General features: G+C 43.9%; 2 protein-coding genes across 6 annotated transcripts; one reads left to right on the top strand and one right to left on the bottom strand.

Annotated features, from left to right (window-relative positions):
- The first annotated feature begins 26,556 nt into the window (after nucleotides 1–26,556).
- Nucleotides 26,557–55,104, top strand: LOC115174049 (casein kinase II subunit alpha). 2 transcript variants are annotated; one of them, XM_029732673.1, is made up of 13 exons: nucleotides 26,557–26,680; nucleotides 47,957–48,091; nucleotides 48,671–48,782; nucleotides 49,440–49,541; nucleotides 49,737–49,787; nucleotides 49,915–49,974; nucleotides 51,579–51,662; nucleotides 52,302–52,412; nucleotides 52,851–52,952; nucleotides 53,279–53,379; nucleotides 53,657–53,805; nucleotides 54,065–54,154; nucleotides 54,331–55,104. In XM_029732673.1, the coding sequence occupies exons 2-13, from the start codon at nucleotides 47,991–47,993 to the stop codon at nucleotides 54,441–54,443; spliced, it is 1,176 nt and encodes a 391-aa protein (XP_029588533.1). In that variant the 5' UTR covers nucleotides 26,557–26,680; nucleotides 47,957–47,990; the 3' UTR covers nucleotides 54,444–55,104. The 2 variants fall into 2 exon arrangements, with proteins under 2 accessions (XP_029588533.1, XP_029588534.1); XM_029732674.1 differs by lacking the exons at nucleotides 26,557–26,680; nucleotides 47,957–48,091; nucleotides 48,671–48,782; nucleotides 49,440–49,541 and adding an exon at nucleotides 49,555–49,643.
- Nucleotides 55,105–57,470: 2,366 nt separating this feature from the next.
- LOC115174050 (protein tyrosine phosphatase type IVA 3) lies at nucleotides 57,471–116,154 on the bottom strand. 4 transcript variants are annotated; one of them, XM_029732678.1, is made up of 6 exons: nucleotides 116,057–116,154; nucleotides 78,804–79,406; nucleotides 77,537–77,629; nucleotides 62,878–63,008; nucleotides 59,166–59,240; nucleotides 57,471–58,884 (listed from the first exon to the last, which is right to left on the bottom strand). In XM_029732678.1, the coding sequence occupies exons 2-6, from the start codon at nucleotides 78,906–78,908 to the stop codon at nucleotides 58,767–58,769; spliced, it is 522 nt and encodes a 173-aa protein (XP_029588538.1). In that variant the 5' UTR covers nucleotides 78,909–79,406; nucleotides 116,057–116,154; the 3' UTR covers nucleotides 57,471–58,766. The 4 variants fall into 4 exon arrangements, with proteins under 4 accessions (XP_029588538.1, XP_029588536.1, XP_029588537.1 ...); XM_029732676.1 differs by lacking the exon at nucleotides 116,057–116,154 and adding an exon at nucleotides 80,304–80,549; XM_029732677.1 differs by lacking the exon at nucleotides 116,057–116,154 and adding an exon at nucleotides 79,976–80,283.
- Between the last annotated feature and the right edge of the window lie 28,025 nt (nucleotides 116,155–144,179).

Below are 144,179 nucleotides of genomic sequence, written 5' to 3'. Positions count from 1 at the left end.
TGGGTGTGAACTATCAAGTGTGAGGTATGACCTTTTCAACAACCTGCCAGTTTAAACATACTGACAAATTTGTTAACCTGTTGGGGATAGGGGGCAGTATTTGCACGGCCGGATAAAAAACGTACCCGATTTAATCTGGTTACTACTCCTGCCCAGTAACTAGAATATGCATATAATTATTGGCTTTGGATAGAAAACACCCTAAAGTTTCTAAAACTGTTTGAATGGTGTCTGTGAGTATAACAGAACTCATATGGCAGGCAAAAACCTGAGAAGATTCCTTACAGGAAGTGGCCTGTCTGACCATTTCTTGCCCTCCTTGATCATCTCTAACAAAAACAGGGGATCTCTGGCATGACGTGACACTTCCTACGGCTCCCATAGGCTCTCAGAACCCGGGAAAAAGCTGAATGACGTAATTCCAGGCCCAGGCTGAAACACACTAGCGCTTTTGTCAAGTGCTCTATCAGGGGGCCATCAGACTGAGGCTCGTGCATGAGGGGATAGCATGCTTTTACTTTCGCTCTCTTTGTAATGAAAAACGATTTCCCGGTCGGAATATTATCGCTTTTTTACGAGAAAAATGGCATAAAAATTGATTTTAAACAGCGGTTGACATGCTTCGAAGTACGGTAATGGAATATTTAGAAATTTTGTGCCTTATGATTAACGAGACGTGGTGTGATCATAACAACACACAGGAACTCAAGTCCTTTTGTTCACCTGACCTAGAATTCCTTACAATCAAATGCCGACTGCATTATCTACCAAGAGAATTCTCTTCGATCATAATCACAGTTGTGTATATCCCCCCCCAAGCATACACCTCGATGGCCCTGAAAAAACTTCACTGGACTCTATGTAAACTGGAAACCACATATCCTGAGGCTGCATTTATTGTAGCTGGGGATTTTAACAAGGATAATCTGAAAACAAGGCTCCCTAAATTTGATCAGCATATCAAATGCGCGACCCGGACTGGATCATTGTTATTCTAACTTCTGTGATGAATACAAAGCCCTTCCCCGCCCTCCTTTCGGAAAATCTGACCACGACTCCATTTTGTTGCTCCCAGCCTATAGACAGAAACTAAAACAGGAAGCGCCCGTGCTCAGGTCTGTTCAACACTGGTCCGACCAATCGGATTCCACGCTTCAAGATTGCTTCAATCACGTGGACTGGGATATGTTCCGCGTGGCGTCGGACAATAACATTGATGAATACGCTGATTCGGTGAGCGAGTTTATTAGCAAGTGCATCGGTGATGTTGTACCCACAGCGTCTATTAAAACCTTCCCCCACCAGAAACTGTGGATTGATGGCAGCATTCGCACAAAACTGGAAACGCAAACCACTGCTTTTAATCAGGGCAAGGTGACCGGAAACATGACCGAATACAAACAGTGTAGCTATTCCCTCCGCAAGGCAATCAAACAAGCTAAGCATCAGTATAGAGACAAAGTAGAGTCACAATTCTTCGGCTCAGACACGAGAGGTATGTGGCAGGGTCTACAGTCAATCACAGACTTTAAAAGGAAAACCAGCCCCGTCGCGGACCACGATGTCTTGCTCCCAGACAAACTAAACAACTTCTTTGCTCGCTTTGAGGACAATACAGTGCCACTGACACGGCTTGCCACCAAAACCTGCGGGCTCTCCTTCACCACAGCCAACGTGAGTAAAACATTTAAACGCGTTAACCCTCGCAAGGCTGCTGGCCCAGATGTCATCCCTAGCCGCGTCCTCAGAGCATGCGCAGACCAGCTGGCTGGTGTGTTTACGGACATATTCAATCAATCCTTATCCCAGTCTGCTGTTCCCACATGCTTCAAAAGGTCCACCATTGTTCCTGTTCCCAAGAAAGCTAAGGTAACTGAGCTAAATGACTATCGCCCCGTAGCACTCACTTCCATCATCATGAAGTGCTTTGAGAGACTAGTTAAGGACCACATCACCTCCACCCTACCTGACACCCTAGACCCACTCCAATTTGCCTACGGCCCCAATAGGTCCACAGACGACACAATTTTATTCACACTGCACACTGCCCTAATCCATCTGGACAAGAGGAATACCTATGTAAGAATGCTGTTCATCGACTACAGCTCAGCATTTAACACCATAGTACCCTCCAAACTCGTCATTAAACTCGAGACCCTGGGTCTCGACCCCGCCCTGTGAAACTGGGTCCTGGACTTCCTGACGGGCCGCACCCAGGTGGTGAGGGTAGGAAACAACATCTCCACCCCGCTGATCCTCAACACTGGAGCCCCACAAGGGTGCGTTCTCAGCCCTCTCCTGTACTCCCTGTTCACCCATGACTGCGTGGCCATGCACGACTCCAACTCAATCATCAAGTTTGCAGACGACACTACAGTGGTAGGCTTGATTAACAACAACAAGGAGACAGCCTACAGGGAGGAGGTGAGGGCCTTCGGAGTGTGGTGTCAGGAAAATAACCTCACACTCAATGTCAACAAAACAAAGGAGATGATCGTGGACTTCAGGAAACAGCAGAGGGAGCAGCCCCTCATCCACATTGATGGGACAGTAGTGGAGATGGTGGAAAGGTTTAAGTTCCTCGGCGTACACATCACGGACAAACTGAAATGGTCCACCCACACAGACAGTGTGGTGAAGAAGGCACAACAGCGCCTCTTCAACCTCAGGAGGCTGAAGAAATTCGGCTTGTCACCAAAAACACTCACAAACTTTTACAGATGCACAATCGAGAGCATCCTGTCGGGCTGTATCACCGCCTGGTACGGCAACTGCTCCGCCCACAACCGTAAGGCTCTCCAGAAGGTAGTAAGGTCTGCACAACGCATCACCGGGGGCAAACTACCTGCCCTCCAGGACACCTACACCACCCGATGTCACAGGAAGGCCAAAAAGATCATCAAGGACAACAACCACCCTAGCCACTGCCTGTTCACCCCGCTATCATCCAGCACGCGTGGTCAGTACAGGTGCATCAAAGCGGGGACCGAGAGACTGAAAAACAGCTTCTATCTCAAGGCCATCAGACTGTTAAACAGCCATCACTAACATTGAGTGGCTGCTGCCAACATACTGACTCATCTCTAGCCACTTTAATAATGAAAAATGTATGTAATAAATGTATCACTAGCCACTTTAAACAATGCCACTTTATATAATGTTTACATACCCTACATTTCTCATCTCATATGTATATACTGTACTCTATACCATCTACTGCATCTTGCCTATGCTGTTCAGCCATCGCTCATTCATATATCTTTATGTACATATTCTTATTCATTCCTTTACACTTGTGTGTATAAGGTAGTTGCTGTGAAATTGTTAGATTACTTGTTAGATATTACTGCATGGTCGGAACTAGAAGCACAAGCATTTCACTACACTCGCGTTAATATCTGCTAACCATGTGTATGTGTATCTAGCTCTCTCCACACCAACCATATCACTCTCATTGCCTTCTCTAGATCCCTGCTTCTGGTCCTGGGTATGCTAAACACCAGTGGTGGAAAAAGTCCCCAATTGTCATACTTCAGTGAAAGTAAAGATACCATAATAGAAAATGACCCACTCAAAATCCTACTTGAATATAAAACTACAAGTAAATGTAATTGCTCAAATATGCTTAAATATCAAAAGTAAAAGTATAAATCCTTTCAAATTCCTTATATTAAGCAAACCAGACGGCACCATTTTTATTTTTTTAATTTTTTTTACAGATAGCCAGGGGCACGCTCCAACACTCAGACATCATTTACAAATGAGCATGTGCTTACTGAGTCAGCCCGATCAGAGGCAGTAGGGATGACCAGGGATGTTCTCTGTTTAGTGAGTCCACCAGATCAGAGGCAGTAGGGATGACCAAGGATGTTCTCTGTTTAGTGAGTCCACCAGATCAGAGACAGTATGGATGGCCAAGTATGTTCTCTGTTTAGTGAGTCCACCAGATCAGAGGCAGTAGGGATGACCAAGGATGTTCTCTGTTTAGTGAGTCCACCAGATCAGAGGCAGTAGGGATGACCAAGGATGTTCTCTGTTTAGTGAGTCCACCAGATCAGAGGCAGTAGTGATGTTCTCTAGATAGGTGTGTGAATTAGACCATTTATCTGTCCTGCTAAGCACTCAAAATGTTACTAGTACTTTTGGATGCCAGGGAAAATGTATAGAGTAAAAAGTACATCATTTTCTTTAGGAATGTAGTGAAGTAAAAGTAAACATTGTCAAAAATATAAATAGTAAAGTGAAGTACAGGTACTTCCCAAAAAAACGACTTAAGTAGTACTTTAAAGTATTTTTACTTAAATACAGCCATTTGAGAAGATTCCAATTCTATCTGTTCAGTGTTATTACGGAATTGCCTGAAATTATGATGGAATTAGCAGTCTTTGTCTACCTTTATTCAGAGTTGGGTTGTTTTCAGGGTTGGGTACAGATGTAGTATCTTCAGGAAAATAATCCTGCATCAACAGGAAATTTGAATTATTATGTGGATTCTAATTAATGAAAATGTTTTGTAGGGGTTGATGCATTTTACGTTAGGGCACATTAAGTCTGAAATTGTGCAAATGATCAAGTTTAGAAGCCTTTTAAAACCTTGAATACACTACAAGAAATGTTTTCCTGCTGTGCAGGACAATTATCATCAACAAAAGGATGATCAAATTAAGATCCTACATCTGTAGGTTAAATGTAATCCGTTACAGTCACTAGCTACCTGCCCTTTTGGATTACACAAACTCAGTAAGTAATCTGATTACTTTACTTTTGGATTACTTTCCCCTTACGAGGCATTAGAAGAAGACAAAAAAGTTCCATCAAACGCATCTGGTGTGTCGTCATAGTGGTTTCTGACTTGTGGTCAGACTCGCTCAGGTGGGACAAACTTAAACTTGCTCTTTTTTTCAATGTTGAATTTAATGTCATTGAGAAAACAGAAACATATTTTTTCGCAAACATCCTTTCTGAATTTAAAAGGATCTGTTATGTCATTAAAATTGTTTTGCTGGTAACATAACTGATTACAGTTACAGTTTTTTTGTAATCAGATTCCATGTAATCAGTTACTCCCCAAACCAGGTTGGTTTTTTGTATACTAATTTACATTTACATTTTAGTCATTCAGCAGACGCTCTTATCCAGAGCGACTTACAGTAGTGAATACATACATTTCATTTCATGCATTTTGTTTTTTTGATAATGGCCCCCCGTGGGAATCAAACCCACAACCCTGGCGTTGCACACACCATGCGCTACCAACTGAGCCACAGGGAAGACCAATGGTTGTAGTAGTACAACTGACCAGTCATATCAATGCTTTGACAGTCAAGGCATCCGTGGTGTTGAGCTAGCGCACCTATACCTGCTTCTAAACCCACTCAGCATTGACAGGGATGCCACATAACACTCCCTCATCGCTCTGACGAGAGATTCTGCTAGGGTGTCTGTTATCTTCCCATTTTACCTGGATATTAGCTCCGTAAAACAAAATGAGAGGCCTCCTTTTGGCCTCATCCTTATTTAGAAGCAAGCACATATTTTCTAAGTCGATCCCAACCAACCCTACACTGTAATGTACATTGTGAAATGCGATAGACTTAATTGCTCAACTGTGCCATCTTTCAAAAGACCATGCTAAGGAAATGCTTTTACAGTGCCTTGCAAAAGCATTCACCCCCCTTGGCATTTTTCCTATTTTGTTGCATTACAACCTGTAATGTAAATTGATTTTTATTTGGATTTCATGTAATGGACATACACAAATTAGTACTAATTAGTGAAGTGAACTGAAAAAAATAACTTGTTTCTAAAAATTCATAAAAATAAAAACGGAAAAGAAAAACTGTGCGTGCATATGTATTCACCCCCTTTGCTATGACGCCCCTAAATAAGAACTGGTGCAACCAATTACCTTCAGAAGTCACGTAATTAGTTAAATGAAGTCCACCTGTGTGCAATCTAACTGTCACATGATCTGGCACATGCTCTCATTATATACACACCTGTTCTGAAAGGCCCCAGAGTCTGCAACACCACTAAGCAAGGGGCACCACCGAGCAAGCGACACCATAAAGACCAAGGAGCTCTCCAAACAGGTCAGGGACAAAGTTGTGGAGATGTACAGATCAGGGTTGGGTTATAAAAAAATATCAGAAACTTTGAACATCCCACGGAGCACCATTAAATCCATTATTAAAAAATGGAAAGAATATGGCACCACAACAAACCTGCCAAGAAAGGGCCGCCCACCAAAACTCACAGACCAGGCAAGGAGGGCATTAATCAGACAGGCAACAAAGAGACCAAAGATAACCCTGAAGGAGCTGCAAAGCTCCACAACGGAGATTGGAGTATCTGTCCATAGGACCACTTTAAGCCGTACACTCCACAGAGTTGGGCTTCACAGATGAGTGGCCAGAAAAAAGCCATTGCTTAAAGAAAAAAATAATAAACACATTTGGTGGTCGCCAGAAAGCCTGTGGGAGACTCCCCAAACATATGGAAGAAGGTACTCTGGTTAGATGAGGCAAAAATTGTGTTTTTTGGCCATCAAGTAAAACTCTATGTCTGGCACAAACCCAACACCACTCATCACCCCGAGAAAACCATCCCACAGTGAAGCGTGGTGGCAGCATCATGCTGTGGGTATGTTTTTCATCGGCAGGGACTGGAAAACTGGTCAGAATTGAAGGAGTGATGGATGGCGCTAAATACAGGGAAATTCTTGAGGGAAACCTGTTTCAGTCTTCAAGAGATTTGAGACTGGGACGGAGGTTCACCTTCCAGCAGGACAATAACCCTAAGCATACTGCTAAAGAAACACTCGAGTGGTTTAAGGGGAAACATTTAAATGTCTTGGAAGGGCCTAGTCAAAGCCCAGACCTCAATCCAATTGAGAATCTGTGGTATGAATTAAAGATTAATGTACACCAGCGGAACCCATCCAACATGAAGGAGCTGGAGCAGTTTTGCCTTGAAGAATGGGCAAAAATCCCAGTGGTTAGATGTGCCAAGCTTATAGAGACATACTCCAAGAGATTTGCAGCTGTAATTGCTGCGAAAGGTGGCTCTACAAAGTATTGACTCTTGAGGGGTGTATAGTTATGCATGCTCAAGTTTTCAGTTTTTTTGTCTTATTTGTTGTTTGTTTCACAATAAAAAATATTTTGCATCTTCAAAGTGGTAGGCATGTTATGTAAATCAAATGATACAACCCCCCCAAAAATCTATTTTAATTCCAGGTTGTGAGGCAACAAAATAGGAAAAATGCCAAGGGGGGTGAATACTTTCACAAGCCATTGTAATGTTAGCGGCTGTGTTTGCCACATCTCTTTCAGACAATAATTTACTATGTCAAGGGACTTCCTGGTTAGGCAAATGTTGAATGGAAATAGAGGGGAACATTCCAGACTTTATCTATTATTTTCAAAGGGGCGCTTTTGTGACATTTTCAAATAGATTGTTGTAATGTCATCAAAAGGAAACTAATTTACTCATTGCAGCTTTATCACCACCTATTTTGCAATGAATGCAAAGTATTGACTTATGAGTCAGCACTCTTGAAGTATAGCTCTTTGCAATGAATGCAGTGTATTTACTTATGCATCAATACTGTTGACGCATACCTTTTTGCATTGAATTCAATATATTTACTTTGTATTAGTAATGTATTGACAGACGTCAATTTGATTGAGTTGTCAACTAAAGTAAATTCAAAGTGAAATCGACCAACATGTGAACCATGTCATTGGATTTCGGTTCAAAGTTGGGTGAATAAAAAACAAAAATGCAAAAACATCCTTTACGATAATTATGATTTTTTTGCAAATCCAATTAGTTTTCCATGTTGATTCAATGTCCTAAGAATGAAAGACATACATTTTTTCTTTGTTGAAAAGACGTGGAAAGAACATTGTTTGTGCCCATTTGGAAGGGCCATACCAAATATTTTATCACATTTAAAAATAACATTGTGGCCTATGGAGGGTGGTTGTTTTTATGGAATTCATTATGTATTGTCATGGTTCTCTCTGTGATCGTGGCTGAGACCAGGAACAAATGATAAATGTGCATATATGTGAGCTGTAGAAATCCCTCTTTTGAAAACCAGTCCTGTATAGCTAATCCTTCTTTGGAAACAGACTCCTTGCCTGTGAATGTGCAGCGTCATAAGGAAAGGCTTGTTCCTTTAGCTGACTGCTTGCACGCCATGCCTTTCAGTAGCCATGCCTTTCAGTAGCCATGCCTTTCAGTAGCCATGCCCTATAAAGCTACAGTCACAGGCCTGGACAGAAAACCCTGAAAATAGACAACAACAAAGTGAGGAATCCACTAAAAAAAAGAACGGTAAATCTTGAAGACAGATACCTCTGTTAGAAGATGGAGAGCATTCAGTGAAAGCACAAGCTAGCCAGCTCTTTTCATTGCTCTATTTCCTCAACTGTTTTCTTCACGCCAGTTGTATGCATGCAAACTGCTCTTAATGAGAGAAAGAGAGATTACTCAGGACTTGGAAACCCCAGATCCCGCAGAAGAGTTAACATAATATATGGTATTGGTTAACAAGAGTCCCACCTCTTTCTCTATAGGCCTAACTGACTGGGACATGGTCGAAATCCCACTACGATACTACACCTTACCCCTGTCCTTGTTGTTGGGTGTCCACAGCAACCGTGTTGGGTGGTTGAAGTATGCCTCCAGCCTGAGAGAAAATAAGTTACCAGTTACTTCTGACTAATGCCCCCCTCCCAGGCACTAATCGTAACTACCTCAGTGTCTGTGTTTAATGATGGTGAAGTCACGCAGAGAGCAACTGGTTTGCCTTTTTATATTTTACAGCCCTCAGTGAGCAATAGACTTTTCTGAAGTTTGTGTTTGGCCTGGTCTCTAAGAAGGCCTAATACAAATATAAAAACAATAGTTCTTCATTTGATTTATGTGTGTTATTATGATATTAGTTCTTCATCCTTGTTTAATTTGTATTCACTGTGGTTTGTCTTGTGAAAAGTTAGGTCAACAAATACCGTCTTACTAAATTCAGAGGAAAGAATCAATGGTAATACATTATCTTACTTGTCAGCAATACTTCCCAGGAGCAGCAGGGGGCAGCAGTGATGCCACCACCGGATGAACTGTGCACGGATGGGCTTACTCAAACTTCATATGGGACATAACTAGCTGAACTTTATAGTAGCTACATCCTTTACTGAATTCAGTTCAGAATTGGGTCCCTACAAAAACCTGGACAAAACACAAACATGCAGGAGATATTTCTATGGTCCTTTGTCAGTTTGACATGTGATACTTCAGGGAGCATGTTCATGTTTAAAGTATACTTTTTCACTTGATCCTTTTTCATGTGAGTGAAGTGAAAGACTGTTGCTTAGAGCAACAGAGCATCTTTGTCTTTCTGCCACCTAGTGCATGTTAGGAAGGTTTTTGAATGACAGCACATCAGAGAGAGGAGAGATGGAGCTTTCAGCCGCTTTAAAGTTGTTGTGTTCAGAGTCTGTGCTTTAGTTTAATTGATGCTGCTGTAACTTTAGCTAATCAGTTCACCTTTAAAGCCATTTTAGGATGTAACCTATTAATCCAAGTCATAGCAAAGATAGAAAGTTGGATTGTTTCCTATATTGACTTGGGAGCTGTTCTCAGATTTCCTTTGTCACATATACTGTATACAGAGGAAGAAATTCTTTGAAGGACCGCCAATCTAAACGGTCGATGTGAGGAGTTTGTCAATGGGCAACAAAGGGAACACAGGCAGTGGTGTAGTGGAGGGTAAATGCAAGTAAACACAGTTTACCCACTTTTTGTTTTGCCCAACAGCTTACCCACCTTTTGCGGAAAAATGCATTGAAAGTAGAAGAAACGTTACTTTTTTCACAGAGACCGGCGATTAGAGTTTACCCACCATTTTTTTTTACCAGTACACCATTCCACACAGGCTGCTGTTGGGCTAGAGCTCCTTTGCACAACTCTACTCATCTCTAAGGGAGTGTACAGTGCATTCTGAAAGTATTCAGACCCCTTGACTTTTTCCACATTTTCTTACTTTACAGCCTTATTCTAATATGGATTAAAATGATGTTTTTCCTCGTCAATATACACACAATACCCCATAATGATAAAGCAAAATCTGTTTTATTTTTAAAAAAAAAAGCAAATTAATTACTTTGTTGAAGTACCTTTGGCAGAAATTACAGCCTCGAGTCTTCTTTGGTATGACGCTACAAGCTTGGCACACCTGTATTTGGGGAGTTTCTCCTATTCTTGTCTGCAGATCCTATCAAGCTCTGTCAGGTTGGATGGGGAGCATCGCTGCACAGCTATTTTCAGGTCTCTCCAGAGATGTTCGATCGGGATCAAGTCCAGGCTCCGGCTGGGCCACTCAAGGCTTTCGCTGTGCCATTATGGGGTACTGTGTGTATATTGACGAGGAAAAACAACATTTTAATCCATTTTAGAATAAGGCTGTAACATAACAAAATGTGGAAAAAATCAAGGGGTCTGAATATTTACAAATGCACTGTATAAGGCAGGATAGGTTTGTCGTTAACATCTTTCGAATATTGCAAACCTTTTCATGAAACATTCTAAGTCAACCAAGAAACACACTGAGGTGGTACAGAAAGATAAACATAGAGCCTTCTCCTCACTAAGTTCTACCTGCAACACAGGCTGTTTTGTGGTCGCAGCGAAGCGAGGGGAAACCCAGCAAAGGAAGGTGACACCGGAGACCAGTGACCCATAAAAGGTCGACAGAATCTGGAAGAACCGGGCTGAGTGTTGTTTTGTCCTGCCGGTGTATGTTTGTGTGTCACTTTAGAAGTCAAACCCCTCAAAGAAAATATAAGATCTGGGAGGATGGAGTGAAGGATGGGGAGTGGAGGTAGTCTTAATGCCTCATAAGATAGGCTTGGAGGCTTGACCTCTTAAACCTTCTTGCATGGTGGTGTAGGATTCGGCTGAGAGAGAAAGTAGACCCTGGTTGCCGCTCTCTGAGGAGTGCTGCCGGGGGCCGGATCCAGGGGCTTATCCATCCGAAAAGGGCTCATGCCGGCCCCAGAAGTTGAACGTATCGGACTGCAGACGTCACAGGGAAACAGTCAGGGGTGTCCAGTAGCGGGTGAGTATCAGCTTCAGTGTGTGACTGAGAATGGCTTGACCTTTATGGAGGGAATAGAACAGGTAATGCTGTTGTTGTATTGGTGGTTCATAACTCTGATGGCTCAGTGTGGGGATTAAAAGTCGGACTATATTTCAGGTTGCTGAAAAATCCCATTACACTAGAAGCAACCTCGAGTAGGGTTACCCACTTTCTGTGCAGTCACACAGGTAATGGGGTCACTAATGTCAAATATATACACTAGGTAGTTTGGAAATGTTAAAACAGTGCATGCCAGAGTAATACTACGCTGGAGAAAAGCACATGACTCATATTGGCAGACTCCAGGATTGGTATTCAGAACACAGGAAGCTTCAGGTCAGAAACAGAGCAGTGACTCCAGGATTGGTATTCAGAACACAGGAAGCTTCAGGTCAGAAACAGAGCAGTGACTCCAGGATTGGTATTCAGAACACAGGAAGCTTCAGGTCAGAAACAGAGCAGTGACTCCAGGATTGGTATTCAGAACACAGGAAGCTTCAGGTCAGAAACAGAGCAGTGACTCCAGGATTGGTATTCAGAACACAGGAAGCTTCAGGTCAGAAACAGAGCAGTGACTCCAGGATTGGTATTCAGAACACAGGAAGCTTCAGGTCAGAAACAGAGCAGTGACTCCAGGATTGGTATTCAGAACACAGGAAGCTTTAGGTCAGAAACAGAGAGCAGTGTGCACACCCCCATTGTAAACACAAAATATGGTTGCACTTAATTGTATGGACTGTACAAAAAATACCACTTACAGTATATAATAAGATGGAAAATGGTAATAAAATTAATTAAATATTATTAGTATTTTACTTGGGTCTTCTTTCATCCTCATATTTGCATGTCTAATTTCCATTTCCAGATACCCTGCCTTGAAACAGTTAGAAATGATTTAAAGTAGAACATGGGGGTGTTCTATCAAGATTTTACATGTTAACCAGAATAAGAATAGCATTCTGAAACTCCAGCTAATCAAGGCCATTTACTGTAAAAAAACAAACAAACAAAAAAATGTAATCCTGTTTGTTATGTAGGAATACAATCTCAATTTGATTCATTTTTAACAATCAGACATGGTTCAAGTATGGAAATCAGTCAGGTAGAAATATCACTTTGTTGAAAGAAGTTTATTTAGAGATGTAAGCGACAGATGTTTACACTTAAACATGTTTTGATATGTATATTCATCAAACATGTTTCATACATAATGTGTTAAATACTGTGTGTATAAAAGATCGGATTAGAAAAATCTAAGAAACACGTTGGATTGAAACACTGGCTTTGTGTTCGAGAGCAGGGTTATTTTTAGGCTATCAACTAAATCTATGCCAAGACTGAGTACAGTTTAACAGCCTTCTGGTAGGCAGCATCAGTCAAATGTACTGTATTGTCCTCAACTCTGAGAGAGATTCTGTGATTTCTTTAACAATTTTCTGTAAAGGATGATGAAAAATATAGTTGATAAAGTATATCTCGTCTTTTCACCTTAGCCAATGACAGTTATTTGTCTTAGTTCATAACTCCATATTGCCACCAACTGGCTAATAATCAAAATAGCAAGAGTCTTGTACGAACAGACCGGTAGCGTTTGACTGCAGAGAGTACTTAGCACCTCTGAACACCAGCCGTAATTTGCTAACCGAGTGCAAACCGATTCTACATGTAGAAATGTTGGCAGTCAAACGTGCGGTGAACGAGCGGTAAACGAACAGCAGATGAACGGCAGATTGACATTCAGTGCCGTGTGTGCGCTCCCTTAGAAACTGAGGTAAACTCAACAAAAAAAGAAACGTCCCTTTTTCAGGACCCTGTCTTTCAAAGATCATTCGTAAAAATCCAAATAACTTCACAGATCTTCATTGTAAAGGGTTTAAACACTGTTTCCCATGCTTGTTCAATGAACCATAAACAATTCATAAACATGCACCTGTGGAACGGTCGTTAAGACACGGTAGGCAATTAAGGTCACAGTTATGAAAACTTAGAACACTAAAAAGGCCTTTCTACTGACTCTGAAAAACACCAAAAGAAAGATGCCCAGGGTCCCTGCTCATCTGCGTGAACGTGCCTTAGGCATGCTGCAAGGAGGCATGAGGACTGCAGATGTGGCCAGGGCAATAAATTGCAATGTCCGTACTGTGAGACGCCTAAGCCAGCGCTACAGGGAGACAGGACGGACAGCTGATCGTCCTCGCAGTGGCAGACCACGTGTAACAACACCTGCACAGGATCGATACATCCGAACATCACACCTGCGGGACAGGTACAGGATGGCAACAACAACTGCCCGAGTTACACCAGGAACGCACAATCCCTCCATCAGTGCTCAGACTGTCCGCAATAGGCTGAGAGAGGCTGGACTGAGGGCTTGTAGGCCTGTTGTAAGGCAGGTCCTCACCAGACCGGCAACAACGTCACCTATGGGCACAAACCCACCGTTGCTGGACCAGACAGGACTGGCAAAAAGTGCTCTTCACTGACGAGCTGCGGTTTTGTCTCACCAGGGGTGATGGTCGGATTTGCGTTTATCGTCGAAGGAATGAGTGTTACACAGAGGCCTGTACTCTGGAGCGGGATCGATTTGGAGGTGGAGGGTCCGTCATGGTCTGGGGCGGACCCTCCACAGCATCATCGGACTGAGCTTGTTTTCATTGCAGGCAATCTCCACACTGTGTGTTACAGGGAAGACATCCTCCTCCCTCATGTGGTACCCTTCGTGCAGGCTCATCCTGACATTACCCTCCAGCATGACAATGCCACCAGCCATACTGCTCGTTCTGTGAGTGATTTCCTGCAAGACAGGAATGTCAGTGTTCTGCCATGGCCAACGAAGAGCCCGGATCTCAACCCCATTGAGCACGTCTGGGACCTGTTGGATAGGAGAGTGAGGGCTAGGGCCATTCCCCCCAGAAATGTCTGGGAACTTGCAGGTGCCTTGGTGGAAGAGTGGGGTAACATCTCACAGCAAGAACTGGCAAATCTGGTGCAGTCCATGAGGAGATGCACCGCAGTACTTAATGCAGCTGGTGGCCACACCAGATACTGACTGTTACTTTTGATTTTGACCCCCGTTTGTTCAAGGACACATTATTCCATTTCTGTTAGTCACATGTCTGTGGAACTTGTTCAGTTTATGTCTCAGTTGTTGAATCTTGTTATGTTCATACAAATATTTACACATGTTAAGTTTGCTGAAAATAAACGCAGTTGACAGTGAGAGGACTTTTTTTTGTTGCTTGGTTTATTTTCATGGGAGTGAAGTCCTTTCTATTTTGAAACAGGTTGGTGAATTTAAAGCAGTTTCATTGGCTCTTAAGGTCAGTGTCAAGTCATGATGCTGCAAAAAGCATGCCTCATCCTGGATTTTAATGGATGCGTGAACTGGTCTCAGACTGGTGTTTTTGGGCCTGTTGTCATGTCATCACATTAAATGGTAAATGCAATGGTATATTTTATTCACAGAGAAAGGCCCATGAGTTTGTGTTGAACCTACCACTGAGTTGTTCCACAGGTGTTAAAGTAAACAATATGCCATGTCATGCTGACTTTGTTTTACAGCCCAAGATACAGCAAAACAGTTTCATCATGTGCGTACGGTTCTGTACACGTCCATGTTATGGCATAGACAGTAATAAGATACAACATGGGTTTTTTCTACGTAATCACTAAAATTAAATGTTTGCCTTTGTGTGTCTTTGTGGCGTTTCAGGATTGATGACGAGAGGGCCGTGATCTCCTCTTCTGTTTTGGTGCTGCTGCCTTTCTTCGGTTACCACCTGCTGGCCCAACTAACTTCCGTGACCTTTGTTGTGGAGCAGCAGGAGGAGGAGGTGGAGGAACGATTCTTTTTCTCACACCTTCATCGGAGCTCTCATGCTCTGAAAAATAGGTTCATGTGAAACTTAATTGTGGAACTTTACACACATTTGACTGGTTTGTCATGCACAGTTTTTTTTTATCCACTTTTAATATCTAGAATGATACGACTGAGATATTTGTGCTTTGTGTTGACAAGGTGTGTGCATGTGTGCGTTTGTGTTTGATTATAGTCTTTTACCTTCACGGTCCTCAACACTGTTTGCCGTGCCACCTATTGGAAGAAGAAGCAATCACGTTAAGGAATTGAATCACATTCATATTTTATTTGTTTCTTCTCATAGCAATACATGTGTGATTAAATGAATCCGATATACGTGTTATATACCGACACATATCAAAAAGACACCTACCAGGTCCAGTCACCCCATTAGGTTTAGAAGCTGTCGGGAAACATATTATAAACAGATTCTTTAGATATCCACACAATTAGGTTTATTCCTTCATTCTTCATTTTTGTTTACCAATATTCATTCAGTAGTTGTATTGTGAATACAGAACGAGGTAAACTCACCATCTTGTCCAACTTCTACACTTGTGCGGCTCACATCTAAGATGAGACATGTTGACATGTTACAGAGCGAGGCACACGTTTTCTGTCTAAATAATGTTTAGTTCATTTCAAAGACATCACTTTTCATTGTGTTTAATGTTGTGGTATTTGCTAATCTGCCATTGCACTACACCAGAGAATTAAAAAGTCCCTACCAGCAGTCCCTCCATTCGAATACTATAAACAAATTGCACAAAAATGGCATAATCAAAATTAAAAAACAATATCACTATATAGCCTTGCTTCAACATTTATGTAACAAATGTTACTGTCTGCCAGCAAGCTTCCCTATACTGAGGAAATGTTGCAAGATATAATCATTACCACTAGATGGAGGTGTAGGACAAAGTTTCAGCATTTCTCTGTTTTGGTTGGTTCTGAGTCATTGAAAGGGATATACAGATTTTTCTGACATGCAAACCGATATGTAATTTCAGAATTTGTTACAATTGGTTTAGGGTTAGGGACAGGGTTAAGGGGTTGGTTAGGGGTTAAGGATGAGTTTTTGATTTTGGCTAGTCGGTCTGTATAGCCCTTCGCATAGGTCACTTATATTTGTGTCTGTGATTTTGACTCCAATCTACACTGAGAGGCAGTGATATCTCTCTGGTCTTCTCAGGAACACTCCGGAACATCCAGTGATATCTCTCTGGTCTTCTCAGGAACACTCCGGAACATCCATGCACAGAACAAAACCTCACTTTATCCCAAGAGCAGGCTACCACAAAGGTGACAGGCAGCATGTTCTAGAACTAGTCATTTAACATCACTTCTTTGGCAGAGATTTGTTGATAAAACATGTTAATTCAGCTCATTCCAACAAGAAATAATGAAAAACGTAACTTTCAGAGTGCATGGTTTACCTGTTTATGCCTTACACACAGTCGCCATAGTTACACCATAGTTACTTCCACTCTCTTGAGAAAACTGATTTATTTGACTTTCGAGTAACCAGTCTCAACCTGCCTGAGTTTACAAGCAAGTGTGCCCAGTCTCGTGTCACAAGGGGTGGGATCTGTGACTCAAATCAAATCAAATGTGTGTAAATCAGCTAGAAAGAGGTGTCAGCATCGAGTAATTGTCTCTGGCCCCCTCCCAGTTAGGGTGAGTGATGAGCTCTACAGCAAAGTCTCACAACTCAATCGCTGGTTGAAAACTGTTTTCTGCCCCTCCCAAAAGATAGAATTTGTAGATAATTGGCCCTCTTTCTGGGACTCACCCACAAACAGGACCAAGCCTGGCCTGTTGAGGAGTGACGGACTCCATCCTAGCTGGAGGGGTGCTCTCATCTTATCTACGAACATAGACAGGGCCATAACACCTCTAGCTCCACAATGAAATAGGGTGCAGGCCAGGCAGCAGGCTGTTAGCCAGCCTGCCAGCTTAGTGGAGTCTGCCACTAGCACAGTCAGTGTAGTCAGCTCAGCTATCCCCATTGAGACCATGTATGTGCCTCGACCTAGGTTGGGCAAAACTAAACATGGCGGTGTTTGCCTTAGCAATCTCACTAGAATAAAGACCTCCATTCCTGCCATTATTGAAAGAGATCGCGATACCTCACATCTCAAAATAGGGCTACTTAATGTTAGATCCCTCACATCAAAGGCAGTTATAGTCAATGAACTAATCACTGATCATAATCTTGATGTGATTGGCCTGACTGAAACATGGCTTAAGCCTGATGAATTTACTGTGTTAAATGAGGCCTCACCTCCTGGTTACACTAGTGACCATATCCCCCGTGCATCCCGCAAAGACGGAGGTGTTGCTAACATTTACGATAGCAAATTTCAATTTACAAAAAAAACAAAAAAACTACGTTTTCGTCTTTTGAGCTTCTAGTCATGAAATCTATGCAGCCTACTCAATCACTTTTTATAGCTACTGTTTACAGGCCTCCTGGGCCATATACAGCGTTCCTCACTGAGTTCCCTGAATTCCTATCGGACATTGTAGTCACAGCAGATAACATTCACATTTTTGGTGACTTTAATATTCACATGGAAAAGTCCACAGACCCACTCCAAAAGGCTTTCGGAGCCATCATCGACTCAGTGGGTTTTGTCCAACATGTCTCTGGACCTACTCACTGCCACAGTCATACTCTGGACCTAGTTTTGTCCCGTGGAATAAATGTTGTGGATCTTAATGTTTTTCCTCATAATCCTGGACTATCGGACCACCATTTTATTACGTTTGCAATCGCAACAAATAATCTGCTCAGACCCCAACCAAGGAGCATCAAAAGTCGCTATAAATTCTCAGACAACCCAAAGATTCCTTGATGCCCTTCCAGACTCCCTCTGCCTACCCAAGGACATCAGAGGACAAAAATCAGTTAACCACCTAACTGAGGAACTCAATTTAACTTTGCACAATACCCTAGATGCAGTTGCACCCCTAAAAACTAAAAACATTTGTCATAAGAAACTAGCTCCCTGGTATACAGAAAATACACGAGCTCTGAAGCAAGCGTCCAGAAAATTAGAACGGAAATGGCGCCACACCAAACTGGAAGTCTTCCGACTAGCTTGGAAAGACAGTACCGTGCAGTATCGAAGAGCCCTCACTGCTGCTCGATCATCCTATTTTTCCAACTTAATTGAGGAAAATAAGAACAATCCGAAATTTATTTTTGTTACTGTCGCAAAGCTAACTAAAAAGCAGCATTCCCCAAGAGAGGATGGCTTTCACTTCAGCAGTAATAAATTCATGAACTGCTTTGAGGAAAAGATCATGATCATTAGAAAGCAAATTACGGACTCCTCTTTAAATCTGCGTATTCCTCCAAAGCTCCGTTGTCCTGAGTCTGCACAACTCTGCCAGGAACTAGGATCAAGGGAGACACTAAAGTGTTTTAGTACTATATCTCTTGACACGATGAAAATAATCATGGCCTCTAAACCTTCAAGCTGCATACTGGACCCTGTTCTAACTAAACTACTGAAAGAGCTGCTTCATGTGCTTGGCCCTCCTATGTTGAACATAATAAACGGCTCTCTATCCACCGGATAAGTACCAAACTCACTAAAAGTGGCAGTAATAAAGCCTCTCTTGAAAAAGCCAAACATTGACCGAGAAAATATAAAAAACTATCGACCTATATCGAATCTTCCATTCCTCTAAAAAAAAATGGAAAAAGCTGTTGCGCAGCAAATCACTGCCTTCCTGAAGACGAACAATGTCTACGAAACGCTTCAGTCTGGTTTTAGACCCCATCATAGCACTGAGACTGCACTTGTGAAGGTGGTAAATGACCTTTAAATGATGTCAGACCGAGGCTCTGCATCTGTCCTCGTGCTCCTAGATCTTAGTGCTGCTTTTGATACCATCGATCCCAACATTCTTTTGGAGAGATTGGAAACCCAAATTGGTCTACACGGACAATTTCTGGCCTGGTTTAGATCTTATCTGTCGGAAAGATATCAGTTTGTCTCTGTGAATGGTTTGTCCTCTGACAAATCAACTGTAAATGTCGGTGTTCCTCAAGGTTCCGTTTTAGGACCACTATTGTTTTCTCTATATATTTTACCTCTTGGGGATGCCATTCGAAAACATAATGTTAAATTTCACTGCTATGCGGATGACACACAGCTGTACATTTCAATGAAACAAGGTGAAGCCTCAAAATTGCCCTCGCTAGAAGCCTGTGTTTCAGACATAAGGAAGTGGATGGCTGCAAACTTTCTACTTTTAAACTCGGACAAAAAAAGAGATGCCGTTCTAGGTCCCAAGAAACAAAGAGATCTTCTGTTAAATCTGACAATTAATCTTGATGGTTGTACAGTCGTCTCAAATAAAACTGTGAAGGACCTCGGCGTTACTCTGGACCCTGATCTCTCTTTTGAAGAACATATCAAGACTGTTTCAAGGGCAGCTTTTTCCATCTACGTAACATTGCAAAAATCAGAAACTTTCTGTCCACAAATGATGCAGAAAAATTCATCCATGCTTTTGTTACTTCTAGGTTGGACTACTGCAATGCTCTACTTTCCGGCTACCCGGATAAAGCACTAAATAAACTTCAGTTAGTACTAAATACGGCTGCTAGAATCCTGACTAGAACCAAAAAATGTGATCATATTACTCCAGTGCTAGCCTCCCTACACTGGCTTCCTGTTAAGGCAAGGGTTGATGTCAAGGTTTTACTGCTAACCTACAAAGCTTTACATGGGCTTGCTCCTACCTATCTTTCTGATTTGGTCCTGCCGTACATACCTACATGTACGCTACGGTCACAAGAAGCAGGCCTCCTAATTGTCCCTAGAATTTCTAAGCAAACAGCTGGAGGCAGTGCTTTCTCCTATAGAGCTCCATTTTTATGGAATGGTCTGCCTACCCATGTGAGAGATGCAGACTCGGTCTCAACCTTTAAGTCTTTACTGAAGACTCATCTCTTCAGTGGGTCCTATGATTGAGTGTAGTCTGGCCCGGGAGTGTGAAGGTGAACAGAAAGGCTCTGGAGCAACGAACCAGCCTTGCTGTCTCTGCCTGGCTGGTTCCCCTCTCTCCACTGGGATTCTCTGCCTCTAACCCTATTACAGGGGCTGAGTCACTGGCTTATTGGTGTTCTTCCATGCCGTCCCTAGGAGGGGTGCGTCACTTGAGTGGGTTGAGTCACTGACGTGGTCTTCCTGTCTGGGTTGGCGCCCCCCCCTTGGGTTGTGCCGTGGCGGAGATCTTTGTGGGCTATACTCGGTCTTGTCTCAGGATGGTAAGTTGGTGGTTGAAGATATCCCTCTAGTGGTGTGGGGGCTGTGCTTTGGCAAAGTGGGTGGGGTTATATCCTTCCTGTTTGACCTTGTCCGGGGGTATCGTCGGATGGGGCCACAGTGTCTCCTGACCCCTCCTGTCTCAGCCTCCAGTATATGCTGCAGTAGTTTATGTGTCGGGGGGCTAGGGTCAGTCTGTTATATCTGGAGTATTTCTCCTCTCTTATCCAGTGTCCTGTGTGAATTTAAGTATGCTCTCTCTAATTCTCTCTCTTTCTTTCTTTCTCTCTCTTGGACGACCTGAGCCCTAGGACCATGCCTCAGGACTACCTGACATGATGACTCCTTGCTGTCCCCAGTCCACCTGGCCGTGCTGCTGCTCCAGTTTCAACTGTTCTGCCTGCGGCTATGGAACCCTGACCTGTTCACCGGACGTGCTACCTGTCCCAGACCTGCTGTTTTCAACTCTCTAGAGACAGCAGTAGCGGTAGAGATACTCTCAATGATCGGCTATGAAAAGCCAACTGACATTTACTCTTGAGGTGCTGACTTGTTACACCCTCGACAACTGTGATTATTATTATTTGACCATGCTGGCCATTTATGAACATTTGAACACCTTGGCCATGTTCTGTTATAATCTCCACCCGACACAGCCAGAAGAGGACTGGCCACCCCTCATAGCCTGGTTCCTCTCTAGGTTTCTTCCTAGGTTTTGGCCTTTCTAGGGAGTTTTTCCTAGCCACCGTGCTTCTACACCTGCATTGCTTGCTGTTTGGGGTTTTAGGCTGGGTTTCTGTACAGCACTTTGAGATATCAGCTGATGTAAGAAGGGCTATATATATATTTTGATTTGATTTGATTTGAAATGTTATTTGTCACATGCGCCGAATACAACAGGTGTAGGTAGACCTTACAGTGAAATGCTTACCTGGTACGTGACTCAGCTGACAAACAACCATCTGGCCTGGGCTAGTCAAGACTACAAGACCCACCCATATTTACTGAGGACGATAGGTTGCATCCCAATCATCCACTCTCTTCCCAAAGTGTACACTTGCACACTCCCTGCCAGAGTCAGAACCAGGCCAGAGCTTCCCCTCTCCCATAGGTCGGACAACACACCCCTCCCCTCTCTACTGTGCTCACGGTTAGACTGGTCCGAGGAGATGGCATTCATGCTCTCTGTGGAAGAAGCAGAGATTACCGTTATGAATGGGTATATTGACCACGGATTATAGATAAGACTAGGCTTACTGAGCATTGGTTGTAAAGAGTCAGCCAATGAGGTGATTATGCTCTTACCAGTTGGTGCTTCATCCGAGGTTGAGTCCTTATCTGTTTGTAAGAAAAGGCAGTATTGTTCAGAATAAGACAGCAATGGTTCTTTCTATTAATTGGAATGATTTTAAAGTTGCACAAAGGTTAGCATAGAAGTTCAGCAAAAGAAGAACGTCGCTCAGTCTTCTGTGATTACCTGTGGAAATGGCTTGGGCAGCACGATCTGAAAATATCACACGAGACACACAAGATACTGTAATGTACTAATTAATAACAATTAAATACTTTCTGCTAATGTTACTGTACATACTGTTTGATTGAGCAGCTGTGTTACTGTATTCAGTCATAGTGCCAACACTTACTGCTATTAGTATCGAGGTCAGCTTCTACTAGCACAGCTGCCAGAGAGCAGAGGATGAGGAAATTCCTGGAAACAGAAATTCAAAAGAGGAATTTAAAACCAATGTGCTCTGCAAATTGCAGACTAGATAGTATTTATTTATATTTTGTATTATTACACACACCCAATAGGTGCAGTGAAATGTGTTGTTTTACAGGGTCAGCCATAGTAGTACAGCGCCCCTGGAGCAGATTAGGGTGCTAAGTGCTGATCCCTGGCCTTGACACCTTCTCTATTTCAGACTCTTTCACTTTGGTACTGCATGCCTGTCTCTGTTATTTTAATTCTGAATTCCAATTTCCAATCAGACACCAAATCCTTCTAATCAACTGGCTGTTTGAGGAATATTTCAGTTGAAGTGTCAGCCGAAGGACTTCTGAAATTGTCCACAACCTTTTCCCATTGACCTGAGAGCAGACCCGGTTCTTTAATCAATGTAGCATCTTAATGGTGCATTTTAAATGAACGTTCTATTGATAAACCCTACACTTCCGGTCAAAGGTTTTACAACACCTACTCATTCAAGGGTTTTTCTTTATTTTTACAATTTTCTACATTGTAGAATAATAGTGAAGACATCAGAACTATGAAATAACACATATGGAATCATGTAGAAACACAAAAAATGTTAAACAAATCTAAATATATTTTATATTTGAGATTCTTCAAATAGCCACCCTTTGTCTTGATGACAGCTTTGCACACTCCTGGCTCCACCACCACCTACATTTTAACATTTATTTTATGTTTCATTGCAAAGGTATAGTGGCATCAAAAATAAGTAAAATGCGTAAAAAAAAACATTAAAATTAAAGATGTAAACCTCATTAAAACCATGTAGCGTCCATTAAGACATAGCACATTCTGCATCATACTTTTAATAACCCTCAAACATGCTCATAGTAATGATAATAGACTTACCTGGTCAACATGCCTTGAGGTTAGAGTCTGGATCCTGAATTGTACCGTAAAGGTGTCGATATTGCACTTCAACTGGTCCTGATGCAGAAGGGGGTGGTGGTGTTTTTATACCTATCCCAAAGCCCATTGGGGATGGAAGGAGGAGTGGTCTGCTTATTGTGGACAACCTGTGAAAGAGGAAAAAAACGGTGACATACCTATTGGATTTCATTGTGTGGTTTAATGTAAGAATTTGTATGTCTCCTACCTACATACATTCTCTCAAAGGAATCTCTCATTCCCCCAAAGGGCACACCTAAATATCACAGAAACCCTATTGTTACATGGGAGTCTCTCGAACTTCCTATTCCCCTCTCTTTTCTATGTGTGTTTTTTTTTTAATCTGAAGTAGACATTACACTACAGTCCCTTTAAAGTTCAGCCTCTACGCTACAGTTACTCTCTGAGGGGGTGTTGGGAACCTGTGCCAAGTAGTGAGGTCTTAGTGGAAAGCATAGTGGAATGATTGCTAGACCTGCATCCCAAATAGCACTCTATTCCCTATTTAGTGCGCTACTTTTGACCAGAGCCAATAAAGTAGTGAACTAAATAAGGAATAGAGTACCATTTGGGAGCAGCCCTGATGATGGGAAGCTTTGAACAGTCTCTGTCCAGACCAGACCACCTGGCCAGGATTACACTCACTACTTCTCCTGAGAAATGTGTGTACTTTCCTGCACTTGAGGCTAGTGGACGGCAGCATCTTGGTAGGGGGAATTCCCTGGTCCCAAATAGAGATCCTGGACTGAAATGTTAACCCAATTTAACAAGTAAGGCAAACCCGGACTAGGGGAAGGTCAGGATAAATGGTCTGATTTTGGTCCAAACAGTTGGTGAAATAAGAAGAGAAGGGTCTGTTTCATTCTAACATAATCCTGAGGAGCTAGTTTCCGTAGATGGGCTTGATAGGCTGAACCCATGATTCTATCAAACTTGACAACAGGCTTAGCTTGGCACAGGCAGATTGTATTCATCATTTGGTATTCCTCTTCAAACTCTCTATATAGCCTATACTAGTTTTTAAGTGCAGTGAACGTGTAAGTAGGATCTCGCCTTGCAATGCAGACTTTGTAGCCTCAGGGTAGCTCATATAGTCACGAGAGTTACGGAGAAGGGCCGCAGGCCCTTACTGACCTAAGGATAGTATATGCAGGCTTTTGATTCACAGATGCCAAATCCAATTACAAGTCTTTTTTTCTTTTCTTTTTTTATAACAATTATAAAGAGAGTCACACACAAAATACATTACACACAACATCAAATTACATGTTCCATTTTCAGCAGCAGATACAATCGTAAAGTACAGTTAGCATTATAAATTACTAATAAATCCAATTGCATGTCTGATGTTGCACTTTTTCAACAAAACCAGCTTTTAATGAATGAAAACCTTCTCCAGCACAATACAGATTCAATTTCAGTGAATAAGTCAAGTATAGAGTAATAGTCATTAGAGTGCAGTAGCTATTTGAACTCATTGCCCCAGTCTGAATACAATGGCAACACGAGCATTGCTCTCTGGAGAATGAAAGGCAACTTTGAGCCCCAGACTGCGGTAAAGTTTGTCTCATGTGCATCCAAAATAACCTGGAAAAGAGGATAAAGAACACCCGCACTACCAGACATGGTCGATTTCACAAGCTCATGCCGCTAAGACTAATGCCCTTGTAAATCCCCCCTCCCATTCTCATCTCGTCCACCGTCGTCATCCGATCTGCCAGGTTATTTGCTTTTTATCAGAAGGAACAAATGCTAATGGAAATGAATTGACCTTCCTTAGACAAGACACGAAGTCTAACCATCTGGGTTTACCTTTCCTGGCTTTCTATGGGGAGCCGACGCAAAAAGGAAGGCTCCTCTCCAGAGCAGAACAGAGGTTAGAGTGCTGATAAAGGGAGAAAGTAGTCCCCCTGTAGTACAGTTACATCTCACACGTCCTCTTGCTTTGGTATTTAAGCCTTCTCCGGCCCAGGTATCAAAGGAGTCCTCTGTCTGCTCTCACTAAAAGGATTTCTCTCTTTAAATGTTAAAAGATAATTAGACGTTTCTCTCTCTCTTTCATTATGGAGCGGCTGATCAGGCCGTTTGGAGAGATCTTTTCAAGGCAAACATTGGCCTGGAAAGCCTTTGAAAGCTGGTAATGTCTGATTTACATGTGCATAGGGAGGAAGCCCATTGGGTGCACTGGACTACTAGGGTTCCAACCCAAGGACTGAAAGGACTGTGTCCTCACTTCACTGTACAGTAGTGAACCTCGTACAGTAAAAAAAAAAAAGGAAGATTACCGTACTGTATATCAATGACAGTGGCAGTGAACCCTCTTGGGGAAAGTTCATGAGACTGTAAACACATTATACCGAACTCATTGACATCACTATTTTTTATTTACTGTTTATTTAACAACATACAAATCCTTGAGTTATTCTTGATACGAATTTAAAATCACAGTTTTATTTTTCAAGACATAGTGATTTACTCCTGATACATCTGGACTTTCACTGTAATAATCTGTTTTGAATACGATGTGATGACATAAAAGCAAACACTCTCAGGTCTCCAGTGTTCTCTCAGATACTATTGAATATGATCCTTTCATGCCCACATTGTAAATTGCCTATCAGCTGCAATTTCCAGGTTCTCCATCACCATGAAGAATCAGACCCTATGACTAGCACATACCAGACAGGATTTATTCAAGTGGGGAGGGTATTGAATGTCTTTTTAATATATAGTGTCCCACATAGGCCTAGAATGAACCTGAATCATGATGTATTGTCTTTATTGTGCAGAGGAATATCTATGGACTGTATCATTTATGGACTCACCAACTGTAATGAACAGTATAGATACTTAGGCCTACCTATCTTTTGGGTTGTGCTGAGTGACATGTTCAACACCATTTATGAAGGGAACACCTATAACCTATGATATATGCAGACAAGACAAGATTTTATATCAATAGCCCTATAGATTATCTAAAAAGTACTCATGTTGCCTTTATGGTACAGACAGAGACCACTTTGTTTTGGGGGAAATTGTGATGCACAACAGCACTGGATTAAACTTTTTAAATATATCAAGGTCAGTGTAACAAGAACATCGTGCAATGCAATCACATTCCAGACTACTACAGTCTGCCAACTGTCTCATCAGATAAAGTCCTCCATTGTCCTGCCCAATGGACAGACTGAACACTTCTAACTGTTGAATTTAGGTTTACATAGGCAAAAACTTCATTCATTTCAGGATTTAATCGTATAAACTACTATATGTAATGGTGGTGTTTGGTTTGGTCTTGTGGTGCAGAAGATGCAGGTTCGATTCCCCGTACCTTGACTTGGATTGTTCTAAGCAAAGAAGAGGGGGTCAACGGAGGGTGAAGTTGCAGGTGGTTCAGTGAACCATGCGATACAGTATGTCCTTGCCTGATATCTGAAGATTTTCATTACCTCTGTGAGTGAATGCTTTAGCTTGGCGAGCTAACACAGTCTTGTGGTAATATAGTTACATTTTGTTCACTGCCTCCAATTTCAGTGTGGGGTTTACTAACATTTTGTTATGTTGTTGCATTGCCCCTGGCTCTGACCTGCTTCGCTACTACTAGCCTTCTTGTCTATGTAGTACACATCAAATGAGTGCTGACATGCGCCACCCCGAGGAGTGGAGGTCTTGAGCAACTGCCCTCCTTTATCGAAAAACTGGTTGCTGGAGTCCAGTGTCGCCATATTGTCATCCCGAAGCTCTGAGAGGTAATATACTGTATATTTTAATCGATTTTAGCAGCGTTTAATTGTCCCTTTTCACCTAGAAAACATATGAATGGTTAGAGTCATTATCGTCTCGTGGAATGGATGTGATAGCTTGCTAGTTAACTTACTGTGAAGTGAGTTTTTCCACGGCCACGGCTTGCTAGTGAGCGGCTAACTTTAGCTAGTTAACAAGCTATTTCTTATCGTTGTGGCAAGGCGTAAACTAAGGCATCATGATAGAAATGGCTATGAAATATCCTACTCACGTAGCTAAGAATATAACACACACTAATTTTAAAATCACTAAATGTGGACATTTTACTGTAGGGAAGCACCAGTTCGAGCTATGCTGGCTATGCTAGGCTCATCGACTAATCCCAGACCCAGACTTGAGCTAGGAAAACCTCAGGCCTCTGCGGCCTTGTGACCGTGCGGTTATCAATCAATGAAATGTGCTTTTTGGTAACGGTAACGAGAAGACCACTGTGATGGGCAATGATGGCCGTAAATGTGCCTTTTAAAGATGTTACAATTTTTAAGCTATAGCTACTACCAGGAACTAACAAAGCATTGGTGAATATCTAGCTATCCGGCTAACTAGTTGATGCTGCTGCTATCAAGTAGGTAGCTAGCTACTAGTACCAACTAATATTGAATATAAATATATATTTAGGGATCTATTGATTAACTTTGTGTATTGTTGGAATCATTTAGTGCCTTGTACAGGTGAATGACCATCTCATCTAGCTAGCTAGTTGGGTTTACATTTTCACAGCTGACATTCTGATAAATGTTGAGTCAGTCTGAAGCTAAAGTAAAGAGGACATTTTGTTCGATAGCTACTGTAGCTAGCTAATTTATGCAATGTCTCTTGTCTTACTACTTATTACTGTTCAATTACAATAATACAAATGTTTGCTTCTAGAAGCCATTAAATCATATGAGTAACAACTCATTAATTTATTGAACGACCACAAACTTGGCGCAAGCTTTGGCTACATCTTGTAGCTAATTGTATTACAGGGGAATTATAGCAAGGTAGCTTAAGTTAGATATCACATTTTAACATGCATTTTTTTGTCGTTTAGCAGACGCTCTTACACAGAGCGAATTACAGGAGCAATTAGGGTCAAGTGCCTTGCTCAAGGGCACATCGACAGATTTTTCACCTAGTCGGTTCTGGGATTTGAACCAGCACCTTTTCGTTACTTGCCCAATGCTCTTAACCGCTGGGCTACCTGCCGCCCCATCTCTTGCAATTGATCTCTTTCAGTGTTCATACAGACAGAGTAACTTCTGATAGGAAAATTAAGGAAATGGAACCAAGGTCCACAAATGTAGCTAATATGTTAGTTATTACTCATGTTGACCTTCTTGAATTGGGCTATGTTCCAGACTCAATCACATTTTTGGGCTTCACTTCTTGGTTTGCAATGGTAGCTAGGACTAGCCTACATTTTCTGTATTGCCCCCACCAAAACCAGCTTCTATGAATCCAGACGGCCCTTACAGTTCAACCTTCAACTGAAAAGCCATTTGATTTGATACCAGACCCATCCTGCCAATATACCTTTCTCGCCCTGAGTAGCTCCTCTAACTACCATTCAAGGTGAAACCATGTTCTCTCACGGATCATGTCTGCCATGATCATTAGGCTAATGCCCCTCTGTCTTTCTATTGATGAAACCCAGTTGTTTTCCCATGCTATCTAGGACTATGCCTATTCAATAATTTGATATTTAATTAATTGAGACAGTCGGTTTCAAACTTTGAAAGAAAATTGAATGTAGCCTGTTTTGATCTTGCCTAGGTCTCATACTGTAGTCTAAAATACTGAGATCCAGATCCCTTTGCATTGGTTTTTCCTTTGGGTATTTTAGATTTGACTCCCTAGCTTTATATTTTCCCTTTTTAATCTACGAGGTCAACAAAGATCTGCAGTTGAGGGGCTGGCACATGTCTTGTGACTGGCTCTCATTTTGATAGGCATGTGACCTGAAGTTAGTTTAGCCATGGTACTTACTGTTGAGCAAGACTGCTGACTTTAAGGTAATGTGGAGGCATGGGTGATTGTTGGAAGGGGGGCTTTGGAATCTCTGGAATGATATTCATTCCAAAAAGTTATGCTGCAAAACGCAGTAGCTGTTGTTTCTGGTTCACCTCGTACAAATACATTTTTTTTGTCACATGCGCCGAATACAGCAGGTGTAGACCTTAGAGTGAAATGCTTACATACAAGCCCTTAACCAACAATGCAGTTTTAAGAAGAAAAAAATAAAAGTAAGAAATAAAAGAAACAAATAATTAAAGAGCAGCAGTAAAATAACAATAGTGAGGCAATATACAGGGGGAACCGGTACAGAGTCAATGTGCAGGGGCACCGGTTAGTCGAGGTAATTAAGGTAATATGTACATGTAGGTAGAGTTACTAAAGTGACTATGCATAGATACAGTGAGGGGGAAAAAAGTATTTGATCCCCTGCTGATTTTGTATGTTTGCCCACTGACAAAGAAATTGTCAGTCTATCATTTTAATGGTAGGTTTATTTGAACAGTAAGAGACAGAATAACAACAAAATAATCCAGAAAAACGCATGTCAAAAATGTTATAAATTGATTTGCATTTTAATGAGGGAAATAAGTATTTGACCCCCTCTCAATCAGAAAGATTTCTGACTCCCAGGTGTCTTTTATACAGGTAATGAGCTGAGATTAGGAGCACACTCTTAAAGTGAGTGCTCCTAATCTCAATTTGTTACCTGTATAAAAGACACCTGTCCACAGAAGCAATCAATCAATCAGATTCCAAACTCTCCACCATGGCCAAAACCAAAGAGCTCTCCAAGGATGTCAGGGACAAGATTGTAGACCTACACAAGGCTGGAATGGGCTACAAGACCATCGCCAAGCAGTTTGGTGAGAAGGTGACAACAGTTGGTGCGATTTTTCGCAAATGGAGGAAACACAAAAGAACTGTCAATCTCCCTCAGCCTGGGGCTCCATGCAAGATCTCACCTTGTGGAGTTGCAATGATCATGAGAACGGTGAGGAATCAGCCCAGAACTACACGGGAGGATCTTGTCAATGATCTCAAGGCAGCTGGGACAATAGTCACCAAGAAAACAATTGGTAACACACTACGCGGAGAAGGACTGAAATCTTGCAGCGCCCGCAAGGTCCCCCTGCTCAAGAAAGCACATATACATGCCCGTCTGAAGTTTGCCAATGAACATCTGAATGATTCAGAGGACAAACATTATGTTTTGGGGGTGGTCTTTTTCTGCTAAGGGGACAGGACAACTTCACCGCATCAAAGGGACGATGGACGGGGCCATGTACCGTCAAATCTTGGGTGAGAACCTCCTTCCCTCAGCCAGGGCAGGGTCGTGGGTGGGTATTCCAGCATGACAATGACCCAAAACACACAGCCAAGGCAACAAAGGAGTGGCTCAAGAAGAAGCACATTAAGGTTCTGGAGTGGCCTAGCCAGTCTCCATACCTTAATCCCATAGAAAATCTGTGGAGGGAGCTGAAGGTTCGAGTTGCCAAACGTCAGCCTCGAAACCTTAATGACTTGGAGAAGATCTGCAAAGACGAGTGGGACAAAATCCCTCCTGAGATGTGTGCAAACCTGGTGGCCAACTACAAGAAACGTCTGACCTCTGTGATTGCCAACAAGGGTTTTGCCACCAAGTACTAAGTCATGTTTTGCAGAGGGGTCAAATACTTATTTCCCTCATTAAAATGCGAATCAATTTATGACATTTTTGACATGTGTTTTTCTGGATTTGTTTGTTATTCTGTGTCTCACTGTTCAAATAAACCTACCATTAAAATTATAGACTGATCATTTCTTTGTCAGTGGGCAAACGTACAAAATCAGCAGGGGATCAAATACTTTTTTTTCCCTCAATGTAGTAAGAGAGTAGCAGCAGTGTAGAAGAGGGAGGGGGCAATGCAAGTAGTCTGGGTAGCCATTTGATCACATTTTATTGGTCACGTACACATGGTTAGCAGATGTTAATGCAAGTGTAGCGAAATGCTTGTGCTTCTAGTTCCAACAGTGCAGTAATATCCCCAACAACTACCTAATACACACACATCTAAAGGGGTGAATGAGAATATGTACATAAATATATGGATGACCGATGGCCGAGCTGCATAGGCAAGGTCCAGTAGATGGTATATACATGTGATATGAGTAATGTAAGAATTTAAACATTATTAAAGTGGCATTATTTAAAGTGCCATTGTTTTAAAGTGACTAGTGATCCATTTATTAAAGTGTCCAGTGATCGGGTCTCAATGTTGGCAGCAGCCTCTCTGAGTTAGTGATTGCTGTTTAGCAGTCTGATGGCCTTGAGATAGAAGCTGTTTCTCAATCTCTCTAACCGCCATCGATAAAACACAGTACTGTGCAGCCGTCTTCATCGACCTGGCCAAGGCTTTCGACTCTGTCAATCACCGTATTCTTATCGGCAGACTCAATAGCCTTGGTTTTTCTAATAACTGCCTCGCCTGGTTCACCAACTACTTTGCAGACAGAGTTCAGTGTGTCAAATCGGAGGGCATGTTGTCCGGACCTCTGGCAGTCTCTATGGGGGTACCACAGGGTTCAATTCTCGGGCCGACTTTCTTCTCTGTATATATCAATGATATATCAATATATCTTGCTGCGGGCGATTCCCTGATCCACCTCTACGCAGACGACACCATTCTGTATACTTCTGGCCCTTCCTTGGACACTGTGCTAATAAACCTCCAAACGAGCTTCAATGCCATACAACACTCCTTCCGTGGCTTCCAACTGCTCTTAAACACTAGTAAAACCAAATGCATGCTTTTCAACCATTCGCTGCCCGCACCTGCCTGCCCGGCTAGCATCATCACCCCTGGACGGTTCCGACCTAGAATATGTGGACAACTATGAATACCTAGGTGTCTGGTTAGACTGTAAACTCTCCTTCCAGACTCATATTAAACATCTCCTATCCAAAATCAAATCTAGAATCAGATTTCTATTTCCCAACAAAGCCAACCTTCACTCAACCCGCCAAACTTACCCTATTAAAACTGACTATCCTACCGATCCTCGACTTCGGCGATGTCATCTACAAAATAGCTATCCATTACTCTAATCAGCAAACTGCATCCAGTTTGCTATCACAGTGCCATCCGTTTTGTTACCAAATCACCTTATACCACCCACTGCGACCTGTATACTCTAGTCGGCTGGCCCTCGCTACATATTCGTCGCCAGACCCACTGGCTCCAGGTCATCTATAAGTCTATGCTAGGTAAAGCTCCGCCTTATCTCAGCTCACTGGTCACGATAACAACACCCACCCGTAGCACACGTTCCAGCAGGTATATCTCACTGATCATCCCCAAAGCCAACACCTCATTTGGCCGCCTTTCCTTCCAGTTCTCTGCTGCCAGTGACTGGAACGGGTTGCAAAAATCGCTGAAGTTGGAGACTTCTATTTCCCTCACCAACTTTAAACATCAGCTACCTGAGCTGCTAACCGATCGCTACAGCTGTACATAGTCCATCTGTAAATAGCCCACCCAATCTACCTACCTAACCCCATACTGTTTTTATTTTATTTACTTTTCTGCTCTTTTGCACACCAGTATTTCTACTTGCACATCATCATATGCTTATTTATCACTCCAGTGTTAATCTGCTAAATTCTAATTATTTGCTCCTATGGCCTATTTATTGCCTACCTCCTCATGCCTTTTGCACACACTGTATATAGACTTTCTTTTTTTTCTACTGTGTCATTGACTTGTTTATTGTGTTATTGGCTTGTTTATCGTTTACTCCATGTGTAACTGTGTTGTTGTCTGTGTCACACTGCTTTGCTTTATCTTGGCCAGGTCGCAGTTGTAAATGAGAACTTGTTCTCTACTAGCCTTCCTGGTTAAATAAAGGTGAAATAAAAATAAATAAAATTGCGGTTGAGGGCTGGGCAGTTGCCGTACCAGGCTGTGATACAGCCCAACATGATGCTCTCCATTGTGCATCTGTAAAAGTTTGTCATGGTTTTGGGTGACAAGCCAAATTTCTTCAGCCTCCTGAGGTTGAAGAAGGGCTGTTGCGCCTTCACCACACTGTCTGTGTGGGTGGACCGTTTCAGTTTGTCTGTGATGTGTACGCCTAGGAACTTAAAACTTTCCACCTTCTCCACTGCTAACCCTTCAATGTGGATAGGGGGCTGCTCCCTCTGCTGTTTACTGAAGTCCACGATCATCTCCTTTGTTTTGTTGACGTTGAGCGAGAGGTTGTTTTCCTGACGCCACATTCCGAGTGCCCTCACCTCCTCCCTGTAGGCTGTCTCGTTGTTGTTGGTAATGAAGCCCACTACTGTTGTGTCGTCTGCAAACTTTATTATTGAGTTGGATGCGTGCATGGACACGTAGTCATGGGTGAACAGGGAGTCAAGGAGAGGGCTGAGCACACACCCTTGTGGGTCCTAGTGTTGAGGGTCAGTGAAGTGCAGATGTTGTTTCCTACCTTCACCACCTGTTGGTGGCCTGTCAAAAAGTCCAGGACCCAGTTGCACAGGGAGGGGTTGAGACCCATGGCCTCCAGCTTGATGATGAGCTTGGAGGGTACTATGGTGTTGAATGCTGAGCTGTAGTCAATGAACAGCATTCTTACATAGGTATTCTTTTGTCCAGATGGGATAGGACAGTGTGCAGTGTGATGGCGATTGCATCGTCTGCGGACCTGTTGGGGTGGTCTGCGCATGCTCTGAGGATGCGGCTAGAGATGCTGTCTGGGCCAGCAGCCTTACGAGGGTTAACATGTTTAAATGTTTTACTCACGTCAGCCACTGATGGGGGGGGGGCAGGCAGACTTTGTTAGCGGGCCGTGACGTTGGCACTGTATTATCCTCAAAGCGGGCAAAGAAGGTGTTTAGTTTGTCTGGAAGCGTGACGTCGGTATCCGTGATGTGGCTATTTTTGTATTCCGTGATTCCTTATAGACCCTGCCACATAGATCTCGTGTCTGAGCCATTTAATTGCGACTCCAGTTTGTCCATGTACTGGCGTTTCGCTTGTTTGATTGCCTTGCAGAGGGAATAACTACACTGTTTATATTCAGCCATATCGCCAGACCTCTTTTCCATGGTTCCATGCGGTGGATCGTGGTTTCAGTTTTTCACGAATGCCGCCATCCATCCATGGTTTCTGGTTAGGGTAGATGAGATGTTCAATAGTCTTATGGCTTGAGGGTAGAAGCTCTTTAGAAGCCTCTTGGACCTAGATTTGGCGCTCCGTTACTGCTTGCCGTGCGGTAGCAGAGAACAGCCTATGACTAGGGTGGCTGGAGTCTTTGACAATTTTTAGGGCCTTTCCCTGACACCGCCTGGCATGGAGGTCCTGGATGGCAGGAAGCTTGGCCCCAGTGATGTACTGGGCTGCACACACTCCCTCTGTAAGCCGAGCAGTTACAATGCACAAGTCTCTGTTAAATGTTTCTATTTTGAGGTGGCTTTGGCGTTTTTGGTTTGATTGGAATGTGTGTACTTGTTTCAAGTTTTGTATTTGAAGCCATTGTGAGATTGTGTGCCATTGTCCTATGGTGAGGCAATATGGGGTTGTGTTAGTGTTTCCCTTTGTTGCAGTAACGACAGGTTGAATGTCAGTTAGGGTTTGGCCATGTTTATTAGGATAGTTTCGGATATCGAAGATTATTGGCGGCCATTGTCGATAGTGACATCGTGATGTGACGGGCGATGTTTAGCCTATTTCAACTTGACTGGCACCACGCAGTAAAGAGCTGACTGGGCAGCCCACAGCGGGGCCATGCCAAGTGGCCTATTCCTTTGCTATAGCATGCATAACCTATTTAAAAAAATATGGTACAAACAATTTACAGAATGCAAGAGAAGAATGTTAGCGGAGCTAAGATTTTCACTAAAGTGGTGCAAAATGTCCGGTCATTTATTTTTTTCCTCTCAATGTCGGATGTTCTAGGCCGTATAGCGAAAGCCTATTTTATATAGCAGACACTCCGGTGTCTAATTTTTATACATGTTGGCTTTCTCCCACCTCATCCCACTTGCTATTTCATGATCAAACAATGCATTTATCTAACGGTGTTCTCAAAGTTCAGTTGTTTTTGAATGACCTAGAAACATATAGGACCAAGGTAATAATGAGCAGTAGAAAAAACAATAGCAAGATAGAAAAATCGAACGAGTAGTTTGAACAAGCCTTACAATTGAGCAAAGATTAGTGTATTATCCAAGATGGCGTAGCAGTTCAGACGTCCATTACCCTCCTCTTGTCGTGTCCCGTGTATATATATATTTACATATTTTTTTCTTCACTTTTTACATATTTTTATTCTAAACTCAACCTCAAAGCACTCTCCTGCAACCCGCCTCACCAATTTAAAAAATAAAGTATTATTTACCTCATCTGAATTTCCACAACAGAAGCTAGCCAGAGGTTAGCCATTTTCACTGGCTAACGTTGAAGTTCAGCTAGCCTCGGTAAGCTGTCCTCAGCTATCCATTAGCTCGGACCTATTCTCTCTCCTTTCCCCGATTTCTACCGCAGGCTCTGGACATTTACACCTGGATCTTGCAGCTAACTAGCTGCTACCTGAGTGACTATTGGCAACGTCGGTCACGGAATTAACACACATTATTACGGAGCTAGCCAGCTAGCCAGCTGAAGAGTTCCGTCAGCCACTCCTGGGCTATTCCTGTGCTAGCCAGCTGAAGTGTCTCCTGGGCTACAACTCACCTATCCTGACCCGTTTTGCTGCCGATGCGGAGCCCCATCGGGTCTTCACGACTGGACCACCGACGTTATCTGCCCGAGGGAGTTATCCAACTGGCCCCTCCGTCGCGACGTAACCTGATCGCCCATCTGCGGCCGGCTAATCGTTAGCTGTCTTTTCGGCTGCGATCAGAATAGGTCTATCGGACACTTTTCTTGGGCCACTATAACTAACTATTTTGCCAACTTGGACAGGTCCCCCCTTCCACACGGAACCCCACTAACCCACAGACGGAAACGCACGAGGTGGCTATAAACAGACCTCCCTCCCATCTTCCACCAGCTTGCTACCTATGGCCCGGCTAGCTGTCTGAATCTCACTGGACCCTTTGATCACTCGGCTAAGCATGCCTCTCCTTAATGTCAATATGCAGTGTCCATTGCTGTTCTGGTTAGTGTTTATTGGCTTATTTCACTGTAGAGCCTCTAGCCCTGCTCATTATACCTTATCCAACCTCTCAGTTCCTCCACCCACACATGCTATGACATCTTCTGGTTTCAATGATGTTTCTAGAGACAATATCTCTCTCATAATCACTAAATGCCTAGGTTTACCTCCTCTGTACTCACATCCCACCATACCTTTGTCTGTACATTATACCTTGAAGCTATTTTATCGGCCCCAGAAACCTGCTCCTTTTTCTCTCTATTCTGGACGTCACAGACGACCAATTCTTATAGCTTTTAGCCGTACCCTCATACTTATTCTTCTCTGCTCCTCTGGGGATGTAGAGGTGAATCCAGGCCCTGCAGTGCCTGGCTCCACTCCTACTCCCCAGGCGCTCTCTTTTGATGACTTCTGTAACTGTAATAACCTTGGTTTCATGCATGTTAACATTAGAAGCCTCCTCCCTAAGTTTGTTTTATTCACTGCTTTAGCACACTGCCAACCCGGATGTCCTAGCTGTGTCTGAATCTTGGCTTAGGAAGTCCACCAAAAACTCTGAAATCTTCATCCCTAACTACAACGTTTTCAGATAAGATAGAACGACCAAAGGGGGCGGTGTTAGCCTGCAGAGTTCTGTCCTGCTATCCAGGTCTGTACCCAAACAATTTGAACTTCTACTTTTAAAAATCCACCTCTCCAAAAACAAGTCTCTCACCGTTGCCGCCTGCTATAGACCCCCCTCGGCCCTTAGCTGTGCTCTGGACACCATATGTGAACTGATTGCCCCCCATCTATCTTCAGAGCTCGTGCTACTAGGTGACCTAAACTGGGACATGCTTAACACCCCAGCCATCCTACAATCCAAGCTTGATGCCCTCAATCTCACACAAATTATTAATGAACCCACCAGGTACAACCCCAAAGCCGCAAACACTGGCACCCTCATAGATATCGTCCTAACCAACGTGCCCTCTAAATACACCTCTGCTGTTTTCAACCAAGATCTCAGCGATCACTGCCTCATTGCCTGAACCCGTAATGGGTCAGCGGTCAAATGACCTCCACTCATCACTGTCAAACGCTCCCTGAAACATTTCAACGAGCAAGCCTTTCTAATCGACCTGGCCCTGGTATCCTGGAAGGATATTGACCTCATCCCGTCAGTAGAGGATGCCTGGTTATTTTTTTTAAATGCCTTCCTCTCCATCTTAAATAAGCATGCCCCTTTCAAGAAATTTAGAACCAGGAACAGATATAGCCCTTGGTTCTCCCCAGACCTGACTGCCCTTAACCAACACAAAAATATCCTGTGGCGTTCTGCATTAGCATCGAACTGCCCCCGCGATATGCAACTTTTTAGGGAAGTTAGAAACCAATACACACAGGCAGTTAGAAACGCCAAGGCTAGCTTTTTCAAACAGAAATTTGCTTCGTGCAACTCCAACTCTAAGAAGTTCTGGGACATTGTAAAGTCCATGGAGAATAAGAACACCTCCTCCCAACTGCCCACTGCACTGAGGATAGGAAACTCTGTCACCACCGATAAGCCCACTATAATTGAGAATTTCAATAAGCATTTTTCTACGGCTGGCCATGCTTTCCACCTAACTACCCCTACTGAATTCAACAGCACTGCACCCCCCACAGCTACTCGCCCAAGCCCCCCCCATTTCTCCTTCTCCCAAATCCATTCAGCTGATGTTCTGAAAGAGCTGCAAACTCTGGACCCCTACAAATCAGCTGGGCTTGACAATCTGGACCCTTTCTTTCTAAAATTATCTGCCGAAATTATTGCAACCCCTATTACTAGCCTGTTCAACCTCTCTTTCGTGTCGTCTGAGATTCCCATAGATTGGAAAGCAGCTGCTGTCATCCCCCTCTTCAAAGGAGGTGACACTCTTGACCCAAATTGCTACAGACCTATATCCATCCTACCTTGCCTTTCTAAGGTCTTTGAAAGCCAAGTCAACAAACAGATTACCGGCCATTTCGAATCCCACCGCACCCTCTCCGCTATGCAATCTGGTTTCAGAGCTGGTCATGGGTGCACCTCAGCCACGCTCAAGGTCCTAAACGACATCTGGCCCTTCTTTGGACACTGTGTTAACAACCCTCCAGACGACCTTCAATGCCATTCAACTCTCCTTCCGTGGTCTCCAACTGCTCCTAAACACAAGTAAAACTAAATGCATGCTCTTCAACCGATCGCTGCCTGCACTTGCCCGCCTGTCCAGCATCACTTCTCTGGACGGTTCTAACTTAGAATTTGTGGACAACTACAAATACCTAGGTGTCTGGTTAGACTGTAAACTCTCCTTCCAGACTCACATCAATCATCTCCAATCCAAAGTGAAATCTAGAATTGGCTTCCTATTTCGCAACAAAGCATCCTTCACTCATGCTGCCAAACATACCCTCGTAAAACTGATCTTCCTACCAATCCTCGACTTCGGCGATGTCATTTACAAAATAGCCTCCAATACCCTACTCAACAAGCTGGATGCAGTCTATCACAGTGCCATCCGTTTTGTCACAAAAGCCCCATATACTACCCACCACTGCGACATGTACGCTCTCGTTGGCTGGCCTTCGCTTCATAATCGTCGCCAAACACATTGGCTCCAGGTCATCTACAAGACCCTGCTAGGTAAAGTCCCCCCTTATCTCCGCTCACTGGTCACCATAGTAGCACCCACCTGTAGCACGCGCTCCAGCAGGTATATCTCTCTGGTCACCCCTAAAGCCAACTCATCCTTTGGTCGTCTCTCCTTCCAGTTCTCTGCTGCCAATGACTGGAACGAACTACAAAAATCTCTGAAACTGGAAACACTTATCTCCCTCACTAGCTTTAAGCACCAGCTGTCAGAGCAGCTCACAGATCACTGCACCTGTACATAGCCCATCTATAATTTAGCCCAAACTACTACCTCTTCCCCTACTGTATTTATTTATTTTATTTATTTTGCTCCTTTGCACCATATTATTTATATTTTAACCTTGAACTTTCTTCAAACTACAAATCTACCATTCCAGTGTTTTTCTTGCTATACTTTATTTACTTTGCCACCATGGTATTTTTTTGCCTTTACTTCCCTTATCTCACATCATTTGCTCGCATTGTATATAGTCTTATTTTTTTTCCTACTGCATCATTGATTGTATGTTGTTTTACTCCATGTGTAACTCTGTGTTTTTGTATGTTGTCGAACTGCTTTGCTTTATCTTGGCCAGGTCGCAATTGTAAATGAGAACTTGTTCTCAACTTGCCTACCTGGTTAAATAAAGGTGAAATAAAATAAATAAAATAAATTATAAAATAAATTATACATGCATCCCTCCTACGTGCTGTTGCGACCCAATTGGCCAAAAGCCAAATCCTACTAATTAAAATAGTGTATCAATAGCATTAAGACAAGTTAAAGTTATGAAGAGTATATTCTAAATAGGTTATTCTAGTCAAATGTTTAATGTCCTAAAGTTGCAGCTTTCAAATGGGAACAATTGTGAAGTATGCTTGGGGTCATTGTCCATTTGGAAGACCCATTTGCGACCAAGCTTTAACATCCTTACTGATGTCTTGAGATGTTGCTTCAATATATCCACATACTTTTCCTTTCCTCGTGATGCCATCTATTTTGTGAAGTGCACCAGTCCCTCCTGCAGAAAAGCACCCCCACAACATGATGCCACCATCCCAACCATGAAGCACGGGGTTGGGATGGTGTTCTTCGGCTTGCAAGCCTCCCCCTTTTACCTCCAAACATAACAATGGTCATTATGGCCAAACAGTTCTATTTTTGTTTTATCAGACCAGAGGACATTTCTCCAAAAAGTATGATTTGTTGTCCCCATGTGCAGTTGCAAACCAGAGTCTGGCTTTTTTATGGCGGTTTTGGACAGTGGCTTCTTCCTTGCTGAGCGGCCTTTCAGGTTATGACGATATAGGACTCGTTTTACTGTGGATATAGATACTTTTGTACCTGTTTCCTCTAGCATCTCCACAAGGTGCTTTGCTGTTGTTCTGGGATTGATTTGCACTTTTCGCAGCAAAGTATGTTCATCTCTAGGAGACAGAACGCGTCTCCTTCCTGAGTGGTATGACGGCTGCGTGGTCCCATGGTGTTTATACTTGCGTACTATTGTTTGTACAGATGAACGTGGTACCTTCAGGTATTTGGAAAGTGCTCCCAAGGATGAACCAGACTTGTGGAGGTCTACAATTATTTATTTTTCTGAGGTCATGGCTGATTTCTTTTGATTTCCACATGATGTCAAGCAGAGGCACTGAGTTTGAAGGTTGGCCTTGAAATACATCCACAGGTACACCTCCAATTGACTCAAATTATGTCAATTAGCCTATCAGAAGCTTCTAAAGCCATGACATAATTTTCTGGAATTTTCCAACCTGTTTAAAGTCACAGTCAACTTAGTGTATGTAAATTTCTGACCCACTGGAATTGTGATACAGTGAATTATAAGTGAAATAATCTGTCTGTTATCAATTGTTGGAAAAATTCCTTGTCCTAACCGACTTGCTATAGTTTGTTAACAAGAAATTTGTGGAGTGGTTGAAAAACAAGATTTAATTACTCGAACTTAAGCGTATTTAAACTTCCGACTTAAACTGTATATGCAAATAGCAATCGCCATATATGGATCTGTGCCTTTCACTTGGAACTGTGTTTAGGCTACAGTATAAGCGGCTGCTAGTAGGTGGGCTTGTTTTGAGATGAAAGTGAGGACAGCATGCAGCCACCTGTGCACATTTGTTAATTTTCTTCATTACTGAATGAGTTATTGGCCCATTTATAGGAGTAGTTGCTTCCTACTAGAGCACAAAATGTGTACATTTCAAGCCATCTTTGAAAAGTGAGTCAGGTAAAGAGTTTTGGACAGTGGCTTTGCATTGGTATTGCTATCATTTTATTATACGGATTTAAATTGAAAATAAGTGATACAAAATTGTATCACATTACATTTTTTGTCATCTTTGAATATGTTTTAGTTTATTTTTTTCAAGGTCAGTCTCGCAAAAAGACGCATTCATGCGTTCTTACTACCCGCTATTCAAAGTGCTCTGAACAAATTAAAGGAATCGTTCACAAACATTGGCACATTCTGAAATATGATGATAGTCTTGGTAATGTGTTTTCTGATCTTCCCCTGGTCGTATTCTCGCGGGGCAGAAATCTCAGAGACCAATTGGTACACTCTGATTTACCAGCCCAAGATATTCCTGAACAACGCCTATTTGCGCCCATACTGGATGGAAATTACAAGTGTAATGGCTGTGCTCAATGCAATGGCACTTACAAATGTAGATCCTTCAAACACCCCCAAACAGGGAAATCTATCCCAATTAAAGGTGTTATTACGTGTTCCACTAAGTCAGTTATTTACCTTATAACTTGTCCCTGTGGTAAAAATTATGTGGGTAAAACAAAGCGTGAATTAAAAGTACGTATCTCAGAGCACCGTAGCACCATTAGGTGCAAAAACCTGACTTACCCAGTTGCGGCCCACTTTTTGGAGGCAGGCCATTCGATTTCGTCTCTGCGTTATATTGGCATCGAACATGTCACCCTCCCGAGGAGAGGGGGTGACCTTGATAATTTATTGTTAAAACGAGAGGCTGCCTGGATCTTTAATTTAAAGACACTTGCTCCCTTCGGTCTCAACATAGACTTTGATCTGAAGCCATTCTTGTGATTATTGTGATTTTGCCATTGTAATTGTTTGTTAGATACTTTTTAGACTACAAATGCTATGATCATATGTTATCCATTTGTTTGTCTTTTTGTATGTTCCTTGTATACCATTTTTTTAATATTTCAGTTAACCAATGATATTAGGCCATACTTGGCCATGATTACAAACACCTGTGTGTCTCTTGACACTATATAAATGACTCATCTCTCAGTGTTTGTGATGATACCCTGATGAAGACAGCTTAGCTGTCGAAACGTTGGTTATTAAAATTTTTGCATCTGAGCTCTTAGAGTGTGCGGCTTTCCTTTATTTTCTAAAGAGTTGTTTTATGCCTTAAAGCGGCAGTGTTGTATTTTGAGACTGTCTTGGTATGGGAAAAATAATACATTTTATTTTGTAAAGTGGTTTCTTGTATCAAACACATTTTCAGTCACCTCCTTGTCTGAAGGACAAGTGGGTAAACAGGGTCATGTCAAGTCCTGCATGTTTTTTTCTCTTCAAAAGTCTCATGGAATGTAGCATTGAACACCACACATTGGCTGCTACTGTAGGCTGAATGATAGCTGTTCTATTTCCATTTTAAAATGTTATGCAGGGATGCAAAATAGTCACCTTTTTGGCAAAATTCACCATTTTGTATCCAAAATAGGTGACCTACGTGATTCGTGTAGATCCGATGAGAAAAGTGTAGGTGGAGAGGTCACTTTGGATCACTATTGGCTGTGAGCGAACGAGTGATGCACGTTTGGAGCAATACTGTCTGTGTCCAAGGCTCAGCCAATCGTTCACATAACAACAGAATGCAGTACGCGACTGAAGAGAGAAGAGACAACCAATTTGCTAGTTACAGCATCAGCGTGTGCTCTGGAAAGACAGCAGGGAGTGGAAAGGCAGTTTTCCAGTTACAGCAGCACGTCCCCTGAACGATAACGAAGAGGTAGGCGAGAAGCCTGACCACGGAGACAGGGGTGAGAAGGTGAGGAAGCGTACTTCATGAGGTGTAACCGAAAAACAACTGTCATTTGGAAAGTTTGAGGTGAGGGAGAAAGTGTGATGGAACAAGTATTGTTAGCATCTTACAATCTGGATCGTGTTCTCCGTTAGCTAGCCAGAGAAATGTTGAGCAACATTAGCCAACTTAACTGATCAAATAATTGAGTTTATGGTGTGGAAACTAGCTGGCTAATAAAGTCAGACAACATCAGATGAGCTAACGTTAGTAACTTAACCAATTCGCTATAGTATTAACTGGTATACGACTCCTTGCCGTTCCTCAAGCTATAACGCGTTAGTTGCTTACTGGACCCTGGCGATCTGTGTGAAATGTTAACTAGCTAACGAAATAACGACTATCTCAGAGCTCATGTTTTCCCTCTACGTTATGTGGTTAATTTTCAGAATGAGAGAATTAGGTGAAAATGAGGCGTTGCTTGTTAAACAAGTGGATTCAGGGAGCAAGTGTAGCTGGAGCTGGGCCTGGCTTAAGCTGGATGCCACTATAGAGGTAAAAGGAACACCACACACTTTCCCTCTTTCAATACAGTGGATAAAAGGGGTATGCCAGGTGTACACTGCCTGAAAGAGATCGATTATGCCAACAAAGGGTCTCATGTTCTGCTGGCACATTGTAGAACAGATGTCCACAGGCAGAAAGTGTACAATGTAATAACGTGCAGTGTAGCCCAAAGATATGGCTTTTGTTGTGTTGAACTTGACAGTAACGTGTGTGTGTGTGTGTGTGTGTGTGTGTGTGTGTGGGGGGATTATTACGTTTTTTACTCAGTGAATGTTATTTTTTCACACATGTAGCCTTGTGCACTTGATCGATGCCTACTATAGTGGCCACTGTAATAGGGCAAAAATAGAATGCCTTTTTGTTTCATTCTATTTCTACTTTCAGATGTTTTTTTCTCAAGTGCGATATTTAGATGTGTGTGTGTGGTCACAAGCGTTCTATTATAAAGGCTGTCATGGCTAACTGCAATATTAGTGTATTGTTTTTTTTCTCAAGACTTGAGTGTCATTTGCAGTAAAGTCTAGGCAACAAATAACATTGGATTGCTTTCTTTACATTTTTTAGCTGAGAGTTAGGTTCACATGAACCACTTTTTATTTTACACACAGAGACTGGTCATTTAGATACTATTCTTTGTTGTTTAATTAGTTAAAATCTGCATTTCCCCCTAATAGGGATTTTGTTTTGCATGTTTCAGTGCAAAAAAAAGGGGGGGGTCACCAATTTGGGCCCTCACCAGTTAGCATACCTGGTTATGGGATGTGTTTTTCTCCATTGTTTTTGATGGTAGGCCACTCTGGTAGGTCTACATTATGATTAACCTGTTAGGGCTAGGGGGCAGTATTTACACGGCCGGATAAAAAACGTACCCGATTTAATCTGGTTACTACTCCTGCCCAGTAACTAGAATATGCATATAATTATTGGCTTTGGATAGAAAATACCCTAAAGTTTCTAAAACTGTTTGAATGGTGTCTGTGAGTATAACAGAACTCATATGGCAGGCAAAAACCTGAGAAGATTTCATGCAGGAAGTGGCCTGTCTGACAAGGTGTTGTTGTTCTTGCCTCTGTTTATTGAAGACTCAGGATCTTAGCTGTAACGTGACACTTCCTACGGCTCCCATAGGCTCTCAGAGCCCGGGAAAAAGCTGAACGATATCGAGGCAGCCTCTGGCTGAAACACATTATCGCCTTTGCCAAGTGGCCGATCAGAGGACAAAGGGCTTAGGCGCGTGCCCGAGTCGACCCCATGCTGTATTTTCTTTCGTCTGTTTACCTAATTGCAGATTCCCGGTCGGAATATTATCGCTTTTTTACGAGAAAAATGGCATAAAAATTGATTTTAAACAGCGGTTGACATGCTTCGAAGTACGGTAATGAAATATTTAGAAATCTTTTGTCACGAAATGCGCCGTGCGCAAGACCCTTATTTACCATTCGGATAGTGTCTTGAACGCACGAACAAAACGCCGCTGTTGGAACATAACTATGGATTATTTGGGACCAAACCAACATTTGTTATTGAAGTAGAAGTCCTGGGAGTGCATTCTGACGAAGAACAGGAAAGGTAAGACCATTTTTCTTATAGGAAATATGATTTTGATGAAGGCTAAACTTGCCGGGTGTCTAAATAGCTAGCCCGTGATGGCTGGGCTATGTACTTAGAATATTGCAAAATGTGCTTCATCCGAAAAGCTATTTTAAAATCGGACATATCGAGTGCATAGAGGAGTTCTGTATCTATAATTCTTAAAACAATTGTTATGCTTTTTGTGAACGTTTATCGTGGGTAATTTAGTAAATTGTTAGTAAATTCGCCGGAAGTTTGCGGGGGGTATGCTAGTTCTGAACGTCACATGCTAATGTAAAAAGCTGGTTTTTGATATAAATATGAACTTGATTGAACAAAACATGCATGTATTGTATAACATAATGTCCTAGGTGTGTCATATGATGAAGATCATCAAAGGTTAGTGCTGCATTTAGCTGTCTTCTGGGTTTTTGTGACATTATATGCTAGCTTGAAAAATGGGTGTCTGATTATTTCTGGCTGGGTACTCTGCTGACATAATATAATGTTTTGCTTTCGGTGTAAAGCCTATTTGAAATCGGACAGTGTGGTTAGATTAACGAGAGTCTTGTCTTTAAAATGCTGTAAAATAGTCATGTTTGAGAAATTGAAGTAATAGCATTTCTAAGGTATTTGAATATCGCGCCACAGGATTCAACTGGCTGTTACGTAGGTGGGACGATTTGGTGCCACCTAGCCCTAGAGAGGTTAAATAGCCACTGTAGCCTACTTGACCACTGTTAAAACTGTAACTTAAAGCTGTCCGGAAGTTGCACAGAATTTTCACAACGTTCAAGTTTGTGCTCAGCAGACCTGACATTTTCCTAGTGCCGATTTTTTTTGTTGTTGTTGAGGGAACATTGGTCATCATATGTATCTTATTTATCCAACACAACTATCACACGCATACAGAGCCTATTTTGAGTGGGATTTCTCCTGCAGAACCTCAGCTGGTTGCTGCTGGAGTAAAAACGTGCTTTCATTGCACACCAATTCTAAATGCAATTGAGGGTTAGAAACTTGGTGCACGCTTAAAAAGAGCTATTTTTATTTCTCAACTGGTAATTGAAGCGCACCTTCTATTCACCATTCAAGTGCAGGCAACAGGCTATTAGCAAGTCACCCACCACTTTACAATGTGAGCTGGAGGCAGTATGCATGAAAACATGCTTAATTGTTTGAAACCTGAATGTTTTATTTCATATTATGAGGCCTTGGGGAAGCTTACAATTTATCCTACCATTTCTACCGTTCTGCGTGCCGGTGATTTTCATATGCGCGTTTCCGTGGAACAGTTTCATTTCAATAACGATTTTGTTTCTCAAAATCATTGTCACGTGGTTAATAATAAAGAGCTGAATTTAAATAAAAAAGTCAACTAATGCGAGTTCACCAACCTCTGCCATATGGACACACTGTGATCCATTGGTGGCTAAAGAAATGAGCGCATGGAACTCATAGCCTATATGCAGGCAAATGCAGCAGTAGGCCCATTGCTCTTTCACACCGAGGATTGGTGATTATCGAAGGGGAGATAATTAATTCACACAATGAAACGATGAATGTTCAAGAATTGGCGGGAGACAGCTGAGACATTCTGGAGAGAGACTCGCCTATATCTTCAACACACCCCTCCCCTTGTCTCAACATTTGAAATTATACTCGAGACATTATCTTTGCATATTTTAGTCTGGAGTAACTATATAATATTCCTATTGGACCCACCGCTATGCCATTTCTCTCCTGTTCTATTGGTTTTCATATCAACTTTCTTTCGTTAACCTGAAGCCAAAGTCACAGTCCTAGTCATGTTAGCAACCCATTCATCTTTAGATTCCCCCTCTTTCAAAGTTTCTAAAAGAGATTTTCATCTGTCACATGGAACCGCTATAATGTACACTGTTTAGGATGGAATTTTTCCAGGTGCTTTGTTTTAGAATAACATTTTCCCATGAATTGCATTTTGGCAAATGTTTGAAAATGTCTTTTTATTGGCTGCTTCATTACACTAATTGTTCTGTTAAGATGCATTACCATAATGTAAATGTGATTTTGGAGCACGTAAATGTGATTGTGGACGACCTCATGGATTCTGCACCCAATACATATGGGTCCAGTAAATGTCTCAAATGGCCAGTAAATTAAAATCTTCACGGTCACGTTGTCCGGTGCCACATTTTCCTAACGGAAACCTTGCAGCATACATCAGTTCGGTTTGCTTCTAGCAGAACTCAGCTAGACGAAACAAATGTATGTGCTCGCATAGCCTACTCCTTAAAGACCTTAGCTTGAAAATTTTGAAAAAAGCGCAGTTTGTCCCTCTTGAGCCACCGTAGCAACAACATACCCAGTAACTCTTCCTCAAAATGGGCAGAATTAATCAAGAAATCTGTAAAAATATATAAATATTTTGCCAAGGAGATCTTAGTCGTGCAATTTTACATCTAAGATGTTCGGTGCAGTATTTCTGAAGTGAATGACGACAAACACTTAATTGAAGAATCCCGTCCATAGTTCCCACTCCTGGGAGTAGTACTATTGAGAAATCACTGACGAAGGGGTGTAGACTTCGGCTAACGAACTTCATCTTCAAATTTTTTTTTTGTGTGTAAGAACAGCTGGAAGAAATCTGCCATAGACCAAAATGAAAATAAATTTCCCAAAATGTTTTGACTGGGAAGCTAAGCTCAAGACTGTGCTACTCCCCTCCTCCCACTTTTTAAAATGACATTGGTAGCCTCCCAGTTACCATAGTGTCAACACCTCGCAAACAGCTATTGTGTCTAGTTGCCTGGGGAACACAATGCATTCATTCTGTTGCTAGGTTAAATGTTGCGTTAACAAAACTTGTAGTATGTTTTTTTATTTCGCCTATATTTAGGCTAGAGGCCATGTTTTTTTCGGTTTATTGAATCAGGAGCTGAAATCCAATTGGCTCTGAGAGTAGGCCCAGTCAAATTTCCTGCAAAATAAAAATGTTTCCAGAGTAACCGCCTACATGGTGACCATTTGGAATGAGAAGCTGAGGCTCTAGGATAGGCCGGGATGACAAAAACACCCTGGTTTCATATCGCTCAACCTATAGTTGATATTATCTGGAGTCTGGACTCAAAGTAGGTCATATGATTCATTATGCCTTTAGCCATGTCGATGCAGCCAATGAGGTGCATCGTGGGAGTTTGCCGGCTTCGCCACACTGGTCCATCCATGTTAGAGCGTGTGTGTGCTTCTCTCTCTCTCTGTCTATTGAATTTCTATGGGCTTAATTTCTCTCCCGCCCGACCCACAGGTCCTGAGGAGAGAGCCTTTCTATCCACCTGAAGATGTCTGGCCCGGTCACCAGCCGATCCCGGGTTTACCCCGATGTGAACACACAGAGACCCCGGGAGTACTGGGACTACGAGTCACACGTTGTGGAGTGGGGGTGAGCTGAGCTAGTCGTCAAGCCATCTGATTGGTCGGTGGTGGCAGCACCACACCCTTACCCCATTCGGTGTTAGACACAGCAGCAGGGCCAAAAAAATGCCATGATTTTTTTTTTTTGGGGGGGGGGGGTTTCACAAAATGTAATGCATAGAATGGTCCTTTGGAGGAAGGGTTGTTGACATATATTTGTCATGTGTATATAAAAGCATAATTGACCATCATTTGTGAGGAATCACTACAACAGAGACTTATCAGGATCAAGTTCAGCAGAGCAGAGCAGGGCACAACTGTGTGGAATTGGAATGTTCAGATAGAAATATATGAAGTAGAACAAACAATCTCTGAAATGTAGAACAAGGTGTCATGTGGGCTTTATTCGTGACATTTCTATCTGCAACATTCCACAACGTTTGCCTACTGAACATGGCCCTGGTGCGTTGCAGGTCTAATCTAAAATGTGGAATGTGCCAGCTTTATCATCAGGTATCAGTGTTAACTATCAGTTGGGGGAATCAAGGCTTATCTGTTTTAACATTGTTGTGAATATTATTGTTATCTTTGTCTGTCTGTCCCTCAGGAATCAAGATGACTACCAGCTGGTGCGAAAGCTCGGCCGGGGCAAATACAGCGAAGTGTTTGAAGCTATCAACATCACAAACAACGAGAAAGTAGTCGTCAAAATACTCAAGGTACTGGCGCTGGACTTCACCCTGTTGAGACCCAGTGTGTTTCTTTCAAATATATGTTTTGAATGTTTTTTTGACCCTTTATTAAAGACCGTTGGGGGAGGGGGAGACGGGCTTGTGGGATTAACAGTGGGAAGGCTGGAGTCAGGAGTGAAGTATGTCTCTGTTGGGGAGAGACGTATATCCTCTAGGCCACAGGCTCTGCAACTCAGACCCAAAGTTACTGAAGCTGTGGATGGGCTTCACTGAGAGATTGGCAGCTAGTCTTTTAACTGTTATTTGGCCTATGACTGATTTATGTATGGGCCATATAGCAGGGCTCCCCAATAGGCGGCCTATTTTAATTGTTGGACATTAACGACTGTAAATTCTCCAGGAAATCAGCTCAAAGTGATCCCAAGTATTCCCATGCATAAATCGTATCCCAATGTAATCCAGGTTTGAAATGATTGTTTTTGTCAAATAGGCCTACTATATCTGTATGGTCAATTTGTAGTGTTCCCGACTCAAGAATTTATTTTGCCCGCGGCTGAATATAATCTGGGACCCCAGCCCTGTAGGCTTTCCCTGTACCGCTCACAGCATAGTATTTCACAGAAGCTCTGTTAAACATTCTCTTTGCACCAATCTCTCGGTCTGTTCTTCTCTCGTGCTCAACAGCCAGTAAAAAAGAAGAAAATCAAGCGAGAAATCAAGATTCTAGAAAACCTGCGAGGCGGCCCCAACATCATCTCACTTCTAGACATCGTCAAGGATCCAGTGGTCAGTTTCATCAACCTACCAATAATACATGCCATCATGCTGCTCGGTACATATCATATGACATTTTGGCTACCACTCTCGCTGAAAATCCAGCTGAATCTGGTATGAATCCGCTATTTAATGGTAGTTTATACTGATCATATTTGGTCTCTTTTTCAAAAGAAATTGTATTTTATTTTTACATTTTTATTGCAGTCTCGGACTCCAGCTCTGGTCTTTGAACACGTCAACAACACAGACTTCAAGGTAAGAAGAATCACAGTTAATTTTTATCCAGTCAAAATGGAAGCCGAAGCTTTGACCATATGCCTCTATTACTTCCCTCATGGTGGCATTCTGCTGAAATGTCTTCAGTTTTCTTCTCTTTTTGCAGCAATTGTATCAAACGCTATCCGACTACGACATACGGTTCTACATGTATGAGATCTTGAAGGTAAGACCCCATTGTTGTAACCTGTAACTGGTTGTGCCTCCCAAATGGCACCCTGTTCTCTATATAGTGAACTATAATGGAATATGGTGCAATTAGGGACACCGTCTGGGTGATTGAGACTGGAGCTTCTCCAATCCCCCTGATTAAAATAGCATTGTGTTGTTCAGGACTTCAGCTTTAAGTCGCAGCACTATAGAGTTGGGCGATTTATTAGGATAGTATCGGATACTGAAGATGATTGACGGCAATTGTCGATGGTGACGTCATCGTGATGTGACAGACGATGTTTAGCCATTTACAGAATGCAAGAGAACAATGTAAACGGAGCTAAGATCTTTTTTTATAGTGGTCACTCCGGTGTCTATTTTTAAAAGCTGAATTTTGGCTAAAGCCTAATCCCACCCCTGCTGTTGCTGAGGGCCTCTCAGTCTTCACCGTGGCGATCAGGGCAGGCGAGGGAGAGGCGACCCATATGGAGGAGACGTGTTAAAGACAAGAGGATTTATCTAAGTGGACAGGCCTGACACGTCGCGCCTCTCTCTGTGCTGCCACAACCCATCTCCGGCCCGTGCTCAACACAACCCACCTCCAGCCCGTGCTCAGCACAACCCGTCTCCGGCCCGTGCTCAGCACAACCCGTCTCCGGCCCGTGCTCAGCACAACCCATCTCCGGCCCGTGCTCAACACAACCCGTTTCCAGCCCGTACCACAGCTGCTCCTCACGTGGCTGCTTTTCAACTAGCTACAGGAAAACCACTATGCCTGAGACTTCATCAGTTTATTATTATTCACTTTACACTGTAGCCTGTATGGATGGATAAAAACCTGTGGGTTTTATCATTTTAATAGCATTTTTAAGCATTTACCCATTGACTTGATCTCTGAGGACAATGGGAATATACTGGACTTTTGTTTGTCCTCAGCATTTTTCTCGTGAAGACACCTGATGTTAAAAAAAACTATGGACAGGGTTCACTTAGGTTTGCTGCTCTACAACAGCTCTGTCTCAGACAGTGGTAGCAGCCTTGTTGATTCCTACTGCCAATCATTGTACAGAAATCTGCAGTACTGCTGCCTGCAGATCTCCAGGAGCAGGGTTGGTGAGAATCACTGGCCTATAATGTTCACGCTTCATCTGCTTTTCAGTAGGATTATTGTATGTAAAACTATAATACTTTATTAATAAGTATTTTTTAGTGATTTATAGTGTGTGTAGGGTCACATGCTGCTGGTGGGAAAGCAAATCAATCATGACACCACTGATGATAATACCCAATAGGTGTGTTAGCCAAGTGTTTTCCATTATGTTTTGGTCACTAGGACTTAATGCAGCCATAAAGATGACTGGCAAGGTTTTTCTCCCCACTTAATTGTCTGGAATACGTTAGAGGGACCTGTGAGCACCTTGGCTATGTTCTGGGCTGTGTTCAGTACGCACAAAACGGATGGAAATGCTCACAAACTGGGAGGTACTATCTGAACTTGGCCGATGAGAAATGCTTGTTTTTTTTTTTTGTTTTCCGTTGCAACATGTTTTTCCATGGTGTGCCGTAGTGAACGTGAGCCAGTTGTCAACTGTTTCTCCTCTCTGCTCCCACCCTCAGGCTCTGGACTACTGTCACAGTATGGGCATCATGCACAGAGACGTCAAGCCACACAACGTCATGATCGACCACGAACACAGAAAGGTACTGGCCTATCTCTCCCTTTTCCCTCCTTTCTCTGCTTTGATTGGCTAATGTACGTGTGGTCATAGAGACCAACTTATGGGCGGAGTATTGCCTGACAGTTTGCTGCTGTTGGATTTAGTTGGTTCACAAAGCACTCTCATCTGTGATTGGTCCAATTGTGGCAAACAAGAAATTTAGCCAATGGTTGACTGGCGTGTGAGTGTTTAACCACCACAGTAGAAAGCTCAACATGAATCTTTCCCCAATAGAGAACTACTCAGCACAACCCCTCTGAGGGGTCTAATGGGAGCTTTTCATTCACTTGGTAGGATAATTCATATTGCCTCCTGAGGTAAGACAAATTTAAGCGATAGTCTTTGGTTTATTTTTCTAATATGATATAAAACATTAATCATATTTATTTACTAAGGTTCGGTCCCCCATTGTGACTAGTAAACATAAATTATCACTTAATTTACGAGATTTCTATCTGATTCTGTATACACAAATGACAATTTGTGCACTCCCCACACACACACACGTCTGCGAAATTTTTCCTGAGTGTGTTGATTTAATCCATCTATATGAATATTAGTCCTGGTCGTGGGATTCTAGTAATGTTTTCAAACTAACTGGATTTCATCTTCTGTCTCCTAGCTTCGCCTTATAGACTGGGGTTTGGCAGAGTTCTACCACCCTGCTCAGGAGTACAACGTACGAGTGGCTTCCCGATACTTCAAGGGTCCAGAGCTGCTGGTCGACTACCAGGTCAGTCAGGCGTCGTGCCCCATTGAACACGGCCCTGTTTTCTCAGCTTTCTACTAAAGATGACATACTGTATTCCTACTGCATGATCTGGGGAACAATCAACTCAGTCGTATAGCTATGGTTCTTCTTGGTTTACTTTCGTCCTCAGAAAATTGAATTAGATGCATCTGTTCTGTACAACGTAGGTTTATGCCATATTTTATCCAGGAAATAAATCATGCATTCAGAGCAGATGTCATTTCACATCTGCCCAGAACACGGTCCCAGAAAAAAACCCACTCAAAATATAAAAGGGATCTTTTTTGTTGTTGTTGTTCTATTAAAAATTCACCTCAATAACCTAATTTAATTCTACTGTCTCCTTTTCCTTGACTTATTCTGTGGTCTGATGTTTTGATGCCATTCCCTGTTGACTGTCCCTGTATTGTCCCTGTATAGATGTATGACTACAGTTTAGACATGTGGAGCTTGGGCTGCATGCTGGCCAGTATGATCTTCAGGAAGGAGCCTTTCTTCCACGGACACGATAACTACGACCAAGTGAGAGCTCAGCCATCCTATCAAATCAATCAATTGTATTGTATTTGTTTATAGATACTTTAGTTTATTTAGTAAATATTTTCTTAACTCTGCATTGTTGTTAAGGGCTTGTAAGTATTTCACGGTAAGGTACACCTGTTGTATTCGGGGCATGTGACAAAATATGATTTGATTATAACATTACTTTATTGTCCAATGGCATGTCTGCTGCTTTATCACCTCTGATAGACAACTAGTTGTAGTGGTGTTCAGATAGCCGGCGCCCCCTCCGGCGCCGGGGCTGCCCTCCATTGTTTAATGCATGTCATGTCTCGTTTGTTTTGCAGCTTGTACGGATCGCAAAAGTCCTGGGCACAGAAGACCTGTATGACTACATCGACAAATACAACATCGAGCTAGACCCAAGGTTCAATGACATTCTGGGCAGGTAGGTCTCAAATCACAGAAGTTGTTAGTGCTGCGTCTGTCTGTCAGTTTGAGCATGACAAGGCGTAGAATCACAATGACTAGTTATTTTCGATGCAGTGTGATTTGTAGATCAGCGATTCTGCGCATTCCAACTGCGATAGTCAATCTAGATCAGAGATTCTGCGCATTCTGTCTGACCGTGAGGAGAGGCTATGTCCATGATGTGTTCTGTCTATGACTGAGAGGCTGTGTCCATGATGTGTTCTGTCTATGACCGTTTAGTCTCTGTTTCCCAGGCATTCCCGTAAGCGGTGGGAGAGGTTTGTCCACAGTGAGAACCAGCACCTGGTCAGCACTGAGGCACTGGACTTCCTGGACAAGCTGCTGCGTTACGACCACCACGCCCGCCTCACCGCCCGGGAGGCCATGGAACACCCCTACTTCTGTGAGCTCCACCTCTTAAATAGCATACATACATACTTAACATGCATGGTCAGAGTGGAGGCCATTGATTTCTCCTACTTCTGTGAGCTGCATGGCATTCCTACCTTACTATATATATATACATTTCTTCCCATTGTTCACAGGAATGTATTGAACTCTGAGGTCACGGTTGTGATGCATAGCTGCGTTTGTGTCTGAAATATCTGCTGCATCTGTGGCCTTATCATTCATGGGCTTTTCTGTCATTCTTTGTCTGTCAGACCCCATTGTGAAAGACCAGGCGAGGATGGGCTCTATATCAGGGCTGTCGACTGGTTCAACCCCAGTCAGCTCCTCCAGTATGATGACAGGTAACACACACGCTGTCTGTAGGGCTCATAACACTATGTTGCTGTTCTGAAGAGATTCTACAGCTGGCCAAGGAGGACTGTTCATTCTAGAAAATAGTATCAGTTCTTATGTGATCATTTTCTTCTTAGGGAAGACCCCACTCTTCCTCTGACCCCGTTTTCCTCCTCTTCTCCAGGCATCACTTCCATGTCCTCGTCGCAGCCCCTGGCTAACGTGGCAGGCTCTCCTGTGATCTCTTCCCCCAGTGCTCTGGCCACGCAGGTGCCAGCTGCCGGGGCCCAGCCCTGAACGGTGCTCTCAGCCTGGGGCCCGGGACGGGTCCACTGCCCCTGTCCGGCCCGGCCTACCAAGCCCTCAGCAGGTCCAGGCAACAATCATTTTTATGTTGAGTATAACAAAGAGAGAAAAAAAAGATATTAGGTTCCCTTTTTTCTTTTTCCATTCAATAATTATATATTGAGATCCGGGCGCACAACGAGAGACAGAAAAAAGAAGATAAAACAAACATTACTTGCGTCTGTGTCCGGATAAAAACAGTAGCTGCGTTCTTTCATAATGAGTGTCTAGAAATGCAACTACAATGTAGAAATGAAGCAAAATGGATAATAAAATGTATTTTATATGTCCCTAAAGTACTTTTGTTTGAGGTGGTTTTCTATGGACCAGAGGTTGTTTTAATCAACCGTTAGTGGCTGCATGTAACACTTTTTGTTTGTTAAATACATTTCTTCTGTTGGTCATATAGTTTCAACATTGAATTTCTCTCTATAGAACAGTACCCCCCCCGTAGTTATTTTCAATGTTATCCGTAATGTTTTTATCATGAGGCATTTTCACAATGATAATGCGTGTTATTTAGTTGTGGCTATTCAAGGCTCATTGAACAACCATTTTGTACAAGAGTTAAGGTGACATATCTGACATTGTGTTTATAAAATGTATTCAATAAGCCCATGTATTTTTTTACTACATGCAGTGTGTACTTTAGTTTAAGACCTCACTGCCCCAGTTATACTAAATGACTTGTTTGAAGCTGAGATGGAAAATGGAAGCAGTCCAGTTGGATAAATGATCATACACTTTGAGAAACCTAAGTCTGCTAGTTTCTTACCTTCCGGAAAAGCACCCAGATTAATTATTGACACTCCTTTTTTTGTTGTTGTAAACAACCATGTAAGTATATATGAATGAGCCCAGGAATGGAATCTTTCACTCCGTAGCTAAAGGGTTATTACGAGTTCCAATTCTGAGATGAAATGGATTCGTGAGAGGCTGCAGCAGAGTTTGCACTCACTACTTTAAGTCTCTCTGGATAAGTCTCCTAAATTACTCAAAGGTAAGGTAGGACTAGGGCTCAGTATCTGTCGGGTGGGGAAATTGAGGGTTGTTCAGAAGGGATTTATTTTTTACTGGGAGCTACAACCTGAACTTATCCAATAAGAACTTTTTTTTAAATTATTTTTTAGCAAAACCTTTTGCTTTGGTGTACCCTACTGAATCATTACCCAGGAGGGCCAGTATGACAACCTGTAGATTTGGTTATGTACTATGCAGAAATCGCTCAGCCATTAACTGGTTGCAAAAATTCTAAGTCTGCGATAGAACAAGTATACTGTAGAGAAAAATAGTCGCATCTCAACCGCTGTGAAATATTTTCAGCTGTTTTGAACCTGGTGTACAAAGCAAAAATGTCACTTAACAGGAAGCAGTACACAGAACAGATCCATAACTCACATTTCCATATGAATTTGGTCAGGTTGCCCAAAAAGTGACATATTGCAGCTTTAAGTGGAAAAGCCCTGGCCTGCACTCAAATACGAATATCACATTGAAAAGACAGGTCTAGATGCACAAAAGTTGGATGGTGTTCAGATCTGGCTGAAAACTTCAGGTGGTCAGGGACACATTGCTGATTTCTCAGTCTGGATGCGATCAGGCTACCGAAACCACATAGTGGCAACTTCAGCACTCCACCCACAAGTCTGCAGTAAAGATGTGTTGTCGGAGCAAGAGTGACCTTTTTTCATGCCTTGGTTTTGAGGAACGTGTTTTGTGGTTTCAGCAAGCTTATTTAGAAAAACGTTTTGTGTAGCGGTTAGCTGGCTACTGCCATCAAGTTGTGTTGTCAGATTTAGCCTATTCCACTTGAATATAGCGTGGGAAAAGGGTATCTAGACACTGGATTCATGATGTGTTCAGATTTCCATGATCAGAATACAAAACGCTGCATGAACTGTCAAGTCTAGACTTGGCGGCATTCAACAGCAGTGGGGATTTCCATGCTGTGATGGGAGTCACAAGGACGATAGTGTTCTGGTTAATTTGATGCTGGATGAGAGCACCCACATAGATCTCACTGAGTCCTGGGTCAGTTCTGGGCCCACCCCAAATAGCACCCTATTCCCTATATAGTGTCCTACTTTTGACAGGGTGCCATTTGGGATAGAACCTGGGAATCGAAACCAAACAGTTTGGATTCCCAGGCTAGCCCAGAGTCTCTTCCATCTGGGGAAGGTAAACATGGCCCAGGATTCACAGGGTTCTGGTCCTGCTGAAGTGGAAGAATGGAATATGAGCGTGGGCCCCTACACACAGTAAAGACTACCAAATTTGAGGCGGCAGCGTAGCCTAGTGGTTACAGCGTTGGATTAGTAACCGAAAGGTTGCAAGATCGAATCCCCGAGCTGACAAGGTACAAATCAGTCGTTTTGCCCCTGAACAAGGCAGTTAACCCACTGGTCCTAGGCCGTCATTGAAAATAAGAATTTGTTCTTAACTGACTCGCCTAGTTAAGGTAAAATAAAAGGTATTCTTTCTTCCAACCAATCAATTTGTCCAGTCTACCTCTGGAGGTGGTGAGTATCTGTCCACAATCAGTTATTTTACTCGTCTACACCTAAACATGTGGCCAAGATCATGTTAACACCAGGTATGAACAGGTCAATCCAAGTCCGTAAATCTATGGAGGTCTACCCATAACTCCAAGGCACCATCTACTTGGCAAAACAGGTATTTTTTACTCTTCAGAGCCAAATATTACTATTCCATAACATTTGAAATACTCCGATTACATTGTATATTATTAATAAGGCTAATTATACCATCTTTTGGATCAAGTCCATCGAAGTTAAATCCACACCCTGTAGTTACTCATTACGTCCAGCAGGTGGAAGCATTTCTTGGCGAGTAATTAAAGTAGTGAGTCAATCAAAACAAAGTGGATGACTGCTACTGCTGTCATATTTTCACACTCTTACATAATCCAATGTCTTACACTACTCCCACTCAGCTCATCATACCAGACAGCACCAGGAATGAGCAGTTCCATGACTGAAACACTTTATTTCTATACAGCTGAAGGTGGTTTCTTCAAAAGGCAGACAGAAGGCGACTTTAATGCGGAGAACAGAGACAAGGCTGTGTGTCTGGTGAGGTGTAAACTGACTACACCTGTACAAGAGTTGACCTGATAGAGAAACTGGGCTAGAAAACAACGCAGAACTTGCATTCATTCTGGTTGGCCTAACCAACTATGCTAATGGGGGTGGGTGGGGTAAACCAAATCAAAGTGCTTCGACGTGACCCTTGAATTCAGCAAGAGCTTTTAACTCCCTGTAACAAAGAGTATGGTAGAGAGAGAGAGGGACACGTATTCAGTACAGGATATGACCATAGACTGAGTAGAGCACTTTATGGCTCTATGTCCCTTAGGTACAGATCTAGGATCAGCTTCCCCTCAAATCCTAACCTTTAAACATTAGTGGGGAAACTGCAAAACTGACCCAAGATCAGAGTCTAGGGGCAATTTGACCCTACTTCCTCCCATACACCCGTGAGCCAGTATAAGTGAATAACCGTCCTACCTAGCCTAACATCAGTTACAAAATGGAGGTACAGTACAACTAAACCTGTTGGTTATCATCCAAGTGCACCCCACCCTTTTCCTGTAACCATCCTAACCCCTCTGTTCTCATCTGCAAGCCCACTGAATATTCAAGCTAGAAAAGGGCATCATGAACAAAAATATATTACAGTAAACATCAGGTCATTGGAACAAGGACTGAACAGAACAGGCCAGTACCTACTCTAGGCAGGGAGGAAAAAGGGCAACCAGGCACAAAAAACAAAAAATCCCATGATTCACATTGGTTTTATATTCATACAGCTAAAGCTGGCTGTCTTTCAGACCATGAGTTGAGGCGCTACCACCGTTTGGTAGCAAGGGGTGTTGGAGGTACAATTACCAAGTCAAGTCATTTGCGGCGAGGCACCACCCAATGGTTATGATGGAGTTCAATGTGGCGAGAGTCAACGTCCTATGCCACGTCCACCATCCATTCCAAGCTACCTTCACCTGGCTCTTGGCTAAAAAGTCAGATTCAAGGAGGTCTTGGCTGGATCCATCGACCCCCTCAGTAAGCGCTGTCATTAGGCACCAGGGAGACATCACACCCTTCCTTTGGTGGAGCTGCTCAGGTCAGTTCATGATTTATAAATCCAATAGTTCTCAAAAGTTCAGTCAAAGTGCATTGGCTGTGGACTCGTCTGTCGGGGTCAGATCAGTCGGTGGCAGGCAGTTGATTGGCTGAGCAGGAGAAGGGTTGGGGGGGGTCACATGACGCAGCACTTGTTCTTGAAGATGTGTGGGTCTTTGTAGCGCAGTCTCTGTTTGGGTCGGTACTTCTCCAGGTAGGTCAGCTGCTTGCTGTTGATCGCCCCTCGGCGCTTCCTGGAAAACAAAAAAACATGGATATTCAAGAAGTAACTACAGTAAGAGAACTGAGCTCAACAGACCTCATCTGAAGAGGTTCATATCCTCTCTAATAATAGGGCCACTTGTTCATAACACGCATTTAAATCAGTCAAAAAAGGTGTGTCTGACAGCCATGACAATGAACGCAATATTACTCAAGAGCAACAAGTTTCATAACATGACCGCAGTAGATCAAGAGAGTTTGGCAGAATACAGAAGAGAAGAACAGAGACGGAAAGATAGTGAGAGATACTCACTGTCTGATAAACTGGATGGCGTCCTCATATTTCATACCACTCTCGATCAGTGCCAACGCCACCAGTACCGGGGCTCTGCCAAGACAGAACATCCACAGCAGGCCAGTCAGAAACAATCACTTCACTAACTGATATAGAAAGATGATTTCCTTTCCAGATGGAATGCCAAGGGTCCCTAAGCTTCATTCAGGCCCTCCGGCACCAACATTTAAACCAATTTTAGGCAGGGTACAATAGAGGAGGGGATAGATAGGGGGCTAAGGCCAACTATACAAATGGTAGGGGACACCCTGTAATACCTTACTGAACAGAACAACCTGTGGCTGGATAGGACAGTGACCCCTCCTGAATACGAGGGCCAGAGTACAGCTGGTTAGTGGTGCCCTTTACTGAAACAGTGAAAGCTTGGGACATGGAGGGTGAAGTTGCTCCTAGATGCTGATCTGGGATCAGTTTAGTATTTCCACCACTAATGGTTATGGGTAGGATTGGGGAAGGAAAAGCTAGATGTGTACCCAGATGAAAACTTCCCCCCAGTGTGTGGGACATAGAAAGGCAAAGTGTGAGACAATGGCTGTGTGTGTGTGTGCACTCCCATACACAACCTTCTCAAACAGAGCATCCCTTACAAGGCACAGAGAGCTATGTGCTTTCAGCCAGACAAACTTCCACTAACCTGTTTAATCCACAAAAGCTTTAGCGCAACACTGCTTACTAATAGGGTTAAGGGAAGGGGGCTCGTTCCACCATAACCTCAGTTTTGGGTCTTTTTAATGAGGAGCGGGGATAAAGATGTGTAAGTCGCCACAAAAACATGGCAATTCTCAGAATAACCAGGAACATAATAGTCTGTGAACGTTTCGAAACAAATCAATCATGGGCCATTAAGGTTTTTACTGTTAGACACACAAATCCAAAACACTTAACCTAAACTTAAGCCTGCAACCCCCTCTTAGTGAGCCTTCGCTCAGAGAAAAAGGGTGCTGAAATAGTCTTTCCCATTTGAAACGTATGAAAATAAATAAGTTGGGCCAAGAAAATATTGGCACCCTTTCAAAAGCTGAGGCTAGCTCCTTGGGGAGAAGGGAGACGTGCGTCAGAGATGGGGTTGTACTGCCCCCAAACCCAGACTGCCAGGGTTATACTGCCCCCAGACCCAGACCGCCAGGGTTATACTGCCCCCAGACCCAGACCGCCAGGGTTATACTGCCCCCAGACCGCCAGGGTTATACTGCCCCCAGACCGCCAGGGTTATACTGCCCCCAGACCCAGACCGCCAGGGTTATACTGCCCCCAAACCCAGACCGCCAGGGTTATACTGCCCCCAAACCCAGACCGCCAGGGTTATACTGCCCCCAAACCCAGACCGCCAGGGTTATACTGCCCCCAAACCCAGACTGCCAGGGTTATACTGCCCCCAGACCCAGACTGCCAGGGTTATACTGCCCCCAGACCCAGACTGCCAGGGTTATACTGCCCCCAGACCGCCAGGGTTATACTGCCCCCAGACCGCCAGGGTTATACTGCCCCCAGACCGCCAGGGTTATACTGCCCCCAGACCGCCAGGGTTATACTGCCCCCAGACCGCCAGGGTTATACTGCCCCCAGACCGCCAGGGTTATACTGCCCCCAGACCGCCAGGGTTATACTGCCCCCAGACCGCCAGGGTTATACTGCCCCCAGACCGCCAGGGTTATACTGCCCCCAGACCGCCAGGGTTATACTGCCCCCAGACCGCCAGGGTTATACTGCCCCCAGACCGCCAGGGTTATACTGCCCCCAGACCGCCAGGGTTATACTGCCCCCAGACCGCCAGGGTTATACTGCCCCCAGACCGCCAGGGTTATACTGCCCCCAAACCCAGACTGCCAGGGTTATACTGCCCCCAAACCTAGACTGCCAGGGTTATACTGCCCCCAAACCCAGACTGCCAGGGTTATACTGCCCCCAAACCCAGACTGCCAGGGTTATACTGCCCCCAAACCCAGACTGCCAGGGTTATACTGCCCCCAAACCCAGACTGCCAGGGTTATACTGCCCCCAAACCCAGACTGCCAGGGTTATACTGCCCCCAAACCCAGACTGCCAGGGTTATACTGCCCCCAAACCCAGACTGCCAGGGTTATACTGCCCCCAAACCCAGACTGCCAGGGTTATACTGCCCCTAAACCCAGACTGCCAGGGTTATACTGCCCCCAAACCCAGACTGCCAGGGTTATACTGCCCCCAAACCCAGACTGCCAGGGTTATACTGCCCCCAAACCCAGACTGCCAGGGGCGGGGGCCCCCTCCCCCCATGTCACTTGGTTTATGACTCTACCCCAATACATTCTGTTGTACTGTTTGTTTGTGTGTGTGTGTGGCGCCACACTCTCTAATAAGAAGAGCAGCAGCCACACTGTGTGTTTACACAAAGTCTGATCAGTATAATACTGTCCTATTGTTCAAAAACATGTCCCAGTGGGGAGCGACACCAACTGTCCCAGTGGGGCGGTTGCTAGCTAGAATGGCTCACTTTCTCACTTCACAGCTTCAAAACGACAGGAGGGAAAGTTAGCCTATCCCTGCTGCAGACAGAGGGGTGGATCCAGGGTCATCTCTAGTTACTGGGCTGCTGGTCTGGGGCCTGATATAAACACTAGATGGAATGGGATGGAACAGCAGATTCAATTATAGGGTATTGGCCCCTGCTCCGCTCCGACTGGGGCCGGGCCTGATCCCAGCTAAAAGGTCATGGAAAGAGCCCAGCGTACGTACAGTGAAGAGGAGACCGCAAAAACAAATGCCTCCTTCCTGTTTCGTCTTCAGACTTCACCCCCCGGTGCCTCTAATAATACTGTGGGATTACTGAATTGCTGCAGCACGGGGGCACCAAGGGGACTGTTTGTGTTGACTTTGGCCCAGTGCTAGGCTAGCTAGCTAGCCCTCAGAGAGAAGGGGAGACAGGGAGGGGGTCTGAGTCTACAGACACAGGTCTAGAAGAGGTTGTTCAGTTTGATGGGGTGGGCAGCTACGCATTAGTCTGGTCCCAGATCTTTTTGTGATTTCTTGCCGACTCCTTTGGTTACCAGGCTGTGTAGAGGAAGAGTGGGTACTGGGAAAACTCACACTGAAGCGCTGAGCTAGAAGGACACTCGCCGCCATTATCTGTCTTACTCAGAAGGCCCCTTTTCCTTTCCCTAGAGATTAACAATGGGTATGTCCCAAACGGCACCATATACAGTGTACAGGGAATGGTGCCACTCGGGACGCAACCAGAGGTGCATATCCTATCCTTGAACTTGGAGAGGTGAGGGTACAGTGAGAATGAGCCTCCCGTGACCCAGGTTTAACCAACTGGAAGATAAACTTGGTAAGCACTGTGCAAAGCTCAGTGACAGTCAACACAACCTCTGGATCCTCTTCCCTGTGATACCTTGTTAACCTTAAATCAAAAATGTCCCCTTGATCTGATTATAGGCAATGATATGCATGAATACTCAAACGCTTGTCTATTCATTACAGAGCATCCTACTGGTCCCCTAATACAGAGAATCAATAATAGTAATAATAATAATAATAATAATAATAATAGCCATTTAGCAGATGCATATACCCAAAGTGACTTACAGTCATGTGTGCATACATTTTAAATATAGGTGGTCCCGGGAATCAAACCCACTATCCTGGTGTTGCAAGCACCATGCTCTACCAACTGAGCTGGTCCCCTCACCTGCCCAGTCCAGCCACACAGTGCACAGCTACGCAGCAGCCTGGATCCTCTAGGAAACGGGACCTTAGCAGACTCAGCCAGTCCTCCACCACCTTAGAGGGAGGGGGCGCGCCGTCATCAAACTGCCAGTCCTGGGGAGAGAGAGATAGACTGCGGCCTTAGGGCTCAGACACACCAATAGCATTTGCTGGCTGAGAGTACTTAGCACCTCTGAACATAATTAGCGCACCGATTTTACATATAGAATCTTGTGAAAACGATCGGCAGATTAACACTAGATCTACTTTCGGTGCGATGTGTTGCAGCATTAACGACACGACGCTCCTGGGAAATAGTAAGGTTTGGAATCTCATCCATAGCACTTCGGAATGTTGTGTTGACTGTACTGGAAGTGTTCTCTGTTGTTCACTGTTCTGTTCTCTGTTGTTCACTGTTCTGTTGCTCACTTCGGAATGTTGTGTTGACTGTACTGGAAGTGTTCTCTGTTGTCATTTTCTAAGCTTCACAAAGTTGTTTCAAATGAAAGTTCAGGTGACCACAGTGGTGAAAACATTGGTTTGCATGCCACTGCAATGCCATGCATACTAGGATTGGGCGGTATACCGTATATACAGTATACCAGGGTATTTGGGATGGTTTCTCAATACCATTGAAACTATTTATTTGAAGTTTTTCAATACATTTTAATATTTGTAGATATTTTTTATAAGTAAATATCTGCAGTTAACTTGTGTAATACATTAGGAGATGAAGCAGATTGTGTTCTTCATTTCACCTGTCACATTATTTTACATTATGAAGCTTACAGTAGTTCCCCATAACAGTTTATCCAGTCACGTGTTTGTTAGTAAATAGCACAACGGGTGAAAGTGGGAGCAGGTGAGTCCGGCTGTGTCGCGTTTTATATTGAAAGTGTTTTGTTTCCTCAACAGAGTGATCAGGGACGTGCAACTATAGTTTTCCTTCACAGAAGATACATTAGTGCAACACATTCAGCAGAAAATAAATTCATTTTCATCAGATGACAACAGAAGTGCAATGCTATTTGGCTGGCAGCCACAAGTAAATGAGCTTACAATGAAAAAGCTAACACTATGCATGTCCATATGTCTAATGTGTAGGCCTATCATAAAAATTATGTAGCCAGCTATATTTACAATTTTTTGCTTAAAAAGTTAATCTTGCATTTTACCTGAGAAATAGGCTGGCTACAAAGAGAAAAGCACCGGAGACAGTAGCTACAGTACAAATCAGTTAGAGCGCTGTCTGCTGACAGAATGCGTTTGTGAATTCTCATTTTAGATCTGTGTTTACAAAGGGCAGCAAGATACACTATATATACACACACTATATATACACACACACAGTGCAATCGGAAAGTTTTCAGACCCCTTCACATTTTCCACAGTTACAGCCTTATTCTAAAATGGATGAATTTTTTTAACACAATACTCCTGCTGAAAAACATCCCCACAGCATGATGCTGCCACCACCATGCTTCACCGTAGGGATGGTGCCATGTTTCCTCCAGACGTGATGCTTGGCATTCAGGCCCAAGATTTCAATGTTGTTTCTCATGGTCTGAGAGTCTTTAGTTGCCTTTTGGCAAACTCCAGACAGGCTGTCATGTGCTTTTTATGGAGTAGTGGCTTCGTTTTGACCACTCTACCATAAAGGCCTGATTGGTAGAAAGCTGCAGAGATGGGAGAACCTTCCAGAAGGACAACCATCTCCACCGAGGAACTCTGGAGCTCTGTCAGAGTGACCATCGGGTTCTTGGTCACCTCCCTGACCCTTATCCCCCGATTGCTGAGTTTGGCCAGCTCTAGGAAGAGAGTCCTGGTGGTTCCAAACTTCTTCCATTTAAGAATGGTGGAAGCGACCTTGTCCTTGGGGACATTCAATGCTGCAGAAATGTTTTGGTACCTTTCCCGAGATCTGTGCCTCGACACAATCCTGTCTCGGAGTTCTACGGACAATTCCTTCAACCTCATGGCTCGGTTTTTGCTCTGACATGCACTGTCAACTGTGGGACCTTATATAGACAATTGTTTGCCTTTCCAAATCAATTTAATTTATCACAGGTGGACTCCAATCAAGTAGTAGAAACATCAAGGATGATCAATTTAAACAGGATGCCCCTGAGCTCAATTTCAAATCTCACAGCAAAAGAAGGTCTGAATACTTATGTAAATAAGGTACAGTTGAAGTCGGAAGTTTACATACACTTAGGTTGGAGTCATAAAAACAAGTTGTTCAACCACTCCACAAATGTCTTGTTAACAAACTATAGTTTTGGCAAGTCTGTTAGGACATCTACTTTGTGCATGACACAAGCACTTTTTCCAACAATTGTTTACAGACAGATTATTTCACTTATAATTCACTGTATCACAATTCCAGTGGGTCAGAAGTTCACATACACTAAGTTGACTGTGCCTTTAAATAGCTTGGAAAATTCCCGAAAATTATGTCATGGCTTTATAATCTTCTGATAGGCTAACTTACATCATTTGAGTCAAAATGAAGAAAAAAAAGTATCTATATCCACAGTAAAACGAATCCTATATCGACATAACTTGAAAGGCCGCCCAGCAAAGGAAGAAGCCACTGCTCCAAAACCGCCATAAAAAAGCCAGACTACGGTTTGCAACTGCACATGGGGACAAAGATTGTACTTTTTGGAGAAATGTCCTCTGGTCTGATGAAACAAAAATTGAACTGTTCGGCCATAATGACCATCGTTATGTTTGGAGGAAAACGTGGGAAGCTTGCAAGCCGAAGAACACCATCCCAACCGTGAAGCACGGGGTGGCAGCATCATGTTGTGGGGGTGCTTTGCTGCAGGAGGGACTGGTGCACTTCACAAAATAGATGGCATCATGAAGCAGGAAAATTATGTAGATATATTGAAGCAACATCTCAAGACATCAGTCAGGAAGTTAAAGCTTGGTCGCAAATGGGTCTTCCAAATGGACAGTGACCCCAAGCATACTTCCAAAGTTGTGGCAAAATGGCTTAAGGACAACAAAGTCAAGGTATTGGAGTGGCCATCACAAAGCCCTGACCTCAATCCTATAGAAAATTTGTGGGCAGAACTGAAAAAGCGTGTGCGAGCAAGGATGCCTACAAACCTGACTCAGTTACATCAGCTCTGTCAGGACGAATGGGCCAAAATGCACCCAACTTATTGTGGGAAGCTTGTGGAAGGCTACACGAAACATTTGACCCAAGTTAAACAATTTTAAAGGCAATGCTACCAAATACTAATTGAGTGTATGTAAACTTCTGACCCACTGGGAATGTAATGAAAGAAAATAAAATCTGAAATAAATCATTCTCTACTATTATTCTGACATTTCACATTCTTAAAAAAAAGTGGTGATCCTAACTGACCGAAGACAGGGAATTTTTACTAGGATTAAATGTCAGGAATTGTGAAAAACTGAGTTTAAATGTATTTGGCTAAGGTGTATGTAAACTTAAACTGTATGTTTAAAAAAATATACATAAAATTCACAAAAAAATGTCTAAAAACCTGTTTTTTTTGCTCATTTTAGGGTATTTTGTGGAGATTGATGAGGGAAAAAAGTATTTAATACATTTTAGAAGGGGTCTGAATACTTTCCGAAGGCACTGAATAAAAGTATGTGGACACCCGTTCAAATTAGTGGATTCGGCTATTTCAGTCACGCCCGTTGCTGACAGGTGTATAAAATCAAGCACACAGCTATGAAATCTCAATAGACAAACATTGGCAGTAGAATGGCCTTACTGAAGAGCTCAGTGACTTTTGACATGGCAACAGTCATAGGATGCCACCTTTCCAACAAGTCAGTTCGTCAAATTTCTGCCCTGCTAGAGCTGAACCGGTCAACTGTAAGTGCTGGTATTTTGAAGTGGAGCAACAGCTCAGCCGCAAAGTGGCCACACCAGCTCACAGAACAGGACCGCCAAGTGCTGAAGCGCGTAAAAATCATCGGTCCTCAGTTGGTCAGTGGTCTGGACAGTATCAGCCACAGTGGTCTGGACCCAGGCCCTGTTGATCTACAGTATCAGCCACAGTGGTCTGGACCCAGGCCCTGTTGATCTACAGTATCAGCCACAGTGGTCTGGACTCAGGCCCTGTTGATCTACAGTATCAGCCACAGTGGTCTGGACCCAGGCCCTGTTGATCTACAGTATCAGCCACAGTGGTCTGGACCCAGGGCCTGTTGATCTACAGTATCAGCCACAGTGGTCTGGACCCAGGGCCTGTTGATCTACAGTCACAGTATGAGCCACAGTGGTCTGGACTCAGGCCCTGTTGATCTACAATATCAGCCACAGTGGTCTGGACCCAGGCCCTGTTGATCTACAGTATCAGCCACAGTGGTCTGGACCCAGGGCCTGTTGGTCTAGTCACAGTATCAGCCACAGTGGTCTGGACCCAGGGCCTGTTGATCTACAGTATCAGCCACAGTGGTCTGGACTCAGGCCCTGTTGATCTACAGTATCAGCCACAGTGGTCTGGACCCAAGCCCTGTTGATCTACAGTATCAGCTACAGTGGTCTGGACCCAGGCCCTGTTGATCTACAGTATCAGCTACAGTGGTCTGGACCCAGGCCCTGTTGATCTACAGTATCAGCCACAGTGGTCTGGACCCAGGCCCTGTTGATCTACAGTATCAGCCACAGTGGTCTGGACCCAGGCCCTGTTGATCTACAGTATCAGCCACAGTGGTCTGGACCCAGGCCCTGTTGATCTACAGTATCAGCCACAGTGGTCTGGACTCAGGCCCTGTTGATCTAGTCACAGTATCAGCCACAGTGGTCTGGACCCAGGCCCTGCTGATCTACAGTATCAGCTACAGTGGTCTGGACCCAGGGCCTGTTGATCTAGTCACAGTATCAGCCACAGTGGTCTGGACCCAGGCCCTGTTGATCTACAGTATCAGCCACAGTGGTCTGGACCCAGGCCCTGTTGATCTACAGTATCAGCCACAGTGGTCTGGACCCAGGCCCTGTTGATCTACAGTATCAGCCACAGTGGTCTGGACTCAGGCCCTGTTGATCTACAGTATCAGCCACAGTGGTCTGGACTCAGGCCCTGTTGATCTACAGTATCAGCCACAGTGGTCTGGACTCAGGCCCTGTTGATCTCCAGGGAGGGAGGGACAAACCTGGCTGGCTGTCTGGGGAGCGTTTAAAATGCATCACTAACTCATACCTCTCAACAATAGTCCCACATACAGTACCAGTCAAAAGTTTGGACACACCTACTCATTCCAGGTTTTTTTAATGTTTACTATTTTCTACATTGTAGAATAATAGTGAAGACATCACAACTATGAAATAACACATATGGAATCATGTAGTAACCAAAAAAGTGCTAAACAAATCAAAATATATTTTAGATTTTACATTCTTCAAAGTAGCCACCCTTTGCCTTGACAACATTGCACACTCTTGGCATTCTCTCAACCAGCTTCACCTGGAATGCTTTTCCAACAGTCTTGAAGGAGTTCCCACATACGCTGAACACTTGTTGGCTGCTTTTCCTTCCCTCTGCAGTCCAACTCATCCCAAACCATCTCAATTGGGTTGAGGTCGGGTGATTGTGAAGGCCAGGTTATCTGATGCAGCACTCCATCCCTCTCCTTCTCTGTCAAATAGCCCTTACACAGCTTGGAGGTGTTTTGGGTCTTTGTACTGTTGAAAAACAAATGATAGTCCCACTACGCGCAAACCAGATGGGATGGCGTATCGCTGCAGAATGCTGTGGTAGCCATGCTGGTTAAGTGTGCCTTGAATTATAAATAAATCACTGACAGTGTCACCAGCAAAGCACCATCACACCTCCTCCTGCATGCTTCACGGTTGGGAACCACACATGCGGAGATCATCTGTTCACCTACTCTGCGTCTGACAAAGACACGGCGGTTGGAACCAAAAATATCACATTTCGAATCATCAGACAAAAGGACAGACTTCCACCGGTCTAATGTCATTGCTCCGGTTTCTTGGCCCAAGCAAGTCTATTCTTCTTAGTGGTGTCCTTTAGTACTCTTTTTTTGCAGCAATTCGACCATGAAGGCCTGATTCACGCAGTCTCCTATAAACAGTTGATGTTGAGATGTGTCTGTCACACTCTGTGAAGCATTTACAGGGGCTGCAATTTCAGAGGCTGGTAACTCTAATGAACGTATCCTCTGCAGCAGAGGAAACTCTGGGTCTTCCTTTCCTGTGGCGGTCCTCATGAGAGCCAGTTTCATCATAGCGCTTGATGGTTTTTGCGACTGCACTTGAAGAAACGTTCAAAGTTTTTGAAATTTTCCGGATTGACTGACCTTCATGTCTTAAAGTAATGATGGACTGTCGTTTCTCTTTGCTTATTTGAGCTGTTCTTGCCATAATATGGACATGGTATTTTACCAATAGGAATAATCTTCGGAATACCACCCCCACCTTGTCACAACACAACTGATTGGCTCAAACACATTAAGAAGGAAAAACATTCCACAAATTAACTTAACAAGGCACACCTGTTAATTGAAATGCATTCCAGGTGAATACCTCATGAAGCTGGTTGAGAGAATGCCAAGAGTGTGCAAAGCTGTCATCTAGGCAAAGGGTGGCTACTTTGAAGAATCTCAAATATAAAATCTATTTTGATTTGTTTAAAAACTTTTTTGCTTACTACATGATTCCATGTGTTATGTCATAATTGTTATTTCTTCACTATTATTCTACAATGTAGAAAATAGTAAAAATAAAGAAAAACCCTGGAATGAGTAGGTGTGTCCAAACTTTTGACTGGTAGTTTAGCTGTAGGTGTTTATAGTAAACAGTGTGGAATTACCACAGTAACACCTAAGAGAGGAGGGAGTTGGCCTTTGATGAGGAAGCAGAGACCAAGAGCCTCTTACCCCCACAAAGCCCACACACACGTGTACGCAGGCACGCACAAACACATAATCCCTACCAGGCAGCTGGGGCGGCAGCCACCACCAAAACAGACCATCTCTCATTTGGGGGTTAGGCTGTTTATTTGCCTTGGGCTGTGTCTTACTGTTTTCCTAGGCTTTCTAGCATCAGCTCCTGAAGCCTAAATATTTGCAGTGTAGTACATGTTGTAAGCTGCTGCATGATGTTGGCTGAGGTAATATGGGCTCAACAGGGCAGAAACAGCAGCAGCACTGGCCTACTTCGGAAACGAGGTATGATCACACGTGCGCGCGCACCTCGCATGCTGGCACACACACACACACACACACACACACACACACACACACACACACACAGCCCCAGGGTTCCATTCCGGTCAACGTGACCTCGGAATGCTTTTTAGAATGTCATAGATACAAGATGACCTGCTCCAATACCATGCTCTCAACACACAGAACACACCGTTCATATTAACTATCCAATTATGAGACCCTAGCTGTGAAATCCTGTAGCCAAGGCAACTCACAGCCTCCAGAACATCAAATCGCAGTGGAGATATTAAATAAACATACAATTCACTATAATCAATTCCTAGTTAACAGTGATATCCCAATTGAGTTTACACTTCAACTGAAAAACGTCACATCACCTGTTTCTTCACTATTACAACAGTTATTCAGTTGTAATAGTTCTAGGCAAAACACCCTGCAGGCCAGACAGATAGAGCTATAATAATTGTTGTTGTTGATATTTTGGGGCACTGGACAGCTGATTGCTTAACCTGTTGGGGATAGGGGGCAGTATTTGAACGGCCGGATAAAAAACGTACCCGATTTAATCTGGTTACTACTCCTGCCCAGTAACTAGAATATGCATATAATTAGTAGATTTGGATAGAAAACACTAAAGTTTCTAAAACTGTTTGAATGGTGTCTGTGAGTATAACAGAACTCATATGGCAGTCAAAACCCTGAGACAAATCCTAACAGGAAGTGGAAATCTGATGTGTGGAATCACATTCAAGCCTTTGCCATTGAAACACACAGGAACTTATTAATCATTTAGCACTTCCTAAGGCTTCCACTAGATGTCAACAGTCTTTACAAAGTGGTTTGAGTCTTCTATGGTAGAAACTGACCCAAAGAGAGGCTTGGGAAGTTGGTCACAGTGGGAGGGCCATTACTACTATGACGCGGGCGCCCATGGGAACCCTTTTGTTCTGAAATGTTTTGTAAGACAATGCAATCGTCCGCCTTGAATATTATTGAAGCTCTGGTTGAAAAAGGCCCTAAAGATTTATGTTATACAACGTTTGACATGTTTGAACGAACGTAAATATATATTTTTTGCACATTCGTGACGACAAGTCCCGCACGCTTCAGTACATTATGAGTAGCCTTCGGAACGCGCTAACAAGAAGGAACTATTGGGACATAAATTATTAACTTTTTCGAACAAAACTACATTTGTTGTGGACCTGGGATTCCTGGAAGTGCCTTCTGATGAAGATAATCAAAGGTAAGGGAATATTTACAATAGTATATTTGATTTTAGATGGTTCCAAGATGGCGCTAACATGTATCGCCTAGCCTATTTTTCTGAGCATACTACGTTGTTTATTGCAAAGTGTGATTTCACAGTAAAGTTATTTTTAAATCTGGCAATGCGGTTGCATTCACGAGATGTTAATCTATAATTCTTTGAATGACATAACATTTTAACAATGTTTTCGAATAGTAATTTTGTAAATTGTAGCGCTGATTCACCAGAAGCATTTGAGGGAAAATATTTTCTGAACGTCACGCGCCGATGTAAAATGCTGTTTTTATATAAATATGAACTTTATCGAACAAAAAATGCATGTATTGTGTAACATGATGTCCTAGGAGTGTCATCTGATGAAGATTGTCAAAGGTTAGTGCTGCATTTAGCTGTGTTTTGGGTATTTGTGATGCATGTTAGTTGCTTTGAAAATGGCAGTGTGATTTGTTTTGGCAGGGTACTCTCCTAACATAATCTAATGTTTTGCTTTTGCTGTAAAGCCTTTTTGAAATCGGACAACGTGGTTCGATTCAGGAGAGGTGTATCTATAAAATGGTGTAAAATAGTCATATGTTTGAGAAATTGAAGTTATAGCATATAGAAGTATTTGTATTTCGCGCGACGCGATTCCACTGGCTGTGGACGCAAGCATCCCACGTTCCCAGACAGGTTAATAAAGTAAAAGCCCTTTCACTAGATCTCTCCAGATTTCCCCAACAGAGATAAAGGAGAGGGTGGGAGGTAGCAGAGGTGTCATTCCCATAGGGGGCACAGGGACACGTGCTCCCTCAGATTTGTCCTGTTTAAAATAAAATAAATGTATCTGTAATACTACTAGCCACCTAGCAAATGTATGAAGTTGGCTTTAGCTAGCCCAGCCAACTAGCTACCAAGAAACCATTTCGGGCTACTAAAACACAGGCTAGTGTTTTAGTACTATATCTCTTGACACAATGATGAAAATAATCATGGCCTCTAAACCTTCAAGCTGCATACTGGCCCCTATTCCAACTAAACTACTGAAAGAGCTGCTTCCTGTGCTTGGCCCTCCTATGTTGAACATAATAAACAGCTCTCTATCCACCGGATGTGTACCAAACTCACTAAAAGTGGCAGTAATAAAGCCTCTCTCGAAAAAGCCAAACCTTGACCCAGAAAATATAAAAAAAAACTATAGGCCTATATCGAATCTCCCATTCTTCTCCAAAAAAATTGAAAAAGCTGTTGCGCAGCAATTCACTGCCTTCCTGAAGATAAACAATGTATACGAAACGCTTCAGTCTGGTTTTAGACTGCATCAAAGCACTGAGACTGCACTTGTGAAGGTGGCAAATTACCTTTTAATGGCGTCAGACCGAGGCTCTGCATCTGTCCTCGTGCTCCTAGGGTGCTTTTGATACCATCGATCACCACATTCTTTTTGAGAGGTTGGAAACCCAAATTGGTCTACACGGACAAGTTCTGGCCTGGTTTGTCCTCTGACAAATCAACTGTAAATTTCGGTGTTCCTCAAGGTTCCGTTTTAGGACCACTATTGTTTTCACTATATATTTTACTTCTTGATGATGTCATTCGGAAACATAATGTTAACTTTCACTGCTATGTTACTCTGGACCTTGATCTCTCTTTTGACGAACATATCAAGACTGTTTCAAGGACAGCTTTTTTCCATCTACGTAACATTGCAAAAATCTGAAACTTTCTGTCCAAAAATGATGCAGAAAAATGTATCCATGCTTTTGTCACTTCTAGGTTAGACTACTGCAATGCTCTACTTTCCGATTACCCAGATAAAGCACTAAATAAACTTCAGTTAGTGCTAAACACGGCTGCTAAAATCTTGAATAGAACCAAAAAATTTGATCATATTACTCCAGTGCTAGCCTCTCTACACTGGCTTCCTGTTAAGGCAAGGGCTGATTTCAAGGTTTTACTGCTACCCTACAAAGCATTACATGGGCTTGCTCCTACCGATCTTTCCGACTTGGTCCTGTCGTACAAACCTACACGTACGCTATGGTCACAAGACGCAGGCCTCCTTACTGTCCCTAGAATTTCTAAGCAAACAGCTGGAGGCAGGGCTTTCTTCTATAGAGCTCCATTTTTATGGAATGGTCTGCCTATCCATGTGAGAGACGCAGACTCGGTCTCAACCTTAAAGTCTTTATTGAAGACTCATCTCTTCAGTAGGTCCTATGATTGAGAGTAGTCTGGCCCAGGAGTGTGAAGGTGAACGAAAAGGCACTGGAGCAACGAACCGCCCTTGCTGTCTCTGCCTGGCCGGTTCCCCTCTCTCCACTGGGATTCTCTGCCTCTAACCCTATTACAGGGGCTGAGTCACTGGCTTACTGGTGCTCTTCCATGCCGTTCCTAGGAGGGGTGCGTCACTTGAGTGGGTTGAGTCACTGACGTGATCTTCCTGTCTGGGTTGGCGCCCGTCCCTTGGGTTGTGCCGTGGCGGAGATCTTTGTGGGCTATACTCGGCCTTGTCTCAGGATGGTAAGTTGGTGGTTGAAGATATCCCTCTAGTGGTGTGGGCGCTGTGCTTTGGCAAAGTGGGTGGGATTATGTCCTGCCTGTTTGGCCCTGTCCGGGGTATCGTCCGATGGGGCCACAGTGTCTCCCGACCCCTCCTGTCTCAGCCTCCAGTATTTATGCTGCAGTAGTTTATGTGTCGGGGGGATAGGGTCAGTTTGTTATATCTGGAGTATTTCTCCTGTCTTTTCCGGTGTCCTGTTTGAATTAATGTATGCTCTCTCTAATTCTCTCTTTCCTTCTCTCTCTCGGAGGACCTGAGCCCTAGGACCATGCCTCAGGACTACCTGGCTTGATGACTCCTTGCTGTCCCCAGCCCACCTGGCCGTGCTGCTGCTCCAGTTTCAACTGTTCTGCCTGCGGCTATGGAACCCTGACCTGTTCACCGGACGTGCTACCTGTCCCAGACCTGCTGTTTTCAACTCTCTAGAGACAGCAGCAGCGGTCTATTTACATCTATATTTTTCATAGCCGTCTATATACCACCACAGACCGATGCTGGCACTAAGACCGCACTCAATGTGCTGTATATGGCCATAAGCAAACAGGAGAACACTCATCCAGAGGCGGCACGCCTAGTGGCTGGGGACTTTAATGCAGGAAAACTCAAATCAGTTTCACCTAATTTCTATGAGCATGTTAAATGTGCAACCAGAGGGGGGGGAAAAAAATAAAAAAATAAAAAATAAACTCTAGACCACCTTTCCTCCACACAGAGACGCGTACAAAGCTCTCCCTCGCCCTCCATTTGGTAAATCTGAACATAATTATATTCTCCTGATTCCTGCTTACAAGCAAAAACTAAGCAGGAAGCACCAGTGACTCGGTCAATAATAAAGTGGCCAGATGAAGCAGATGCTAAGCTACAGGACTGTTTTTCTTGCAGGGTAGGGAACAACACATCTGCAACGCTGATCCTCAACATGGGGGCCCCTCAGGGGTGCGTGCTCAGTCCCCTCCTGTACTCCCTGTTCACTCATGACTGCATGGCCAGGCACGACTCCAACATCAAGTTTGCCGATGACACAACAGTGGTAGGCCTGATCACTGATGAGACAGCCTATAGGGAGGAGTTCAGAGACCTGGTCGTGTGGTGCCAGGACAATAACCTCTCTCTCAATGTGATCAAGGCAAAGGAGATGATTGTGGACTACAGGTAACGGAAGACCGAGCACACCCCCATTCTCATCGACAGGGCTGTAGTGGAACAGGTTGAGAGCTTCAAGTTCCTTGGTGTCCACATCACCAACAAACTATCATGGCCCAAACACACTAAAACAGTTGTGAAGAGGGCACGACAAAACCTATTCCCCCTCAGGAGATTGAAAAGATTTGGCATGGTTCCTCAGATCCTCAAAAGGTTCTACAGCTGCACCATCGAGAGCACCCTGACTGGTTCCAGCACTGCCTGGTATGGCAACTGCTCAGCCTTCGACCGCAAGGCACTACAGAGGCTAGAACATATGGCCCAGTACATGACTGGGGCCAAGCTTCCTACCAACCAGGACTTATACCAGGCGGTGTCAGAGGAAGGCCTAAAAATTGTCAAAGACTCCAGCCACCGTAGTCATAGACTGTTCTCTCTGCTACCGCACGGCAAGCGGTACCGGAGCACTATGTCGAGGTCCAAAAGGCTTCTTAACAGCTTCTACCCCCAAGCCATAAGACTCCTAAACAGCTAATCAAAGGGCTACCCAGACCCTTCTTTTACGCTGCTGCTACTCTCTGTTTATAATCTATGCATAGTCACTTAAACTCTTAATGTACATACTACCTCGACTAACCGGTGCCCCCACACTGGTAACCCCCTGTATATAGCCTCGCTTGTTATTTTACGTCTGCCGTTTAATTATTTGTTACTTTACTAAAAAAAAAATGTACACTTATTTGTATTTTTTTTCTTAACTTCTTAAAGCATTGTTGGTTAAGGGCTTGTAAGTAAGCATTTCACTGTTGTATTCGGCACATGTGACAAATAGAATTTGATTTGAATCTTGCCCTGGAGGCAGAACTGGGCGTTAGATGGGCCAGCTGCAAAGTCAAGATTGGCTCTATCATAAAACTTTGACAAAATTGTGCTTTTTAAAAAAATCTTAATTTAAGTTTAGGGTTAGGCATTAGGGTTAGCAGTGTGGTTAGGGTTAGGCATTAGGGTTAGCAGTGTGGTTAGGTTTAGGCATTAGGGTTAGCAGTGTGGTTAGGGTTAGGCATTAGGGTTAGGCATTAGGGTTAGCAGTGTGGTTAGGGTTAGGCATTAGGGTTAGCAGTGTGGTTAGGGTTAGGCATTAGGGTTAGCAGTGTGGTTAGGGTTAGGCATTAGGGTTAGCAGTGTGGTTAAGGTTAGGCATTAGGGTTAGCAGTGTGGTTAAGGTTAGGCATTAGGGTTAGCAGTGTGGTTAGGGTTAGCAGTGTGGTTAAGGTTAGCAGTGTGGTTAGGGTTAGGCATTAGGGTTAGCAGTGTGGTTAGGGTTAGCAGTGTGGTTAAGGTTAGCAGTGTGGTTAAGGTTAGCAGTGTGGTTAAGGTTAGCAGTGTGGTTAGGGTTAGGCATTAGGGTTAGCAGTGTGGTTAAGGTTAGAATCAGATTGTATGACTTTGTGGCTGTGCCAGCTAGTGACCACTCTGCAGAGCTGCAGGGAAAAAGCGTTTTTAGGTGTTTGAAAAATTCTAAATTCTCCAACTTCCGGACAGGGGGCCTAGCCCCACTCCGGACATCCCCCCCCCCCAGCCGTCCTCACGTACTTTGTACCCCCTCAGATATTTGAGGTGTATAACGCCCCCGAGACAAAGGCTACCCCCTCCCAGGCATTCACTTCTGTTTTTCTGGATGCTGGAGAGCTATTGCCAATTGCCATGATCCTCAATGTTTTCCAGGGCTCTGGCAGAAAGCCAAGTATGTCCTTCACATAAACAAAAATCCAGGGTCTTGTGTTTACTTAACCTCGTCCCCAGGCTATTGCCCACGGCGCATATAAGACTGGGATATCAACGATTAAAAGTTGGCCTTAGTGGGAGTGACCATAGAATTCAATGGGGGTGACCTACTGAGTCATGTATTTGTCATCATTGTGTGTTGTGGGAGATAAAGCCAATATCTTTCTGTATTGGGCTAACAAAGGCCAAGTTTGACACATTGGTCCACCAGACTCTTCTCCCATTTGGGTGGAAGTGTCTGGCAACAAGATTAGTGCTTACGTAACGAGAGAGGGAGAGAAAAAAATGGAGATGTGGAGGCCGTGCGGAGTAACCAGGCTCTGCAGCTGCCATGGCAACGATGGAACGTTGACGTATGGGTAATCAGAAACAGTGTGTCTTCGAGTTCAGATACTGGTCAGAGTTGTGTGTTTAAGGGTGACCCTGATGACTCTTTGAAGGGGTATTGGCTGTTATCAGGATGTTGGGTGTATATCAGTATTTATGCATGCATGTCTGTTTTTATGTGCATATAAGGACCGGGTGTGCTCCAGGAATTTGCCCCCCCATCTACCTCAGCCCCCACTGAACACAGCGCAGTTTGTTTGATAACACTCTGCCCCCTCCTTCCCTCCCGCGTCGTGTCATTCGGGGGAATCAGTAAGGGAAGTCCTGTCTGAGACACTCCCCTCTACTCTTCACAGGGAAATGTGAGGGACATGTGACACTGTGGTCTGTACTCACCACCACGGTGATGCCGTCCTTCTCCAACGGAGCCTTGTCATAGGTGACCTCACACACTCTCACCACCGTCGTGGCTCCGTACTTCTTAAGGTCCTACAGGGAGGGGGGGCAAGTTAGGTTAAAAGTAACTCACACTGTGTGTGTATGTGAGGGTATACAAATATAGCCGATATGTCTGCATGCACATGTTCATATGGTAGAACAGGAGTAAACAAACAAACAGGAGTCTGATTGAGTTGTTTTTAACGGTTTTGTCTGTCTGTCCGCCCGTCTGTGTCTGTCCGCCCGTCTGTCTGTCCGCCCGTCTGTGTCTGTCCGCCCGTCTGTGTCTGTCCGCCCGTCTGTGTCTGTCCGCCCGTCTGTGTCTGTCCGCCCGTCTGTGTCTGTCCGCCCGTCTGTGTGTGTCTGTCCGCCTGTCCGTGGTACACTTTGAGAGTGCACTTGTGGCCCACATGTTGTTCTGAGAAGGGTAGCGGTAGTTCTGCTATTGTCTGACCGTGCGGCACACTCCTCTCACCGCCAGGTGTCCGAAGGTGGCACCAGGACACGTCGCCATAGAAACGGAGGCTTTGTGAAATCAGGAGCCGCGAGCGCACTGTTGTTATCATGCCTCTGTACTCTGTGCAGTTTTATCAGTGTAGAAACAGTGTGGGGAGGAGGGGCTTGGAGCAGTATCGACATAATGTAATAGTGCAACCAAAGCGCAGAGAGAGAGAGAGAGAGAGAGGAGAGAAGAGAGAGAGAGCGAACACGGGGAGAGAGAGCGAGAGAGCGAACACGGGGAGAGAGAGAACACGGGGAGAGAGAGCGAGAGAGAGAACACGGGGAGAGAGAGCGAGAGAGAGAACACGGGGAGAGAGAGCGAGAGAGAGAACACGGGGAGAGAGAGCGAGAGAGAGAACACGGGGAGAGAGAGCGAGAGAGAGAACACGGGGAGAGAGAGCGAGAGAGAACACGGGGAGAGAGAGCGAGAGAGAACACGGGGAGAGAGAGCGAGAGAGAGAACACGGGGAGAGAGAGCGAGAGAGAGAACACGGGGAGAGAGAGCGAGAGAGAACACGGGGAGAGAGAGAGAGAGAACACAGGGAGAGAGAGAGAGAGAACACAGGGAGAGAGAGCGAGAGAGAACACGGGGAGAGAGAGAGAACAGGGAGAGAGAGAGAGAACAGGGAGAGAGAGAGAGAACAAATAGGAGGGAGGATGAGAGAGAGATAAAGGAGTGAAAAGAACAAGGGAGAAAGAGAGGGTTGGATAGAGCAGTCCTCACCTCGATGAAGCTGTTCAGGGTGGAGTTGGTGGGGTTGTGCGTGATGAGTAGCCGCATGTTCTTGTAGCACACCTCGGCCGGCGCCGGACGGTTCATACGGGCCATGTTGACAACCGTTACCCAGCTGGGGGGGCGAATGCAACACGGACAGGGACGCACAGGGGACACAAACTGGTGGACCACGGACGCCACGGTAGCTGGTGGGCTAAACTCCTCCGAAAACTCCTCTTCAAAGCTCTTCTTAGGCCTTTCCCCTCCTTTGAAAAGATCCGTCCTCGGGTTGGTCAATCCTCTGGGGTCAATATGGTTGGTTGAGATGAGGAAGAGCGTAGCCACGGTCTTGGGGCTTTCACTGAAGAGTAGTGGAGTAGTTAGTCCAATCACCCCATTAGAGTTCCTGAGAGAGGGTCTTACGGTGAGAGATCTAAGGGGGTGGAGAGTCCTGGGAGGCAGGGAGCCCTTCAGTGCAGGGTAGTAGGCTGAGAAGGCAAAGCAGTGGGCATCCTCCCCTGGATCAGCCTATGCTCTGGGATGTTGAGCGTGGCAGTAGTCTCCAGTCTTCTGCAAGAACGCCATCAAAAGCACAGTGCCAAGGGTGTAAAACTGTGTGGAGCCAAAGGGGAAGGGGCAAAGAAAGACAGAAAAGAGTTACCCCTGATAAATCTGAGACAAACAAGACATTGGCTGCTTCCTGATGAAGGGCTGACTATAGAACTGATTACACAATGTTGTTTCCCTCGCTTTCTCTCATTCCCCCAACTAGCACTATGTAAATAAACTGATTGATGATGTGCAACATCAAATAATGGTCTAATGTTTCAACAAAGGCATTCATTTCACCTCCAGTCACTGTTTTCATTTCCCCAACTCATTTGCTACATTAGATATGCTAGAAATAAACATAATAACAAGCATGCCAATTATTTTTTATAAAAAAATCACATAAAACTGACTTTATCATCTGCTCTACCAACTACAATATTTTTTCGTGTGCAAAAAACAAAACATTTGAAAAAGATTCTTTACAATTGCCCACATTCATCCTGATTCAATAATAACATTATTATTGCATTGATGACACACACACTTATACAGATTGAATTATATTTTGAGGTTATAAAATTAATCTGTGCAATCAAAAAAAGACGACCCCCACCCAAAAAAAGGCGCACCTTTGTTCACTCCGGCTAGTTAAAACTCCCGGTGTGAACAAAACATAATACTAGTCCACATCATAGCCATATATTTAGAATATGGTTCTGGTCCACATCCACCGAATCTTCCAACTGCTCCTCGAATAATGAATACGACACAGACAGACCAAACAGTTATCTTGCAGAACAGCTTTCAGTTTGTACAGGGTCGATAATAAACCCTACATAACCCTCGAAGAACAAGCGCACGCTGATTATAATGAGAGAAGAGATCTATGTGGCCAAACGAGTTTATGCGCCCGTCTCTACCTCTCGTTGCTCTATATCCCCTCCCGGTGCCGCTTACCTTACGCAGCTCCCTGATCGGAATTCAGCCTGTTGTTCCCACGAGAATAAGAGGAGGTAAACAGTCTCTACAGCCGACAGCAAAATGCCTTTTTCTCAGACTCGGTTGAGACGGCTGAGACAGTTCAGACTTGATTTATGGCACGTAGCACACTGTAGCCTACTCCGCTACACTCCATCAGTCTGCAACTCCTATCACAGCAAAGCAGACACAGCCTCCTCTACTCATACGAGAGGGAGGGAGAGCCACCCCAACTATATATATATTCCACCCCATTTTCATTATTCAGTTCTCATCTCAGTATTTCGCTGAAACCGCCAAAAGTTGCTCACTTGCAGCACGAAATCAACATTGTGAGGAATGTCTTAAACTTTCTGCCACTACTAAATCTTGTATCTATTATGCTACTTGACGCATTCATGTCGCCCGAGTTCGTTGAGGTTATGAGAGAGTAGGATTGCACTTTTTGGTGGAAACTCTCCGTGGGAATTAAAGGGAATATATGCAAATTAATATTAATACAATTTAAATGTATATTTTTTTGCATTGGATATATTTACCATATCAAATCGAGGACAGAAACATAATTATTTTACCTTATAAGTATACATAATTGCAAATGATTAAATCTTTCCAATTGAAGAAAAAATTGAATTATTTTTAGTTATGAATTGAACTTTAATTAAATGAGTTGACTCTTCACACAGGATGATTTCACTGAACAACAAAAGAAAGGGAATATTGAATGATCCATCGCATCTCCCAAAAACGTTTTCAACATACATCTGTAAAATGATAGTCTAGAAACTAAAGCTTTGGTTGTCTTCCTCTCAGGCTTCCATGTCTTCTCCCTGGACCTCCTCAATGTCCACCTCTTGAACATCAGACTCTGAGGCCTCATCTTCACTGTCACTTTCCAACCTTGTTGAGGATGGCTCATTGTCAGGCTCAAAAAGCCTCAAATTTGCCCAGATGGCCGCCAATTTTTCAACCCTTGTATTGGTCAGCCTGTTGCGTGCTTTGGTGTGTGTGTTCCCAAACAAGGACCACTTGTGCTCTGAGGCGGCTGCTGTTGGTGAGATTTGGAGGATGATGGAGGCAACAGGGGGAAGAGCCTCAGATTCACAAAGTCCCTTCCACCAGGTGGCTGATGAGATATGTTTGCACGACTGCCATATTACATCTCCATCCCAAAGCCCTTGCTTGGAAGTGTACTCTGCCAGACTGCCAAGAACCTTCTTGCCCTCATCCAGGCCAAGGTGGCGAGACACGGTAGTGATGACACCATAGGCCTTGTTGAACTCTGCACTGGACAGGATGCTCTTGCCTGCATACTTGGGGTCCAACATGTACGCAGAGGCGAAATAATTACAATTCAGCATTAACACTGGAGTGATAGATGTGCAGATGATGATGTGCAAGTAGAAAATAATGGGATGCAAAAGAGCAAGAGGACAAGTAACAATATGGGGATGAGGTAGTATGGTGTGCTATTTACAGATTGGCTGTGTACAGGTACAGTGATTGGTAACCAGCTCTGACAGCTGATGCTTAAAGTCAGAGAGGGAGATATAAGACTCCAGCTTCAGCAATTTTTGCAATTCGTTCCAGTCATTGGCAGCAGAGAACTGGAAGGAAAGGCGGCCAAAGGAAGTGTTGGCTTTGGGGATGACCAGTGAAATATACCTGCTGGAGCGCCTGCTACGTGTGGGTGTTGCTATGGTGACCATTGAGCTGAGATAAGGCGGGGCTTTACCTAGCATAGACTTATAGATGACCTGGAGCCAGTGGGTTTGGCGACGAATATGTAGTGAGGGCCAGCCAACGAGAGCATACAGGTCGCAGTGGTGGGTAGTATATGGGGCTTTGGTGACAAAATGGATGGCACTGTGATAGACTACATCAAGTTTGCTGAGTAGAGTGTTGGAGGCTATTTCGTAAATGACATTGCCGAAGTCAAGGATCGGTAGGATAGTCAGTTTTACGAGGGTATGTTTGGCAGCATGAGTGAAGGAGGCTTTGTTGCAAAATAGGAAGCCAATTCTAGATTTAATTTTGGATTGGAGATGCTTAATGCGAGTCTGGAAAGAGAGTTTACAGTCTAGCCAGACACCTAGGTATTTGTAGTTGGCCACATATTCTAAGTCAGAACCGTCCAGAGTAGTGATACAAGTCGGGTGGGAGGGTGCGTGCAGCAATCGATTGAAGAGCATGTACTTTGTTTTACTAGCATTTAAAAGCAGCTGGAGGCCACAGAAGGAGTGTTGTACGGCATTGAAGCTCGTTTGGAGGTTTGTTAGCACAGTGTCCAAAGAAGGGCCAGATGTATACAGAATGGTGTCGTCTGCGTAGAGGTGGATCAGAGAATCACCAGCAGCAAGAACGACATCATTGATATATACAGAGAAAAGTGTCGGCCTGAGAATTGAATCCTGTGGCACCCCCCATAGAGACTGCCAGAGGTCCGGACAACAGGCCCTCTGATTTGACACACTGAACTCTAACTGAGAAGTAGTTGGTGAAGCAGGCGAGGCAGTCATTTGAGAAGCCAAGGCTATTGAGTCTGCCGATAAGAATGTGGTGATTGACAGAGTCGAAAGCCTTGGCCAGATCGATGAAGACGGCTGCACAGTACTGTCTTTTATCGATGGCGGTTACGACATCATTAGGACCTTGAGCGTGGCTGAGGTGCACCCATGACCAGCTCGGAAACCAGATTGCATAGTGGAGAATGTACGGTGGAATTTGAAATGGTTGGTTGTTTGTTTGTTAACTTGGCTTTCAAAGATTTTAGAAAGGCAGGGCAGGATGGATATAGTTCTATAACAGTTTGGGTCTAGAGTGTCTCCCCCTTTGAAGAGGGGGATGACCGCGGCAGCTTTCCAATCTTTGAGGAGCTCAGACGATACGAAAGTGAGGTTGAATAGGCTAGTAATAGGGGTTGCAACAATTTCGGCAGATCATTTTAGAAAGAGAGGGTCCAGAGTGTTTAGCCCAGCTGATATGTAGGGATCCAGATTTTGCAGCTCTATCAGAACACCAGCTGTCTGGATTTGGGTGAAGGAGAAGCGGGGGGGGGGGGGGGGGGGGGGGGGGGGGGGGGGGCTTGGGCATGTTGCTGCAGAGGATGCTAAGGTGTTGGCCGCGGTATGGGTAGCCAGGTGGAAAGCATGGCCAGCCGTAGAAAAATGCCTCTTGAAAATTATTGATTATTGTAGATTTATCGGTGGTGACAGTGTTTCCTATCCTCAGTGCAGTGGGCAGCTGGGAGGAGGTGCTCTTATTCTTCATGGACTTTACGGTGTCCCAAAACTTTTTGTAATTAGTGCTATAGGATGCAAATTTCTGTTTGAAAAAGCTAGCCTTAGCTTTCCTAACTGACTGAGTATATTGGTTCCTGACTTCCCTGAAAAGTTGCATATCACGGGGGACATTCGATGCTAATTACATTTCCCTCACTAACTTTAAACATCAGCTATTTGAGCAGCTAACCGATCGCTGCAGCTGTACATTGTCCATCTGTAAATAGCTCACCCAATCTACCTACCTCATCCACATATTGTTTTTATTTACTTTTCTGCACACCAGTTTCACTACTTGCACATCATCATCTGCTGATCTATCACTCCAGTGTTAATCTGATAAATTGTAATTACTTTGCTACTATGGCCTATTTATTGCCTTACCTCCTCAAGCCATTTGCACACACTGTATATAGACGTTATTTTTTCTATTGTGTTATTGACTGTAAACTTGTTTATTCCATGTGTAACTCTGTGCTGTTGTTTGTTGGACTGCTTTGCTTTATCTTGGCCAGGTCGCAGTTGTAAATGAGAACTTGTTCTCAACTAGCTTACCTGGTTAAATAAAGGTGAAATAAAAATAATGCAGAACGCCACAGGATATGTTTGTGCTGGTCAAGGGCAGTCAAGACTGGGGTAAACCAAGGGCTATATCTCTTCTTAGTTCTACAATTTTGAATGGTGCATGCTCATTTAAAATGGTGAGGAAAGCACTTTTAAAGAGCAACCAGGCATCCTCTACTGACGGGATGAGGTCAATATCTTTCCAGGATACCCGGGCCAGGTCGATTAGAAAAGCCTGCTCGCTGAAGTATTTTAGGGAGTGGTTGACAGTGATGAGGGGTGGTCGTTTGACCGCGGACCCATTACGCACGCAGGCAAGGAGGCAGTTATCGCTGAGATCCTGGTTGAAGACAGCAGAGGTGTATTTAGAGGGCAAGTTGGTCAGGATGATATCTAAGAGGGTGCCCATGGTTACAGATTTAGGGTTGTACCTGGTAGGTTCCTTGATAATTTGTGTGAGATTGAGGGCATCTATCTTAGATTGTAGGACGGCCGGGGTGTTAAGCATGTCCCAGTTTAGGTCATCTAACAGTACGAACTCTGAAGATAGATGGGGGGGGGCAATCAATTCACATATGGTGTCCAGGGCACAGCTGGGGGCTGAAGGTGGTCTATAACAAGTGACAACGGTGAGAGACTTGTTTCTGGAAAGGTGGATTTTTAAAAGTAGAAGCTCGAATTGTTTGGGCACAGTCTTGGATAGCATGACAGACCTCTGCAGGCTAACTCCGCCCCCTTTGGCAGTTCTATTTTGTCAGAAAATGTTATAGTTAGGGATGGAAATTTCAGGATTTTTGGTGGCTTTCCTAAGCCAGGATTCAGACACGGCTAGGACATTAGGTTGGCGGAGTGTGCTAAAGCAGTGAATAAACCAAACTTAGGGAGGAGGCTTCTAATATTAACATGCATGAAATCAAGGCTTTTACGGTTACAGAAGTTAACCTCTACGGGCTAGGGGGCAGCATTGAGAATTTTGGAAAAAATATTTTTAAATGCCTCCTACACCAACTCAGAAGCTAGAATATGCATATTATTGTTCAGGTTTGGATAGAAAACACCCTAAAGTTTCTAAAACTGTTTGAATGGTGTCTGTGAGTATAACAGAACTCCTATGGCAGGCAAAAACCTGACAAGGTTTCATGCAGGAAGTACCCTGTCTGACAAGGAGTCGTGCGTCTTGCATCTGTTTATTGAAAAGTAAGGATCTTAGCTGTAACGTGACAATTCCCAGGGCTCCGATAGGCTCTCAGAACCCGGGAAATACCTGAAGGTTGACGAGGCAGCCTCAGGCTGAAACACATTATCGCCTTTGGTAAGTGGCGGATCAGAGGACCTTTGAATGAGGCGCGTGCACGATTCACCCCTGTGGAGAAATTGAATTCGGCTGTTTAGGCTCATTGCATATTCCCGGTCGGAATATTATCGCTTTTCTACGAGATAAATGGCATAAAAATTGGTTTTAAACAGCGGTTGACATGCTTCGAAGTACGGTAATGGAATATTTAGACATTTTTTGTCAAGCCATGCGCCATGCGCGAGACCGTGATTTAGTATTCTGATAGTGTCTAGAACTCACGAACAAAACGTCGCTGTTTGGATATAACGATGGATTATTTGGGACCAAACCTACATTTGTTATTGAAGTAGAAGTCGTGGGACTGCATTCTGACGAAGAACAGGAAAGGTAAGAACATTTTTCTTATAGGAAATATGATTTTGATGAAGGCTAATCTTGCCGGGTGTCTAAATAGCTAGCCCGTGATGCCGGGCTATGTACTTAGAGTATTGCAAAATGTGCTTCATCCGAAAAGCTATTTTAAAAATCGGACATATCGAGTGCATAGAGGAGTAATGTATCTATAATTCTTAAAATAATTGTTATGCTTTTTGTGAACGTTTATCATGAGTAATTTAGCAAACTGTTAGTAAATTCCCCGGAAGTTTGCGGGGGTTATGCTTTTTCTGAACATCACATGCTAATGTAAAAAGCTGTTTTTTGATATAAATATGAACTTGATTGAACAGACATGCATGTATTGTATAACACAATGTCCTAGGTGTGTCATCTGATGAAGATCATAAAAGGTTAGTGCTGCATTTAGCTGTGGTTTGGGTTTATGTGACATGATATGCTAGCTTGAAAAATGGGTGTCTGATTATTTCTGGCTGGGCACTCTGCTGACATAATCTAATGTTTTGCTTTTGTTGTAAAGCCTTTTTGAAATCGGACAGTGTGGTTAGATTAACGAGATTCTTGTCTTTAAATAGCTGTAAAATAGTCATATGTTTGAGAAATTGAAGTAATAGTATTTCAAACGATTCAAAAATCGCGCCACTGGATTTCAGTGGCTGTTACGTAGGTGGGACGAGTTCGTCCCACATGCGCCAGAGAGGTTAACAAATGAGTGCGCCTGGGGAATGGGAGTGGTGCTGGGGGCTGCAGGGCCTGGATTAACCTCTACATCACCAGAGGAACAGAGGAGGACTAGGATAAGGGTACGGCTAAAGGCTGTAAGAACTGGTCGTCTAGTGCGTTCGGAACAGAGTAAAAGTAGCAGATTTCTGGGCACTGAAGAATAGATTCAAGGCATAATGTACAGACAAGGGTATGGTGGGATGTGAGTACAGTGGTGGTAAACCTAGGCATTGAGTGACGATGAGAGGTTTTGTCTCTAGAGGCACCATTTAAGCCAGGTGAGGTCACCGCATGTGTGGGGGGGTGGAACAAAAGGGCTAGCAATGGCATATTGAGCAAGGCTGGAGGCTCTACAGTGAAATAAGACAATAAATCACTAACCAAAACAGCAATAGACAAGGCATATTGACATTAGGGAGAGGCATGTGTAGCCGAGTGATCATAGGGTCCTGTGAGTAGCTAGGCGAGCTGGAGACACGGCGATTCAGACAGCTAGCGGGCTGGGGCTAGCAGGCTAGCAGATGGGCCTCCGGGGGACGTCGGAATGGAAGAGCCTGTTGAAACCCCCTCGGACGGTTACGTCGGCAGACCAGTCGTGATGGATCGGCGGGGCTCTGTGTCGGCAGTAAAGGGGTCCAGGCCAATTGGCAAAATAGGTATTGTAACCCAAGAATTGGCTGATGGACCTCTTCGGGTAGCCGGGAGATGGGCCTAGCTCGAGGCTAGCTCCAGGCTAACTGGCACTTGCTTTGGGACAGAGACGTTAGCCAGGAGTAGCCACTCTGATAGCAGCTAGCTAGCTGCAATGATCCGGTGTAAAGGTTCAGAGCTTGTGGTAGGAATCCGGAGATGTGGTAGAGAAAAAGCAGGCCGATATGCTCTGGGTTGATATCGCGCTGTGCAGACTGGTAGGAATTGACCAGGCTGAGGCTGGCTGATGTCCGAGTTAACAGTGATGACCGCTAGCAGTGGCTAACTGACTACTAGCTAGTAGCTAGTTAGCTGGCAAGCTGCTGATGGGGGTTCTGGTTCTAAAGTGTAAAAAAATAGCAGATCCGTACCACATTGGGTTGCAGGAGAGTATGTTCAGTCCGTAGATTGAAATTGAGATGAAAATGTATATATTTTGTATACATACACAAAATATATACAAAGAAAACAATATATACATGGGATGGGACAAGACAAAACAGAAGTCCGACTGCTACGCCATCTTGGAGATGGCAGAAGTCTTCACGCTTTTTGATGCATTTCAGAACTGCAGTTTCCTCTGCTTGGAGCAACAACTAAGTGGGCAGGGCAGTATGGATTTCTTCTCTTACATCTGCAAGCAGTCTAAACATCAGACAGGATGGCATTGGCTCCCTCAATTCATGCAATGGCTACTGCTATAGGTTTCAGGAGTTTTAGGCTGCTTACCACTCTCTCCCAAAATACATAATCCAGGAGGATCCTCTTGATGGGGTTGTCCATATCGGCAGACTGTGATATGGCCATTTCTTGGAGAGACTCCTGCCCCTCCAGGAGACTGTCAAACATGATGACAACACCACCCCAATGGGTGTTGCTGGGCAGCTTCAATGTGGTGCTCTTATTCTTCTCACTTTGCTTGGTGAGGTAGATTGCTGCTATAATTTGATGACCCTTCACATCCCTAACCATTTCCTTGGCTCTCTTGTAGAGTGTATCCATTGTTTCCATTTGATCTCCTTGAGGAGCAGATTCAATGCATGAGCAGCACAGCCAATGGGTGTGATTTGAGGGTAGGACTCCTCCAGTTTAGACCAAGCAGACTTTATGTTCGCAGCATTGTCTGTCACCAGTGCAAATACCTCCTGTGGTCCTCCGTCATTGATGACTGCCTTCAGCTCATCTGCAATGTAGAGAACGGTGTGTCTGTTGTCCCTTGTGTCTGTGCTCTTGTAAAATACTGGTTGAGGGATGGAGATGATGTAGTTAATTATTCCTTGCCCACAAACATTAGACCACCCATCAGAGATGATTGCAATACAGTCTGCTTTCTCTATGATTTGCTTGACCTTCACTTGAACTCTGTTGAACTCTGCATCCAGCAAATGAGTAGATAAAGCATGTCTGGTTGGAGGGGTGTATGCTGGGTGAAGAACATTCAGAAATCTCTTCCAATACACAGCTCGAGCAAGACATTCATCAGCATTTCTCTGATGACGTTCCTCCATTCAGTCAAAATAACTTCTGATTCCAGGAGGACCATGAGCTGTTGCTATCGATAAGGTGTCAGATTCATCATTTTCACCTCAAATAGAAGTAGAGGGACTTTTGTCAGAGGTTGCTTGTTGTGAGCGCTGAGGGAACTTTATGCACTTGGCCAGATGATTCTGCATCTTTGTTGCATTCTTCATATATGACTTATTTGTAAATGTACACGTATTTGTAAATGTACACAGCGTTTCCTTCTACATTAGCTGCAGTGAAATGTCTCCACATTTCACATAGTGCCCTTGGCATTTTCCTATAAAGATTAGAAAAAAATTAGTAAAAAAGCCCCAAATACAATTCCATGTACAGCTAAATTGTTAAGCAGTTAGATTAAACAACTAATTTGTAAGATACATGTTTTAAAACGAAACATGTATGGAAACAGGTGAATTAACACTCCTCAGTTAGCAGGCTCAAGCAAGCTAAAACCCACATGGTAGCAAAAACTAACTAGCAGAAATTGTTAACATGTTAGAAATGATTTAAACACACTTTGCCGTAAGCTACTATTTACTAGTTAACAAAAAATCATGTTTGTCATATAACATATATTCACCCCACCCAGTATTGTAATCAAAACTTACCAGAAAGCATGTAGTCCTGGGATCAATAGCATCTCATTAGTATGAAAGATCTTGAGAATCAGCTGTACATGTGATGGAAGAATGCACTGTGCATGCAGAGGGTTGCAATTCCATTGAATTGGGGATAGTTTAACCACAATATGCCACAAGACCTAGAATTGCCTTATGTGTATCCAACAAAAAAGTTTCACTGTTATAAGCTAACTTTTTTTGATGAATTTAAGCAAAATTCCCCAAATTCCAGGGCTTAACTTCCCATGGAAAATTTCCAGCAAAATTCCGGAAATTTACCAGAAAGTTTACGACCCTTTGCAACCCTATGAGAGAGTGAAGTTCTGAATGGAGAACGACTCTACATTCCCGAGCATGGTTAATATCTGTGGCAATGTCACATCAATTCCAGACATTTTGTGAATGAGATATTATTGAAAGAGGTCACATTTTAAACATTACAAGTGCCTCTTTGGACCCAATAAATGAATAAACATCCAGTAAAGTAAATTTGTAGAAGGGAGATATGACAGCCCATGTTAGATTAAGCAAAATAAGGAATTGGGTTGCTTGACGAAAGATGCTGGGAAAACACCCTGAGCCCTTAAAAAGAGCACTGGGAGTGAGCAGTAAAACAGCCAATAAAGAGGTCAGGTCCTCCACCAAAAAAATCCATTACATGTTTTGCTGGTCATTTGCACTCCAAATAAACAATGAGAGTAAAGTGATCTAACTTTCCCATCTGTGATTTTCGATGCCTCGTCTGTCCAGCAGTTCTCTTTTTTTCCCCTGAGATACCTGTCAAAACATTAGCCATACAGTTCTAAGGCCTGGCCTCTACCCGTCTTGCATGCCCAGGCAGCTGAACCACAAGTAAATAGCAAACCTATTCTATACCACCCTGACAATCACACTTGATGCTTGAGAAAACAGTGAAGCCCCAGCCCTATAATCTTAAAGTGAAGTGACAAGCTGGGATTCTAGGTGGGTAGATGAGCAGAACAGGCAAAATGAAACAAACAGAAGCACACAATTACAGACTGAGGTCCCCGAGTAGGGCCCAGTTCCCAGAAGTCAGTGCAGTACAGCGGGAACTATGATGGAGCTTAATTGTGTGTTCCTGTGATGTGTGTTTGTGCCGGTTAGACTCAAGGGTCACATGCAATCAACAGGAGAGAGAGAGAGAGAGAGACCGAGATCAGTAAACATCCTTAGAAGGTACAAGGGTGATGGGTGCACACACACAACAGGTGGACTGACTGGCTAAATGAATAGATGGAATCTGCGGTAGAGGAAATAGTGCCACTGTCCGCCACAAGGCCGTTGTTACTGTTTATGTTGACGAAGCGGATGTGAGGAGCTTCGTCCAACATGGTAAACAAATTGCAATATATATTCTGCTGTTCTATCGCATGTGCAATGATGCCCGAGGGAGGGGGGTGTTTCACTATTAAGGATTCCAGCTTTAAGTATCTAGGGGTGTTAAACCCACAGAACTAGAATGAGTTCTTTTTCATTCTATTACTATTATAGAGAAACCCACTCACGCATGCATTATCCTCCATTGAGCTCCTACGCCCTTAATAAAACGGACTGGCAGTCTATTCTTCCTTCAAGACAATTACCCAGCTGTTTCCCACAAGGGTAACATGAATAAATATTTACAGTGACCATTTTAAGAGCAGCTGTTTGTATCTGGGACCCGGGTATGACAGCACTTAAATAAACCTCAAAACAGGGAGAGGAGAGGAGCGAGCAGCGTTGCAGTAAAGTTTAATTAACGGCAAGGAAATGGGGGATTGGTGGAGGAGGAGGATGAAGAGGAGGAGGTGGAAGAGGAGGAGGATGAGAAGGAGGAGGAGGCCCCTGTTAGCAGCATCCAAGGCTGGTTGGCTGGGTCAACTGCAAACCTTTCAGGACCAATAAGAGTTTAGATGAGAGCCCATGTGCTATCCCCAAACCCCCACGGATCAGCATTGGGGGTTGCTAGTACAGATGCATCCCTGGTGCTCGTGCACACATGTCACATTGCTGCAACGTGTCCCTGTGGAATCTGGAGATATATATTTCTGCACCTTGACGGTGGTGATGGCGACAGAGAGGCCTGCCTGGAGGCTCAGAATCTGTTTTCTAAATTTGGAGGACACTCTGACTTGGCACGTGGTTGGTCCGATAGGTCGATTTGCTATTTTGAAATGCCAAGTCATATGACCGTGCCAACATGGTGTCCTCCTTAAAATGCTGCCGTTTCTTATTATGAGAGTGACCTCTTCAAAGTGTGACGGTTTTATCGTTGTGGAGACACACGATATCAGAGGTGTAAGGACAAGTGAGTGTAGCATCATGCGGTGGGGTGACATTTGTACTGATTGTAAGTGGTTTGGGTGCCAGTGTGTGTGTGTGTGTGTGTGTGTGTGTGTGTGTGTGTGTGTGTGTGTGTGTGTGTGTGTGTGTGTGTGTGTGTGTGTTACAGTGTGTAACCTCCATGTTCAACAGGGTTGTTTTGACACTTCAGTGAGGCGATTTTGAAGAACAGGGACCTGATGCTCTCTCGACTGAAACTGAACTAAAAATAAACCTGGCAGCTGCTTTCTGATGCATTTAGGCCTGCGGGTACAGAAAGCTGAGGGCTGCACAGTATGAGATAGCATGGGAGAGTGGGGAGGGGAGAGGGGAGGGGAGGGGGTGTGCAGTTGTTTTGAAATCAGAGATGCGCACCATGAAGCAATCCACTGACCACTGCCTTTTGAAAAAGTGAAAATTAAGATGGCATAAGCTAAACTTGGAAATGAATATTATTGGCATGGAAATGGAGACTCATATGGAGGGTTAAATTAAATTAGTAGTGTCAAATCCTAATTTCATCAAATACCTAACATGTTCAGGACTAGCTACAGAATTGTAACAGGATATGTAATGCTCCCTTACTCGTTACAGCTTAGCTAGAGTAACACCTCGGAAGGAATCTTTCGACTAAAATGAACACGACGATAACGTTACTTCCTCTCAACTGGGAAGTGACAAGGGTCTTCTCATCTCCAATTGCAGGTGGAACGTAAGAATTTACAAAATGCTCTGCTATTAAATGTAATACATTTTTACTCCATGAGGTAAACCAACAATGTGTACGCCACCATCTTGTCTTGTTTCCTATCTTCTCTCACTGATACGAAACAGGTGAGTTTCATTCAAAGTGACGTTAGATTTCTAAGTCGCACTCATTTTTGGGGTGAGCACCCACCTGTCTCGAGCAATGACAGAAGATCTGAAATATACAATATGGCTGGGTCGTGTTCAGAGGGGAGAGAACATTTTGAAACTGGACTTAGACTAGGACTAACTGAACTTATCCATTATGAATCAACACAGATTCTATTGCAAAATGTTTCACTATGGTGTGCCCTGCTGAACATGGCCCTGAACTGAACTAGGCCACCTAAATGCCTTATGTAACCTGTCACATGGTGAGGGTTAGTATTTTTAGTCGTTTTTAGCAGTCGGGGCTCGGGGGTCAGGCAAAAATGGTTTTGGCTTTCATCCCCTCAACATGGCTCCTGAATTCCCTCATCTGACATTTACATAACTTGACCCTTGACCTTTGGATGTAACCTTTCCCAACTGAGGCTGGTCCTCCACTGACTGTCATCACGAGGGCAACAAAAGAGACGCCCGCCATCGATCAACAACATACAGAACTGGCGCAAAAGACCAGCCATGGTATGTCCATGTCCTAAACAGATGAACACAACATGTCCTCCATAGTAAACTGAGTAGGCCAAGATGGCAAGCAACCCACAGTGAAACACATTAGTCATCGTTGCTGATTAAATGACCAGAATAATGATGAGGATAGGGAGGCCATAAATACTGATCTGAATAGGGTTGCCTTCACAGGCCCATTATGGAGATTGTCTGTAACCTGTTGTGAGGCAGACAGTGGTTGCATCCAAATCATCTCTCCTACCTCCTGATGTCTGCACTCATTCACTAATCCCCGCACTATTAAACTAATTGGATTGGTGTTTACATGGGGCTAGCGGGAGTTTCCTTTTAAATTCATTAACGGAAGTGAACAAGTGCACACTTAGCAGAGAAAGGAGAGATATTCGGAACACATCACTGCTGTGAGGCTGTTAGTAGCTTCTGCAGACCGGAGTGAGTTTTTAGAAACCAGCAGGGATCCACTTAAAATATCACTTCTCCTTAAATCTTAAAATGTTCACTCCTGACCCTGCAACCTAGCAGATAAGGTGACAATTCAATCTTATAGCACAATCAAGGTTAATCTCCTCCTTCCACCCAAAACCAAAACATCCTAAGGTGATTAACTGACCCAGTTAGGATGTGCCTGACATTACACCAGGCGAAGTCTTCATATTTTTATGAGGCTAAAAACTCTGGCTTAACAGCTATAGCCTAGTGGCTAATTTCTGTTTATAGCCAAGTGCCTCAGACACGCCACAGGACCATATTAAAAGCTCTCCTTGGCAAGTTGGCCTTCGTCCCCAGGCCAGGAGGGCGTTTTCAGACAAAACACCTCACAATGACTGGGTGTGTGTTAAACAGGGGGCTTTGTGCATCTAAGTGGCATTGACTTATTCAGTGTGTGTGTGTGATTCATTCTCTGTGTGTATGACTACGTTACGTAGAGTCTGAGGAAAAACAGGTCAGTCAGGCTGAGTCGTGACTGAACACAAAAAAACATGATTCACTGACAGACATCTTTCTCTCACCCTCTATCCTTCCCTCCCCACTCCCACCACTCTCGCTCTCTTGTTTCCCTCTCCCTTGCTTTCTTTCCCTCTCCCTCTCTGAATGTCAATTCAGTCAGCTATTACGGAACTGGCTCTCCATGTGCGAGCAGAACGGCAAACAGATCTCTGACACGACAACGCTCGCAGCAGCAGAGGTACCAGGGGAAATCAAATCACACTAAAATTAGAAGATGGTTGGGGGAACGCTAAAAGAAAAATGCATAAACTAATAGCGAAATCACATAGACACTGTTAGCTAAATGCTAACAAGTGAAAACGAACATAAACTAAATTGCAAAGACAGGCAAATCTAGCTCGAGTTATACAAGCATAGCTAGTAGCTACCAAATGTCATTTTCAGTGAGTGTGGACATCTTCAAGCGAAAGTGAACAATTTTTTTGTGTGCAAATGAACAAAGTTGTGATGCATGCTTTTCTGAAGGAAGAGCAGCATGTGTACACGGAGCAGAGGGGAAAAATGGCAGCTGTACAGACAACCCATCCAGAGCTCTTTGACTTCTGGCAGAAAGTCATTATAAGATATCTGATGGCGAACATTTAGTAGTGAATTGCATACAAGTGTAACTTCATCACCTCATGTGCACCGCTCAACAGAGACTCACTGATAGAGATACAACGCTATACACTGACCAGCTCCTGCCATCATGCTATTTACAAACAAACACGTGACTGGATAAACTGTTCTGGGGAACTACTGTAAGCTTCATAATGTAAAATAATGTGACAGATGAAATGAAGAACACAATCTGCCTTATCTCCTAATGTATTACACAAGTTGACTGCAGGTACTAACTTAGAAAGTAGTTACAAATATTCCAATTTATTGAAAAACTTCAAATAAATCATTTTTTTTGTATTGACAGTATTGAAAAACCTTTCTGTAGCTTTTTCCAAATACCCGGTATATAAGGTATACCACCCAAGCCTACCTAGCACATCCTTTTTTTGTTTGTTTTTGACAGCCAAATCTGATGCCGATTCCAGTCATTGTTTTGAATCAAGATTGTTTTTAACCTCGTGCTCACCTGACTTCACAAAGTCAAGGCCATTGGTGCAGAAGAACAGGTCCACAGTTACTGGCAGGCATACACACTATATACCAGACAACAGCAGAGCACCGCTTCCCCGAGAGAGAGAGAGAGAGAGCGTGAGAGAGAGCGTGAGAGAGAGAGAGAGAGAGAGAGAGAGAGAGAGAGAGAGAGAGAGAGAGAGAGAGAGAGAGAGAGAGAGAGAGAGAGAGAGAGAGAGAGAGAGAGAGAGAGAGAGAGGAGAGAGAGAGAGAGAGGAGAGAGAGAGCGGAGAGAGAGCGCGAGAGAGAGAGAGGAGAGAGAGAGAGAGAGAGAGAGAGAGAGAGAGAGAGGAGCGCGAGAGAGAGAGAGAGAGAGAGAGAGAGAGGAGAGAGAGAGAGAGAGAGAGAGAGAGAGAGAGAGAGAGAGAGAGAGAGAGAGAGAGAGAGAGAGAGAGAGAGAGGAAGGGGTACGGGGCAAAGGGTGAAGGCAAGGAGGATGGAGGAAGGAGAATAGAAATACAGGAAGAGGGAGTAAGAGGGGGTCGAGAGAGAAAGAGTGATGGGAGAGAGGAAAGAAAGTGAAAGAGATGGAGAGGAGTTATGTAGGCTAGAAGGAGAAGGCCGGGGATTTGACAATGAGAGATTTTTATCAATCTGTATTATAAAATCAAAAGCTTTTTTCTATTTAATGAATGTTTTTCCTTGTTGCTCTGGGATTCGGAATTCCCACAGTAATCAGTAGGCCGTGATTGTCCCATCGTGGTTTTGGTGGGTGGAGGGGTTAGGGAGGTCTAGGGAAGGATAACCACACCACAGGAAGCCCCTCTGCCTGTCCTAGGGGAAACATCAGCAACACTCACAGACACATCGCAGAGAGACCCACCTGAGTTCCCGCTCAGTCCCTTCCCTCGCCCCCCTCCTGCTGTCAGTAAGGGGTCAACAGTGCGTCCCGAGTCATCATGGCCAGCGTCCCCTGAGAGCTACAGAAATACTGGTCGATAGGAGGAGCTGAACTCACAACAGGACTACTAGGCCTAAGTCTCCCTACACAGAGCTGCTCAGGCTTCCCTGGAATTGTACCAAGGGATAGCCTTGTCACGCACCATCACAGAGGGATAGCCTTGTCACGCACCATCACAGAGGGATAGCCTTGTCACGCACCATCGCAGAGGGATAGCCTTGTCACACACCATCACAGAGGGATAGCCTTGTCACACACCATCGCAGAGGAATAGCCTTGTCACACACCATCACAGAGAGATAGCCTTGTCACACACCAACGCAGAGGGATAGCCTTGTCACACACCAACACAGAGGGATAGCCTTGTCACGCACCATCACAGAGGGATAGCCTTGTCACGCACCATCAGAGGGATAGCCTTGTCACGCACCATCACAGAGGGGTAGCCTTGTCACGCACCATCACAGAGGGGTAGCCTTGTCACGCACCATCACAGAGGGGTAGCCTTGTCACGCACCATCACAGAGGGGTAGCCTTGTCACGCACCATCACAGAGGGATAGCCTTGTCACACATCAACAGAAGGATAGCCTTGTCACGCACCATCACAGAGGGGTAGCCTTGTCACGCACCATCACAGAGGGGTAGCCTTGTCACGCACCATCACAGAGGGGTAGCCTTGTCACGCACCATCACAGAGGGGTAGCCTTGTCACGCACCATCACAGAGGGGTAGCCTTGTCACGCACCATCACAGAGGGGTAGCCTTGTCACGCACCATCACAGAGGGGTAGCCTTGTCACGCACCATCACAGAGGGATAGCCTTGTCACGCACCATCACAGAGGGGTAGCCTTGTCACGCACCATCACAGAGGGGTAGCCTTGTCACGCACCATCACAGAGGGGTAGCCTTGCCACGCACCATCACAGAGGGGTAGCCTTGTCACGCACCATCACAGAGGGGTAGCCTTGTCACGCACCATCACAGAGGGGTAGCCTTGTCACGCACCATCACAGAGGGGTAGCCTTGTCACGCACCATCACAGAGGGGTAGCCTTGTCACGCACCATCACAGAGGGTAGCCTTGTCACGCACCATCACAGAGGGATAGCCTTGTCACGCACCATCACAGAGGGATAGCCTTGTCACGCACCATCACAGAGGGGTAGCCTTGTCACGCACCATCACAGAGGGGTAGCCTTGTCACACATCAACAGAGGGATAGCCTTGTCACACATCAACACAGAGGGATAGCCTTGTCACACATCAACACAGAGGGATAGCCTTGTCACACATCAAGAGGGATAGCCTTGTCACACATCAACACAGAGGGATAGCCTTGTCACACATCAACACAGAGGGATAGCCTTGTCACACATCAACACAGAGGGATAGCCTTGTCACACACCATCGCAGAGGGATAGCCTTGTCACACACCATCACAGAGGGATAGCCTTGTCACACATCAACACAGAGGGATAGCCTTGTCACACATCAACAGAGGGATAGCCTTGTCACACATCAACAGAGGGATAGCCTTGTCACACATCAACAGAGGGGTAGCCTTGTCACGCACCATCGCAGAGGGATAGCCTTGTCACACACCATCGCAGAGGGATAGCCTTGTCACACACCAACGCAGAGGGATAGCCTTGTCACACATCATCACAGAAAGGCCATCAGATGGGAATTAATGTTTATTTGAAAATAGAAATGGATAGAAGTTAGAATGCTTTAATTTGGTATGAATAACTATAAATATTTACATTACCAAAGGACTGGACATACTTTGAATGTTTACAATTACCAAACATCATTACTGAGAATTAAAATAGTCCTATTCCTCTCAGTGGACATGAGGATAACTCAACCTCACCAATACCTCCCACTTGCACCGGCTTTGGGCTACACTATAACTTTGCTTCAGAAACCGAAGGAAGCGGCTCACATTCCTGCTGTGTTTTCAAGGGGATATTCCCATTCCCTGCATCTGCAGCTGGAAGATTTCAAATGACACACACAAAGCTAGGCTAATGTCACAGAGCTTCCTGTCTCAGAGAGTCACAGCTGGAGCCACTGGAGCCCCAATCTGCAGAGAAAACACCATGGCTGCCATTTGGGATACACATCATGAGAGAGGGGAGAAGACCAGGACCAGGCAGCGGGGAAACTACCCCCTCCTCAGCCCCCTCTCTTTTTGAACTTCAGAGAAACATACTCAGACATACTCTCCAGTCTCTCCCCACAGCCTCACCCCAATACTGCCTTGTTGGAGGGGAGGGTCACCTCAAATCTGCTTCCTCAAAATTGGTTTAAGGTTTAAGACCAACTCTCATTCCTCAAAGTGAGTTTAGGAATGTATTCACTTTCCTGGAAACTATCTTGAGTGTATGTATGTGTCTATACATGTGTGTGTGCAGTCTACTTCATTGTGCCCCAAAGTCTGAGAGTTGAATTAGTGACCTACAATGCTTGGAGGGCGAGGGAGAAGGGGAGAGGCCAACTCCTAGGGGAATCCTACCAGAGCTGTTTAAATCTCCAATCTGAGATCTCACTCTAGCGCAACACATCCTCTGTGCCACACAAACCCCCACGTTTCACTGCAGAACTTTTAACCCCAAAAATCTGACATCTTACTGTAACAGAACTTTGGTGATGGGCTAAAACATTGGGCTAAAACATTGGGCTAAAACATTGGGCTAAAACATTGGGCTGTCAGGCACTAGCCAGATGGTGTGTTTCAAACCCTACCACCCCTCCTCTGATTGGAGTAAACTAACAGACAACAATACTTCTACTGCTACTTACAGCTATTTTCGCTCACATGTACGGTACCTGTAGTTAAATATTTACACAAAGATGTATTTCCTCTTTGTGCAAGTGCTGGATTTTCACCCACAGTGGCCAATCCACCATTCATTCTGATCTGAACTCCAACAGTCTGATGTACACAGATAAACCCATCTTTCCCAGTATAATACCATTTTGCTATTTCCTTCTGCAATACATTTTACTATGATGTCTTATGAGGATCCTGAACCTCCTTATTTGTAACATTTCAACCGATATTGCCCTAAAAATAAATAATTTATCCAAGAGTATAATGATATTTCCCATTGACTGGTTGGTTTTTCAGATCACCTTACAATACAGTTTGCAGGTTCATCTGAACCCTGATATTATGGCATAACAACAGTTCCTGGACCAGACTCTAAAAGCGAGCCACCGATGGACAGTACCAGAAAAGATGTTCTACTGATTCTGTTTCCTCGTGGCAGAGTCTGCACAAGGCTGACTTTTCAATGCCCCATATATAGAGCATTCTTTTTGTTGCAAGTATTTTATATAATAGCATAAATTGAAACAAATGGATTGATGTGTCAGTTGTTTTATATGTCAGTTTATAGACCTGATGCCAAAGTATTGAGACATTAAAGACCTGTTCCATACTGACTTAAATTATATATGGCATGGCTGACAAACCTTTTGACTTTAAGTAAAATTGAGAAATGTTTTGATTTATACTAATCACTTTAAGCCTTTTACGATTTTGTATGGGTGGCAGACAAATAAATTAAATAATTAGTCTAAGTAATTATCTCTTTCTTCCAATTTTGTGGCAGAGCCGTGATGAGTTCGTTATAATTTTGTATTGAGCATACACCTCCATACACTGTTAGTTGCTTGTGTGACATCATTTTACCATTGTTGTTTAAAATGTCCTTCATAAATATTTTACCCTTCTTGTAAATTTTTTCCAATATGTATTTTTTTCCTCTATCAGTACATATTATTTGCAGTAATATTAGATCTGCCTTTTCTGGAAGATGACATTTAAATTGTAGCCAACTCTGTATGACTTCATTTAAAAAGGAGGATACTTTAAACAGTGATCCATTGTCAATCCACCGTAAATGTATGGTTTTAATCTTCAAAAAGGCAAAGAGCCCATTCTTAAACATAGGATGGGCCTCTCTTAGTACAATACTGGAAAACCAGTTTGGATTTTGATACAATTTTGGTACAAAGGAGGCTTTTAGAGAGAGGTTTAATGCCTTAATATTTAACAGTTTTAACCCTCCAAACTCATGTTCGTTACCACTCAAAGTATTTAAAAAGATTTCACATAGAATTAGACTTTGAACCCAGGTCTGAATGTGATACAAGGGATGACAGCCATCTGGCCAAAGTGACTGAATCCTGGAGAGAAGACAGAAGGCTGAGCTCACCATGGAACGTTCCACTATGGTAACAGCTTGTAATCTACATCCAGACTTTTCAACTTCCACATCCTTTCCTCCGAGCATTAAGTTATCTTCCAATAATATCTTCTTCCGCCTGAAGTGTTGCACTGACTTATTCACTTATTTCGACAAATCTAAAGCATTGTCTTGGTGGAGGCATGGGATAGTCTAGGGGGAGTTTCTACCATGTTTTATCTACCAGTCATTTCTTTTCAAATCAGCGAATGGAAGTGAAACAGTGCACACTTTGGGAGGTAGGAGAGATAATTAAAAAATAAAAAGTTTGTGAACTCTTTGGAATTACCTGGATTTATGCATACATTGGCCATCAAATTTCATCTGATCATCATCTAAGTCACAACAATAGACAAACACAGTGTGCTTAAACTAATAACACACAAATTGTATTTTTCTTCTCTATATTGAAAGCATCATTTAAACATTCACAGTGTAAGTTGGAAAAAGTATGTGAACCCCCTAGGCTAATGAGTTCTCCAAAAGCTAATTGGAGTCAGGAGTCAGCTAACCTGGAGTCCAATCAATGAGACAAGATTGGAGATGTTGGTTAGAGCTGCCTTGCCCTATAAAAAACACTCACAAAATTTGAGTTTGCTATTCACAAGAAGCATTGCCTCGAACAAAAGGGATCTCAGAAGACCTAAGATTAAGAATTGCTGGCTTGCATAAAGCTGGAAAAGGTTACAAAAGTATCTCTAAAAGCTTTGATGTTCATCAGTACACTGTAAAACAAATTGTCTATAAATGGAGAAAGTTCAGCACTGTTGCTACTCTCCCTAGGAGTGGCCGTCCTGCAAAGATGGCACAGAATGCTCAATGAGGTTAAGAAGAATCCTAGAGTGCCAGCTAACATGCTAACATCTCTGTTGACAAGTCTACGATACATAAAACACTAAACAAGAATGGTGTTCATGGGAGGACACCACAGAAGAAGCCACTGCTGTCCAAAAAATACATTGTTGCATGTCTGAAGTTTGCAAAAGTGCACCTTGATGTTCCACAGCGCTACTGGTAAAATATTATGTGGACAGATGAAACTACAGTTGAGTTGTTTGGAAGGAACACACAACACTATGCGTGGAGAAAAAAAGGCACAGCACACCAACATCAAAACCTCATCCCAACTGTAAAGTATGGTGGAGGGAGCATCATGGTTTGGGGCTGCTTTGCTGCCTCAGTGCCTGGACAGCTTGCTATCATTGATGGAAAAATGAATTCCCATGTTTATCAAGACATTTTGCAGTAGAATGTTAGGCTATCTGTCCACCAATTGAAGCTCAACAGAAGTTGGGTGATGTAACAGGACAACAACTCAAAACACAGAAGTAAATCAACAACAGAATGGCTTCAACAGAAGAAAATACGCCTTCTGGAGTGGCCCAGTCAGAGTCCTGACCTCAACCTGATTGAGATGCTGTGGCATGACCTCCAGAGAGTGGTTCACACCAGACATCCCAAGAATATTACTGAACTGAAACAGTTTTGTAAAGAGGAATGGTCCAAAATTCCTCCTGACCGTTGTGCAGGTCAGATCCCCAACTACAGACAACGTTTGGTTGAGGTTATTGCTGCCAAAGGAGGGTCAACCAGTTATTAAATCCAAGGGTTCACATACATTTCCCACCCTGCACTGTGAATGTTTACACGGTGTGTTCAATAAAGACATGAAAATGTATAATTGTTTGTGTGTTATTAGTTTAAGCAGACTGTGTCTACTGTTGTGACCTGAAGATCAGATCAAAGGGTTCACATCCTTCCAATAAACATGCAGCCAACCCAGCGGTGGTTCAATAGTGATGCCAGCCACCCATCCTCAGCCGTTGATGGTAAGGAGCAAGATGCACCCAGCGGTGGTTCAATAGTGATGCCAGCCACCCATCCTCAGCCGTTGATGGTAAGGAGCAAGATGCACCCAGCGGTGGTTCAATAGTGATGCCAGCCACCCATCCTCAGCAGTTGATGGTAAGGAGCAAGATGCACCCAGCGGTGGTTCAATAGTGATGCCAGCCACCCATCCTCAGCCGTTGATGGTAAGGAGCAAGATGCACCCAACGGTGGTTCAATAGTGATGCCAGCCACCCATCCTCAGCCGTTGATGGTAAGGAGCAAGATGCACCCAGCGGTGGTTCAATAGTGATGCCAGCCACCCATCCTCAGCCGTTGATGGTAAGGAGCAAGATGCACCCAACGGTGGTTCAATAGTGATGCCAGCCACCCATCCTCAGCCGTTGATGGTAAGGAGCAAGATGCACCCAGCGGTGGTTCAATAGTGATGCCAGCCACCCATCCTCAGCCGTTGATGGTAAGGAGCAAGATGCACCCAGCGGTGGTTCAATAGTGATGCCAGCCACCCATCCTCAGCCGTTGATGGTAAGGAGCAAGATGCATTTGCATCGAATATGTAATTTATAAATGAAACATGTTTATTTGTGACCAATACAACTATTTTAAATGGGTGTAGACATTATATAAACCAATATTTTACTAAATGATCATAAACAGAAATGTAGTTTTATAAATCAGGCCACCTAATGAGAGCCTAGTTAAGACATTGCTTCATCATCATCACCGTAACAGCCTGCCGTATACACACACCAGCACCACACAGCCCTAAAGGACGTCCTCCCTAGTGTCCTGTTAGGCCTTGTTATGCACGGAGGGTACCATTAACTCCGCTGGGGACAACACGGAGGATACCATTAACTCCGCTGGGGACAACACGGAGGGTACCATTAACTCCGCTGGGGACAACAAACGTTACTTGGACACCAATGCTCTGAAAATAAATCTGAAAAAGTTGAGCTACTTGATGATGTGTTTGCTTTGGACACATTTGAAAATTCACCTTTTTGAAAGCTTTTCCTTTATGATAACCAAAATCTTTGAGTGCCCTCCCCTTTTTGAAATTCACCTAACACTTGAACTTAGTGTCAAAGGTCGTGTTTGGATTTGATCTCTCAAATGGTTTATTTGTTATCATCATCAACTCTTTCCTGCCTGGTGGAGGGGCGAGTCAACTACAGTTTCAGGGAATGGAGGTCTGACCGAAACCGTTCTTGGTTGGACGGCAACAAGTCCCGAGGGACACGTTTCCAGGGAAACCATAGAGCGAGACCTCATGATGAAACTCAGAGAAATCATGGGACATAAGAGTGTTGTCCAACCTGGTCAAGAGTCCCTGTAGGGCTAACAGTAACACAGGCTACATTAAAACCAGGGTAGAAGATCGACTCTAGGGTCGCAAACGTTTTTCCCTACCCCAGGGCTCACCTCCAATACAAAATGGTTTTACATTTTAGCAGATGCTCTTATCTAGAGCAACTAGGGTTAAGTGCCTTGCTCATTGGCACATCAACAGATTTTTCACCTAGTCTGCTCTGAGATTTGGAACAGTAACCCTTTGATTACTGGCCCAACGCTCTTAACCACTAGGCTACCTGCCGCCCTAGGGAGTTAACAACACAAAAAGGTGCAAAGTTTTGCCTCAAGTCCTCCATAGGGCTGGGAATTGCCAGGGACCTCACGATAAGATATTATCATGATACTTATCTGAGTTTTGGCGCAGGTACAGCCGACTAGCGCTAGCTAACGCTGCCTAGCAAAATAAATAAATATAATAAACAACAATAAATCATTTACAGATCGATACTTGGAGTCAAAGTATCGATATAATAATGTCCAAAATAATATTGCAATATGTAACTGTATGGACTTTCCACCCCCATCACTAGTCCTCCAGTCCAATGTCTTCCTTCTCCACTCAGCTCTGCGTGTGGCTAATCACCTCTTATCAACACCGTATCACGTGACCTCAAACGTTCCCGGGGTCAAGTGCTTTCGGATGCTAATCAGATCTGGCCGACGGTTCAAAGCCGGTGAAGGAAAAATGTTTATTTACTTCTCTTTCTGTGGAGACCGATAGGGATCGAGTCCACAAGGAAGAAAGAGGGGGGACTTTCTAAACAGATTCAACATCTTATTTTGCTATGCCACGTCTTTCCTAAAGAGAAGGGTATTGACCCAATGCCAGCGCCACTGGCACCACTTCTGACATTGTGGGCACAGAGGGGCACAACGGACTCCCCTTCAGGGTCCACTGTGGCATAAGCTGGTCCCAGATGTTTGGCGTGACAATGACTATAGGAGGAGTTGGCAAGACAGCACAAGCAGATGATGGCCCCAGGCTACCGTGGAAGGCTCTGGTCAGAAAGCAAAGCAGTGAGGCCAAACTGGTTCATAACAGTAGCATTAGTTTTTCTTGGATAAAATAATAATGAATTAGAGGCAGGACAACAAAAATACTGGTGTGAAAGGGAGTCCTGCCTGTATCACTTCACCTTGATCTTTACAGCAGCAGCATGGCTCACTTTTAGATAAAAGACAACAGCTGCACAGAAAAGAAGACGCTTTTGTTTTAATTCAGTAGCTACCTCCTTGAAATGAACACCCTTGAATGATTCATATAATGATTCATATTCATATCTAGATCATGTAAGCAGCATTTCCAGGGAGAAGTATGAGACTGTTGTATAATTTCAATTTAAAAAGTCAGATATTATGGCCGGTAAATCGGAAATTATTCATTTGATTTGATACAATTTCATCTTTGATGACCAACAGTGAAGCAACCACCACACAATCTTCAACTCAACAAACCCCCCATTCTCTTGGTCTGGGGATGCTGATAATATTATAAACTCTGGAGCATGAAAATCTCTGCCCCAAAGTTCCCATGGGTCTTCGCTTTCTCTTGGAAATCCCACTTCCCATCTATTTGAAATGTTGTGGTTAATTTTGCTCACTGCTTACGTCAAACGTCATCCCATATGTGTGCAACCATTCATGCTGAATTGACACAGAAAGTTTATTTGGATGCAAACGCAACTGGGGCCATGTAAATAGTTGTTATGATTCTCATTTTCCACAGGTGGCACATTGTGTGACCATAAAAGTATGTGAGCGACCGCATGGCACATAAAAAAAATGTGGTTGCAAAAGATTGTGGTCTGTCCTACACACAAGCCTTTTATTTAAATTGAAGGCTCTGCCCTACACGATAGAATGCCCTTCACTATAGAAAAACACAAACTAACAAACAACTCTAGGGCTGTTTTATTTTTAAATCCAAAATCCATTAAACCCAGGACTGCTGTAAAAACAGTGGATTCATTTGATAGGCTCTTCTTCTGAATATCAAACGATCTTCATCTTTGGCTTCTATATGCAGCCTCCTGGTTTTGTGTGGACTGGGAGTCCCTATTTTTCCTCAAGGAGCTGAATGTAGAGCAGCAACTCCACAACCAGGCTAAAATACAGGGCTGTGTTCATTAGGGCATAAGGGAAAATGAAAACCAGTGTTTTGGAAAGGTGTCTCACTATTCTATACTGTGTCTCACTATTCTATACTGTTTTGTGCCAACTGAATATGACCCTAGGCCTAAACTACAACTGCAGCAGCAGGCACCTGGTCAAGCAAGACCTCGAACACAACCACCAGCAGACGGCTGGAGGAATCTCCAACAACATCCCCCACACATCAAGTGGAGAAAACCAGCGCTCCTTCCTCTGGCATTGGGACAGAGGGTCATGTGGAAGTATTTATTTAGGGACCCTTTCAGAGGAGAGCGATGTGGGGCTGCGGGGTGGATAGGGTGGCGGTGCAGGGGGCGAGAAGCAGCTGAATTCTCATTGGCTCTACAGATAAGACCAAAGCACTTGGTATAGTTCCTTGTGAGACTCATGAGGTCCCTCTCGTGGTGGAAGTGTAGAATATGTTATAGTAGTCAAGATGTTCTCACTGGAATGTCAAAATATGCATTCAGCTATATTTGTAGAGATCACATTTCCATATCCAAATATAATTTTCTTACTCTCTCCAGTCTCCAAGTGTTAACTATCTAAGAGCACATGGACCAGTGGCGACCCGTCATTCAGGGCAGGTGTGGCAGAGCCTGTTAGAGACCCACATTTTTTGCTTAAAAAAAAAAATAATAATAATAATAAAATTGGGGGGGGGGGCTACAATGTTATTTTGGCATTAATACGTGTCACATATCAGTTCTTAAACAATGTAAAAATATATATTTATAATTGAGTTAATAAAGCCGCATACACAAACATGGTCTCTTTTTTGTTTTCTTGAGTAAGGCAGCTCCAAAATGCAGGTGTTTCAGCCTAGCTCAGTGCTTTATGTGGTGGGGCGGGCCAGCAAAAAATAGGAGCATTGAGCCGTGATTGGCTCAGTATTCTGTCACTCATGGGGACCTTGCACAATCACCTAGCTTCAGTCCTTTAGTAATGGTAGACACCCAAAATTTCAGCCCTTTGGGTCCTACCATAGAGTTATATTACAAGTGCCCTTCCAAGAAGGTTCAAGGTCATTGGCCACAGAAATGACATCAAATCACGTTATATGTACAGTAGCTTTGATTGGACTGATCATGTCAACATCATACTTTCACAATCTTAGCTAGCAGTCATCATCGTGAATCAAGTCTGCTGGCAAATTATTTTTAATCCTTGTCATATGAAGAGAAATAATGAACAGAAAATATAGATAAAACGTATCGGTGCTCATCGGCCATTGGACATAAACATTACACAAGTTAGAAATCGCAACTTCAATAATGACATGTTTGGAAGGAATCGGTGACAGTGGCTAACCGCAAGCATTGCAATTTGGAAGTCAGACTGTGAAAATAAGTTTTGAAAAAAAGTTTTGAATGGTCGTCCAACTCGGAATTGTAAATCTTTTTTTCTTTGATGACAAAATTTGCCAGTGAAGGACCGCCGCGCACAACAAGGTGAGTCCAAAAATGTATTATATGGTGCTGCATAAATGATGTAATATGTCAGGGAGATATGGTCAGCCACATCAGCTATGTTTTTTAAAAAGGCTGAATGAATTGTTTCGCTGCCAGACAAGGCTCCACTGATAGCCAGGTGTAGCTGTGGTAAGGATTCACTCCATAGTGCGGGAAAGAAAGCTCTGCTGTTGGGACAGCTTTATGTAGGCCCTTATAGTGCAATTAATGTATTGTTTAGTGTTGTGTAGTGTAGTGGCTTTGCTGGCATACATCTAAAAAAAAAAAATGGGGGGGGGGGGGGGGGTGGAGTTTGCCCCACCAAGATTTACATGCTAATATGGCCACTGACAAGGACACAGCCAGGTTCTTGATTCATCCGAATGTGTATTGAGAAATCACACTCCTCCTTTTCCATAAGCTGATGCACTGATGCATTTTGGATCATTACAGTAGAAACCTTTAGAAGCGTTGTCACCTCAGAGACGTGTACTTATTTGTATTGTTTTTAAATCTTTTTAATACATTTTTATCTTATTAACACTTTGTTCTAGCTAGCTATTTGTGTAGGTAGCTATCAAGTAAACACAATGATGTTGGTCACAATTTAATATCACATTATTGCTTTAGACTGTAACAGAATTAACAATCATTCCATACACCAGGGTTTCACAAACTCAGTTCTGGGGCACCCCCTCTGGGTGCACGTTTTGGTTTTTGGCCTAGCACTACACAGCTGATTCAAATAATCAAAGCGTGTGGCTCAGTTGGTAGAGCATGACACTTACAACGCCTGGGTTGTGGTTTCAACTCCCACGGGAGACCAATATAAACAAATATGAAAATGAGTGTCTTCTAAAATTACTAATATGTCAATGACGAGTTGGTCATTTGAATCACCTGTGTAGTGCTATGGCAAAAACCAAAATGTGCACCAAGGGGGAACCCTGCCACACACTACTACATTCAGAAGAGCCTCTTCATCCAGTGGCATTGCTATGACAATTGTCATCTGTAGCCCTATAAGTTAGCTGTCAAGCGTCAAAGACAGGTTTGAAAACACGATGGAGGATGGGAGCAACGATAACTTCCTGTTGATGCTTCTTCTGTGGTGTTTAACCAGTGCCACCACCTACTGTAGGTAGCACTCAACACTTGGTTACGTATGAAATGGCTAGCTAGTTATCAGTGTGCGCTAGTAGCAATTCAATTGGGGATGTCACTCGCTCTGAAACCTTGAAGTAGTTGTTTCCCTTGCTCTGCAAGGGCCGCCGCTTTTGTGGAGCGATAGTTCGAGCCCAGGTTGGGGTGAGGAGAGGGACGGAACAACTCTGTTACAGTGGCATTTAGAAAGGAAGCTTTAGTATTGCCTCAAGTATACTGTACAGTAGCCTATATTATGAGCGGACCAACTGGCAAGTGTCTTCACTGATATTTTCAACCTCTCCCTGACCGAGTCTGTGATACCTACATGTTTCAAGCAGACCACCATAGTCCCTGTGCCCAAGGAAGCAAAGGTAACCTGCCTAAATGATTACCGCCCTGTAGCCCTCACGTCAGTAGCCATGAAGTGTTTTGAAAGGCTGGTCATGGCTCACATCAACACCATCATCCCAGAAACCCTAGACCCACTCCAATTTGCATACCGCCCCAACAGATGATGCAATCTCAATCACACTCCACACTGCCCTTTCCCACCTGGACAAAAGGAACACCTATGTGAGAATGCTGTTCATTGACTACAGCCCAGCGTTCAACACCATAGTGCCCACGAAGCTCATCACTAAGCTAAGGACCCTGGGATTAAAACACCTCCCTCTGCAACTGGATCCTGTACTGAGCTGATCGTGGACTACAGGAAAAGGCGGGCCGAACAGTCCCCCATTAACATCGACAGGGCTGTAGTGGAGCAGTTCGAGAGTTTCACGTTCCTTGGTGTCCACATCACCAACAAACTATAAAATGGTCCAAACACACCAAGACAATCGTGAAGAGGGCACGACAACACCTTTTCCCCATCAGGAGGCTGAAAAGATTTGGCATGGGTCCCCAGATCCTCAAAAGGTTCTACAGCTGCACCATTGAGAGCATCCTAACAGGCCCAGTACGCACTACGGGCCAAGCTTTCTGCCATCCAGGACCTATAGAATAGGCTGCGTCAGAGGAAAGGTCCAAAAATTGTCAGAGACTCCAGTCCATAGACTGTTTTCTCTGCTACTGCACGGAAAGCGGTACCAGAGTGCCAAGTCTAGGACCAAAAGGCTCCTTAACAGCTTCTACCCCCAAGCCATAAGACTGCTGAACAATTAATCAAATGGCCACTGGACAATTTATATTGACCCCCCTCCATTTGTTTTATACACTGCTGATACTCTGTTATTATCTTTGCATAGTCACTTCACCCCTACCTACATGTACAAATTACCTCGACTAACCTGTACCCCCGCACATTGACTCGGTACTGAGTCAATATAGCCTCGTTATTTCTATTTTATTGTGTTACTTTTTATTATTTTTTACTTTAGTTAATTTGGTAAATATTTTCTTAACCCTTCTTGAACTGCACTGTTGGTTCAGGGCTTGTAAGTAAGTATTTCACAGTAAGGTCTACACTTGTTGTATTCGGCGCACGTGACAAATAAAGTTTGATTTGTTTCTACCAATGGCAAAATTGCAGGCTATATCGGGGCATAATCAACACATCATTATTCTACTTAAACAGTCCAAAAAATTGGGGCATCACTTTTTTGTATCATCCTCAATGATTGTAAATGCATAATGTCTACATGTGGTTGTATTGTGTTTTTAGACTGGCAAATAAATCAAATTAAAAATCACAACAAATGTAAGGTATTTATAGAAACAACAAAAATAGCTTGCATCCTCTGGCTGGCTGTGGTTAGCCGAATTTGAGATTAGAGAAATTCCTTGCTATTTTCTTTAAAATAAACTCATGGCTAGATGGCTTGTCTAGGGCTTATAGCTTGTTCTCTGAGTGGAGGCTAAACGCCAAATATGCAAATCACGTCTTGAATAGCAAGTCCATTTGCCCGCTGGCGGTAGAAAGTTATAGCTTTGGGCATAGGGAAAGTGGCAAATAGCAAGCGAGAGGAAATGTTTTGCTATCTGGGTTGCTGATTGGCTGAATACCTGGGGCGCTAGGTGGTTGGAGTTGTCAACAAAGTAGTAAGACAGAAATATGAGGCCAAGTTATCGAACTACTGTTAGTTTCTTTGAGAAGATATACAGTGCTTTCAGAAAGTATTCACACCCCTTGACTTTTTCCACATTTTGAAAGTGTTAGAGCCTGAATTTAAAATGTATTAATTAAATTCAGATTTTATGGTAGTGGCCTACACACAATTCCCCATAATGTCAAAGTGGAATTATGTTTTTAGAATTTTTTACAAATTCATTACAAATGAATAGCTGAAATGTCTTGAGTCAATAAGTATTCAACCCCTTTGATATGGCAAGTCTAAATAAAGTTGGACTCACTCTGTGTGTAATAATAGTGTTTGACATGATTTTAAAATGACTACCCCATCTCTGCACCCCACACATACAATTATCTGTAAGGTCCCGCAGACAAGAATTGAATTTCAAAACACATATTCAACCACAAAGACCAGGGAGGTTTTCTAATGCCTCACAAAGAAGGCCACCTATTGGTAGATGGGTAATAAAGGCAGACATTGAATATCCCTTTGAGCATGGTGAAGTTATTAATTACACACTTTGGATGGTGTATCAATACACCAAGTCACTACTAAGATACAGGCGTCCTTCCTAACTCAATTGACGGAGAGGAAGGAAACCGCTCAGGAATTTCACTTCGAGGCCAATGGTGACCTTAAAACAGTTACATAGTTTAATTGCTGTGATAGGAGAAAACTGAGGATGGATCAAAAACATTGTAGTTACTCCACAATACTAACCTAAATGACAGAGTGAAAAGAAGAAAGCCTGTACAGACTAGTAAATATTCCAAAACATGCATCCTGTTTGCAATAAGGCACTAAAGTAAAACTGCAAAAAACGTGGCAAAGAAATGAATGTTATGTCCTGAACACAAAGTGTTATATTTGGGTCAAATCCAACACAACACATCACTGAGTACAACTCTTTATATTTTCAAGCATGGTGGTGGCTGCATCATGTTATGGGTATGCTTGTCATCGGCAAGGATAAAAAGAAATGGAATGGAGCTAAGCATAGGCAAAATCCTAGAGGAAAACCTGGTTCAGTCTGATTTCCAACAGACACTGGGAGACAAATTCACCTTTCAGCAGACAATAACCTAAAACACAAGGCCAAATATACACTGAAGTTGTTTACCAAGACAACATTGAATGTTCCTGAGTGGCCTAGTAACTGTTTTGACTTAAATTGGCTTGGAAATCTATGGCAAGACTTGAAAATGGCTGTCTAGCATCATTCAACAACCAACTTGACAGAGCTGAAGAATTTTTAAAAGAGTAATGTGCAAATATTGTACAATCCAGGTGTGCAAAGCTCATAAAGACTTACTCAGGAAGGCTCACATATGTAATCGCTACCAAATGTGATTCTAACATGTATTGACTCAGGGGTGTGAATACTTATTTAAATGAGATATTTCTGTATTTCATTTTCAATAAATTAGCAAAAATTTCTAATATCATGTTTTCACTTTGTCATTATGGGATATTGTATGTAGATGGGGGATTTGGGGGGGGGTTCAGGCTGTAAATGGGAAATAATTCAAAGGGTATGAATACTTTCTGAAGGCACTGTATAAAGTTATCTGTGCATTTGAACAGCATAAATACACATATTTCACTTTTGCATGTCAAAAAAACGAATGACCACTACTGCACATGTTGCCACTGTTTTGAACAGATTATATTATACTAATTAGAACGAGTGCACCAGTGAGAACCAAGAAGCACAAAGACGCAATAATTGAAAACACATTATCTAACTGGGGACAGCTAGCTAACATAATGTCACAAAGCTTTATCTAACTGGGGATAGCTAGCTAACATAATGTCACAAAGCTTTATCTAACTGGGGATAGCTAGCTAACATAATGTCACAAAGCTTTATCTAACTGGGGACAGCTAGCTAACATAATGTCACAAAGCTTTATCTAACTGGGGATAGCTAGCTAACATAATGTCACAAAGCTTTATCTAACTGGGGATAGCTAGCTAACATAATGTCACAAAGCTTTATCTAACTGGGGACAGCTAGCTAACATAATGTCACGAAGCTTTATCTAACTGGGGACAGCTAGCTAACATAATGTCACAAAGCTTTATCTAATTGGGGATAGCTAGCTAACATAATGTCACAAAGCTTTATCTAACTGGGGATAGCTAGCTAACAATGTCACAAAGCTTTATCTAATTGGGGATAGCTAGCTAACATAATGTCACAAAGCTTTATCTAACTGGGGATAGCTAGCTAACATAATGTCACAAAGCTTTATCTAACTGGGGATAGCTAGCTAACATAATGTCACAAAGCTTTATCTAACTGGGGATAGCTAGCTAACATAATGTCACAAAGCTTTATCTAACTGGGGATAGCTAGCTAACAATGTCACAAAGCTTTATCTAACTGGGGATAGCTAGCTAACATAATGTCACAAAGCTTTATCTAATTGGGGATAGCTAGCTAAAATTACTTTCTTCTCCAACACTTTGTTTATGCATTATTTAAACCAAATTGAACATGTTTCATTATTTATTTGAGGCTAAATTGATTTTATTGATGTATTATATTAAGTTAAAATAAGAGTTAATTCAGTATTGTTGTAATTGTCATTATTACAAATACAGTTTATTTTTATTTATTTTTTTAAATCGGCCGATTAATCGGTAGCAACTTTTTTGGTCCTCCAATAATCGGTATCGGTGTTGAAAAATCATAATCGGTCGACCTCTACTCCAGACCTGACTGCCCTTGACCAGCACAAAAACATCCTGTGGCATACTGCATTAGCATCGAATAGCCCCCGCGATATGCAACTTTTCAGGGAAGTTTGGAACCAATATACACAGGCAGTTTGAAAAGGCTAGCATTTGCTTTCCTAACAGAAATTTGCATCCTGTAGCACAAACTCCAAAAAGTTCTGGGACACTGTAAAGTCCATGGAGAATAAGAGCACCTCCTCCCAGCTGCCCACTGCACTGAGGCTAGGAAACACTGTCACCACTGATAAATCCGCGATAATTGAGAATTTCAATAAGCATTTTTCTACGGCTGGCCATGCTTTCCACCTGGCTACCCCTACCCCGGTCAACAGCCCTGCGCCCCCCACAGCAACTTGCCCAAGCCTCCCCCATTTCTCCTTCACCCAAATAGCTGATGTTCTGAAAGAACTGCAAAATCTGGACCCCTACAAATTAGCTGGGCTAGACAATCTGGACCCTCTCTTTCTAAAATCATCTGCTGAAATTGTTGCAACCCCTATTTCTAGCCTGTTCAACCTCTCTTTCATATTGTCTGAGATCCACAAAGACTGGAAAGCTGCCGCGGTCATCCCCCTCTTCAAAGGTGGAGACACTCCAGACCCAAACTGCTACAGACCTATATCTATCCTACCCTGGCTTTCTAAGGTCTTCGAAAGCCAAGTTAACAAACAGATCACCGACCATTTCAAATCCCACCATAGCTTCTCCGCAATGCAATCTGGTTTCCGAGCTGGTCATCGGTGTACCTCAGCCACGCTCAAGGTCCTAAACGATATCATAACCGCCATCGATAAGAGACAATACTGTGCAGCTGTATTCATCGACCTGGCCGAGGCTTTCGACTCTGTCAATCACCACATTCTTATCAACAGCCTTGGCTTCTCAAATGACTGCCTCGCCTGGTTCACCAACTACTTCTCTGATAGAGTTCAACGTGTCAAACCGGAGGGCCTGTTGTCCAGACCTCTGGCAGTCTCTATGGGGGTGCCACAGGGTTCAATCCTCGGGCCGACTCTTTTCTCTGTTTACATCAATGATGTCACTCTTGCTGCTGGTGATTCTCTGATCCACCTCTACGCAGACGACAACATTCTATATACCTCTGGCCCTTCTTTGGACACTGTGTTAACTAACCTCCAGACGAGCTTCAATGCCATACAACTCTCCTTCCGTGGCCTCCAACTGCCCTTAAATGCAAGTAAAACTAAATGCATGCTTTTCAACCGATCCCTGCCCACACCTGCCCACCCGTCCAGCATCACTACTCTGGACTGTTCTGACTTAGAATATGGGGACAACTACAAATACCTAGGTGTCTGGATAGACTGTAAACTCTCCTTCCAGACTCACATTAAGCATCTCCAATCCAAAATTAAATCTAGAATCGGCTTCCTATTTCGCAACAAAGCATCCCTCACACATGCTGCCAAACATACCCTCGTAAAACTGACTATCCTACCGATCCTTGACTTCGGCATTGTCACCGAAGCTGGAGACTCATATCTCCCTCACTAGCTTTAAGCACCAGCTGTCAGAGTAGCCCACAGATCACTGCACCTGTACATAGCTCATCTGTAAATAGCCCATCCAACTACCTCATCCCCATACTGTTATTTATTTTGCTTCTTTGCACCCCAGTATCTCTACTTGCACACTCATCTTCAGCACATCTATCACTCCAGTGTTTAATTTCTATATTGTAATGATTTCGCCACTATGGCCTATTTATTGCCATACCTCCCTTATCCTACCTGCACACATTGTATATAGACTTCTTCTATTGTGTTATTGACTATACGTTTGTTTATTCCATGTGCAACTCTGTGTTATTGTTATGTCGCACTGCTTTGCTTTATCTTGGCCAGGTCGCAGTTGTAAATGAGAACTTGTTCTCAACTAGCCTACCTGGTTAAATAAAGGTGAAATAAAATAAATAAAATTCTAGAACAGCTTGTTTTGAACAATATAAATGTGAAACAGGAAAATGTACACAGTTACCACACTTTTCTGAGCATTTAAAGCATTAATCCATGATTTTTTTTTCTTAACTAATATATATATTTTTTTTTTCTTAACTAATATATATATATTTTTTTTCTTAACTAATATATATATATATATATATATTTTTTCTTAACTAATATATATATATTTTTTTTTTCTTAACTAATATATATATATATATTTTTTTTTCTTAACTAATATATATATATATATATATATAAGCAATCATAAGTGTTTGGTGAAAAACAATCACACCTCGCCCGCCCGCCCCCCCCCCCTTAAATGGACGGGCCACCGCTGGTTAGGATCTACTAGTCTTGTTGCTGAATAACCTGCAAGAACTGCCCTCCTTTTGCCTTGACTGACATTGATTGTAACAATGTCCATACATAGCCTAATCAAACACAGACTATACATGGTTATAAAGTAGCTAGACATTCATTCCACTACCCTTCCCAATGTTACATTATCGCACTGCTGCTATAGTTACTTCGACAAACGAGATGGCAGAACTAGACTGCCGGTGTTGTCCGGCATCAGCCGCATTCGAATAGTCGTGATTTAGAGCTCGTGCGAGTAGGCTATACAATCTCAAGTTCAGTAGCCATCTTATTTCTCTTTATCATTTCAGACTTACTTGCCAACAATAACTTACTGGGCTACAGCTGTTGCCAGGCTACCCTGCCTGGCCAAGCAGCAGGAAGACACACCCTGTGCATATCGCATGGCGATGTCTTTAGTGCATGGCTGCTGGAAATTGTCATCATACCGTTATATTTCGAGGTAAATGCACCAGTTTGACCTGCATTAGACTCTTTATTCACAGTAGTGTCTAAACAAGTTATTAGCGTACTGCTGAAGGTTTATGATTAGTAGTCTACTTACCAGTCGTTTTCCTGCCGATCAAATCTGGGCTGAAACTACCGGTATTGGTTAGCAATACCAAGGCGGACGGAGTAGTGTGTTCATGTGCACTGAAGTTCCTCCCACCGGCTACGTGCATCAGGCAGGACTCTGAAAGCGTGATGTCGGGACAAATGGGTAGGGCCGGCCCTATTTTGGGGGGCCATGGTCGAGATGTGGTTATTATTTGATTACTTTTTTTTTTTTTTCATTCCAAGTCATCAACTCATCTCTATAGAGCTCCTGCCTGCTGTCTGACAAATTCACTATTTTCTATAGAGCTGCTGCCTGCTATAGAGCTCCTGCCTGCTGTCTGACAAATTCACTATTTTGTAGTTCTTCAAAGTAAATAAGGCATACTTTTATGACTACTGAATACCACCTATCAATCACTAAGATAATGTATTTTCAGGTAGACATACCTCACAAAGCAACAGCTGCTCTGTACAGTGCCTTCAGAAAGTAATCAGACCAATTGACTTTTTCCACATTTTGTTACGTTACAGCCTTATTCTAAGATGTATTAAATAAATACAAATTCTCAGCAATCTACACACAATGCCCCATAATGACAAAGTGAAAAACATTTTTTTTTAAACGTTAGCAAATATGTTAAAAAACAGAAATACCGTATTTACATAAGTATTCAGACCTTTTCATCTCTGCAGTATTCCATCAATCAGGCCTTTATGGTAGAGTGACCAAACGGAAGCCAGTTAAAGGCACATGACAGCCCGCTTGGAGTTTGCCAAAAGGCAACTAAAGACTCTCAGGTCTGAATACTTATGTAAATGTGATATTTCAGTTTTATTTTGACTAAGTTTGCAAAAATATCCTAACCTGTTTTTTCTTTGTCATTATGGGATATTGTGTGTAGATTGACGAGGGGAAAAACTATTTAATAAAGTTTAGAACAAGGCTGTAATCTAACAAAATGTGAAAAGTCAAGGGATCTGAATATTTTCCGAAGGCACTGTATATACCCTCACCATCCGCATTCTTCTGTCTCTCCTGTAGCAGGTGTAAAAGAAACACAGGTCGGACAAGTGGATGCGCAATGGATTATGATCATTGTAGTTAATTATCACGTTTTATGCACTAAATTTGTCATAAGCGTCGTTGTAGGGAGCGGACCAAACTGCAGCAGGTATAGTGAACATCTTCTTATTTGAAGGAAAAACCAAAAATACACTTACACAAAACAAACGACGAAAAACAGTCCTGTAAGGTGTTCAGACTATACACGGAAACAACCACCCACAAACACAAGAGAAAATTAACCCACTTAAATATGGCCTCCAATTAGAGGCAACGACAACCATTTGCCTCTAATTGGAGGTCGTTCCAAAACCCAAACATAGCAAACACATAGAAATAGAAAATATAGAACATACACCAAAAACCCCGAAACACACAAAACAAACACCCTCTGCCACACCCTGACCCCACTACAATAACAAACAACCCATTTTACTGGTCAGGACGTGACAGTACCCCCCCCCCCCAAAGGTGCAGACCCCGGACGCACCGAAATACAAAACCTCACAAATAAATAACCCCAAACTAAAGGGAGGGAAGGGAGGGTGGCTACCGTCACCGACGGCTACCGTGCTACACCCCCCCTCCCCAATCCTCCAACTACGGAGGTGGCTCAGGCTCTGGCTTTAGTCCCCATCCTAACCTGCCCACCCCCCTTGAAGGCTCATGGCTGTAGACCACTGCTAAAGGCTCTGGGCTGAGGCACATCGCTGGAGACCTCGGGCTGAGGTGCGTCGCTGGAGACCTCGGGCTGAGGGCCGTCTCGGCAGGCTCCGGACTGTGGGCCGTCTCGGCAGGCTCCGGACGTCGCCGGAAGCACTGGACGGGGAACTGTCGCCGGAAGCTCTAGACGGGGCACTGTCGCCGGAAGCTCTGGACGGGGAACTGTCGCCGGAAGCTCTGGACGGGGAACTGTCGCCGGAAGCTCTGGACGGGGAACTGTCGCCGGAAGCTCTGGACGGGGACTGCACACTGAAGGCCTGATGCGTGGGGCTGGCTTTGGAGGCGCCAGACTAGTGACACACACCACAGGGCTAGTGCGAGGAGCAGGAACAGGACGTACTGGACTGGGCAGGCGCACTAAAGGCCTGGTGCGTGGGGCTGGCTTTGGAGGCGCCAGAACAGTTACACGCACCACAGGGCTAGTGCGAGGAGCAGGAACTACGCACTGGAGGTCTGGAGCGCACAGCCTGCACAACCCGTCCTGGCTGGATTGTTACTGTAGCCCGGTACGGGCGGAGTGCTGGCACAGGGCGAACTGGGCTGTGCTGATGCATGATGGCTGCCGTGTGTAGAGCAGGCGCAGGGTAGCCTGGGCCTAGGAGACGCACTGGTGGCCATATGTATTGAGCAGGCATACCTCTCCCTGGCTGGATGCCCACTCTAGCACGGCACTTGCGGGGGGCTGGTATCGCTCGTCCCGGTCTGTGCGTGCGGATAGGCGAGACCGTGCGCACTTCCGCATAGCACGGTGCTCTCACCGCCAAACGCTCCCTATAATAAGCGTGAGGAGTTGGTTCAGGCCTATTGCCTGACTTACTCCAACGCCCCGTGTGCCCACCCCCCCAAATGTTTTTGGGAGCTGCCTCCTCACCTCCTGAAATGGAGGATATAGTGCCTCGTACCTCCGTCGCTCAGCCTTTGCTGCCTCCCGCTCCTCCTTTGGGCGCTTGTACTCCCCAGCCTGGTGCCATGGTCCTTTCCCATCTAATACCTCCTCCCATGTCCACGACTCCAAATAACTTTCCTGCTGCGGTTAAATTGCTCATCTTCTTATTTATTAAAGAAAGGAAAAACACTTACACAAAACAAACGACGAAAACCAGTCCTGTAATGTGCTCAGACTATACACGGAAACAACCACCCACAAACACAAGAGAAAATTAACCCACTTAAATATGGCCTCCAATTAGAGGCAATGACAACCAGCTTCCTCTAATTGGAGGTCGTTCCAAAACCCCAACATAGAAATAGAAAACCCAGATAAACACATAGAAATAGAACAAATAGAACATACACCAAAAACCCCGAAACACACCAAAAAAAACACCCTCTGCCACACCCTGACCACACTACAATAACAAACAACCCCTTTTACTGGTCAGGATGTGACAAAACTATGTAGAATATTTCCTAGAGCTTTCCAAAACACAATCTTCATAGTCTTGAAAAATGAATCAATAAATAATGTTAGTGAGTTATAGACTGGATGTCATTGCAGAGTTGGCCTTTCAATCAGCCTATAAAACATCTCGGTATAGGTCTAGAATTTAGGTTAATTTTGGCTGATTAGTTCACCTCCTGTCCTTTCCTACATTTCTATCTAGTGTCACACCCAATAGAAAAGTCAGAATGGAGAAAACTATATGGGTCAGGATTGTCTAAACTATCCAGGCAGGAAACGGAGCATTTATAAGACCTTCTACTATGGGATTCAAGTATGAATGAGTGTCCAGCCAGGGTGAGGCAGCACTTCATAACATTTCAGTGTTATAATCCTGTGAATCTCTAATACATATTTAGTGGATGCAAATGCCAAAGAAGCCCTTGTTGTAGCTAAAGAACAAATGACCTGGGACAATGGCAGAGATGAGTGAGGTAAACATTGTTAGAAGGTGGGTAGGACCTTTGCACCACTTCTTTATATTAGATTTTTTTACTTTGTGGAAATTAGCAGATGAACCAAATGAAATCATCCATTTGATAAACATTTCCAGTTATTTTTCTAGAATGGAAGAAAATAAACACATTTTGAGAGGATGAATACATATTACAAGTATTTCGCTACACTGGCAATAACGTCTGCTAAATATGTTAATGTGAAGAATAATTTATTTGATTTATAAATACTTCTTGTGTTCTTATAAAACCGTAGACCTAGGCTATATTATTATTTATGTAAACCTTATTGAAAACATATTAACATGTTAAAAGTGCAGAATAATAAGTGAAAGGTACTTTTTACAATCTAAAAGTGAAAGGTACTTTTTACAATCTAAAATGGTGATCATCATGAGCATATGTAGGTAGGCACAGGGTACTTCACATAACAGATACGTGGAGGGTCGGCAAAACGAGGAGCGACGCTGGGTCTGGAGTAGATCAGGTAGGAGTGCTCAGCACACATGCGCATCTTCTTGATGGGTCTTCCACCATCATCACCAATGAGTCCATGGACTGTGGCTCCCCCTGTGGCGTAGCTGGGGAAACCGACACCTTTACATAGAAAAAGGTGTATCTCCACCGGTGGAGAGTCCCAGCTCATCCTCTTCTTGGTTCCAAGGCCTCTCTCCGCACGCAATGGCAGTTGATCTGGTGGCACGTTGGACACAAACGACAACGGGGTGGGTTTTGGACACAGAAGAGAAGTAATATCTCTGTTCAGGATGGATAAGATGGAGAATGGTGGACAACTTGCGGAACTTGTCCAGTAATGCCCTTAAAGTGGCAAAATTGTAGCTTTAATTCGACTCTCGTCTACTTTCCAGAAGTTATTCTTTGAGTGTGGCATTTATGGACTGACTAGAACCTGAAATAGATAAACATGTGTAATGTCTGTTGACCTCAGGGTGATTTAATGAAAGAGACTAGAAATAATGTCTGATATAGGCCTAATAATTGTTGTGGACATACAGTACCTTGACAAAACAGTCGTTGGATGATAAGCAGACCCTGATGTTGTTCTTGATGCCTTTTCTGTCTCCTACAAGGAATGTTCCCAACTTGTCCATCAACTGGAAATGATAACATTCCATATTAGCACTCATCAATACCCACCAATATTCATTTTTACATCAACACTGAAATTATACGGTGGTTGCAAAAATATGTTGGTTTTACCTGAATAAATGTCAGCATCTTGTCTTGAGAGTCCTGAATGACATAAGCAATCAGTCCCAGATAGGTAGTGTGCTTCTTCTTGCCCTAACGTTGGTTCTACCTTTGCTGAACACTGTTGAATGGAGCCTGGAAAGGTAGGAGAGTTCCCATGATGTCCTGTGTCATGTTCTCCATCTTGTTCATTGAGTTCTTCTTCACACACGGAGCACTGATATCAGAACCTTCCTCAGTGGAACTGTGGATCTAGAATGATCCAGTCCCAAACCTCTCAATATATATCCTGCTGGAATAATACCAGGGAGAAGGTGTTCAACAGGACAGGGCCCTGAGGGGTACATGTCCAGTTTGTCCTTCTCTTTAGGATCTTCTTATTTTTAGTTTATCAGTGTTAGACTATTATTAAATAAAAACATTATTATATGACAAATGTGCAAGCCTGTTAACTCAAAATGTTAATAGCTGATATTGTCCAGAACTAGTTAATGCGTTTAGTATGGTTGATTTGTTTCCCATTATACGCATTGGTAGACTTCTTCAGGATCGATGTCCCTTCCACGGGACGGTTGAGCTAACGTAGGCTAATGCAATTAGTATGAGGTTGTAAGTAACAAGAGAACAATAAATATTCCCAGGACATAGACATATCTGATATTGGCAGAAAGCTTAAATTCTTGTTAATCTAACTGCACTGTTCAATTTGCAGTAGCTATTACAGTGAATGAATACCATGCTATTGTTTGAGGAGAGCGCACAATTTTGAAAAGTTATTAATAAACAAATTAGGTACATTTGGGCAGTCTTGATACAACATTTTGAACAGAAATGCAATGGTTCATTGGATCAGTCTAAAACTTTGCACGGACACTGATGCCATCTAGCGGCCAAAATCTAAATTTCACCTGGACTGGAATAATACATTATTGCCTTTCTCTTGCATTTCAAAGATGATGGTACCAAAAAATACAAAATAACGTTTTTTCTTTGTTTCTATTATCTTTTACCAGATCTATTGTGTTATATTCTGTTACATTCCTTTCACGTTTCCATAAACTTCAAAGTGTTTCCTTTGAAATGGTACCAAGAATATGCATATCCTTGCTTCAGGGCCTGAGCTACAGGCAGTTAGATTTGAGTATGTCATTTTAGGCGAAAAATAAGGTTAAGTACTTGGTTCTTACGTTTTGTATGCACTTTTCCTAAGCCTGTCCAAGATATATAAAGTCTATCAAACATTTTGTATCCCAATGCTTTTTTTCTTACCTTGGTGATACATACATAGCTATAGAGATTTAATACCACCCCCCACCCCAAAAAATATTAGAATGTATAACAGTGTAATTCATATATTCAAATATGAAAATATAGTGTGTGGGGCCGTTTATAGTCTGCCCACCCCACATTTAGTCTAATTTGGGTAGGCCTGCAAAAGTGACATTTTTTTAAAAGTTGAATGTGAGATCTATCTGAGGGCATTTTTTTTCTCAAGCAGATTTAAGTCAGGCCTGAGACTGGAACATTCGGGATCACTCAACACCTATTGGAAAGCCATTCTGGTATGTCTTTGGCATTCACATTTGTGTACTTGTCCTGCTGGGTTCTCTATCCCAGGGTTAGGTATTCAGAAGACTGATATCTTTTTAATTAAAAACTACAGTCTTGGTTCAAATCCAATACAACACAACACAGAGTGAAACACTATATTTTCAAGTATTGAGGTGGCAGCATCATGTTATGGATAGTGTTCCAAGAGGTTTTGAGTGTTCCTGGGCAGTCCACTCTCAGTCCTGACTGAAATCTGCTTGAAAATCAGATGCATGGTTTGAATATTGCTGTCCATCAATGATTTCCAACCAAATGTACTGAACTTGAGCAATTTTGACAAGAGCAATGGATACATTTTTCCCTATAAGAGATGTGCAAAGTTAGTAGAATCTTATTCACAATGATTCACAGCTGTAATGGCTTTCACTGGGCACGTCATGTGAGAATGAGTTTCCATGTTGTTTAGTAATCAGTACTTGCCTCTGAAAATGTACAGTTGCAACAGACATTTCCCAGCGCAATGGGGACATTTTGTCTGATTGAATTTATGAACTCAAATTTCTTATGAGGATACTGACCTCAGTGATACAGAATGTCTGCGTGTGATAATCATGTGCAAAATAAAACAAAATTACAATAAGGCCTATACACCCGGCCCAAGTGCGTAACGACCTGTTGTCATTCAATTAGGCTGTTAAGATATTATAGCCTACATTTATTTTGTAGTATGATCAAACGTCTTATTTCAATAATTGTCCCTAAATACTAAAGAAAAACATGTAATTAATCTGGTTGGGTTAGGCCAATGTCACGAATCCCACCGAAGGTGGCTCCCCTGCCTGCTCGGGCGGCGCTCGGCGGTCGTCGTCGCCGACCTACTAGCCGCCGCTGATCCTTTTTTCCTTTTCGTTTGGTATGTCTTATTGTTTGCACCTGTCCCTCATTTGGTTTATTGATTTTGGTTATTTAAGCCTGGTTAGCCCGCCCAGTGTTGTGCGGGATTATTTAGCGTCAGGTTGTGTTTTTGTATTTGGATGTGCTGGCGATCTACTACTATTATCTTTTATGCATGCTGTGCACCTGTTCTGGGCACTTTGCATTGTTTCCACGCCGGTTGTGTTGGCGTCGATCGTGTTGTGTTTTATTTAATAAACACAAAGTTCCTTACCTCTGCTCTCTGCGCCTGACTCCTACCACCACTCCTAGCAACTACTGACAGAATCCCGCACCAACTATGGAGTCAGCAGGAGCAGCCTCCCCTCCTCTCCCATCGATGGAGGAACGGGTCCTTCACCATACCACCATCCTCCACCGAATCGGCTCAGCGATGGAGCAGATGATGGAAAGGATGGACCGATGGGAGAGGAGTGGCCTCCCTACCGCATCCCCAGCCCCAAATCCCCCTCCACCATCTACCCCTCCACCGACGTCCGGACCCGGAGCCCTACGCCTGGCTCTCCCCAGGGAGTACGATGGAGCGGCGGCTGGGTGCCAGGGGTTCCTGCTACAGTTGGATTTGTACCTGGCTACCGTTCATCCAACTCCCTCGGGAGAGGAGAGCGTAAGCGTCCTCGTCTCCTGCTTAACGGGACGTGCCCTGGAGTGGGCCAACGCAGTGTGGTATGGTCCAGACTCGGCAAGGGATCATTACCCCGAGTTCACCCGCCGTTTCCGGGCCGTGTTCGACCACCCAGCTGAAGGCCGAGCGGCGGGTGAACGGCTGTTCCACCTGCGTCAGGAGACGAGGAGCGCACAGGACTTTGCTCTGGAGTTCCGGACCTTGGCTGCTGGAGCGGGGTGGAACGACAGGGCCCTGATGGACCACTATAGGTGTAGCCTCCGGGAGGACGTCCGCCGTGAGCTAGCCTGTCGGGACACTACCCTGTCACTGGATGAACTGATCGACATGTCCATTCGTCTGGACAATCTGCTGGCTGCGCGCGGGCGTCCAGACGGGGCCCTGTTGATTCCACCTCCAGGTCCTCCAGCTCCCATTCCTATGGAGCTAGGGGGGGCCGCGTCCAGGGGAACCGGAGGAGGAGGCTCCCCTTGTCCCCAGTGTGGTCGGAGAGGACACACTACCGACCGGTGCTGGGGGAGCTCCTCTGGGAATCGGGATGGCAGGCGGAGCACTCCTCGTCCATCTCAGGTGAGTAAGCACCAACCTCACCCAGAGCCCCCTGTTGGTCACATGTTCGTTTTAGTAACTTTCCCCTTGTTTTCTCCCTCTTTCCAGCATAAGGCGCTAGTCGATTCAGGCGCAGCTGGAAACTTTATGGATCGTGGGCTCGCATTAAGGCTAGGGATTCCCCTTGTATCGTTGGACCAACCTTTCCCCGTGCACTCCTTAGATAGCCGACCATTAGGGTCAGGACTGGTCAGGGAGGCCACGGTGCCACTGGACATGGTAACGCAGGGGGATCATGGGGAACGGATTAGTCTCTTCCTCATTGATTCTCCTGCGTTTCCAGTGGTGCTGGGGATTCCCTGGCTGGCCAATCACAATCCCAATATTTCGTGGAGACAGGGGGTTCTCAGAGGGTGGTCAGAGGAGTGCTCAGGCAGGTGTAAGGGAGTTTCCATCGGTGCGACGACGGTGGAGAGTCCAGACCAGGTTTCCACAGTGCGCATTCCCTCAGAATATGCCGATTTGGCTATCGCCTTCTGTAAAAAGGAGGGCGACCCGATTACCACCTCATCGACGAGGGGATTGCGTGATAGATCTCCAGGTAAACGCTGCACTTCCCAGGAGTCATGTGTACCCATTGTCACAAGAGGAGACGTTGGCTATGGAGACATATGTCACGGAATCTCTGAGACAGGGGTACATTCGGCCCTCCATGTCACCCGTCTCCTCGAGTTTCTTTTTCGTGAAGAAAAAGGATGGAGGTTTGCGCCCGTGCATTGATTATAGAGGTCTAAATTCCATCACAGTAGGGTTCAGTTACCCACTACCTCTCATCGCTACGGCGGTGGAATCATTTCACGGCGCGCGGTTTTTCACGAAACTGGACCTCAGGAGCGCTTACAATCTGGTGCGTATCCGGGGAGGAGACGAGTGGAAAACCGCATTCAGTACCACATCGGGCCACTATGAGTACCTCGTCATGCCGTACGGGTTAAAGAATGCTCCAGCCGTCTTTCAATCCTTTGTTGACGAGATTCTCAGGGACCTGCACGGGCAGGGGGTGGTGGTGTATATTGACGACATCCTGATTTATTCCGCCACCCGCGCCGCGCATGTCTCCCTGGTGCGCAAGGTGCTTGGACGACTGCTGGAGAATGACCTGTACGTCAAGGCTGAGAAATGTGAGTTTTTCAAACGAGCCGTTTCCTTCCTGGGGTATCGCATTTCCACCTCGGGGGTGGTGATGGAGGATGACCGCGTTAAAGCCGTGCGTAATTGGCCGACTCCGACCACGGTAAAGGAGGTGCAGCGGTTTTTAGGGTTTGCCAATTACTACCGGAGGTTTATCCGGGGCTTTGGTCAAGTTGCGGCTCCCATTACCTCACTGCTGAAGGGGGGTCCGGCGCGCTTGCGCTGGTCAACAGAGGCGAACAGAGCGTTCAGTCGCCTGAAGGAGCTGTTTACCGTTGCTCCAGTGCTGGCTCATCCGGATCCCTCTTTGGCATTCATAGTGGAGGTGGACGCGTCCGAGACTGGGGTGGGGGCCGTGCTATCACAGCGCTCGGGCACGCCACCCAAACTCCGCCCGTTCGCTTTCTTTTCTAGGAAGCTGGGGCCGGCGGAGCAGAACTATGACGTGGGGGACAGGGAGTTGTTAGCTGTGGTCAAGGCTCTGAAGGTGTGGAGACATTGGCTTGAGGGGGCTAGGCACCCTTTCCTCATCTGGACTGACCACCGTAATCTCGAGTACATCCGGGCAGCTAGGAGACTGAATCCGCGTCAGGCCAGGTGGGCCATGTTCTTTACCCGTTTCCGGTTCACGATCTCTTATCGGCCAGGTTCACAGAACACGAAGGCCGACGCACTGTCCCGCCTATATGACACCGAGGAGAGGGCCATCGATCCGGCTCCCATTCTTCCGGCGTCGTGTTTGGTAGCTCCGGTGGTATGGGAGCTGGACGCGGAGATCGAGCGGGCGTTACGGTCGGAACCTGCACCATCGCAGTGTCCGGCAGGTGTTCAGTACGTACCGCTTGGTCTCCGTGATCGATTGATTCGATGGGCCCATAATCTCCCCTCTTCGGGTCACCCTGGGATTGAGAGGACAGTGCGGAACCTGAGGGGGAAGTACTGGTGGCCCACCTTGGGTAAAGACGTGCGGTTCTATGTTTCCTCCTGCTCGGTGTGCGCTCAGAGCAAGGCTCCTCGACACCTGCCTAGAGGGAAATTACACCCCCTCCCCGTTCCACAGCGGCCGTGGTCACACTTGTCAGTGGACTTCCTCACTGACCTTCCCGTATCTCAGGGGAACACCACTATCCTGGTCGTTGTGGATCGGTTCTCGAAGTCCTGTCGTCTCATCCCGTTGCCCGGTCTCCCTACGGCTCTGCAGACTGCGGAGGCACTGTTTACCCATGTCTTCCGGCACTACGGGGTGCCCGAGGACATCGTTTCTGATCGGGGTCCCCAGTTCACGTCCAGAGTTTGGAGGGCGTTCATGGAACGTTTGGGGGTCTCGGTCAGCCTGACCTCGGGTTTCCACCCCGAGAGTAATGGGCAGGTGGAGAGGGTGAACCAAGAGGTGGGTAGGTTTCTAAGGACGTATTGCCAGGACCGGCCCAGAGAATGGGCGAGATACGTGCCATGGGCAGAAATAGCCCAAAATTCTCTACGGCACTCATCCACCAACATGTCACCGTTCCAGTGCGTGTTGGGCTACCAGCCGGTCCTGGCTCCATGGCACCAGAGCCAGACCGAGGCTCCTGCGGTGGAGGATTGGGTGCAGCGCTCGAAGGACACATGGAGAGCCGTCAAGGACGCACTCACCAAGGCGAGTGGACGGCAAAAGAAGAGCGCTGACCAGCACCGCAGTGAGACCCCTGTGTTTGCACCAGGGGATCGAGTCTGGCTCTCGGCTAGAAACCTGCCCCTCCGCTTGCCCTGCCGGAAGCTGGGTCCGCAGTGTGTAGGGCCGTTTAAAGTCCTGAGGAGGATAAACGAGGTGTGTTACCGATTACAACTTCCATCTTACTACCGTATTAACCCCTCGTTTCATGTGTCTCTCCTCAGGCCGGTGGTGGCTGGTCCCATGCAGGAAGGTGAGGTGCCGGAGGTTCCTCCCCCCCCGCTGGACATTGGGGGGTCCCCGGCGTATAGGATACGCGCCATTCTGGACTCCAGACTTCGGGGGGGGGGGCCTACAGTACCTCGTCGACTGGGAGGGGTACGGCGCGGAGGAGAGGTGCTGGGTACCCAGGAGGGACATTTTGGACCCCCCACTACTGAGGGAGTTCCACCGCCTTCATGGGGATCGCCCTGCACCTCGTCCTCCGGGTCGCCCTCGAGGTCGGTGGCGGCGCGCTGCGGGAGCCGCGCGTCAGGAGGGGGGTACTGTCACGAATCCCACCGAAGGTGGCTCCCCTGCCTGCTCGGGCGGCGCTCGGCGGTCGTCGTCGCCGACCTACTAGCCGCCGCTGATCCTTTTTTCCTTTTCGTTTGGTATGTCTTATTGTTTGCACCTGTCCCTCATTTGGTTTATTGATTTTGGTTATTTAAGCCTGGTTAGCCCGCCCAGTGTTGTGCGGGATTATTTAGCGTCAGGTTGTGTTTTTGTATTTGGATGTGCTGGCGATCTACTACTATTATCTTTTATGCATGCTGTGCACCTGTTCTGGGCACTTTGCATTGTTTCCACGCCGGTTGTGTTGGCGTCGATCGTGTTGTGTTTTATTTAATAAACACAAAGTTCCTTACCTCTGCTCTCTGCGCCTGACTCCTACCACCACTCCTAGCAACTACTGACAGCCAAGCTGTGAATTCCAAACATTCTATGAGATAACGTGTGTTAATGTAATTAGCATGACGTTGTAAGTAACAAGAATATTTCCCAGGACATAGACATGTCTTATTTGGCAGAAAGCTTCAATTCTTGTTAATCTAACTGCACTGTCCAATTTACAGTAGCTATTACAGTGAGAAAATACCATGCTAATGTTTGAGGAGAGTGCACAACAAAAACTTTTATCACAGCAACTGGTTTGATAAATTCACCTCTGAAGGTAAATCATGTACTTACATTCAGTAATCTTGCTCTGATTTGTCATCCCGAGGGCCCCCCCCCCCATCTAGATGTGTGAAGGTTAGTGTATTTTCTGTAGGGAAGCACATTCCTGGGAGTGTGTAAACTTAAATGTATCAATTGACCAATTTGGCACATTTGGGCAGACTTGATACAGCATTTTGAACAGTAATGCAATGGTTCATTGGATCAGTCTAAAACTTCGCACATACACTGCTGCTATTTAGTGGCCAAAATCTAAATTGCGCCTAGACTCTTAAGTGATATAATGGCCTTTCTCTTGCATTTCAAAGATGATGGAAAACGCATGTTTTTTTATTTGTATTATCTTTTACCAGATATAATGTGTTAAATTCACCTACATTAACATTTCCACAAACGTCATAGTGTTTCCTTTCTAATGGTATCAAAAATATGCATATCCTTGCTTCAGGTCCAGAGCTACAGGCAGTTAGATTTGGGTATGTCATTTCAGGCGAAAATTTTAAAAAATTGTCCTGTATTTTTTTCTCCTGGAAAAATGGAACTGATAAATGGGGTGAGAATCATTGGAATGTGGAATGTGTAGGGCCTTTAGAATTGGAATGTGTAGGGCCTTTAGAATTGGAATGTGTAGGGCCTTTAGAATTGGAATGTGCAGGGCCTTTAGGCTACATTAACAAACAACTTAGTTTGTGGAAAATAGCCTACCCAAATCACATCATCCCTGGGATTTGAGGAGGCTGTGTTGGTATAAATATAGACTCATATATTATTTTACACTACTACCACTAATTTGGGATCAATTTCTAGGCCTAAATGCCCTTCATCTACACTGATTGAAGTGGATTTAACAAGTCACATCAATAAGGAATCATAGCTTTCAGCTGGCCAGTCTATGTCATGGAAAGAGCAGGTGTTCTTAATGTTTTGTATACTCAGTGTATGTGTATACGCCTACATTGTACTATCAATTGGTGAGAGAGCCTCAAATATCACATTCATTTGTACTTATCCACTGTATGCATATTAATCGCGGCAAAGTTGCTTCCTGTTTCAGTCATGTCTTTGGTCCGGTTCACGTCGACCAAACAAAAACAATAATGATTGGTTGACAGCGCCTCCCACAATGCAGGCTATGGCTGCAAGTTGCAGCTGGTGATGAGCAACCTCAGAAAATTGCAGTCTACTGTAGTCAAAGCTTCATGAATTAATAATCTGAATTAATGTAAACATTAAAGTTTTGAAAACATAGCTTTTTGAAAAAGTGGTCTCTTGGCACAGTTTACCCCGTGCCTACCAATTTCTGTACTGAATTAAATATTACCACTACCTTTTTAAAACAATGTCTATCTTTATTTCCCAAACACAAATCAACACAATCACTTTTAATCATATTTTAATACAGGCTTAACGCTTAACAAACACTTTATTATTCTATTCTACTGAGCCAGTAACTTTATGTTCGTATTGTTATTTTTTATTATTTCATATTGTTGTTGCATTGTCGATAAGGAACCTGCAAGTAAGCATTTCGTTGGACGATGCATACCATGCGTATCCTGTACATGCAACTAATAAAACTTGAAGCTTGTACTTTTTAAAACACTTTTAACACAGGCCAGGCCCTGGTCTTACCTTATATGTCAGCGATAATGCCTTGCATTTTGCCTGGGAAGAAAACACTTCAATTTGCTCAACTTGCCATTGGCTCAACTTACCCCATGGCCATTGGCTCAATGTAACCTAAGGCAAACATTTTTAGTATATTAGCCCACACAGATAAGTACAAGGCACTTTTATGCTAGGTTTAGGACCTCACATTGAAGCTTATAGAGACCCCAATTGATTTATAGAACAATCTTAAAATTATCTACTTTGGATTAGATTCAAGCATCATGAAACCTCTAACACAATAAATTCATTTGACTTGTTGAAAAAGTTTTTTTTTAACCTAAATTGCTTACCACTTCTTCCATGTGGTTTCTTCCTTCAAATCAAATCACATTTTATTAGTCACATGCTTCGTAAACAACAGGCGTAGACTAACAATGAAATGTGTCACACCCTGATCTGTTTCACCTGTCTTTGTGATTGTCTCCACTCCCCTCCAGGTGTCGCCAATCTTCCCCATTATCCCCAGTGTATTTGTACCTGTGTTCTCTGTTTGTCTGTTGCCAGTTTATTTTGTTTCGTGAAACCTACTAGCAGTTTTCCCCTTGCCTGTCTGTTATAGTTCCTGTTTTCTAGTTTTTCCCCGGTTGTGACCTTTCTGTCTGCCCTGAGCCTGCCTACCGTTCTGTACCTTGCCACACCACAATGGATTATTGACCCTGAGACTGCCTCCGTTCTAGACCTTTTGAACCCTATCTGGACTTACTGCTTGACCTGTCGTTTTGCCTACCCCTGTATGAGTAATAAACTTTTGTTACTTCAACACTGTCTGCATCTGGGTCTTACATGAAATGTGATAGTAAAAACTGGCCATGACTGACCCAGCAGACTCTACTCCACAATGCTGTCTCCCTGCAAGGAGCCACCATTGGAAGACGCAAGGAGTTACTGCAATGTCTTATGGGGGGACTCAATACCCTGGCAGAAAGACATGACCAGCAGGCGTTCGATACATTGCTGGAGCAATTCCGCGGATTCCCCACTGGGCAGAGGGTCACACCCGTAATCTCCCAGCCTACCCAGTGTCCCAGGAACCCCGCTTACCACCTCTTACCACTATGCTGGAGACTCCAGAAACTGCCAGGCTTTTCTCTCCCAGTGCTCCCTCATTTTCGAGCTGCAGCCTTCTTAGTTTCCCTCAAACCGCTCGAAGATAGCGTACCTCATTACGCTGATGTCTGGGAGGGCTCTCGCCTGGGCTACAGCAGTATGGGAACAACAGTCGGCCGTATGCTTCAGTCTGGAGGAGTTCGTGGCAGAGATAAAGAGTTTTTGAGGCTCCATTGTCTGGGAGAGAGGCTGCCAGGAAGTTACTCCTGCTTCGGCAAGACACCCGCAGTGTGGCAGACTATGCGATGGATTTCCGAATGTTGGCAGCTGAGTGGGCGTGGAACCTGGACACGCTGTTCGACAGGTTCTGTTGCACGGAGTATCGGAGGAAGTAAAGGACGAGCATGCAGCCCGGAAACTACCGACGAATCTTGACTCGCTCATCGCCTTGACCATTTGGATTGATGGGCGACTACGGGAACAAAGGAAGGAGAGGAGAGTCGATTCCACCTCACCTCCGAGGCATACCGGAAGTCCCCGACGGCTCCATTACAGAGAGAACCCGAGTTCCTCCGAGAGCCTACGAAGACTGCCGATTCACCTCTTCCCGAGCCTTTGCAACTAGGCAGAGCTAGGCTGTATCCAGCTGAATGGCTATACAGGCTTCACACTAAGAGTTGCCTGTATTGCGGGACTACTGGTAATTTAGTCTCCACCTGTCCACTAAAAGACCAGGCTCACCGGTAGTAGTGAGTACTCTGTGAGGCCCTAGAAGCGTCTCCTGAAGGTTCGACCTCAGTGCAGGGGGTTCCAGTACCTGGTTGACTGGGAGACGCTGGGAGACGCCCAAAGGAGAGGTGCTGGGTCCCTGCTAGGGACATCCTGGACCCAGGCCTCATCGCGGATTTCCAACGCTGGCACCGTGGTCAACCAGGTATGTGCCCAGGTAGGATTCCAGGTGATTCCACTGTCATACCCTGATCTTTCACCTGTCTTTGTGCTTGTCTCCATCCCCCCGTCCAGGTGTCGCCAATCTTCCCCATTATCCCAATGTATTTCTCTGTTTGTCTGTTGCCAGTTCATTTTGTTTCGTGAAACCTACCAGCGTTTTCCCCCTTGCTCTTGTCTGTTCTAGTTCCTGTTTTCTAGTTTTGACCTTTCTGCCTGCCCTGACCCTAAGACTGCCTGCCATTCTGTACCTTGCCACACCACACTGAATCATTGACCCCTACCTGCTCTAACCCGAGACTGCCTGGCGTTCTGGACTTTTTTAACCCTATCTGGATTACTGACCTCTGCCTGCCCTTGACCTGTCATTTTGCCTGCCCCTGTATTAGTAATACACTTTTGTTACTTCGACATGGTCTGCATCTGGGTCTTACCTGAAACGTGATAGAAATGCTTACTTACGCATCCTTTTCCAACATGGCAGAGATAAGGTAATATAACGTAAATAGTGGCACAAGCAATAAATACGCAGTGAATAATAAATAAAAATAAAGAGTAAAAAATAACATGGCTATATATAGGGAGTAGATAATAACATGGCTATATACAGGGAGTAGAAAATAACATGGCTATATATAGGGAGAATAAAATAACATGGCTTCAGTTGAAGTTGGAAGTTTACATACACCTTAGCCAAATACATTTAAACTCAGTTTTTCACAATTCCTGTCTTTTAATCCTAGTAACAATTCCCTGTCTTAGATCAGTTAGGATCACCAATTTATTTTAACAATGTGAAATGTCAGAATAGCAGTAGACAGAATAATTTATTTCAACTTTTATTTCTTTCATCACATTCCCAGTGGGTCAGAAGTTTACATACACTCAATTAGTATTTGGTAGCATTGCCTTTAAATTGTTTAACTTGGGTCAAACATTTTGGGTAGCCTTCCACAAGCTTCCCACAATAATTTTGGCCAATTCCTCCTGACAGAGCTGGTGTAACTGAGTCAGGTTTGTAGGCCTCCTTGCTCGCACATGCTTTTTCAGTTCTGCCCATACATTTTCTATAGGATTGAGGTCAGGGCTTTGTGATGGCCACTCCAATACCTTGACTTTGTTGTCGTTAAGCCATTTTGCCACAACTTTGGAAGAATGCTTGGGGTCATTGTCCATTTGGAAGACCCATTTGCGACCAAGATTTAACTTCCTGACTGATGTCTTGAGATGTTGCTTCAATATATCCACACAATTTTCCTGCCTCATGATGCCATCTATTTTGTGAAGTGCACCAATCCCTCCTGCAGCAAAGCACCCCCACAACATGCACAACATGTTGCTGCCATTGGGATGGTGTTCTTCGGCTTGCAAGAATCCTCCTTTTTTCTCCAAACGTAATGATGGTCATTATTGCCAAACTGTTCTATTTTTGTTTCATCAGACCAGAGGACATTTCTCCAAAAAGTACGATCTTTGTCCCCATGTGCAGTTGCAAACCGTAGTCTGGCTTTTTTATGCCAGTTTTGGACAGTGGCTTCTTCCTTGCTGAGCGGCCTTTCAGGTTTTGTCGATATAGGACTCATTTTAATGTGGATATAGATACTTTTGTACCTGTTTCCTCCAGCATCTTCACAAGGTCCTTTGCTGTTATTCTGGGATTGATTTGCACTTTTCTCACCAAAGTACATTCATCTCCAGGAGACAGAACGCATCTCTTTCCTGAGCGGTATGACGGCTGCGTGATCCCATGGTGTTTATACTTGGGTACTATTATTTGTACAGATGAACGTGGTACCTTCAGGTGATTGGAAATTGCTTCCAAGGATGAACCAGACTTGTGGAGGTCTACAATTTTTTTTCCTGAGGTCTTGGCTGATTTCTTTTGAGTTTCCCATGATGTCAAGCAAAGATGCACTGAGTTTGAAGGTAGGCCTTGAAATACATCCACAGGTACATCTCCAAATGACTCAAATGATGTCAATTAGCCTATCATTTTCTGCAATTTTCCAAGCTGTTTAAAGTCACAGTCAACTTAGTGTATGTAAACTTCTGATCCACTGGAATTGTGATACAATGAATTATAAGTGAAATAATCTGTCTGTAAACAATTGTTGGAAAAATTACTTGTGTCATGCACAAAGTCGATGTCCTAACCGACTTGCCAAATCTATAGTTTGTTAACAAGACACTTGTGGAGTGGTTGAAAAACGAGTTTTAATGACTTCAGTGTAAGTGTATGCAAACTTCCGACTTCAACTGTATAGGTAGGGGTAAAGTGACTAGTCAACAGGATAGATAATAGACATAAGCAGAAGAGTATGAAAGTGTGTGTGTGTGTTTGTGTGAGTGTGTGTGGCATCAGTATGCATATGTGTGCATTTCATGTGTGTATGGGCGTATGTAGTGTGAGTGTGTGTGTGTGTGTGTGTGTGTGTGTGTGTGTGTGTGTGTGTGTGTGTGTGTGTGTGTGTGTGTGTAATTAAATCCAGTCCTCTTCTGGCTGTGCCGGGTGGAGATTATAACAGAACATGGCCAAGATGTTCAAATGTACATAGGTGACCAGCAGGGTCAAATAATAATCATCACAGGGGATGTCGAGGGTGCAACAGGTCAGCACCTCAGGAGTAAATGTCAGTTGGCTTTTCATAGCCAGTCATTCAGAGTATCTCTACCACTCCTGCTGTCTCTAGAGAGTTGAAAACAGCAGGTCTGGGACAGGTAGCACGTCCGGTGAACAGGTCAGCATTCCATAGCCACAGGCAGAACAGTTGAAACTGGAGCAGCAGCACGGCCAGGTGGACTGGGGACAGCAAGGAGTCATCAGGCCAGATAGTCCTGAGGCATGGTCCTAGGGCTCAGGTCCTCCGAGAGAGAGAGAGAAAGAAAGAAAGAGAGAGAGAGTTATTGAGAGCATACTTTAATTCACACAGGACACCGGATGAGACAGGAGAAATACTCCAGATATAACAGACTGGCCCTAGCCCCCCCGACACATAAACTACTGCAGCATAAATACTGGAGGCTGAGACAGGAGTGGTCGGGAGACAATGTGGCCCCATCCGACGATACCCCTGGACAGGGCCAAACAGGCAGGATATAACCCTACCCACTTTGCCAAAGCACAGCCCCCACACCACTAGAGGGATATCTTCAACCACCAACTTACCATCCTGAGACAAGGCCGAGTATAGCCCACAAAGATCTCTGCCACGGCACAACCCAAGGGGGGTTGATCACAACCTAGACAGGAAGATCACGTCAATGACTCAACCCACTCAAGTGACGCACCCCTCCTAGGGGCAGCATGGAAGAGCACCAGTAAGCCAGTGACTCAGCCCCTGTAACAGGGTTAGAGGCAGAGAATCCCAGTGGAGAGAGGGGAACCGGCCAGGCAGAGACAGCAAGGGCGGTTCGTTGCTCCAGTGCCTTTCCGTTCACCTTCACACTCCTGGGCCAGACTACACTTAATCATAGGACCTACTGAAGAGATGAGTCTTCAATAAAGACTTTAAGGTTGATACCGAGTCTGCGTCTCTCACATGGGTAGGCAGACCATTCCATAAAAATTGAGCTCTATAGGAGAAAGCCCTGCCTCCAGCTGTTTGTTTAGATATTCTAGGGACAGTAAGGAGGCCTGCATCTTGTGACCGTAGCGTACGTGTAGGTATGTACGGCAGGACCAAATCGTAAAGATAGGTAGGAGCAAGCCCATGCTTTGTAGTGCTTTTGTAGGTTAGCAGTAAAACCTTGAAATCAGCCCTTGCCTTAACAGTCAAGATTCTAGCAGCCGTGTTTAGCACTAACTGAAGTTTATTTAGTGCTTTATCCGGGTAGCCGGAAAGTAGACCATTGCAGTAGTCTAACCTAGAAGTGACAAAAGCATGGATACATTTTTCTGCATAATTTTTGGACAGAAAGTTTCAGATTTTTGCAATGTTACGTAGATGGAAAAAAGCTGTCCTTGAAACAGTCTTGATATGTTCGTCGAAAGAGAGATCAGGGTCCAGAGTAACGCCGAGGTCCTTCACAGTTTTATTTGAGACAACTGTACAACCATCAAGAGTAATTGTCAGATTCAACAGAAGATCTCTTTGTTTCTTGGGACCTAGAACAAGCATTTCTGTTTTGTCCGAGTTTAAAAGTAGAACATTTGCAGCCATCCACTTCCTTATGTCTGAAACACAGGCTTCCAGCGAGGGCAATTTTGGGGCTTCACCATGTTTCATCGAAATGTGCAGCTGTGTGTCTTCCGCATAGCAGTGAAAGTTGACATTATGTTTCCGAATGACATCACCAAGAGGTGAAATATATAGTGAAAACAATAGTGGTCCTAAAACGGAACCTTGATGAACATCGAAATTTACAGTTGATTTGTCAGAGGACAAACCATCCACAGAGACAAACTGATATCTTTCCGACAGATAACATCTAAACCAGGTGATCGATGGTATCAAAACCAGCACTAAGGTCTAGGAGCTCGAGGACAGATGCAGAGCCTCGGTCTGACGCCATTAAAAGGTAATTTACCACCTTCACAAGTGCAGTCTTAGTGCTATGATGGGGTCTAAAACCAGACTGAAGCGTTTCGTATACATTGTTTGTTTTCAGGAAGGCGGTGAGTTGCTGCGCAACAGCTTTTTCAAATTCTTTTGAGAGGAATGGGAGATTCGATATATGCCGATAGTTCTTTATATTTTCTGGGTCAAGGTTTGTCTTTTTCAAGAGAGGCTTTATTACTGCCACTTTTAGTGAGTTTGGTACACATCCGGTGGATAGAGAGCCATTTATTATGTTCAACATAGGAGGGCCAAGCACAGGAAGCAGCTCTTTCAGTAGTTTAGTTGGAATAGGGTCCACTATGCAGCTTGAAGGTTTAGAGGCCATGATTATTTTCATCATTGTGTCAAGAGATATAGTACTAAAACACTTGAGTGTCTCCCTTGATCCAAGGTCCTGGCAGAGTTGTGCAGACTCAGGACAACTGAGCTTTGGAGGAATATGCAGATTTAAAGAGGAGTCCGTAATTTGCTTTCTAATGATCATGATCTTTTCCTCACAGAAGTTCATAAATGTATCACTGCTGAAGTGAAAGCCATCCTCTCTTGGGGAATGCTGCTTTTTAATTAGCTTTGCGACAGTATCAAAAATAATTTTGGATTGTTCTTATTTCCTCAATTAAGTTGGAAAAATAGGATGATCGAGCAGCAGTGAGGGCTCTTCGATACTGCACGGTACTGTCTTTCCAAGCTAGTCGGAAGACTTCCAGTTTGGTGTGGCGCCATTTCCGTTCCAATTTTCTGGAAGCTTGCTTCAGAGCTCGGGTATTTTCTGTATACCAGGGAGCTAGTTTCTTATGTTTTTTGTTTTTAGAGGTGCGACTGCATCTGGGGTATTGCGCAAGGTTAAATTGAGTTCCTCAGTTAGGTGGTTAACTGATTTTTGTACTTTGACGTCCTAGGGTAGGAGGAGGGAGTCTGGAAGGGCATCTAGGAATCTTTGGGTTGTCCGAGAATTCATTGCACGACTTTTGATGAGCCTTGGTTTGGGTCTGAGCAGATTATTTGTTGCGATTGCAAACGTAATTCAATGGTGGTCCGATAGTCCAGGATTATGAGGAAAAACCTTAAGATCCACAACATTTATTCCACGGGACAAAACTAGGTCCAGAGTATGACTGTGGCAGTGAGTAGGTCCAGAGACATGTTGGACAAAACCCACTGAGTCGATGATGGCTCCGAATGCCTTTTGGAGTGGGTATGTGGACTTTTCCATGTGAATATAAAGTCACCAAAAATTGGAATATTATCGTGTTGGGGTGTCAGTGTAAGTATGTGTGTGTGTGTATCTCTGTGTTGGGGTATCAGTGTAAGTATGTGTGAATGTGTGCATAGAGTCAGTGGAAGAGAGTTAGTGCAAAAAAGGGTCAATGCAGGTAGTTCGGGTAGCCATTTGATTAGCTATTTAGCAGTCTTGTTTAGAAGTCTTATGGCTTGGGGGTAGAAACTGTTCAGGGTCCTGTTGGTTCCAGACTTGGTAGCAGAGAGAACAGTACATCACTGGGGCCTTTCTCTGACACCGCCTGGTATAGAGGTCCTGGATGGCAGGGAGCTCGGCCCCAGTGATGTACTGGTCCGTACGCACTGCCCTCTGTAGCGCCTTGCGGTCAGATGCTAAGCAGTTGCATAGGGGAAGGGAAAGGGGGATATCTAGTCAATTGTACTACTGAATGCATTCAACTGAAATGTGTCTTCTGCATTTAACCCAACCCGTCTGAATCAGCATAGCAAGCGATGATGCAGCCAGTCAAGATACTTTCGATGGTGCAGCTGTAGAACTTTTTGAGGATCTGAAGGCCCGTGCCAAATCTTTTCAGCCTCCTGAGGGGGAAGAGGTGTTGTCGTGCCCTCTTCAGGACTGTGTTGGTGTGTTTGGAGCATGATAGATCCTTAGTGATGTGGACACCGAGGAACTTGAAGCTCTCGACCCGCTCCACTACAGCACAGTCAATGTGAATGGATGCGTGTTCAGCCATCCGTTTCCTGTAGTCTACAATCAGCTCCTTTGTCTTACTGACATTGAGGGAGAGGTTTTGTCCTGGCACCACAATGCCAGATCTCTGACCTCCTCCCTATTTTTTTATATATTTTTTATTAAACCTTTATTTAACCTTTCTGGCACAGGCGTTCCGCTAGCGACTCACCTCGACAACATTCGGTGAAATTGCAGAGCGCCAAATTCAAAATACAGAAAAAGTCATAAAAAATGCAAGTGTAAAAAATAATAATAGTTAAAATAATCCATAGTTATATCCAAATAGCGGCGTTTTGTTCTTGCGTTCAAGACACTATCCGATGGGTAAAGAAGGGTGACGCGCCCGACGCGTTTCGTAACAAAACATTTCAAAATATTCCATTACCGTACTTCGAAGCATGTCAACCGCTGTTTAAAATCAATTTTTATGCTATTTTTCTCGTAAAAAAGCGATAATATTTCGACCGGGAGTGGTTGTTTTCGTTCAAAGAGAGAGAAAGTAATCATGGTGTCGGCTCGGGCACGCGCCTCCAGTCTCATTGTTCTCAGATCGACCACTTATAAAATGCGCTAATGTTTTTCAGCCAGGGCCTGCAAAGCCACCATTCAGCTTTCTGGTGCCTTCTGAGAGCCTATGGGAGCGTTAGAAAATGTCACGTCATGCCAGAGATCCCCTGTTTTGGTTAGAGATGATCAAGAAGGCCATGAAATGGTCAGAGAGAGCGCTTCCTGTTTGGAATCATCTCAGGTTTTGGCCTGCCAAATTAGTTCTGTTATACTCACAGACACCATTCAAACAGTTTTAGAAACTTTAGGGTGTTTTCTATCCAAATCAAACAATTATATGCATATTCTAGTTACTGGGCAGGAGTAGTAACCAGATTAAATCGGGTACGTTTTTTATCCGGCCGTGCAAATACTGCCCCCTAGCCCCAACAGGTTAAAATAGCTTTTCGGCGAAAGCACATTTTGCAATATTCTGAGTACATAGCTCAGCCATCACGGCTAGCTAATTTTACAACCACCAAGTTTGGGGCAACCTAAACTCAGAATTACTATTAGAAAAATGGTTTTACCTTTGCTGTTCTTCGTCAGAATGCACTCCCAGGACTTCTACTTCAACAACAAATGTTGTTTTGGTTCCAAATAATCGATAGTTATATCCAAATACCTCCGTTTTGTTCGTGCGTTCAGGTCACTCTCCGAAGGGTAACGCGCGAGCGCATTTCGTGACAAAAAATGTAAAAATATTCCATTACCGTACTTAGAAGCATGTCAAACGCTGTTTAAAATCAATTTTTATGCTATTTTTCTCGTAAAATAGCGATAATATTCCAACCGGGCAACGTTGTATTCATTCAAAGAGTGAAAGAAAAAAAATGGTGAGGTCTCGTGAACGCGCACTGTCCCCAGGCAGTCCACTTACAAACTCTGCTGCTGTACTTTGCCCAGAGACAGGAGACGCGTCATTCCGCTTTCTAAAGGCTTTAGAGAGCCAATGGAAGCCTTAGAAAGTGTCACGTAAAAGCACAGATGCTGTAATTTCGATAGAGATGCAACAGAAGGACTACAAATTGTCAGACAGGTCACTTCCTGCCTGGAATCTTCTCAGGTTTTTGCCTTCCAAATGAGTTCTGTTATACTCACAGACACCATTCAAACAGTTTTAGAAACTTTAGAGTGTTTTCTATCCAAATCTACTAATTATATGCATATTCTAGTTTCTGGGCAAGAGTAGTAACCAGTTTAAATCGGGTACGTTTTTTATCCGGCCGTGAAAATACTGCCCCCTAGCCCAAACAGGTTAAAGGTCTTGCTCACATCCGCTACGGAGAGCGTGATCACACAGTCGTCCGGAACAGTTGGTAGTCTCACGCATGGTTCAGTGTTGCTAGCCTCTAAGCAAGCATAGAAGGCATTTAGCTCATCTGGTAGACTCGTGTCACTGGGCAGCTCGTTGCTGGGTTTCCCTTTGTAATCTGTGATAGTTTGCAAGCCCTGCCACATCCGACACAGGCTCCATGTTCACAGACTCCATGAATTGATGACCTCTTCCTAAATACTTGGTCAAATGATACATTTTGTGTTTCTTTAGAAACAGGGGGTGGCTCAAATAGCCCCTTGACTGAACTTCCGTATTGTGTTGCCTATTTGAGATGAAAATCTGCTATGATCACAAAATAATATGGACTGTTTTATCATGAGGTGTTTATCAAAAGACATGCGTTTACAAAGATGCCCTGAACCTCAGATCTTGCATTTATTTATTATTTAAAATAACCATACAATGAATCAATGAAAAACAACAACATGTCCAGTTTTAATTAAGAATGTCTACGGGACATGTGTCCCCCCTCAGGACCCCGCCCCATCGTTAAACACCTTTTTTTTCTTCTTTTTTAAAAATCTTTATTTATTCCGGTATGAAAAGTTGTTAGTTAACCCGGAATGCACACCTTCTGTTGTCCTATTGTTCTAGCATGACATACTGTATATCCTGAGGTCTAGGATGCATCAATTCCAGGTCCACAGTTCCACTGAAGAAGGTTCTGATATCAGTGCTCTGTGTGTGACTTGGTGTGAGAAGAACTCTAAAACGAACAAGATGCAAAACATAACAATAACATCATGGGAACCTTCCACGCTCCATCCATGTATACAGTGCCTTGCAAAAGTATTCATCCCCCTTAGCGGTTTTCCTATTTTGTTGCATTACAACCTGTAATTTAAATTGATTTTGATTTCATGTAATGGACATACACAAAATAGTCCAAATTGGTGAAGTGAAATGAAAAAAATAGCTAGTTTCAAAAAAATTCTAAAAAATCTAAAATGGAAAAGTGATGAACAAGTCGGAGGTTTACATACACTTAGGTTGTAGTCATAAAAAACTCGTTTTTCAACCACTCCACAAATGTCTTGTTAACAAACTATAGTTTTGGCAAGTCGGTTAGGACATCTACTTGGTGCATGACACAAGTAATTTTTCCAACAATTGTTTACAGACAGATTATTTCACTTATAATTGACTGTATCACAATTCCAGTGTGTCAGAAGTTTACATACACTAAGTTGTCTGTGCCTTTAAACAGCTTGAGAAATTCCAGAAAATGATGTGGCTTTAGAAGCTTCTGATTGACATCATTTGAGTCAATTGGAGGTGTACCTGATATCAACTTTGGAGGGGACAATTACATGAAATTTTCTCAAGAGCAATTCCTCAGGGGGACACCAAAAGTAGTGCTGTAACACATAGCCTACATTGTAATATGGTAAATGTATATTGAGGAACCAAAGAAATAAGGTGTTTGCCGTACTCCTAACTACCGGTACCCAAAACTACACAACTACTCACAACAGCAATACCATTGCCTTTAACAAATCTTAGTTCAGTCACCAGTTTAAGTTGAGAGTGGGGGTATCCATGGCATTTTCCAATTATGTTCCTATTTTACAAGTCCAAAAAATGTAGAACCTTTCATAATGTTGCCAAACAAAGACTCAACAAACTTACCTGAGACTCCATCTCTGCCAGTCTGTCCCTGCATATCTGTCCCCAACTCTGCTGTCTGTGTGCCATCTGTTGCCTGCTCTGCCTAATGACATCATTGTGAAACATTTCCATTAGAATTTCATTTATTTCTTATGAACATTTTATCAACTAGTCTTTGAGATATTAGGCTACTAGGGTTCTTACTTTGTGTTTTGGTGTATTGAAAAATACTCTGATGTCCGTCTTTTATTTTTCTGCCATTTTTCTACCTGGCTGGCTGGCTGGCTACACACACACACACAGTGTGTAGGTTATTTACAGTAGGAGATGGGCTTCTATCATCTTATCTTTTATCATTCTATTTGGGCTTCGATCTAAAAGGTAGCTAGCAAATGTGAAACGGATTAAAATGACAAGAGTTGACAGCTGTATGAGTTCACCATTTACACAACATATGCTGCAACCTTTTGTAATTTTAATAGTTTGTTTCATATTGGCTGGCTTCCAACAATAGCTGCATTTGCAAAGCAAGCGAGCACCAATTCCGTTTCAGTGGTGTTTGCTATAATCTTTACTACCCGGGTTAAATAAAATAAATAAATAAAAATTCCCTTGCGACAATTTAGCTTTTGCAACGAGACCATTAAATATATTTAAGACAATGGTAGAAGAGAGTGTAGTTCTGTTCAGTTTGGACTTCAGTTTATCGCTAACCTTATCACAGGGACTTTGAAGCACTAACTTACATCATCTGCATGCTGATCTCGGAATAAATTGACGATAGCAAAGATTCCATCTTTGACGAGGCCACATAAATGGAATAGGTACTAGCTAGCTTAATAGTTAATATTTGCGCGCTAGCTCTGCATATTCAGCTAGTGTGTGTGCGCGATTGACTGGATTAACCTCACGTCAGTTACGTTCATTGAGTGCCTTTCAGACAGTAGACACGACCCCTCTGTTTCCTTGCCAGTGGATCAAATCATTGTGAGGCAAAGGGTGGGGGGGTCGCAATCTTTTGAAACTTAAAAACGCGCTATTAAGTGTCTATAATCAGCACAATTGCTTTCATTGCGTATTATTAATATTATTTAAATTACATAGTTATGTTTCAGTGATATATTGGGGGAGACAAATCATATTTTTCCCAGGATGTGTGGGTCGTGTGTCCCCCGTCCCCCCCGGGATTTCCGCCCCTGTGTGGATGTATTTCAAGGCCTACCTTCAAACTCAGTGCCTCTTTGCTTGACATCATGGTAAAATCAAAAGAAATCAGCCAAGACCTCAGAATTTTTTTTAGACCTCTACAAGTCTGGTTCATCCTTAGGAGCAATTTCCAAACGCCTTAAGGTACCACGTTCATCTGTACAAACAATAGTACGCAAGTATAAACACCATGGGACCACGCAGCCGTCATACCGCTCAGGAAGGAGACGCGTTCTGTCTCCTAGAGATGAACGTACTTTGGTGCGAAAAGTGCAAAGCAATCCCAGAACAACAGCAAAAGACCTTATGAAGATGCTGGAGAAAACAGGTACAAAAGTATCTATATCCACAGTAAAACGAGTCCTATATCGACATAACCTGAAAGGGCGCTCAGCAAGGAAGAAGCCACTGCTCCCAAACCACCATAAAAAGCCAGACTACAGTTTGCAACTGCACATGGGGACAAAGATTGTACTTTTTGGAGAAATGTCCTCTGGTCTGGTGAAACAAAAATAGAACTGTTTGGCCATAATGACCATTGTTATGTTTGGAGGAAAAAGGGGGAGTCTTGCAAGCCGAAGAACACCATCCCAACCGT

This window comes from Salmo trutta, chromosome 34 (genome assembly GCF_901001165.1).
Source record: "Salmo trutta chromosome 34, fSalTru1.1, whole genome shotgun sequence".
In the NCBI taxonomy this organism is placed as follows: domain Eukaryota; kingdom Metazoa; phylum Chordata; class Actinopteri; order Salmoniformes; family Salmonidae; genus Salmo; species Salmo trutta.
The sequence above is the reverse complement of the archived record's forward strand: the minus strand, read 5'-3'. Positions and strand labels throughout refer to the sequence as shown.

Excerpts from the sequence above, each read along its gene's own strand:
- LOC115174049 (XM_029732673.1), top strand. The coding sequence starts at position 47,991 with ATGTCTGGCCCGGTCACCAGCCGATCCCGGGTTTACCCCGATGTGAAC. Across the intron at positions 48,092-48,670 it reads TCACACGTTGTGGAGTGGGG|GAATCAAGATGACTACCAGC; the intron begins GTGAGCTGAGCT and ends TCTGTCCCTCAG. Across the intron at positions 53,380-53,656 it reads TTCAATGACATTCTGGGCAG|GCATTCCCGTAAGCGGTGGG; the intron begins GTAGGTCTCAAA and ends TCTGTTTCCCAG.
- LOC115174050 (XM_029732678.1), bottom strand. The coding sequence starts at position 78,908 with ATGGCCCGTATGAACCGTCCGGCGCCGGCCGAGGTGTGCTACAAGAAC. Across the intron at positions 59,241-62,877 it reads TGTGTGGCTGGACTGGGCAG|AGCCCCGGTACTGGTGGCGT; the intron begins GTGAGGGGACCA and ends CTGTCTTGGCAG. Across the intron at positions 58,885-59,165 it reads GCCATCCAGTTTATCAGACA|GAAGCGCCGAGGGGCGATCA; the intron begins GTGAGTATCTCT and ends TTTGTTTTCCAG.